The sequence below is a fragment of the Copadichromis virginalis genome, linkage group LG9 (assembly GCF_057382275.1).
Source record: "Copadichromis virginalis isolate Kocher_CV1m ecotype Utaka linkage group LG9, C_Virginalis_male_GT1.1, whole genome shotgun sequence".
Taxonomy (NCBI): domain Eukaryota; kingdom Metazoa; phylum Chordata; class Actinopteri; order Cichliformes; family Cichlidae; genus Copadichromis; species Copadichromis virginalis.
Window position 1 is genome coordinate 8,153,503 of NC_140626.1, and position 144,179 is coordinate 8,297,681.

General features: G+C 40.6%; 2 protein-coding genes across 4 annotated transcripts; both read right to left on the reverse strand.

The window, feature by feature from the left end:
• Positions 1-8,372: 8,372 nt before the first annotated feature.
• Positions 8,373-26,877, reverse strand: LOC146701219 (outer dynein arm-docking complex subunit 2-like). The gene is made up of 20 exons (XM_085468868.1): positions 26,764-26,877; positions 25,908-26,155; positions 25,488-25,645; positions 24,933-25,137; positions 24,690-24,796; positions 22,909-23,045; positions 22,430-22,543; positions 20,230-20,360; positions 19,716-19,761; positions 19,443-19,589; positions 18,893-19,102; positions 17,770-18,003; positions 15,664-15,774; positions 15,398-15,552; positions 12,326-12,506; positions 12,172-12,233; positions 11,419-11,533; positions 9,727-9,915; positions 9,296-9,517; positions 8,373-8,674 (listed from the first exon to the last, which is right to left on the reverse strand). The coding sequence occupies exons 2-20, from the start codon at positions 26,129-26,131 to the stop codon at positions 8,549-8,551; spliced, it is 2,874 nt and encodes a 957-aa protein (XP_085324994.1). The 5' UTR covers positions 26,132-26,155; positions 26,764-26,877; the 3' UTR covers positions 8,373-8,548.
• A 2,842-nt stretch (positions 26,878-29,719) lies between these two features.
• LOC146701220 (MAGUK p55 subfamily member 7-like) lies at positions 29,720-59,996 on the reverse strand. 3 transcript variants are annotated; one of them, XM_085467552.1, is made up of 19 exons: positions 54,287-54,403; positions 50,240-50,317; positions 49,023-49,103; positions 46,925-47,056; positions 46,687-46,768; positions 45,919-46,004; positions 45,348-45,422; positions 44,863-45,059; positions 44,269-44,333; positions 42,814-42,855; positions 42,244-42,264; positions 42,117-42,131; positions 41,336-41,368; positions 38,504-38,674; positions 37,973-38,053; positions 36,899-36,992; positions 36,104-36,212; positions 34,364-34,507; positions 29,720-31,620 (listed from the first exon to the last, which is right to left on the reverse strand). In XM_085467552.1, the coding sequence occupies exons 1-19, from the start codon at positions 54,320-54,322 to the stop codon at positions 31,465-31,467; spliced, it is 1,698 nt and encodes a 565-aa protein (XP_085323678.1). In that variant the 5' UTR covers positions 54,323-54,403; the 3' UTR covers positions 29,720-31,464. The 3 variants fall into 3 exon arrangements, with proteins under 3 accessions (XP_085323678.1, XP_085323677.1, XP_085323676.1); XM_085467551.1 differs by lacking the exons at positions 41,336-41,368; positions 42,117-42,131; positions 42,244-42,264; positions 42,814-42,855 and adding an exon at positions 59,761-59,996 and having other exon boundaries at positions 54,287-54,405; XM_085467550.1 differs by lacking the exons at positions 41,336-41,368; positions 42,117-42,131; positions 42,244-42,264; positions 42,814-42,855; positions 54,287-54,403 and having other exon boundaries at positions 50,240-51,229.
• Positions 59,997-144,179: the final 84,183 nt, after the last annotated feature.

Below are 144,179 nucleotides of genomic sequence, written 5' to 3' on the forward strand. Positions count from 1 at the left end.
CCTGTGCTCGCAGTCGACAGCTGCAAACCAGGGGTCTTCCCAGGCCACCCCTGCACTTGACGTCTCCTCTGCCACTGCTGGCAGAAAAATAGTCAAGCGAAGGAAGACTGCACGTGGCGGTGGGTTAAAGAAAAAACTCAAAAACCCGTGGATGCGCTGTAGGCGTCAGTCAAGTTCTGTCAGCTCCGCAGACGGAGTTGAAAGCGCCATAGAAAATCCAGTCAATGTAACATCTTGTGACGTTCCTATGGATTACACCGTACAGTCAGTCATTGACGGTGTGATTTTTCAGGCCGAAAAAGCAGCACATCTCTCTGCTGAAAATTACAAGAAAGAAATGTTTGACAAACTCTGGCCTGAGCTGGAGTCTAAAGATGTAGAAATCGCAGAAAATGTGGAAACGGTCATTTTCTCTGACATCTGTAAGGAGCTGGCTATTCCAGAGCATGCGGTTTTCTCCACCATGGTTTTAGACGAAAAACACCAAGAAACGATCATTTCTACATTCAAAAAACACCTGGTTCCATCTTCTGAATATACATCTAGTTCTGTAAAAGCTCCAACCCCACAGAAATCCCCTGTTAAACATGAAAGCGTGCCGGCTGAAAACAACTCTGAGGATCAAATATGGCTGAGCAAACTTATTCAAACTGTGTTTTCAGAGTTTGCTAAAATATCAGTGTCCCCCTCTTCCGATTCTCTGCATGAACGTTTGTTGGAGAAGGTCTGGGCTGAAATCCAGAACATTAAAGTGCCTTTAGGCCCAGAAGTGCTGGAAAAGGTTGCCAAGGACATTTTCAGTGATCTAAATGAAAAATTAACTGCTTTAGATGAATCACTGAGTGACACCACAGTTTTTTGTGTGTTCAAACAACACCTATTGGCATTAACAGACACGTGTGAAGTTGAATCACGTGAAAAAGAAGAAAAATACAGACTTTCTGTGGAACTCTGTAATGGGGACGTGATTAGGTGTGCTTTTGATAAGGCAGGCATTTTCATGCCCCCAGACATGATTGAAGCCATCCAAAACAGATTTACCACTGTAGTCTGGAAAGAACTCAAAGAAGAATGTGTTAAAGTTCCATTGGAGAACTTTAAAAACCTCAGCAAGCTGGTTTACAAATCTCTTTGCAAAAAGTATAAAACGCCTGAGAACGTTCTCCTGTTCATGCAGTTACAGTACCCAATAGTTGAGGAAACAATCGTGGACGTGTTCAAAAACCAAATAGCAAAATTATCTAAGAAACCGGGTTCCATCCGCCAATTTTTAGCATCTGCACGCAATTTTTTTTGCCGGAGCAAAAGACACAATAAGGTTTCTGTAATGTAGGGAAATCAACTGAAAACATTTCTTAAAAACTAATTGGAGCCATTTTTAAAATCATAATGGCTCTTTAATTAATTGGATCATTTATGAAACTCCGCGGACCGGTCGCGACAGATGGCCGTCCCCTCACTGAGCCTGGTTCTGTCGGAGGTTTCTTTCTCTTAAAAGAAAGTTTTTCCTCCCCACTGTCGCCGAGTGCTTGCTCAGAGGGGTGTGTCTGCTGGGGTTTTCTTTTTAACACTGGAAGGTACCAAACCTTACAGTAATACATTGTAAGGTTTCCTTACAGTGTATTACTGTAAGGAAACCTTACAGTGTGAAAAGACCATCATTTACTTTCCCTTACAGATTGAAGTGAACTGAATTGAACCGAAAACACAACTAATTCAGCGCTTCAAGTTAATGTCAATAAAAATGTTTACATTTCATGCCCTGATTTCTGTTTGATTTCATTGTCTGTGAGTTGAACAAATTCATTCTTACCAACTTCGTGTTTCATTTAAACGTGTAACCTATTTTTAAACCTTTCAAAAATCTGAACATGGCAGAATACCGTTTAATAAAGCAGAATGTGATATTTTGTATCTGACTTATTTCAAAACATACATTGATTTATGTGTGGAAGAAGACAATGTAGCATTTTTTAAAGGAGAGAAAAGAAAAGGCAAATTCCTTTTTTCTTTTGAGATTATTGAACCATTTGACAAATTTGTTATAAAATGTATTCTTAATTTTTATAGTATTTGCTACATCTGGAATTTTGCTTAAAATGTATTGTGCAATTTATTTAGATTTTTCAAGGGAAAAAGTCACACTGATTATATACACTAGATGTCGATACACCATATATATCTATATATCTATATATATATAGATATAGATATAGTATAATAACACTGTAAACTCCAAATATGTCCAGATAAGATGTTAAGTAAAGTTAAGTAAAGCATGCTACACTGCAGATGTCTTTTAAGAATGTGATGATAAAAAATAATCACTAGATGGCGCAATCAGCCCACTGAAAATATAACACACAAACCCTGTATTGGAGAATGGTAGGTACCTTAGGTTTACATTGCGGCTTCAGTATCTGTATTTTTGTGTTCAGACATCAGTAATCTCATCCACTGCCTTCCACGCAGGGCCCCTTATTCCTAATGATACGAAGGGGCCACAGAGGAGACTGTTTAGCTTTTGATCCTCATATAGTTAAGGTGGCACACAAACATAAAAAATTATATATAATTGGGGTGGGCGGGGTTAAACGCAGATCAAATGACATCACAACCAGGGATCAAAGGAGTAGTCACGTCACAGGCAACGTGTATCTATATATAGAAGGCAAGGCAATGTCTAGACACACACACCGCTTGGGTTCAAACGCAGTTACTTGCTTAATAACAAACCTAGAATAAATTTTCACGAAGCAAAGAGAAATTTAAACACAATGAAAAATATAAAAGCTAGGAGTAATCTGGATAATTGTACAACTGATGACACAGTAAGTGCTGTGAAATCACTTGTGCGCCAGTTGTTCGACAACATTACAGCGGGGCAGTGGGACGAGTTTCTGTTAGGTCGCGCAGACAAGGTCACCACACAACAGCTCTCTCAATTTGTGGCAAACATGGTGACCCTGTGCTCGCAGTCGACAGCTGCAAACCAGGGGTCTTCCCAGGCCACCCCTGCACTTGACGTCTCCTCTGCCACTGCTGGCAGAAAAATAGTCAAGCGAAGGAAGACTGCACGTGGCGGTGGGTTAAAGAAAAAACTCAAAAACCCGTGGATGCGCTGTAGGCGTCAGTCAAGTTCTGTCAGCTCCGCAGACGGAGTTGAAAGCGCCATAGAAAATCCAGTCAATGTAACATCTTGTGACGTTCCTATGGATTACACCGTACAGTCAGTCATTGACGGTGTGATTTTTCAGGCCGAAAAAGCAGCACATCTCTCTGCTGAAAATTACAAGAAAGAAATGTTTGACAAACTCTGGCCTGAGCTGGAGTCTAAAGATGTAGAAATCGCAGAAAATGTGGAAACTGTCATTTTCTCTGACATCTGTAAGGAGCTGGCTATTCCAGAGCATGCGGTTTTCTCCACCATGGTTTTAGACGAAAAACACCAAGAAACGATCATTTCTACATTCAAAAAACACCTGGTTCCATCTTCTGAATATACATCTAGTTCTGTAAAAGCTCCAACCCCACAGAAATCCCCTGTTAAACATGAAAGCGTGCCGGCTGAAAACAACTCTGAGGATCAAATATGGCTGAGCAAACTTATTCAAACTGTGTTTTCAGAGTTTGCTAAAATATCAGTGTCCCCCTCTTCCGATTCTCTGCATGAACGTTTGTTGGAGAAGGTCTGGGCTGAAATCCAGAACATTAAAGTGCCTTTAGGCCCAGAAGTGCTGGAAAAGGTTGCCAAGGACATTTTCAGTGATCTAAATGAAAAATTAACTGCTTTAGATGAATCACTGAGTGACACCACAGTTTTTTGTGTGTTCAAACAACACCTATTGGCATTAACAGACACGTGTGAAGTTGAATCACGTGAAAAAGAAGAAAAATACAGACTTTCTGTGGAACTCTGTAATGGGGACGTGATTAGGTGTGCTTTTGATAAGGCAGGCATTTTCATGCCCCCAGACATGATTGAAGCCATCCAAAACAGATTTACCACTGTAGTCTGGAAAGAACTCAAAGAAGAATGTGTTAAAGTTCCATTGGAGAACTTTAAAAACCTCAGCAAGCTGGTTTACAAATCTCTTTGCAAAAAGTATAAAACGCCTGAGAACGTTCTCCTGTTCATGCAGTTACAGTACCCAATAGTTGAGGAAACAATCGTGGACGTGTTCAAAAACCAAATAGCAAAATTATCTAAGAAACCGGGTTCCATCCGCCAATTTTTAGCATCTGCACGCAATTTTTTTTGCCGGAGCAAAAGACACAATAAGGTTTCTGTAATGTAGGGAAATCAACTGAAAACATTTCTTAAAAACTAATTGGAGCCATTTTTAAAATCATAATGGCTCTTTAATTAATTGGATCATTTATGAAACTCCGCGGACCGGTCGCGACAGATGGCCGTCCCCTCACTGAGCCTGGTTCTGTCGGAGGTTTCTTTCTCTTAAAAGAAAGTTTTTCCTCCCCACTGTCGCCGAGTGCTTGCTCAGAGGGGTGTGTCTGCTGGGGTTTTCTTTTTAACACTGGAAGGTACCAAACCTTACAGTAATACATTGTAAGGTTTCCTTACAGTGTATTACTGTAAGGAAACCTTACAGTGTGAAAAGACCATCATTTACTTTCCCTTACAGATTGAAGTGAACTGAATTGAACCGAAAACACAACTAATTCAGCGCTTCAAGTTAATGTCAATAAAAATGTTTACATTTCATGCCCTGATTTCTGTTTGATTTCATTGTCTGTGAATTGAACAAATTCATTCTTACCAACTTCGTGTTTCATTTAAACGTGTAACCTATTTTTAAACCTTTCAAAAATCTGAACATGGCAGAATACCGTTTAATAAAGCAGAATGTGATATTTTGTATCTGACTTATTTCAAAACATACATTGATTTATGTGTGGAAGAAGACAATGTAGCATTTTTTAAAGGAGAGAAAAGAAAAGGCAAATTCCTTTTTTCTTTTGAGATTATTGAACCATTTGACAAATTTGTTATAAAATGTATTCTTAATTTTTATAGTATTTGCTACATCTGGAATTTTGCTTAAAATGTATTGTGCAATTTATTTAGATTTTTCAAGGGAAAAAGTCACACTGATTATATACACTAGATGTCGATACACCATATATATCTATATATCTATATCTATATATATATAGATATAGATATAGATATATATATAGTATAATAACACTGTAAACTCCAAATATGTCCAGATAAGATGTTAAGTAAAGTTAAGTAAAGCATGCTACACTGCAGATGTCTTTTAAGAATGTGATGATAAAAAATAATCACTAGATGGCGCAATCAGCCCACTGAAAATATAACACACAAACCCTGTATTGGAGAATGGTAGGTACCTTAGGTTTACATTGCGGCTTCAGTATCTGTATTTTTGTGTTCAGACATCAGTAATCTCATCCACTGCCTTCCACGCAGGGCCCCTTATTCCTAATGATACGAAGGGGCCACAGAGGAGACTGTTTAGCTTTTGATCCTCATATAGTTAAGGTGGCACACAAACATAAAAAATTATATATAATTGGGGTGGGCGGGGTTAAACGCAGATCAAATGACATCACAACCAGGGATCAAAGGAGTAGTCACGTCACAGGCAACGTGTATCTATATATAGAAGGCAAGGCAATGTCTAGACACACACACCGCTTGGGTTCAAACGCAGTTACTTGCTTAATAACAAACCTAGAATAAATTTTCACGAAGCAAAGAGAAATTTAAACACAATGAAAAATATAAAAGCTAGGAGTAATCTGGATAATTGTACAACTGATGACACAGTAAGTGCTGTGAAATCACTTGTGCGCCAGTTGTTCGACAACATTACAGCGGGGCAGTGGGACGAGTTTCTGTTAGGTCGCGCAGACAAGGTCACCACACAACAGCTCTCTCAATTTGTGGCAAACATGGTGACCCTGTGCTCGCAGTCGACAGCTGCAAACCAGGGGTCTTCCCAGGCCACCCCTGCACTTGACGTCTCCTCTGCCACTGCTGGCAGAAAAATAGTCAAGCGAAGGAAGACTGCACGTGGCGGTGGGTTAAAGAAAAAACTCAAAAACCCGTGGATGCGCTGTAGGCGTCAGTCAAGTTCTGTCAGCTCCGCAGACGGAGTTGAAAGCGCCATAGAAAATCCAGTCAATGTAACATCTTGTGACGTTCCTATGGATTACACCGTACAGTCAGTCATTGACGGTGTGATTTTTCAGGCCGAAAAAGCAGCACATCTCTCTGCTGAAAATTACAAGAAAGAAATGTTTGACAAACTCTGGCCTGAGCTGGAGTCTAAAGATGTAGAAATCGCAGAAAATGTGGAAACTGTCATTTTCTCTGACATCTGTAAGGAGCTGGCTATTCCAGAGCATGCGGTTTTCTCCACCATGGTTTTAGACGAAAAACACCAAGAAACGATCATTTCTACATTCAAAAAACACCTGGTTCCATCTTCTGAATATACATCTAGTTCTGTAAAAGCTCCAACCCCACAGAAATCCCCTGTTAAACATGAAAGCGTGCCGGCTGAAAACAACTCTGAGGATCAAATATGGCTGAGCAAACTTATTCAAACTGTGTTTTCAGAGTTTGCTAAAATATCAGTGTCCCCCTCTTCCGATTCTCTGCATGAACGTTTGTTGGAGAAGGTCTGGGCTGAAATCCAGAACATTAAAGTGCCTTTAGGCCCAGAAGTGCTGGAAAAGGTTGCCAAGGACATTTTCAGTGATCTAAATGAAAAATTAACTGCTTTAGATGAATCACTGAGTGACACCACAGTTTTTTGTGTGTTCAAACAACACCTATTGGCATTAACAGACACGTGTGAAGTTGAATCACGTGAGAAAGAAGAAAAATACAGACTTTCTGTGGAACTCTGTAATGGGGACGTGATTAGGTGTGCTTTTGATAAGGCAGGCATTTTCATGCCCCCAGACATGATTGAAGCCATCCAAAACAGATTTACCACTGTAGTCTGGAAAGAACTCAAAGAAGAATGTGTTAAAGTTCCATTGGAGAACTTTAAAAACCTCAGCAAGCTGGTTTACAAATCTCTTTGCAAAAAGTATAAAACGCCTGAGAACGTTCTCCTGTTCATGCAGTTACAGTACCCAATAGTTGAGGAAACAATCGTGGACGTGTTCAAAAACCAAATAGCAAAATTATCTAAGAAACCGGGTTCCATCCGCCAATTTTTAGCATCTGCACGCAATTTTTTTTGCCGGAGCAAAAGACACAATAAGGTTTCTGTAATGTAGGGAAATCAACTGAAAACATTTCTTAAAAACTAATTGGAGCCATTTTTAAAATCATAATGGCTCTTTAATTAATTGGATCATTTATGAAACTCCGCGGACCGGTCGCGACAGATGGCCGTCCCCTCACTGAGCCTGGTTCTGTCGGAGGTTTCTTTCTCTTAAAAGAAAGTTTTTCCTCCCCACTGTCGCCGAGTGCTTGCTCAGAGGGGTGTGTCTGCTGGGGTTTTCTTTTTAACACTGGAAGGTACCAAACCTTACAGTAATACATTGTAAGGTTTCCTTACAGTGTATTACTGTAAGGAAACCTTACAGTGTGAAAAGACCATCATTTACTTTCCCTTACAGATTGAAGTGAACTGAATTGAACCGAAAACACAACTAATTCAGCGCTTCAAGTTAATGTCAATAAAAATGTTTACATTTCATGCCCTGATTTCTGTTTGATTTCATTGTCTGTGAGTTGAACAAATTCATTCTTACCAACTTCGTGTTTCATTTAAACGTGTAACCTATTTTTAAACCTTTCAAAAATCTGAACATGGCAGAATACCGTTTAATAAAGCAGAATGTGATATTTTGTATCTGACTTATTTCAAAACATACATTGATTTATGTGTGGAAGAAGACAATGTAGCATTTTTTAAAGGAGAGAAAAGAAAAGAGCCAGCTGAGTCTATTATTGTTACCAGACAAGAATATAACTGCACCAAATTTTGGAAGATTAAATACAAGAAATTTTAATCTTTTGACAAAGTGATTAAGTGAAACATTTTGGATTTACTCAGTTTCGAATGATGAGATTTTCTGAAATGTAGATATATTTAAAATAAATACATTTTTAAAATAGACATTGAACAGGATACACTTCCTTTTCAACATGACACCCACCTTCAGAAGGCATGTGACGCTCCTTATTGGCCCACAGTTTTCACTGATCGATGTCTCAGGCCAAAGGGTTGAGTAATGAACCATGACGGCTCTGTAGGCACGTTCACTTATTCAACCTGAACTAAACTGAGAGCAAATTTTGGCTTTTAGGGAGAGGTGAAAGAGATACCTGTAAAGGAAAGAGGAGATGTTGATTCAAAGCAAAAAAAATATGAACAAATGAGATCTTCAAAGGTAGGAATTTTTTTTCTAACAATTAAATGGTCCAAACGAAATTTGATAAGCCTGGAAAAACACAGTTCTTTAAAGTAACACATTACATAACTGCGCTGATCATTTTTGTATAGTCCCTCTTACATATCCAGGGGTGTTGCTGTGATCAGTTTCTAAAAGTGAATAACTCAGCATTCCTGTTAGCCATGTACAGTAGTCGGATGCTGCGCACACAGCCGGCAGCAGCTTCTTGAAGCTCCTCGTCATCGGATCCCATCATGTGGATCAGTGGCTGTGGAAGTATACAGGACAGAGCTGACAACCAGCAGAAGAATGTATTCCCAACAAATCTCATTTACTAAAGAGTGTTTCTCAAAACTGAATTAAAACACCAGAAACACATCACATTTCAAAGCATGAGATGCATTATAATACACCAGTCCACACATCGGTGTGGTTAGCAAAGAAGCAGAGGCAAGGCATTCCTAGGATTTTCCCAGAAAAACCAGAAGATGAAGTGAGCTAGCCTGTGGATGAAAAAGCTGTGAACTTACAGAATAAGTCCGGTTAAAATCTAAAAAACTGCTGTTCTTCTACTTATAACCACATTATTTTGTAGAAAAATACAAAAGCAGTCTGCTCAGTGTCGAGGAGTGTGTGTGAAACATTTGTGTTTCATGTGATTAAAATCCAAATATACATTATGGAGTAGTGTTGCAACTCTTAACTGGTACATTAATAAGGGCAAACATAGACACAGATTTAAAAAGTATTTCTTAAATTGGCACATTCTTACCACCCGTTAAAAAAAATCTAATAAAAATGTAAGTCTAAATGGAGGAAACAAAAAAGCAGTTTGAATGTGACTGAATTTTGGAGTCAGATATCTAGGTACCACAGCACTGTAACTGACCTGAACTACTTCTTTTTCATGCATGGTAATACAGTTGTTGGGATTCCTTGACAGCTGATACAGGGCCATGGCTGTGCTCCGCTGTACCGAGCCTTCTTTCGACTTAAGGTTACGCACAAGTGGTGCCACAGCTCCAGCCTCACCAAATGATGCCCTATTGCTGCCCCACATGCAGCACTGTGCGATGGCATCAGCAAGATGGTGACGGAGCCTGTCATGAGTCTGGAGAGAAATAAGACGCTACTGAATCCCAGACAGCATTTTTTACATTGCCCAGAACAAGTTGTGTCTACTAATGCACCCCTCATTAGCTGGATTCATACAGCAGTGAGTGATTAAAGAGCACCTAAACTCAGCATAAAGACGGTATATGAATACTGACAACAACACTACAACCCTGTTGTTTTTCTCCAGCTGTGAGGTGTTCTTACTGTGTTAGTCAGCTTGGCCAGCGATGGGACAACCCCGAAATCAGTGAGGATTGCCAGGTTCTCCTCATCTTTGGCTATTTTGCAGATGGCAGCACAAATACTTGCCAGCACCTCATTGTTTGTTGAGCTCAGCAATTTAACAATCAGTTGGAATCCACCGATGAGCGAGCGTGCAGTTTCTCCTGCATCCTAGAGTCAAAAAGTCTGTTATTAGCTGCAAATGAACACAGAAGATGATCAATAGGGGAGCAGTCCTAAGAATCCAGTCCAGTGGATCCAGTGAATAAGTACTAACAAAGCCCGACCCTGTTTCCAGAAAATATCAGGATGCCTTTTAAAATGTAAATAAAAACAGAATGCAAGCATTTACATTTTTTTTCTTCCATCCATCCATCCATCCATCCATCCATCCATCCATCCATCCATCCATCTTCATCCGCTTTATCCGAGGCCGGGTCGTGGGGGCAGCAGCCTAAGCAAAGAGACCCAGACCTCCCTCTCCCCAGCCACCTCCTCCAGCTTATCCGGGGGAACACCAAGGCGTTCCCAGGCCAGCCGAGAGATATAATCTCTCCAGCGTGTCCTGGGTCTGCCCCGGGGCCTCCTCCCGGTGGGACATGCCTGGAACACCTCACTCAGGAAGCGCCCAGGAGGCATCCTTGTCAGATGCCCGAACCACCTCAGCTGGCTCCTTTCGATGTGGAGCAGCGGCTCCACTCTGAGCCCCTCCCGGATGGCCGAACTTCTCACCCTATCTCTAAGGGAGAGGCCAGCCACCCTTCGGAGGAAGCTCATTTCTGCCACTTGTATCCGCGATCTCGTTCTTTCGGTCACTACCCACAGCTCGTGGCCATAGGTGAGGGTAGGGGCGTAGATCGACCGGTAAATTGAGAGCTTTGCCTTTACACTCAGCTCCCTCTTCACCACGACGGACCGGTGCAGCGTCTGCATTACTGCAGCTGCAGCCCCAATCCGTCTGTCGATCTCCGGCTCCCTTCTCCCATCACTCGCGAACAAGACCCCGAGATACTTGAACTCCTCCACATTTTTTTTCTTTTTAATTTTAATTTTTATCTATCATCTATCTATCTATAAATCGATCTATCGATCTATCAACTTTCAAATCACTGAAGTGGACTCTGACAAACAACACGAGTAACTGATGCTTAAATTATTTTCTGTGTTAAAGCTCAATTTAACTGGAATCTACACTGGTCCAAAATATGGATTGGCCTTGCTAACCACACAACTTAGCATAACCTTGTTCAAATATTGGCACACAATAACAACACAAAAATGTCCAAACTGCTGAGCTAGAGGTTTAAAGGTGGTAGTCCACTGGATTTGGACACAGTGGGTACATCAATATTTAATTTACAGCATTTCATAAGTTTATATGTTTTCTATGCTTTTAACATACCACGGTTACAAATGAATATAATGTTATTCTGTGCATGGTTGCTCTGTCCTCTGAGCTACAGCCACCCCAACTGTGTGCCTCTGGAGCTGGTAGCATGTTCAGAGAAGATTTTCAGCTGGGAAATCAGAAGCCATGCCACAGGATATTTACTCAGTCTGGCAAAAACACTGCAGAACTCTTTGGTTTACAGGATAAATATGTGCTTCACTTCACACAAACAGGAGACACAAAAGATCCAGTTTTAAGTCACAGACAACTAAAGAAATACATACCTCTGCATTTTCAATGCATGCACAAAGAGCCCAAGCAGCACTAGACTGAACATCTGCACTGGGGGTTTTTAGCAGCGACCACACCAGACGGATTCCATCAAGCTGGTCAATGATTCTGAAGAGAGAGAAAGACATGGAAGTGTTGTGAGAAAAGAGGGAATGAAAGACGGAATGAACAAACAAATAAACAATTGTAAACACATTTTGCCCACTGTGTGAAACTCCCCACAGTAACTGGCTATATTTTATCATACTAACAATTTTTTATTGGGCTTTTTATCCCAAACACATGTAATGGGTTTATTGTTAGTTAGCACTAATAGATAACTAACAACGTGAATTCTGACATTAAGTTGTATTTAGGTTTAGGTATGTTAGTCTGACCAGCTCACCTCCTAACAGTGACTGCAGGCCGATAGTAAAACACTGGGAATTAAACCACAACCACATTTAACACAGCAGGTACAATAAACAAAGCTTTTAAAACCTGTCATTAAGCCGGGGATAACAGGGTAACCTACCTGCATAATTACAAATGTAAAAAACAGGAGATTTCTTGAAGCATCAATGCATGACCAGTTAATGATACCGTGTTTAGATCCTTGACTTGATGTCATTCTTTTGTAAAACGGTATGACCGTATTGTCAAGAATATGTGAGTGTATGAATATATGAGTCAGACACATCACATTTTAACAGGCAGTTTGTCTTGTGTAAATTGTACTTGTGATGTACAGAAAGAGACAGACTTACACCATGTTATCCTTATTTGTTGCACAGGCACCCACTGCTTTGGTAACATTCACAAGCAGCGCCTGGTTAGATTACAGGAAGATGAATCGGTAAAGGAGCAAGTTGTAAACATGGCATCACCATTAATGCAAAAATAGAAAAAAAATCTAGATACCTGGTTTGGGCTTGTGAGCAACTTAACTAGTGGTTTGATGCCTCCAAACTCACGGATGGCAGCCTTGTTAGCAGGTATCTGGGCAAATTCTCCCAGGGCTCCCACTACATTGACCAAGACTTCTTCGGGTTGATCAGTTAGTAGATTCACCAAGATCTCCAAGGCTTTGTACTCTTGAAACCTTTAAGGAAAGAAGACAAAACTGGGGTTGTATGATATCACTTAGAATAATTTAGCAATTAATTATATTAACCAAAGAATGTAAAACAACACTAAGAGTTTAGTAGTGTTTACCAGGTTGTGCTAGACTGGGAACTGTAAACATTTGTGCTACCATTGGCAGCAAAAAAATACATAGGTGGAAAGTCAGGGGATGAATAAAGTACTTCTTATCTCACTTTTTAATCCATTCACTAGTCTGAACCATGTCTGGACCACGGTGTGAAGTGGTTTGAACAACAGACTGATGACTATCACTATGTCTAGAACCCCATGCAGGGCATACTACTCAAACTTAGCATTGACTTAGTTGCATCTGCAAGCCACACTGCAACCCACCTCTACTCCCCTTCTCCTTTCATGCCGTTTCTGACTAAATCCAGCATGAAATACTAGGAAAACACATGCATATCTACAATGGGAAGAAAACCAAGTCAAAAATAAATGTAAAATGTCAACAGCCAGCACACTGTGTGGCTCCAGTTTTGCCTTTTAACTGCACCATGGAATCAATGTCTGTATTATCATTAATCAAGAAAATGGCTAATATGTGCTGCTGTCCAGACCATGTAAATCATCAGTCACAGAAAAGAAAAAAACATCCTGTTGTTTGCAGTGGGCCACAGGGTCTCATTTGACCATGAACTTAATGACGGAAAAGAGAAGAAAGTCGACTTCCCTCTCAATACTCCTGTAACAAAACATATTCAAAAATGATTGTCATTTCAGTACGCCACTCAGCCTGTGACTGATTCTGAAATGAGCGCATGCCCCTAAAACCCTGTTACCATTAACAGCCTTTCCTTTTTGACAGTAATGGCTCTGTCGCTTCATTCCAAACTTTTGCCTGACCTAGACATTTCAACCTCCTAAGACCCGCACTCCTCTACGGCATGCATTTTTCATTTCTCTTTGATATTTGGTCACATTGGGGCCTTATTTTTGTTTTTAAGAAAAATAAGAGCCACATATGAGGATATTCGTTTAAAATTTTGATAGAACAGTAGCAGTATAATGTCCTTGTAAGTGGATATCAGGCCCTTGTCGAGCAAAATTGAGTATTTTGGTCTAAATAACCCAAAATGTGATGTCCAAATATGTGGACGCCAGGTCCTAGAAGGTTAAGTGATAAGCCTGAGAGAGTTCGAAAAAACAGATCCACTTACACATTCAAGTGGGAATTAAAAACATTTGCTGTACATCATGCTGGTTTCCTCCCGAAGAGGCGGCCAATTTCACCTTCATTCATATCCAGCTGTGCATGTCATCCAAAAAACACAACATAACACAACACACGGAAACCAAACCACAAAATGAGAGAACGCTGTCAACCTTTGTGATAAGTTAAAGTTAGAGTGAGGACAACCAAAGTGTTTTTTAGTCTTTGTAGTGTCACTAAATGTGCTTTACATAAGATTAATGGCATCATTTCTTCTCCCATGGAGGTTATGTACGTGAAAGTGTTTGTGCGTGTGTGCATGCATGCATGTCATTCTTTCTGTAAACACTAAAATTGTTTTTATAATCCTTATAAAAATGTCTAAGGCTGTAGAGTGGGGTCATGTTTACTATCCATTAAAGTTTGGCTAACATCCTCCGAGGTCTCAAAGGTTGAGTTGATAATTAATTGGTCAAAAATTGGTAAATAGCTTCAAGTGTAGAGTGTATTGTCAACATAGAGAAAGTACCGTACAAAGACCTATTTAAAACTATGTTTGTTACTGCCATTGTTTGTATGATAACAGCATATAAGAGATTCTAAATATCACATTACTTTGGACCTCTCACCTCTCTTTCATGGTCAAATGTTCATAAAATGTCTTTTATGTCGTAAACTGCTTAAAATTCTACTGCCATTGTTTGTAGTGGAAACATTTAGGAAGTGATACTGGCATATGGGAATTCTAAATATTACTTTATAGTTTTCATCCAAATATCATGTAACATTTGACCTCTGACCTCACTTTCAAAGAACAAAGAAAACGATAGGAACAAAATACAATACTGTTTCCTTGAAAGTAAATACAGCCCAGAGAGTGAGCTGCCTTGGCTGAGGTTTGCACTGTCTGAGCGCTTCTTCTGTTATTATTATTATCATTATCGGTAGCTGGATAACTGTTTTATAGTGTGACAATTCATTAAGTGAGGCAGAGACCCTGTACTGACAACAAGTGTTTTAAGCTGCTAAATTAGTCATGGCCAGTTAAGCTTTCATTGTGTCAGTTATGATATATGAAGTGCAGAAAGCCTTGTGAGTGCTACTGAACCCTTTTTCTAATTATTTTTAGAATTCCACTAAAATCTGAACTACACATAAGAAAAAATGCATTTTCTCACCTCAGGAAAAAGCTTTCAACTTCATATAGTACTTTTTTTTTTTTAAATCATAACAATTATTACAACAGACTAGCTTATGAGTTCATTTGCTAAACTGAAGGGAATAACCAACACATCCTGATGTCTATGCAATCAGCATCCACGCTGATCCTTTTGTTTAGCTGTGCAAAAAACTGAAATCTATAAAAATAACATGTGGTGATGGTATAATGTCCCTCATGCACAGAAGTCGGCAGGATGCGTTCTATATCCACCGCTGCTACTCATGTGTTCACAGACTGCATCATTCTGGCAAACATATGTTCGAAAGGCATGGGCATATGTGGACGATTCAGTGTTTTACTGCTATCAAACTATTTCATCAAGAGATTTGTCAAAGTCATACTAATCTGTTACATCTAATAACGAACACTAAAAAGTTATGAATACATTGTTCTTTGTGTCTCTTTTATATTCTCTTTTAAAATCTGTGTGTGTTAATGAGTGGTACCGCTGTGCTGTCTGAGGTATTCATACTTAGTTACATTCTCCTGGCTTATGGAACATTTCCATATTGCTCCGGTAGCAGCAGCCAGAAGTTGCTTGTTGTCTGCTTTATGCAGCAGTGAGACCAGTGGCTGCAGACCTTTATACTTGCGCACCAGGTCACGGGTTTGCTTATCCTCTGCACACTGCAGAGCAAAAAGAAAGAAGTGAGAGCTATGTTAACACTGTATAGAACTCTTTTAGTCCAAATCCTTTATTCTCCAATGGATCCAAGACACAGACAAGAAACACGGTACCTTAAAGATAGCACTGGCACAGTGCATTTGTAGCTCATCGTTGTCACTGCTTAGGTTTCTGACCAAATCTTTGATCATGCCTAAAGTCTGAATGTCATTCCTGTAGCTCTCCTGTAGTGACACAAGAATAAACAGATCACATAACCATGAATGAACCATGAGGTGCTGTAGGGTTAGGCTCAGTGTGTCTCAGGCAGCAGCCAAGAGTGAAGGCCATGGAGGACCAATTGGTGGCTATTGAGGCTGGCGACTGAGTCCCAGCCTCCCAGTCTCCTCTCTAGTGGGGAAGGAGCCTGAACTAGTGTGTGAGGTTGAGAGATACTGGCTAGATATAGCCTCACCTCAACACATGGCTTGAGCTATGGAACCAGTCTCCTAGAGAAGGACTGGACTCTGTTCTAGTCTAGAGTTGCCTTCAATGGGAGGTGGTGGGCTGCGGTGGGCATCCTTGAATTAGAGTTTTAATCAGTGGACAAGAGCGTTTGATCCCTGCACCTGCAAGCCAGGGAATAGGTCCTGGATGTTGTTTGCGCTTGGAGTACCCAGTGTACCCATAGTATCCACCCTTCTTGGAGTTGCTGGGTGGTGTGCTCGACAGTGCTCTGTCTGGAGCCTCTGTTTTCCTACTAGGAGACTTCCACACTCATATAGGCAACAATAGTAAAACCAAATGGTGTTCTGTTATTGGACCTGCACTATATTGCCAAATGTATTCACTCATCTATCCAAATCACTGAATGTAGGTGTTCCAATCACTTCTGTGGTCACAGGTATATAAAATCAAGCACTTAGGAATGCACACTGTTTCTATAAACATTAGAAAGAAAGAATGGGTTGCTCTCAGGAGCTCAGTGAATTCCAGCGTTGCACTGTGATAGGATGCCACCTGTGCAACAAGTCCAGCCATGAATACTTCCTAGCTACTAGACAGCCGACAGTCAACTATTAGTGGTATTAGCTCAAGAACAGTGCATAGAGAGCTTCATGGATTTGTTTTCCATGGCCGAGGAGCTCCAATTAAGCCTTACATCTATAAGTGCAATGCAAAGTGTTGGATGCCATGTTGTAAAGCATGCCTGGAGTGAAAAATCATGCTTCTCTGGCTGGAAGAGTCTGGTTTGGTGGTTGGAGTGATACTTGACTAACTGCACTGTGCCAAGTGTAAAGTTTGGTGGATGGGGGATTATGGTGTGTGGTTGTTTTTCAGGACTTGGGCTTTGCCCCTTAGTTCCAGTAGAAGGAATTAAAAAATTTTCAGCATACCAAAGCATTTCTGACAAGTTCATGCTTCCAACTTTGTGGGGAGAGTTAAGGAAAGAATGACAATAAGTCAGAATTGTTTTGTGCTCATCCAGTGCTCTCCTATGTCACACATTTTGTTCATAACCTTTAAGCACAGAATTTGTATGAACAACCAAGCATCGGAAAGTTACGGTTCGTGGCACCCAGTATCTCATGTGGTCTTGTTGGCTGCAGGCGGTGGTCTCCAGCTCACACTGGAGCAATTCACAGTCGAGCATGAACCAGTGAATATGAGAATTAACTCCTACACGTCTAAGGCCATGGCCATCAGCAGAAATAGGGTAAATATTTTGACCCCTCCAGATAAGGGGCTCGTTGCTGTCCCAAGTGGAGGGATTCTTGTTCCCTTGATTGAGGGAAGACAGGGGCAGAAGATTGACAAATAGATTGCGGCTGCTGTACTCGTCCGTCGTGGTCAAGAGAAAGCTAAATGTGAAAGCAAAGCTGTCGATTTACCGGTCTATTTACGTCCCTACCCTCACCTATGGTCACAAGCTTTGAAACTAGTAGAAAACCAGCAGAAACTAAAAACTAAACATTTTTAAACAACAACAAAGAAAATGTAAATAAGAAAGTTAACTCTGAAACTAAATTTTAATTTTTTTTAAAGTTAAAATGAAATAAAAATAAAAACTAATTAGAAAATGCAAAACTATTATCAGTTCTATAAATGTATTTACAATAAAAAAGAAAGGGAAATTACTGGCATTGTCATTTAATAAAAATGATTTGCAGTATTTGTTTTAACACTTTGAATAGATGTTTTAATTTGACGACTTGTTGTCAATCCTAGGCCCCTCTCACCTCTGAAGCACATTCCTGTAGGGTGCCAACCACTGGAATAAGCATTTTCTGAAGTGGAGACTTGAGCAGGCGTCCCAGCAGAGGGATACCCCCAGCCTTCCGAATGGCCTTCTTGTTCTTGGTGCTCCTGCTGCAGCTCCATAATGCTAAAGCCCCACAACAGGCCACCTCTATATCCTCCTCCTGGCTGGGAGTAAGGCTGGCGAAATTAGGAAGGCAGTCCAGCAGCTTTACCTGATTGAAGATATAGACACCCCAAAACTTACATGTATATAAACACACAGATGAAGCTGTGTGCAGACAAGCAAACACACTCTGTATTTAATCTGATATTCTCTACATATAAGATCTGTGAGCCTAACACAAATTCAAGAACTAAACTCAAAAAATTTATTTGCTAGATTTGGGTAATAATTGATGGTTCCAGATGGAAATAGCTCATTTTTGGTCATGATGGGTGGGATTAAAGTTCTGTTACTAGAACATTTCATTCAGGGAGAATTAAAACAACAGAGAAGTTAGGAGTGGAAAACTGTCAGGATAGATGTTGATGCTGAAAAGCCCAGTGTGACCATTTAAAGCCATCATTCTGTGTTCATTTGATTTGGAGCTGAACAAAATAAACAAGACATGGTGGCTAAATTAGGAAGGCAGTCCAGTCAAAGATCCCTCCATCAATAATCACAAATGCAGGTCAGAGGATGTAGGAGACATTCTATCTGGTACCCAGCACCCACTTTCTAATTTAAAAAAAAAACTGATGACCACTATCAGGCATCTATTGTGTGAAAAGGGAACATAATTCTTTACTTCAAGGAAGCCAAAACAACAAAAAAAAAACCTTTGAACTATGTTAATATATGGATTTCATCAGAATAAAACAGAATTTTTCTCAAAGTTTTCAGGTTTTCTGAGGTTATTACAAAGAAATACTACATCATAAATAAGCTGACCTGTGTTTTCAAGGAAAATCTGCCACTGTTGGACATTTTTCGTTATTACCAGTACAGAAAGATCAGGCTCAAATCTGCAGTGTTTTTTCCTGCTGCATTCCTCACCATGGGATTGTAGAGCTTGAGCCATGTCACACTCTGAACTTGCATTTTACTGTGCTTACACTCACCAGTTTATTGATACCACCATATAACCTGACATTTCTTCTTGCTCTGCGGAACTTGGCCACGTTAGCGATGGTCTCGGCAGCTAAGGCCTTCAGTTCCTTGACTGGTGAGTCCAGGATCTTCACTATGCTCTGCACGCCTTTCATGTCAACAATAACCCGACGGATTTGCGAGTTGTGGCTGATGGTTCTCAGTATTTTTAGAGATCCGATCTAATCACAAGAACACACATTAATATTAAATATAACCAGTTAAAAATTATGTTTGTTTTATGATAAAGAAACTTATGCCTACAAGAGGTCTCTAGTAGCCAAAAAAGTAGCAAAACTTTCCACTAAAAGTAGATAAAATGTTGCAGTACAACCCAGTTGAAAAGCACCAACCCACACATCTCATTAGGAATGCTATAGAATAATTGCTACCCCATTTTTTAAACAGCATGCTTTCTACCTTGCACTCATGTTTCTGAAACTAAAACACAGGCTGGCACACATGGCCAGCTCTGTTCATGCCAGCAGGCCATGCAGGTCCAACTTTGTCATGGCAACTCACTTTGCATTTGTGTTCATCTGTATCCAGCAAGTTAAGGAGGACTTTAAGGCCACCTGTGTCCTGGATAGCCATTTGGCATGACTCCTGCATCAAATTAAAGTCCATCATGGCACAAAGAGTGTCAACAGTGACTATCTGGTCACCATCCTGAAACAATAATTTCAAACACAAATGAATTAAAAAGTAGGAGAGGAGGAAATAACATTAAGAATTCTCCATTCTCTTATACTGCTCTTCCCTCTTACTCTGTTGTTTTTTTTCATAATGTTACACATCCTCCTCTTCAGAACTCTTATGGCCTTTATTTTCCTCTGTTTTACTGTAATGATGTGAAATAAGACTCATTATACCTACTTCTATTTTGAGATGGTCATTTTTCTGGCATAATCATTATTTAACAATTCAGGACAGGGTTCAGCATTTTTTAAGCAATTAAGATTAAAAAGACCAGTTTCTCCTCAGATGGGTACAAATATCCTGAGGTAAAGCTGCAACAGCTCAGCCCTTGCTAGATCTATTTATCAATCAAAGACCAAATTTGATAGATCTTTTGGGGATTCTTTTCTCATACTTATTCCTAAGTTTTGTGTTTAGCAGAGAGCAAAGAGGGTTTCCCTTGAATTTCTAAACCATATAACGATGTTTTTATAACATCTTAGCAGATACACTAAACACATGCATTAAAGACTTGGCATCATGGTCATCAAAGTTCATCTGCTCTTCAAGAAGAATACCTGCAATGCAATGAATATTCAGAAGAATTCTTAAGTGAGGAATCATCACATACCCACATGTAGACAAGATACCACTTGGTCTTGGTTCATATATGTTCCTACGTGTTGTGTGCAGCTCAAGCTGTAGTTGCTCATTCACAGTCTTTTCCTTTTTTGTTGATAGTTCTTGAACTGCAGAAGCCTGCTGGTAAGGGGGAAAGCGAGAAGTTGAAGAATGAGTGTAAATACCTCTTCCAATTTGCAACAAAACAAGCGAAATTTGACTGTAAAGTGCTTTGTAGTCTGACTGTACATTTCTCAAATTCTTGCTTATATAAAAAAAGCTATTCTGATTAAGCTGATTAGCATTTCTTTGACTTCTTGTCAATCAGCGTGCTGTATTTTCCATCCATTTTTGCAACTCTATGTCTGACAAAGTCTTGGTCATGCCACTCAAGGAAGACTCATATAAAAACCACGAAAGAGTAAAAAGTTATAATTAAAAACACAAAATTGACATAAGAGCCCGTACTCAACAATATATTGACTTATTTATTTGGGCTGTGTTTGTGCATTAGCTAGAGCCAAGCATGCCCAATTGCTTTTTTCATTGGCTTGTGTTTTATAAAACACAAAGTGCTATTGGAAACGTATGTCAATATACAAACCCACAGTTTGACTTTATAGGCTAACCAACTTTCTCCAGTTCTACTATATGAGAAATGGACAAATTCGTACTTGTCTGCCTGGAACTCAAAAGTACTACAGGAAATTAGCCCTGTTGTTCTCAGCCAACTTTGGTGGTTTCTCCCATTGATACTTGGGGACGTCTAGTCCATATGCGGCACAGATGTTTCCTATACACAATGTCTCTGTGCTGTCCTTTTTTTGCTTTTAGCCTTTATTTGGACAGATGCAGTGAAGAAAGACAGCAAAGCAGGGAGAGAGAGAGGGGGGTTGGTTTCACGGACTTCAGGTGGAGACCTCAATGCACTGTAAGGAGTTTTTTATGTCTTGGCATCAATGCCACCTATCACCTCCTGTGGCCAGCTTATTATTCCATCAATACATATGCCCTATCAGCATATGATCTTATTCCTGCTGTTCAGTTTGCTTTTCAGAACCTTTTTTACCTTCTAGAGGTACTTGGCTATGGCAGGCCTTCACTTCACCTCAGTTCCCACTGGCCTGTGGGATAAGAAGGTACTTGCAGCTGCACTTTTTATCTGATATTCTATCTTCTAGCAAGTTTGGATCACCTTCCCTCTCTTTGCAGCTATTCGCCTACACGTTCCCAGTCTGAATGACATCTTGATATCCTCGCTAATGATCCTGGTGATGTAATGTTCCCTCACTGATGGGATTTTGCCAGTGAGCCGGGGGACTCCTGCTCTTGGTTGAGTGGCTACTTGAGGTTGGGCACAATCTTTTTCCTCTGATAAAGATTAGATCCTTCTGTCCCTGTAGGCAGCTGGGTATCAACTAGTTCAATTCTGCTGGTCTCTTTTACTACAGTTGGTTCATTATGTCCATATTGCTCACTACTGTTTCCACTGTGCAATAGCCTCTTAAACTCCAGCTTCATCTTTTATTGATGTCATTGCAGTGAGCTGCCAGGTGCTTCTTGGGCAGTGTGGATGTTGGCTTTTGTGTTCATCCATAGTTCCCACATGTGTTAAAGATAACTGATCTCTTACTGCATTGGCTGGAATAGTAGCATCCATCAATTCTGTGTTGTCAGTCCTTGTCCATGTATAAGGCATACATGGACAAGTAGTAGTTCCAGTAGTCCACTTATCATCAGTATATCTGGGCATATATACAGATGTATAGTCTTGCACTATTGCAAAAAATTCACATTCATTCACTCAGCTTAAATGGCTGAGAGTAGTACAACATGCTAATATAAACTGGGAGTTGGTGCAGACTATTGACTGATTAGCAAAGTCTGATAAAAAGTAAAAAAAACAGGGACACTGCAGGTTCATATACTAACAACTGCTCAATCATTGAAGTCATGTCCAGAAGCATACCCTGCTTTGCTGTCTGTTTGGTCTCTAACGAAATTTTTTAGCCTGGATTACAGAATCCCAACTCTGTGTACAGATATGAATCACACAGCATCAGTCATAAAATCACAGGATTAGAGAGAAGGTTCATAAGACAAAGAGGCATTTGAGAACCCACACACTTTTGCTTAGAGAGTTACAATTCACAGCAAAAAAAAAGACACACCTTAATGTGTTTATGTTAATTGCTATAATTCTACTCTACCTGGTTTATTTTATCAGCAAAATGTGGAGATCTGCTCTTCAGAAGTGTTACCAGGTCTTCATAAGCATCACTTGTTCGCTCATATCCATTCTCCTCCCCCTCCTGTTTTATGCCCTGTGAAAACAAAGTTAAATTAACTTTTTTTTATTCCAAAAACCACAATTTATTGTGGCTCACATGTCAGCTGTTGTTAGTTAAAGTTACAGTTGAGCTGAGGTTAGAACATATCTGAAAGCTTGTGTGAAAATGAAATGATTATGTTTTAAGTCATATTTACATAGAAATATAAAAGATCACAATGTGGACCACACTGCCTTTCTACGGAAGAGGATTAGGGCCACTGGAAAAAAAATCTGAGAAAAAAGTTAGAATTCTGACTTTTTTCTCAGAATTCAGGAAAAGAAGAAAAAAAAAGACGTGCCCACTTTTTTTTTCCAGTGGCCCTAATCCTCTTCCGTACCTTTCACTTCTAGTCTTACCCCATTGAGAAAACTCCCAGCAGTGCTACAGGTAATGTAGAGGGTTTCAGTGTCACAGGGCTCAATCACAAGGTAGCAAATGTCACCCTGCACCTGTCTCCACAGGGGGGCACGATAGCCATTTGAAAATTGAAAGTCTGAAAACAAAAACAAGAAAGCCAACTTAATAACCTTGGAAATGGTTAAAGGTACAGTCCGTTGATTTTCGAGTTTATTTCACAGAAAAAAAGAATTCAGCTTCAAGCCTCATCTCCTGAACTCAAGTTAGGGTTCTAACCAGGGTTCATACGCATTTTTGAGCATCAAATTCAAGCACTTTCAAGGTCCATTTTCAAGCTTTTCCAGCACATTACCAAAAAAAAAGAATGCCTGTTTCACTTTGCATCACCTCAGTAAGACCATGTAAAAATTAAAACAAACCATCTTAGGTCGACTTAAATGTACTTTGTGCCTCTTGTTAAAACAGAGAAAAATGCACCACACAAAAATACTGAAAAAGGAAATGGTTGCCTTATATGCATATAGTATACAAACTCAAACACATTTCTCTTAAAAATTAAGATATGCAAATGTGAACAAATGAACTTGTTAGAGATATTCATCTCCACTTGAAAAAAACAACAACCCCACAAAACAAGAAAACTGCACCAAACACCACAATAATACACAGCAAGGCCAAATTAATAAGTCTCTTATCAGGTATTGATGCTTCTTTCCTATGTGACACAAAAATAGGAGACAGATGTTTGTTTTTTTTAAGCACCCATGCCCAGAAAAATGGGGGCAAAAGGGAGGAGATCGCGTTTAATCGGTTATAACAAGAGGTCAGAAATATAAGTGCCGACGTGAGTAGTGTCCATAGAAACCTCCGAATCTCAGCCAGAAAATCATGTAAACCATTTCAACAACAACCAAACAAAGCGAAGATACCAAACAGTTAAAAGAGCAGCTATGTCACCATGAATCTGTGGACAGGTAATATCCATATTTTGATTTATGATTTTCTGGAGTTAAAGGTGTTATATGCTATAAAATACTTTTAAATAAATTAGGTGAAGGGACTTTAAGAATGCACAAGCATCTACCTAAAATCTATTTATTTAGTCTATCATCTGTGATATAATTATGCAAAATTATAATGTGTTGTTCATCTCCCTTAAACAAACAGGCAGCCTTAAAGTATGAAATATTAATATATTAAAACACTTAAATTTCTCTGCTGTCTTGCTCATAGAGGGGCTGTCTGATTGTTGAGGTTTTCTCTGTATTATTTTAGGTGCTTAGCTTACAAAATAAAGGTGATGGTTGTGATTTGGCACTATATAAATTGTTTTGAATTAAAGTAAAAATATAGTGTGTAACAATTTTCTTTTTACGCAAACAGTAGTTGAACCACACCAGCTGGTGCAGCCATCATGGGGCACAGTCTAAATTTCATGTTTTTGATGTTTTCTACAGTAGCTAATCTACTGACATCTAACAGTGCAGCATGATATCATTGGTTATGATGTCTATAGTTATACTTGCAATATAAATCGGATTTGAATGGGGTTTTTTTGTTTGTTTGCTTTTTCTGTAGAATAGAATAAAATGTGTCATTATGTGTGCATGCTGCTAAATGCAATGCAATGAAGCAAAATACCTGAGCTGAAAAATGACTTTGTAAACTGGAATCTGTCTCTCATGTCTTTGAGAGCAGCAGAACACAGCTTTTATGCAGCATTAGAGTTAACAGTGACTGCTTTCCTCGTATTCCAGTAAAATGTGGAACTGATTCAAACCTGATGTGTATCGCAGCGACTTCAACAGCCCTTTATCCCCTCCACCGCAGAACATTTGAAGGATTTCCACTTCATTCTTCACTGCTTTGGGGTTCAGCCTTACTTGTCTTTTGTGAATATTAAGGAAAACAAAACAATAATTCATTAGTAGTTACTTTTTTCAATATGCTTCCTAGTCCAATCAGATAGGCTGTTTCAAATGTGCTTGAACATGTCTAAATGGAAATATTGTGGAGCACTCACTCTGATATGTCTTTAAGAAGCTTGTCAAGGATCTGTTTGTCCATGTCTTGGAACAACTGAAACAGTTTGACCTTGACCTCCAAGTCCTTAGATAAGCCTTCCTCCTTCGTCCTGTCTACCACACTTACTGCATCGTCATGGGCTTCTATCGCCAGGTCAGAGGAAAAGCTCCTACCAAGAATCTTAACCAGGGGCTCTTTGTTTTCTGAACAACAAAAGAGGGGAGGTTTAGCGATTCAAATTCAAATGCTATGAGTTGGATTCATTCTGAACTATAAAAACAGCTGGCTTTGACTGTACTTTGTTTCTTTTCAAAACTAAGCTAATATTATCTCTCCATAACAAATCCACTGGCAGTATGAAATAAGTATTACTATATTCATCATGTGTCCATCTGTTAAAGAAATATATATTAGTTCAGAGAAAGAATTACCAATGGTGGCATAATTGGATGGCTGTACAGAGTAACAAGGAGGACAAACACATTAAGTCTGTGGGTTATGGAGGAATGCTGGTGGTTGGACTGCTTAGGATGCAAATTGGACTCAAATTTACCTTCTAGACATGCCCGAACCTCCACCAACTTCTTATCATCTGCCAGATGAAGCAGTTTAGAGAGCTGGCTGAAGCTGCGTACATAAACAGTCGGTGGAGAGAGCTGCAGGAGTGGATGGCCCTCACTATCTCTTTCGTGGGACTGAACATCTGAGTCACTGAGTAGGAAATAAAACAAAAAAGAAACTTTAATTGCCTGAAATGCTTAATGGAGATCTGAGTCTTTGTTTTTGTACTTCTGATGAAATACAGTGGAACGTTCTCAATCTTACTGAAGCTGAAAAACAAATTAATTACAGTCCACATGCAGCTTTGAGTATGTCTAAGGTAAAAACATTTGGAGACCATGGTGACAGCAAATCCTGCACAGACACATAATACTGAGAGCCAGCCAGCTGCCCACTTCATGATTAGACCAACCTGATGTCGTAGTCTGTTTTGAAATCAGACGCCACTAAAGTGGTACTCCACTGGAGTGGCTCCTCAAACACATGTTCAGCTTCCTGTGGGTGTTGGGAACTAAAGTGCTCCACAAAGTGCAGGATTTCTTTCAACAAGGACTCATTCATTGGTGTGGATGCCAGCTTTGCAGTACTGGAGCTGACCATGGTCCATTGGGCAGCCCTGGTCAATGATATCCCCATCGCTGTGTCTGGGATACTCTAAAACTTAACATTAACAAAGGAACCATTTAAAACAGCCTTTTAAGTCTTGGTTTGCTTGTTGGATATGACAGGAAATAAATAAATATTTCTGGATGGATTCATGGATAATTTTTAAAAAAAGAAGACAGATGCTTGCACTGGTATCATGATGGCCATAGTGGGTCATTCAAATAAATGGCATGTACTATATACACTATATAATCCCCTCCCTCCTCCCATCATTATTATAGCTAAATAAAATCTAGAGAGCCAGACCCTTACGTCTGTGTTAGCTGCAGAACTTTAACAAAAGAAAGACATATCCAACAATCAAAACTCGCTAGAGGACAGCAATGCAAAAATAAACAAGTAATGTATTATAATAACGGCGTTAACGAGACTGTGAAGAGCACCAGCACACTTTCTTGGGACAGGAGTGACTACAGTTAAGCGTATTTTTATGCTACAGAGTCCCGTTATTAGAAAAGCCGATGGTCTTCAGCTAATATTAGATACAACAACTGAAACCACACCGAGGTATTCCTCATTAATTCACCATGAAGCAAGTCTCTTCCGCTGTCTGTCATGACGTTATGACTATCTGTTTTTTACCTGTATTAGTACAAACTTACCGTGTATTTTAACTTGCTTTACAACACCTTTACTGGTAGCTAGTCAACCACAGTGTCCATAGAAACAAGACCACTATCGGCTCTAGTAAGTGCCCCTCCCACTTTTGTTGCCATGACACTGGTAAACGAAACGGCAAGCGAGTTAAGTCAAAATTCACAAAACCAATTGTTTCAGTTGACACATGACGATAGAAAACGACTTTTTATATAGAGAAGAAGAAGAAGAAGAAAGGTGGTGTCAAGTGTTGTTGTTGTCACTTACTGAAGTTGGCAATCTTTTCAGCTGCTGGTGAACATGTTAGGAGCCTACAAGTCATGTCCTACGACCCAATCACTTACTGTATTCAAATTCAAATTTTATTTGTCACATACACAGTCATACACAGCACGATATGCAGTGAAATGCTTAGACAACTGCTCGTGACCTAAAATAAAAGACTATGAATAGGATAGGAAATAAATATGAAAATAAAAAAAAAAGAAAGTTAAAAATAAAATAACTGTACAACAAAATACACAATATAGAAAATATATAAGAATATATGAAGAAATATAGAACAATAAGAGCAGCTGTACAAGTAATAAATGGTAATGAAAGAAATGTAATGTCCAGGGTTGTGCAATCCACATATTTAAGTGTCTTGTGCAGTGCAAAAATGCTTAAAAGTGATTTATTTAAGTGACGTGTGACTAAGTGAGTGATTTGATTAGATGACCACGCAGTGTAGTTGTGAAGTGCCCACTAGTGTAAACAAATGTCCGGAATGTCCAGTGTGTGTGTAAGAACCATATGTGTGGGTCAGTATTATGTGGTGATGTGATTGAGAGACCGTATCGCCTGCGGGAAGAAGCTCCTCCTCAGTCTCTCTGTGTTGGTCTTCAGGGAGCGGAATCGCTTTCCTGACCTCAACAGAGAGAACAGTCTGTTGTTGGGATGGCTGAGGTCCTTCACAATCTTCCTGGCCTTGGTCCAGCACCGCCTGCTGTAGATTGAGTGCAGGTCAGGGAGCTCGAAGCGGATGGTGCGCTCAGCTGACCGCACAACCCTCTGTAGAGCTCGTCGTCTGTCCTGCATGGTGATGTTCCTGAACCAGGTTGAGATGTTTCCCGTCAGGATGCTCTCTATGGTGCACGAGTAAAAGTTCCTGAGCACCTTGGAGGGCAGTTGGAAGTCTCTCAAGCGTCTGAGGTGGTAGAGACGCTGACGGGCCTTTTTCACCACGGTGTTGATGTGACAGGACCATGACAGGTCCTGCGTGATGTGAACTCCGAGGTATTTGAAGCTGTCCACTCTCTCCACTGGGCACTCGTTGATGACGGGGGTCTGGTAGTTCCTCTCCTGCTTAGTGCTGAAGTCCACTATCAGCTCCTTTGTCTTACTGACGTTTAGAAGGAGGTTGTTCCTCTGGCACCAGTTCTCCTGTACTGTACTACTTTGTTATTTTAATGATCACAGAAGTGTAGTAAACTTTTCACGGATAATATTTGTGTTTAGTAAGTCACATAAACCAGTAAAATAAAAAGCTATGAAATGTTCAGGATTTAGCCTGTGGAAGGTTAGTGTGTAACAAATGAGATAATTATAAAAATCACTCTGTGTGATAGTTTGCATGTGAGAGGTGTATGAAAACACAGCTGCTGGGTGATCTTATGTGTGTTGGGAAATAATTTATAATTGTGATTTTTTCATGAAGTTATGGCTATTGCCATAACTTGGCAATAGCCATAACTATGGCTATGCCACGTGTGTCTCTTAGATACAGTGAGTACCAAAATGCCACTGAAAATTTGTCACACTTTCTCAAGGATGATACAGTTTGATAACCTCGAGTCAATATGTGTGATGACAAACTAGCTGCCTTAAACTAGCCCACTGAATGAACAATGGGCTTTGAGGTCGGTTCCATAATCATTAATAATCAAGGAACTGACCTCACAGCCCATTGTTCTTTCAGTGGTGCTAGTTTCAGTCATTGTTCAAAGGTACTGTTTATAAGGTTGTGAAAATCCTGCAGTCAGCTGAGACTCAAAGTCGTCACTAAGAGGAGTGACAAAATGTTCCTCCCACTGAAGATGCTACGTCCAGATGAACAGAACTTTTGGGGATTTACTTACTTGGATGACTGAACATGCATCAAGACATAGCTCCCATAACAGAGGTGTGGGACAAGTGGGTAAAGGTTCTTCAGATTTTAGATTTTTAGTGAGTTTGGGTCATTTTTGACCCTAGGCGTGTACAGGACATGAGGACAACAGGAGGGCTAGAGTGTCTTCCTTAAAAGATGCAAAGCAACTTGTGGTATTAACAATTTAAGAGAAAATTTGGTCAAATACACTTACTTAGCACCTCCTAAACCCATCACTGTGCAAGCTTTAGACAGCCTGGAGGTGCTGTTGCCAGTACCCAGTACATCTCCGCATATTAAAAATGAGCCACTGACCTTGATTGCTTTTGGGGGGGAAAAACGTATTTGCCCATTCATTCACTTGTGCGTACAGCCTTGGGAGTGTGGAGGGTTAGTGCCACATTACTGTATGTGAAAGCAGCCATTTTGTGTCCCCCTTTACTCTAGTATCCTAATTATGAAGCAGGAATGAGTGAAAGACATCAGCAGCAATGTGTGGACAAACTGAGTAAGTGGCTTCTCCTCCTCTTCCCCCACCTAGCACTTCTCTGCCCAACACCATTAACTCTCCTTTGCTCTGCTCTACTCTCAAAGTGAGCACCATGGAAGGTGTTTGGGTTAAGTCAACCTGATTTTGATCAGTACAGGATTTCTTCTGAACATCAAGCGGAGGGCGGCTAAATCCTCTTCTTAGGAGCCCCCCCCCCCTTTCACCACCTCCACCTGTTCATTACCTTTATTCACAAAATATGCAACATTTTATTAAAGAGAAGTCGGGATTGTGCTGGTAAACATAAAGTTGTGTTCACTCTTTGCTTGGCTAACAACATATATGAATTAATTTGGGGACATTGCAATTACAAGTTTAGTCGTATTTTCTTTAATAAAAAATGCAGCAGTTATCAAGAATAATGTAAATTCATACAATGTGCCACTTAAAGAGTATATCATTACAGGGAGACATTAAAAAGGTATTTTCTGGAGACTGTACAAATGTGACTTTGATCTGTAAGATGGGCAGCAGGGGGGTGGGGAGGTAGAAAAACTGAATAAACAAAAAGACAAAAAAATGTTGGGACAAAGTATGGCAGACAAGAGTGTTAAAGACTTTTAAATCATATTACATCAGAGCAGTATAACCAATCATGCTTACACTTAAAAAAAAGACACAAATCAAGTTTGTATATGTCACAGTTGGTGGAAAGGGAGAAATAAATGATGCACAATTTGGAAACATACAACCTGAGCTGGACATTCAGCAGAGTAAGAGAGTATTCTTAGAGTAAAGAAAAAAAAGAATAAATATAGAGTTTAAGGAATCATTTAGACAGTTTGGATAATATGCTTAATGCTTTTTTTTACTGAGACTTTGGAAGACTGATAGCACTCTTAGAGTTTTAAATGCAGCTAGAGATTGGAGGCAATCAGCCGAGCAAGCACAGAAATTAAGAGATGAATTCAATATGAACTAACTGTTATTAATAGGGATGAACAATGTACTAAAATCACAAGTTCAGAAAGACTAGCAGACATAGGCTAGCTCCTCCTAATTGTTTCCAGTCTCCAACTATCCTTGCGCTCTACCTCCATGTATAAAGGACAACTTATCCATTGGCTTGTATTTTGTCATATACTAAGCAGATATTAAACACTGCTAAATATGCAAAATATGCAAAAGGTCATCTCTGGGAGGCAGTGCATACGAGCACTAGTTTCTGTTTGCACAGGCTAGGTGAGGGGCAACCAATCAAAGAAAGTATACTTTTAAGGAGCAGGAAGTTAAAAAACAAAACAAAACAAAACAACAGCCCAAAGCATAAATAAATAAAATATGGATTGTTTTTGTGTGAATTCTGGTGAATAAAAATGTAGCTGGAATTATAGTCTCCCCTTAATTTAAAGGAGGTCAGCTTGTCCCAGAATCAACAAGAGAGCAAAATCTGGAGCTAGGAGAATTGTAGCAGTGCTGATAATAGAGCCAAATAAAGCCAAGTAGAGCTGACAGAGCCAAAAAACTAAACTAGGGTGACGAACAAAAAAATGCTAGATTGAGAGAAAAAAATGCTTCTAGTAAAAAGAGGCTGTCATAGAGATGGCTACAGCTAAGATCATATTAAAGTCATAAATGTATATAAAATGCATAAAAAGGACTACAAGCAGATATTAGAAAATATATTAATTTCTTTTAAATAAAATTACACTTATTGCCCTTTCTCAAGAGTGTACCTGACAGTGTTTTGCTTGGAATAACAGTCATGGAAGATTTTAGATGTACAAAAGTCTAGTAAGACAGAAGGCAAGTATGTTTTCCTTTCTCCTCTTTCCCTGGTGCTGTGCTCTTTTACAGACAAACACATGTAAGTTGTCCACGAAGAAGAAATACATCAATCCCTTTGGTTTCTAATGGTCTAATGTTATAAAACCACTAAAGGAGTCCTGTTTGGCCGGTTTACTGATGTGCTGGCAGGACTGCTGGTGCTACGATGCTCCAAGCTCGCTCCACGTTCCGGTTTGGACCAAGGCGCTCCAAGTTGTGGCCATGGATGTGTGACCCAGACTGAGACCCTGATCAATGTCAAAGTCTTAGATTCTGGAAAGAAGCCTGCAGCCACAACTGCAGCTCGCTGAAGGCAACATCGAGGTTGTCGTTGACTATAACCATCTCAAACAGATGGCTGTACTGAGTCTCCATTGTCTGGGCCGTGTTCACCATCTCCTGAAAGTCTTCCTCCTGGGAAAAGAGGGAAGAGACAAAATAGATGGAAGTTAAAAACACAAAACGAATAAAATCTCTTTCGTCAGTCGTCCAAGTGACTGATGAAACGTTTCTCCCACTGAGAACGCTACGTCCAGATGAACAGAATCAACTTTTGGAGAACTTATTTTATCATTTATCATTCAAGTAAATACTGCCTTTCTAAATGAGCCCAGGTATCTCTTGGTAGGTTAGGGTGCTGTGTTTTTACTGGGAACACTTAACTTTAAATTGGACTTTAGCTCATTTTCGCTGCTTGTATCTGTGATCTCGTTCTTTCAATCACTACCCAAAGTTCATGACCATAGATGAGGGGAGGGACATAGATCCACGGATGAATTGACAGCTTTGCTTTTACACGCTGTCATGATGAAGCTGTCTCTTACAGGGACTTTTGCCAGCAGTTCCTTCAGAATGTTTCTGGTGGTTTCTGCTTCATAATGGATTAGCTGTGTTTTTGTCTGCCCAACAAGAACATTAATCTGAGCAGGAAGCCGTTTAAGGAACAGCAAGCTGGGTTTGGAAGATGAATAGAAAATCAGAGAACTTAAAAAGAAAAGATTGGTTTAGGATGATGCCTCTTCTGGGGGACCAAACTTGAGAAAAAGCACACCCGGGACTTGTTTATTCCCACTAGGTGGCCTAATTTCCACAAGAAGTTATGTAGCATCTTGTGCCTGTTTAAGTACTTTGTAACAGCATAGATAAATTTCATTGCACAGCAACTAAATACTGAGTCACAGTTTAGGTGAACGTTCCCCCTGTTTTTATTGTAATTCTTTTATTTGTAGCCTTTATACATTTGTTGCTTTTACCTTACAGGACTATAAATCTTTACGCATTTCAGTGGCATGAAGCAGCACGTGTCAGCCTCAGTATCCTCTTTTACAAGCAACCACGTTCTCTGCTGGACACCTGCTTTGTTGTGCCAATAAAACCCACCTGTCTTTGCGTTTTAAAAAAGTGTCAGAAACCAAAGAGATTTCCTCAAATCACTTTGAAATGCCTGTGGTTCTTTCAGATTGGGTGCCAGTTTCTATGCTAACCACATTACAGCTGGGATTTTGCATTACATCAGATTGTTTTGCTTGTATTCACATCACGCTTCCAGCCAGCTCGACTGAAACAATGAGACGACTGTTCCTCGGCCTTTATCATTAAAGCAGACCTGTCTCTTGCAAAGAAAAATACAGCTAGCGTTGGATTGAAAATGTCTGGGACGACTTGCCCAACAACAGCTTCCCTTCATTTAATAGTAAATATAAGATGGGTTTGGTTCTGTCAGTGTACATGAACATTTACACAGAGACTTTGTTTGTTAGCTGGTTGAAATACAGCCCGCTGTCACACAGCTTTATAGAAGTATATTTGTATTACATGAGAGAATAACAGAAGCTAATAAAGGGACGTTAAAACTGCAACAGACTGTTCACAACCAGATTGCTTCTGACAACTAAAGCTTATTGTTCTCAAGACCCAGCTGGGAAATAAGGAGCGGACTGAGACAGAATTATGTTTACCTGTGTGAATAATATAAGCTGATGCTGTGTCTGTATCAAGGTTTAACAAGCTGACCTTCAACCATAAATTCACTGCATGTTCTAGGTGAAAGTGTATTGTACTCTAGCATTTTCCTCAACACTTATTACCCATAAATGCACTAAATTATGCCTCAATAAGTCGGATCCTATTATATTTTGTGTGAATATGACTTGACTAACTATCAGCTCTGGGCATATGTGTTGTAACTTTTTTAAACAGAGTAATGTTTGACCTTTTGATTTGACATGTGAGTTAAAGGTAAATCAACACATGTGGAAATGAAACCACTGGCTATCGACTGATGACAAATTAGCTTTTTATTAGCTTTCAAAAGTTTTCTACATTCCTAAACAATGACCCCTTTGGCTCAGATGTCTGCTGCCTATACCAGAAGCCCTGAAATATTGCCAGTTGTTCTACAGAGGTCAACTAAAGTCCTGTGACTGTATCACTGCAGATTGCATGTGTGTGACTTGTAGTTCATCGTAATATAATTGCCAGAGACTGCTTATTTTCAGGTCATTTCAGATCGGGTCTGACTACCAGGCTTTTAATTTTTATGGGGTTGTGTTTGGGAAATTAATTTGTACCAGTTTGTAATTTCTCTATGGTCCATTCTGGTGTCAGTATAGAGTTGATAGAGCTATGACTAGAAATGTATCAGTGGAGTCATCAACTGACGTGGAATTAAGATCTGCTGGAATTGCAGCTTAATTTGACTGCATGTCCTGCCTGAAGTAATGCTATGCTTGATTTGACAACTTTAGGAAGGTTTAACTGCTATATTAGCTCAAATAGAGCTGTTGAAACTGAAGAGAAATATTTTTATTTCACAGTATCACGTGAACCGTGCTTGAATGAAATGTACAGGATTGTATTCGTTCCTTGTTGGTCTTCAGAACGGCCATTTGCCCCAAGGCTGCACTTTGAAAACATCTGTTTGAATCAACCAAGCACCACGATGTACCTCAAGCAAAAAATACATCAGAACAAATCACATAAAACAGGTCGTGTGGACAGAGAGAAAGATACATTTAAACCCGACCAAGTCACAGTTACACAGTAACAATTTCCTCTTGCTTTTCTATCTCAACTTAAGCAGGGAGGTAATATCTGATTAACATACGATATAAACTATCAGCCATGTACAACCCACACACTAGAAATAAGTTTTTACCGTGAAGGGTTTGGTGGAGTCCTTGTCGTCTTTGCCTGATATAATTTGGGGTTTCTTTCTGGTCTCTCTCAGTCTGTCGACGGTCGGGGGCTTCACGAACACAACGAAAGGTTTAAACTCTGCTGTTCGAAGATGCTTTATTAGCTGAAAAGAATAAAAGTGGATGCAGAGAAAAAGGAGTTAGGCATTTGGCAGCACATTAAGACGTAATCACAAAGTGTGTCACGTATGGTATAAACAGACTGTGAAAAAATTAATAGACAAAACGTTTAAAAATATAATCCTGAAAAAAAAAAGGTTGCCAATTCATGGTCCACTTGTAATAGTGATATGAACTGGATTATGGGGTTGTCACAAAGTCCAGTTTAACAGATTCAGTCTGCTGATTTCAAATCGAGAAGATATTAAAAATTAAAATCTTCCTTCTATTTTTAAGCAAAGACATTTTCTGCCTTAAGTTCCTCAGACATGAAAAGTTGAGGCTTTTCTTCCATTCTCTCATTGTAAACCGAATATATTTCTGTTTTGCTGAAGCATTAAATCTTAAATTACCTTTTAACTTATTGACCTCTCTAGAATGAAGAAGTCTTTGCATAAATGACTTATTAGTTGGACAGAACAATTAATAATGACCACAGAGCAGATGACTTCCCATCATTCTGAGTGAATCTAGAACTTTGAAATCATGTTTATAGTTTTTGTCATTTAAAAATGACTCACAAACACCAATCTGAGGGATAAAGACTACTCACACTAACTCATCACAGCTTTTAAATTCTTTTGGAAGATAGTGGAGGATATATATGTTTTTATTTATGCCTGATCTTTGTGTCTGTCTCTTCTTTGTGGTGACAGTTTTCTGAAATAACATGCCAATCTGGTACCTCAAGGGCCTTTCACATAGGATATGGCAAGTGCAGAGCTCTGAAACCCATTTGTTTCTATTGCTTGCGCCACTCAATAACAGTTTTAAAGAGCAAGTGCGCCGGTAAGAGTACTCTTGCATGCAAGGGTCAACGTTTAACTGGGTTAAACTTGGTTAAACTTTGACTGCTGCGACGTACCGTCGCACGACCAACAGAAACGAAGCAAACAGCCCTACTAAGTTCAACCACACAATGAATGAAAACAAGGAGGAAAAGTTGATTGTGTGTGTTTCCGAGTTCAACAAACTTCATGACACAAGTTGACATGCATACTGAGACTTTGGGAGGAAACAACACAAGTGTTCACTTGTGGGGACAGTGCCAAAGCTTTCTTTTTTATGGATGAGAAATAGCTGGTCCATCGAGTTTTCGACGTACAAGAGCGCAACAACCACTGCAAGACAAATTTTAGGCCACTCGCTCCAGCTCGTGGTAGGTGCGCCCAATGTGAAAGGCTTTCAGAGGTATGAGAGAGATGAGATTTGATTAGAGGTGGTGTCTGGTGTCTGGTTCTGGCATGATCATCTGACCTTCTTGCTATGCTAATAGCAGTGGGTCAAGACCCACAACTCACAACAAGATGGATAAAAAACTTAATGGAGAGGCAGCAGCGGAACCACTGGGAAACAGCTTCCATCATTCACTCAGTTGGTCAATAACTGAGAAATGGCATTACTGTGGAGGTTTATGGTGACATAAGCCAAAGAGGAAATCTTCAAATAAAGTAACAGGGCGATCTGCTTCTGAGACAGGTAGTTTCCAAAACAGGCTAAGAATACAGTACAGGGATGGTGAGAAAGAAGGTGTCACTCACATGAGGCTGGACATCCAGCAGGCACACTTTCTTCTTTGAGAGGATTGAACGTATCGAGTCCAGACTTGTGCCGTAGAAATTCCCTTTGTACTCGCCATGCTCAATGAACCTGAGACATGAAAAGAAGAGTGATGAGAAAAAGCACGAACGCACATCTTTGGATGGACACATGGACAAAGTTTCAAATAATTATGTCAGTTTTTAGAAGAGTAATTACTGTAATCTGAGTTAAAGCTCAGGCCTTGTACCTGAGCTAAAAGAGGTTCTTTTAGACTGTGACGAGACAAGGATTATTTTTAACTGCATATATTGTCCAAGAAAGAAAATATAGATCTTGAAATGAGCATCAGGAGGACATTTTTAAACTAGTTTACATAAAACAAACAAACCTTTTTCCACTGTATTAGATATGTTAATTTGTGCTTTTAAGATTTTTTTATATATCCTCATAAGAGCAGGATTTTTTTTTTAAAACAGCAACTTTCAACTTTCATTTTTATAATTAATTTTCTACAATCACTGTGATTTCTGAGATTAGAGTTTTGAGAAATGGTGATAAACCAAAACAATTCATAATTGTTCTCTCCATGGTAGTAAACATTAAAGAAAGGCCGTTTGAAATAGAGACGTACAAACATATAATCTACACACAGCAGGATATCCAAAAAAGTTGTTCTCTTTTTTTTCCCAGGGAAAAAGTACTTTTGTTTTGGCCAGAGTATGAATATCAATTGTTCATCTCTGCTGCATAAAGTCTGAATGTGTGTTGTGATTGAATTCATCAGTTTTGCTTACTTGTTGTTTTGGATGTCCGTCTCAAAGAGCTGCTTGGAGATGAAGTGGTAATCCACACCATCGGTCTCCTGGTTCTTCTTGGGTCGACTGGTGTCTGAGTGAAAGAAGATGAAGATGGAAAGAGAGGGAGTGATGCCTGTGAGTCATTGCAATGAATAGTGCAATGCTCCTTGTGTGCAACAAGCAGAGAGACAGAGAGAGAGCCGGTGGTCTCCAAAGCTCCGGTTTTCAAATTAACAAAAAGAAGCAACACTTTTGGGCTTAACCCGAAACAACAGCAAGTGTTAAACATATCCATGTGTCCACTGGCAGCGATCAAACATTCAAAAAGAGCGAGACGAGACACTTTCCGATTCTCCTTCCTCTCAATGAGAGCCAGGACCTGTGCCATACGTTTCCTATACGGGTCTGAATCAGACTGTCTGGGCTCTATTAAACAACAGCAGCACAGGTCACATTTGAGAACAATTAACAGGCTGTGTGGAGAGAAAAAGGCCACGCCAATGGGATTTTAATACCGGGGACATTTCAAGTGTCAGACTTTGGCTGGGGGAAGACAATAAAGTCATAAAACTTGGTTATAAAAGTTTTTTTTTTTCAATAATTAAAAAAATCTCTCTATGTAAAGAAATATTTCAAATAGTGAGAACAGTGAGAATAATACAGCCACGTTTTTATTACATTTTATTTTATTTCATTTATGTTGCATCCTCAATTCAAGATAAAGCACAGAACGGAAGAAAGACAGAAACTTTAGTTTCGGCACACAAATGTTTAAAGGTTTCTTTGGGATGAAACAAAGAGAAAAGAGATTGTTGGGAACACCACATTTAATGGTCAGCGAATTAACTTCTATTCTATTAACTAGTATAAAGCACACATTCACATATAAGACGCAGAGATAAGAACAAAGAAATATGCAGAGCGAAAGACAAATGAACTGTACTGTTCAGCCAAAGTTTGGTGGGCTTAAATCAGAAGAGTGAAGTTATCTTTTTTCCTTTTTTTTAATTTAACCTTTATTTACACAGGTAGTCACACTGACACCCAATGTCTCTTTTACAGGACACTTACGTGGAATGGTCACACTGAAGTGCTGGGGGTCAGAGATCAACAGTTTCTTCTTCAGTTCACTCAAGCCGACACCTGTGGGTCCTACACACAAACATCTAATTATAAACTCTGCCAAACTCCTCATCACGTTATTATCACATCCATAACATGATATGAGACATTCAAACTTTCTTTCGTCTGTACTTGGTGGTTAGAGTTGCCGAGGTTAACTCAAGACCTCAAACACTAATGATGAGAATATAAATTCAAATGTCTAATAGGATCAAATGATGAACTAATGAAAATTTGTATCCAAAAGATCTAAAGTTACTTTCTGGTTATTCATATTCACTTCTTAGGAACAGATGATAGAGAAACATAATATTCAGCTTCTCTCTTGCAGAGCTGGGCCACCTTTATTATTTCTGTCGTCTCTATGTGACAATGAGATTGAAGGTGAGGATTTTCATTAAATTCGGTATCCTAACAGCAACAGTGTGTGAGGTAAGCAGCGACATCAGAGTTTGAGAACTTAAATTTCTCTTTACTCACCTACTAGCACCACCAGCCTGTGTTTGTCTCCCCTTTGCCTGCGGTACGGGACGACTTCCTCGTATGTGGGCACGTCAGCCATGTCGTACATTTCACTCTTCTTCGCCTCGTACATGGACTTGGTGGTCTTTCTGTCTCTCCTGCTGAGGCGAAAGCTTCTCCTGAACCCAGCTGGAGGTCAGCATGAGCCAAAAGAGGAGACAGAAGAAACAGATCAATCAATACAAAAAAAGAAAATTCTTTGTCAGTAGTGTAAAATCCAGCACAACCGTATGTACACATACAAATACTGTGGACTTCAATTTATAGTTGTTTCAGGATCTTGGCAAACACCTCCACACAAACATTACTTTCCCCAGGTGACATCAAACAGGTGAAAACTCATCATAGGTCTATCATCATCCAAAATACAGTCCCTCTCTCCTCTTGCACCCGCTGACACACTCACTAAAATAACACAGGTAACTAATTACACAACAACAACAACAACAACAACAACCATCCTGTCTTCCATACCAGTGGAAACTGTATTACACAGAGAGGATGACAATGAATGTGCTCCAAATTTTAGAACAAGTCAGGTATGGGTAAACGAAGCTTGCTCATTTGTTCTGGAAAGCCTCATAAGATGATCCAAACACGAACAAGTTAGTAAAAAGAAAGGAACTGGCACAAAGTTCCGATCTCTACTTTGATTCAAAGCCCCTTCAGTAAAGTAGAAGTGCAAAAATGTGAAGGAAAAAGATGAGCATATTTAACACAAGCTGGGACGACGCACACTTACACACAGATACATACAGGAAGCGACTTTACTTCCACAAACAAACAGTTAAATGAAAACAGAAAGTTGGTGTAAAGATTGAAATCAGTGAATGAATCTAAGCGTCATCAGCTTAAATGTAAATTAATCTCTACACTTGATGTAACCTAACACTGACCCCCACAGCTGCTCTGTATCAGCCCAACACAGAGCTTTACTGTGATTTCACCACATTAATGCAAGCTAACCTGTTTATTCTGCAAATATGATATTATAGAAAGACAAAGTTAGTATACTCACACAATGAAAATAGACCATTTGTCAAAACACATATGTGATATGTGATTAAAAATTTTGACATGTAACCTTTAAATCTGCAGGTCATTAAATGTCCCAGAGCAGAGATCAGCTTTAAAAATAATCTCTACTCTTTCTCTCCTGACCTGACTTTCTTATCTTTCTCCGTCTCTTAGTGAAGTTAGCTCTCTTTCTTTTCTCTCCTTGTGAAATACAGCAGCTGGACCTTTAACTAGCAACACACTGAGACGAACAGCACACAAACAGCTTGAGTCTGCTGATGTTTGTTGAGCTGATAGAAATGTTGTAGAAACATTATGTTGTGAAGCAAGGTTACTCCCTTTATATTCATTCCTCTTTTGTAACACTAGCTACAAGCTGACTAAAACATACAGACAAACGCATTTTTTCCGACTCAATTTCAGCTGATACTGTTGAGTCTAGAGTAACGAGCCTGTTTTAAAAATGATATTTGTGCAAAAATGTAGAGAATAAGAGTAAATACTCAGGTAAAGTACAGATACCTGAAGGTTCTACTTAAGTACAGTAACGAAGTAGCCTCTAAACAGTGCTTACTAAGGAGATATCATTCTCAAGTTTGCAGGCTGTAAAATCAGGAATCTGTTCATCCCAAAGTTGTGCTCAAGAATGACTCTGGCAATGGAAGTTACAGACGTTGCATCATTGAGAGGCATGGGGAGAAAACAAACCAAAAACTAAGGACAACAACTGCCGCCCCCTCCCACTCCTTTATTTCCCCATGCAACCTCAGCAGCATTGCAAAAGCATCTGTAAGTTCTAAGATTTCAAACTTTTAGGGACAGGCCAACTTTAAATCATACAACCACATCCAACAGGCTGAAAAGCCATGCAGCAAGTACTCTCATAGAGAAGATGTTATTATAACTCACTATTTTTTACTTCTTCTCCCGAGGTTCTCTCATTTCATTTAAACCTCGTTCTTGGCTGCTGGACTCAAGGTGCTGGACTTTTTTGGGCAAAAAAATGGAATAATGTTTGGCAGAGTTCGGCTTTGGGAGTGACCCTGATTGAGCTTGGCAGACATGACTCAAATGTAGTATTTATAAACTTGCGTGTGCTCTGGATATCCTGTGAAATCTGGAGTCTAAATGTGCAAATGACAGTGGTAATAAAAACACGATGGGAAACATTTTCTGTACAAGACAGGGATTTGGAAGCAGCTCTCTGGAATTAAAGTGGTTGCAGAACCAAAGTGGGCCATGGTAATTGTCATTAAGTCTGACTGGAACCACATCAGCAAGACCGCCCTTCATCCGGACCTCCACAATGCAGCGAAGCACACAAACCTTTCTTTTAAGCCAACTCCAACCAGAACCTCTCAAAGAAGTCCTCAGACCCACAGCAGAGGCAGAACAGGATAACTACATACTGCAAATCCATGACATGATCTGCCAGTGCACTCATGCTGTCAGCATGGGAGCACAAATAGCACAGCACAGTGAGAAAGTACAAAACTATTAAAGTCCAAAAAGTGAATTATGTAAGAAGGTTTAAGAAGTGAATTATTTGCCCCACAAGTGCTCTGTGAGTTAGAAGAACAGGTCAAAGGTATGAACAACTGTTCCGTCCTGTGAAACATGTATGACTTAATAGTTCTTAGAAGATGATATATGAAGGATTCATGTGGAAAAAACAAAACTTGTACTTGGCCACTGTCCTCATATTTATTGTAACAGTGAAATGACCACATCTGGCAGGAAAAGGCAAGAAGACAAAAGAAGACAATCTCTCACCTAGGTGAAATCCACCACTATAATCAGCATCCTCTGGTGATGAAAAGAAAGGAGCCAAAGAGAACCACAACATCAAGTTAAAGAGAATAGTCAGAAATGAGCTGCGGCCCTCTAAATATGATAAAGGGGAAAACACACAGGTGCTGTTAAGAAGAGAGTGATCAGAGAGGTTTGGGGTAAATTTTGCTTGAGTTACATTTTATAGTGTGTTCGTTATTTTTAAATATTGGCCTTTGCCCAGAATGACAGCCACGCATGTAGAGGTAAATTCAAGGACAGGTTACATATAACCTCCATCTAGTGAGCAGCTAAAGTTGACCAAAATAAACAAAATACTCTCTTTTTCTTTACAGAACTAACAATGCTGACAAATGTTGATGGTCCCAGCTAACTGACTAAGCCCCATTTAGCCTTACAGGCCACTACATTCTTGGCTGTGGTGTTGGACGATTCTTGGAGACAGTGAATCAGTTTGTGCTGTGACTGAGTCCAACAAATATTACTTGTGACGGGATGATTCTCAAAAATGATGTCCACATTTGTGAAAATGAGTCGAGGAAAGATGAGGCTTTGTAAAATGTTAAAGTCAATAAAATCTATGAGGAACCATTGACTGTGACAACTAATGTTACTCTTAAATGGTGAATAGCTTTAATGGGTCAATTGGGGAGATGAGGTAAGAAGTGGACCTCATTACACACAAATAGCATGAAGGGGAACCAATCACAGATGGTTGGGTTAGTAAAGTCCTACTCGGTGGAGGATGTCAGAAAAGTAGTACCTTCAATCTCTTCAGCTTTGAGTGCAAGAGAAGCAAGGAATGGAAATTAGGTAATACTAAACAAAATATTAGATTAGGAAAGTAAACATAACTCAGGGATGAGGAAGAAATATAAGAAGAAACCTACCAAACTCTACTGTCACATCATCTTAGAAAAGCAGAGCAAAAGACAACAGAGAGAACATTATAAAACATTTTAAAGCTGAGTGCCACATCCACAAACATCCTATGCAGGTTCAATTCAGTCATTTCTCACAAAACACTGAAAAAGCAAACAATTCTCTTCAGTTTTGTAATGTTTGTGAAAAATACCGAGCTTGACCACTACACTGTAACTCCCAGTATCACTCTAATGGTATCACTAGTTTAACTATCTACGTTTCAAATAATAAAATAACTCAAGTTCCACTTGGTTCTGAAACACTCGTCAGGTCTTCCTGAGAGGAAGTTGCAGTACACTCAGCTGTCATGACATAAATTGATGGAACTCATTGAGGAAATCTTATCCTTAACTTCTTTCTTTTTTTAAGGTTGGGTTTAAAAAGAACACGTACAGAAACCCTTCATAAGCCATGCTGCTACTAAAAGGTTACAAAAACACCAGTAAGTGGAGCTTGAGTTCAGGTTTTATGAGAATATAACAAACATTTACTTTCTATTTGCTCCTATTTTGATAGAAATGTATATCCATTGTTACCTAGTGATACACAATCTGCGGTACATGTCTGTGGTGCAGTCACTATTTACAGGGGGGAAAAAAGCCATTTAGATTCATAAGCCTCCAAATGATTGATATTGTAATACTGATACAGTCCTCTGTAAGTATTTAACAGTATGAAGCTCACCTTACATCACTGCATTCATTTTCCAGAGTGTTGTTCAGCATGTCCAGAATTAATGTCTAACCAAAACAACAGTCAAGACCTATCTGTGCAAGGTTGTTTGTAGGCTAGACGCATCAGGCACGAGAGCGGCAGCTGTTCTGAAGTGTGTGTACCTTTATCTGACATCTTGTTTCAAATGTCAGTGGCCAGGTCAGTTTTCCCACTGATGTTGCCCTCTTCCTGCTCTAATGTGGCATCTTAAGTTGGGACAGCGACCTCAAAATGTGGTTTTAAGAAGGATGAGAATTACTGTACTGTGAATAAGAGTTTAGCCAGATTTAATTATCTAATTTATTTGAAACTAAACCTTAAAGAAAGAATGTGATGAAAACTGCCATAAAGATGTATGATTAGTCCACCTTTATCAAGTCCATGGGTGAGCTGCCAGGAATGTTTACATTGGAAAAATCTGGGTAATAATGTAATAATACTGTAATACTGTTTGTCTTCATTCTCTCTTCCGGCAGTGATGATAAGGAGTTGAACTCTGCAGTTGGAGTCAATCACGGACAATTGCTGAATAACAGGCTGCCATCAAAACCATCCTTGTTATTACCCTCATCATCATCACCCCAAGAGTATAAGTGATTATCCAAATTAGAAGCCAGGCAGCCAAGTGACAATACCAGTTCACATGAACTTGTCTTTTATCTTTGCTATCTGCATTATGCACAGCTTTTAGAAAATCAATCATCTCTTTAGCTAGAGTAACAGCCAGAGGGCAAACCTAATTCATATTAAAGCTCCTGCGTGACTACAACAACAATCATATGACCCCCTATGAGCAAGCACTTTGGTAACATTGGGAAGGAAAAACTCCCTTTTAACAGGAAGAAACCTCTGGCAGAACCAGGTTTAGGGACGGGCGGCCATCTGCCGTGACCGGTTGGGGGGAGCAAAGGAAGGCAGGATAAAAGACATGCTGTGGACTTAGTGAACAACACACAAAGAGGCTGTAGAAGACACATGGAACAGACTCTGGATAGAAATTTAGAGGGAGAAACATTGAGCAGACAGGAAGGAAAATGAAAACAAAGATAAATCTAAATTGCTTCTCCAGACGACCAGCATGAACTACACAACTACACGAAAGACTCCAGTGGTGGAATCAGCAGAAGGATGAGTCTGTTTCAGAAATGAACTCCACAAACTGTCCTGACCAGCATTCCTCACTTTTGCCATTCTTCTCTTCCTCCCATCCACCTGTTAAAGACAACTGTCTTGTTGTGGTTTATTAGTCGCTAACACAGCAAATAATATATGCTTACATGATCGTCTAGTAGACCTCCTTAGGGACGAAAGAGTCGTAACAGGTTGCTGAAATGCAAGTCTCCTGAAAGCAAAAAGATGGATAAAGAAAGAGAAGAAAAAGGAAAGAACAGAAAAAAGAAAACCATCAGTTTTCATGGTCACTCTGGGAATAATAAACACTCTGCTATGCTACAGAAACCCTGCTCTACAATATCCTTCATTTCTATTCTGTCAGCTGAGACTGGTGAAACCAAAGATTGAGGAGGTGAAGAACAGAACATCTTTCTATTGAAAAAAGTAGAATAATAAACCTGAATATAAAATGTTCTACTCGATCCCTTTACTCTTCAGCCTTCCTCTTTCTGCCCAAGCCTCCTGAGCTCTGTGTAGGTCTGGTGTGTGTTTTCCATCCACTTGCAGTTCAATGTGGATTGGTACCAGCGCTATCATTTTCTGTCATTACTCACTTTGGACCAGAAAATGTGTGGAAACCCAGACTACTTTGGCAGAGTGAAGCAAGAATACATGGATTAAAGAGGGAGAGAAAGGAGATGGAACATCTATGACAGTGACAGCACTGGAGCCAATAAGGTCAGCCTTGTGTTTCTCACCTCTCCTGGAACTGTTTGGATGGTATTAAGCCAGCACGAGGATTTGTGTCGCCCTCGTGTTTGGCCTGCCACCAGGTTGCATCATCTTGGCTCATGATCTGTAGGATGCAACCCTTCTTGAAGGCCAAACCAGCTTCCTTACATGGGATGGTGTTGTCATCTTTTGGGTCGTAGTCAAAGAGCGCCTTCACAAACATCTGTACATCATCATGAGGGAAAGGCAAGAAAACAAAGAGGAGGATTGAAGACACAACAGGAACAAGTTCACTATGTTGTATATAAAATGTTTTCTTTCTAAAACATTGTCATCATGGTTAAAGGTGATTCACCAAAGCTCAGAGTGATTATTCTCAAAAGATTACAGCAATCGATGGTAAACGCTGCAAGTGATGGCCAAGATGGTCTTTCAATGACTTTCCACTATCAAAGGGTCTAAATCACTTAACAAGTGGATAAACCAAATAACAGAGAAAGACAGGACCTACCTGTGGCTCCTTGATAGATGCCTCGTCCTTTGCACCAGGGACAACTTTAAAGGTAATGGCTCCTTGTGACTGTGCCTAAATAATGTAGGAACAGAAGTTGGAGTAATTGTAAAGGATAGTTTTCCTATCCTTTTAAGTATTTTATAAGAGACCTAATCTAGTTACAGTGACATAGCGTCAAGCATTGATTTTTCAACAAAGGAAGGTTTAGTGGGATAGTATAACCATTCTTGACAGAATTAGGGAGTACAGTGCAGGGGTGTAAAGGAGGAGTGTTGAGAGCTCAAAGACTTTTGTGTCTGAGAAGGCCTTAAGAGTTTAAGATCCCAGGCACATGACAGAGCTCATTTAGGCCTGTGACCAAAGCTGCGTGGAGGAACTACACATCATCAGCCTCATCCACAGAGACTCTGCATGTGATCTATCGGCCATCAACACGGCAATGGGAGGCCTGGGTCGTGGATGAGTTGATAAGGGGAGGTTTCTGTCATTATAAACAAAGGCTGGTACCAAGGGAGTGGAGCTGAAAAACCCTCAGTCTCACAAACGTCCATAGAAAGACAAGACTTACCAGAATACGAATGATTTCCTCTGGTTTCTTGTCGTCCACAGGGATTCCATTGACCTCCTTCAGTTCATCCCCTACATGAATTAAACCTGCCACACATAAACAGACGTTACTAATTTGCAGTCATTCTGGCATTCTATTATTTTAACGCCCTGATGTAAGCGAGGTACTAAATTCTGTGCAATCCCAATATATTCCACACTACAGACTTGTATGGCCATTTTCCACTAGTATCTACTTTGCTCATCTTGACTTGACTCTGTTTTTTAGGGTTTTCTATTAGATGGCAGCACCTGATACCTACTAGAGCAGTCGTTTTGAGCAACCTGAGTTGATCTGAAACTGTGACGTCAACAGACTCCATGCCACCATGTGATGCCAGTCAATTATGTCACTTGATGAGTCATGAAAGTGATTCCTTCACAAACATCAAAACTGCCCTTTTTGAAACACGGCATCCAGGGAAATGGGTGCAGAAAAACCAACAGTGTGATCGGACAGGTATACCAACGCCTCCATGTCCACTGTTGTGTGCTGGGTTTGTGTTGCATACAAATGACATCATGGGACTTTTAAATGAGTTGCTATAACGACCCTATGTAAACTGAGGTGCTACACAGTGACAGAAAATGACAGAAAACTGAGTAGAATCGAGTACACACACACACACACACACACACACACACACACACACACACACACACACACACACACACACACGCACACACACACAGGCAAACTTATAAAAGAGAGAAAAAGGCTGGAACCAACCACTTCTGTCAGCTGGCCCTCCCTTCATGATCCGGGCCACAATGATGGCACCTGTGCTCTCATCACGTCTTATTGTTGCTCCCTATAAAAGAAGAATAGTCATTATAACAGCATTTCTACCTTTATGACATTATGATGTGCAAGTCAAACAGCAATGACCTAAAATCACTGTAAAGATGAAAATTAAGGCGTAGAGACAGATAGATACTGCACACAGGATGATTGTTAAGTTACTTACCAGTGGCTCCTTGTTCTTGAACAATCTTATAATTTTCACAGAATCTTCATCGTCATCGATGTCTTCAGGCAGCGGAGGTAGTTCGGGGTCATACTTCTTTTGGGCAACTGCGTCGTGGACGGACAGGAGGCTCTAGAAAAAGGAGAAAATAGGATTTATGGGAGGAAACACAAAACAGGCAAGGGTTATCTGTCAAGCCACGAAGGCCTCAACTTTACCCCAGTCCACTTAGCTAAATAAAGTATGGCCATGCATGCTATTAAGAGTCCGATCTATCACTTCCTTTTTTAAGCAGGACAGAGACACTGCAGACTGCAGGGAGGATGGTTATGAATTGGGTTGTCTCCCTCATGTGCTGGGTGATGGATTTGAAAGCATTCAAGGCCAGAGCTTGTAGATGAACAAGCGTTAATTGCCATTAGGCCCGTGCTCTCCCTCCATACATCTCTCTGATTAAAGGCAACCCAGGCTCGCCCTGCACCATTGCTCAGCAAGAGCTGCAAATGTGACCACCACAAAATCCACACTTTGCAGGGTAAGGTGGTGAAGACTCAAAAGCAAAGTTCTCAGCTCAGATATTTCACACTTTCACGAGCAGGCATAAAAAGAGACGGGACGCAGACGGGAATGATGCCATTCAGGAGACATTCATTTTTCAAAGTATTTAACAACCGCGTGTCCGGACCAAGATGCAGCTAGATGCGTGCTGCTTTTTCTGTGGTTTAGAGGGGGGGAAAAAATTGAGAAAAACATCTTCCAACCAAAGTGCCAGACAAAAGTAGAGGGGTGGAGAGCAAGAGAAACAGGGAAGAAAGAGAAGGATATGGTGAGAAGAGAAGCAGTGTGTTTTATGACATGGGAGCATGCTGCAGTACAGCATTCAAGATGTTGCTAACTGGGAGCAGATGAGAGGAGGAGACACAACTGGAGCTATGTGAGTAGTCTTTGGAAGGCAAAGAGTCTGTATTACCTTATTATAACTAAAAATAATAACTTCTTTCGATCAAGAGAATCCCAAATGAATAACACATGTAAAGAAAATCTCACAGCCAGGAAATCTTTAAAAATGGTTGGTTTTGATCCTACTTCAGAGATAAAATGCCACTCCTCTCCAGCTTGTCTTCTTTGGCTTGTGCTGCTACACCGTCTGCCAAAATTCACCAGCCAGCAATGGAGGAAGCAGTAGCAGAAAGAACATTTTCCATTGTTTGGTGGGGAATTGCTTGGCTGACCCCATTCTGCACTGGAGCTGAGAGACCACTGCACAACTACAGCAGCAATTATATGTGTTAGGTGCAGGGGAAAAACATAGTAATGAGCCAAATGAGTACCAGTTTGCTGGAGGTGTGTGTGGAGTTGCTGATTCTATGTCTAAAATATGTGCTGCCTGGTGAAATATGTGTGTCTGTACCTATAGCACCTGTAAAAAACACATGCTCCACACTTGTCTTTGAACAGATTAATGTAGTTGTTCTTAATGTGTTTGGAGAATTTAGGAAATGAATCATAATTACCAGCTCAGACATTGAAAAATCCATGTTTGGGAACCACCATCTCTTGAATTCCTGCTGTTTGACACTGATAGGTATTAAATATTTGCATGTACTGTAAGTGTGTGTGTGTGTGTGCTATGTTGGGGGAGAACTAGAGAGCTGTTGTTTCTGGCAGAGCCCAAACAAGCATGACGACAGCGCATTAAAAACGGAGCCTGTCCAACTCTGCTTCTATCCTGCCGTCGTGAAGGCAGCTCTGTCTGGCTGAGACACCTGGAGGCCCTGATGGATGGCCCCAGTTATGCATTAGAAAATAAAAATGTGTAAATTTATTTTGTAGCTGTCTGCATCTGGCTAACGAGGTCAGCAACGGCAGCCAAGAAAACGAGACAAGGCCTGGATCTAACAGGCGTGTTATTTTGTGTACAGCACGATGATTGTAACGCTTTAATGTGGCTGCTGTGCAAACAGCAAAGATCCAGAGCCAGAATTGCCAAATGCTTTGCTGTTTTTTGGATGGAATAATACAATCCTCCACAAAGAGAATATGTGGTTTTAGTTTGTTAAAACCTGCTCAGTACAAAATAAGCAAATCCTTTACTCACCTTTACATGTGGGTTTGCCAGCAGTTTAAGAAGCTCTTTGACATCCTGACTGGCTGATTTGCCTTCCAGCTCATCAGACACCTGAAAATAGTCAAGGACACAATGTTCACACAACTGTGCTCAGACCATTAAGCATGCTTCTCTTTTTCAGGTGTGCATGTGAACATTCAATGCTTCGACAAGAAGACAACAGCAGTCTGTATAATGAAAAACCAATGGTAGAGGTTTGTAATTAACAGTTCAACTCTGCAAGGTGTGCTTTGTGTCAGTAATGAATAGAGGACTTGCATTTAGAGAGATAAACATACTAGTTATGCTTTATCTAAAGAAGTTATGTTGGTGTATCTTCTATTTGTATCATATTGTATTAAGACATAAAAATGCAGCTCTTTCAGTTACAGGATTTATCTGCAGCTTCATCTTGTCTTAAATAAGGTAAATCGCAGCTGGAGGCAAGGCCACACTTTGTCATGTGGCCTAGAACTCCCACCTACTGGCACCTGCCCTTTGATAAATCTTCTATTGTACCAGATCATTTTCCAATGAGAATCTCAAGAACTAAAGAAAACAGTCAGTTAAACCTGGAAACAATGGGAGCTCTGAGAGCATCACTGATTTATGGAAGATCCTCCTGGACTTGGTTGGAGTGTGGAAAGGAGCAGCAAGCCATCCCACACAGTAAAAACTGACATGAAAGCCACTTGACACTGATGAACCCTTTCTCTGTGTTTGTATTTTTCGTATCTGACCCTGCAGGAATAAAATGCAGACCAATGCTCTCTGATGGCACCAAGTGATCTGTCCAAGTAACAGCAGAGTTTGTATTAAGATGTTTGGAAGTCAGCCAGAAGAGGAAAACGGTTTTCCAACAGGGAGAAGGATACAAGTCAACCATAACAACCATACAGTTCTAGATCAGTGGCCATCATTTGAACTATTTATTGATGATGTGGTGTGTCTCACTTGCTTACACCAACGGCACTGGCCATGCTGGTTTCACTTGAGCGGTGGCAGTCACTTGCTGGGAGTTCTAGACAGTGCGGCCGGGGCCAGACGAGGGTTGAAGTGTCATTTTATGTTAGTCAATAAATTAAACCTCCATTAACCGAAACCCATCTAGACAGACACTGTTCACCAAAGGTTCCTTTAATCGATTCATTTGCCTCCCAGCCAATAAAAAGATCAATCAGTTTAAACATGTTTTTTAAAACACTTACGTCACGTGCCAGAGGTGCAGCTCCTTCCAGGACAGGGGTGGGCTTGCTCTCTTCATAGTGCTGCAGCCGTTCGTGGATCTGAAAGGACAGATTGTATTCATTATTAAGGTAGTTATTGAGATAGTAGTGAGCACATGTGGAAGAAAAAGTGTGCACGCTGGAAGCCATGTGCACATCTCCAAACAGACATGTAAGAAAACATGTACAACCTTCATCAGCACCATCTTGTACATACACAGAGTTCATTAAATCATGTCCTTAAATACCAAAAGCACACACAAAGATCTTTCACTCCCTCGATCCACTAAGTATTTCAGTTAGCTTAGCCACTGTACAAACAATCCAGTTTTCCACCATGCATTCGATATGTCCCAGTGGCCCCGTGATGATTCCAAATCATTTCAACAGTCTGGTGAAATTGGCTAAACATTTCCTTATCAGCCTCAGCGCTGTGACTGCACAGTGTTGAGAGACAGAGCTGCGTCTCTGGAGAGTTGCTAAAATGGAAAGTAAGCCTGACTCGTGCGCTCACTTTCACTCATTTATACACGCAAAACCACTTCATCATATGTGGAGCAGAGATGGAATAATTTATATACACACAAAGCACACGTTCACGCCCACGCACACAACGTCAAAGGCACAGTTGCACACTTGTGCCTACGCACACACAGACTCACAAAAAACACTACAGATATCCCATTTGTGATTTAAAAGCAGCTGCGCAGGAATGCATTGACAGCCTACAGGCTGCTGTCAGGTCCCATCAAGGAACAGACAGGGACAGCTTTCCTCCCAGCAGCCACTCCTGCGTCTCTCCTTCCTCAGGCCCAGCATGGTGAAGGGGATCTGGGCCACGGGTCTGACTGATAGCTGGGCCCCGAGCCTGGAGCTTCCAGCTGGATGTCCTAGAAAGCATTCCAGGAGGATGGTGGAACAGAGGAGCCTCTGGCTGAGGAGAGAGTGACAGAGACGCTCTGGGCCACTTCTATATCTAAAGGGCCAAATCCACACATGCGGGAGTGCGCACACACACACACACACACACACACACACACACACACACACACACACACACACACACACACACACACACACACACACACACACAGATGGAGCAGTGACAATGTGTGACAGAAAATCACTCAGCAGGACAGAAAAAGACAAGAAAAGCAGTTTGTTTGCTGTCACACTGAACGGCTACAGATGCTTTGTGCAATTAAAACATCTGTTTTAGGAATGTTAGACATAGTTTTTACTCCTCGCAACACAGGTGATTATGTTTTAAAGCTAGATGGTAGCAGTACTGTAAATACGGAGGAAAGCAAGTCAGAATCACTGACAGTTGAATGTTCTGACACACTCACAGGACGGTATTTGACCTCAATGTTTTTGGCCCTGGCAGAAGTTCTGATTAGCAATAACGTGAGCAGCATGTGTAGATGAGTTGATTTGAGTCTCTTCAAGCTGTCATCTGGCTTCGATAATCACCAGGGACCAACACCAAAATCCAAAACATGATGTCATTCAAAAACATTACCCAAACACCAAATGTCACCCATCAAAATCACTTTTATAACTTTCCAGTGAAGTAAACGCGACGCAATGACGTGTGAAATGTCTTTACATCGTCTCTCCCCATCAAGATTCCAGTTTAAATCTTGGCCTTAAACAGCTACAGCCATTTCAGCTGGACTTATCCACACAGTCTGCCGAGATAAATCACAGCCTGTTAGGACTCTGTCTTGGCCAGCACAACAGTCATGTTTCAAGGTCAGCTTAGAAGTTCAAATCCTGCATAAAGCCGTTATTACTCAGCAATAAAACACGGTGCATTAGGCGTGTCGTGGAGGTAAACATGTTTTTCCCCTGTGGACATGCTGATGGATGTTAGGACTGCTGTTGATGCTTCGGCAACCTGTCATGCTGTAAACTTTTTTAGACCCCCAATTATCTCAGAATTAATCCTGAGATAAATGGGGGTCAAATCACTCTATAACACTATATAAAACAGTGCTAACTGCATCTTGTGAACATCATCTATAAGCCCTAACATTATGGCTAACTAGTTTTATTTTTCTTTCCACTGAGTTATTGGTTTGAAATAATCTGTCACTAGTTTGCTAACATGAACTAATGTAATGTTTAGGGTCAGGGTTGCACACTTTGGAGACTTTTCAAAATACCCGAAGACATAAAACATAGTATTTAAGCAGGCTTAAGACCTCTGCCCAGAAAACTTCACATCACATCCTTTACAAGCTGAACATCTTTTTCAAAGTGACCCGGAGCAAAACCCTGTGACAGACTGGCGACCTGTCCACGGTGTACCCTGCTTCTCGCCCTAAGACAGCTGGGATAGGCTCCACAGTCCCCCCGCAACTCTGAAAAGCAGCAGAGAATGGATGGAGGGATGGATGAAACTGGAGTAATGGCTGTGGGATTTTCCTTGATTACCAATACAGACAATACAAAATGATAGAATAGGGACTGGTTGACCTGTAGCTTTCTTCTTGTTTTAATTGTCCCTCCAGTGTGCTTGACATGGTTCAAAAAGTTTTTCAGTAGTCAACAGCATACTGTGACCTGTCTGCTGCAATATGGAGTTTCCTTCTTCCTTCCCCTGTCCCTATCATAACCTTGCATTTGGCTTCATCTATCATCATCTAGCCACTTTTGGCTCATTTCAGAGGTACTTGTTTGTGAACAACGTGCTTGATCCGGTAAATCTGGGCTGCAGTCGACCATTGAACTTTAATGAAAATATTTGGAAGGCAGCCTAAATCCAAAGTAAGACAGTGCAAGGAAGGGGATATATTTTGGATTCAAGTGAGGCTTTTAAAATATAAATAAGCACCTGGCTCGTGTCATGAGAATATTTTCTAGCAACAAACAGATGTAAATAAAAGCTGAAAGATGATATCGGACAATAATTCTTTCATCTCTGTAACATAATCGGATTAGGATGGATGTGAGACGTCCTGACCATCTGGTGAGTACAGGTGAGAGAGACAGAAAGAGCATATGTCTGGTTTAAGTCTTCATGTTACTCTGAATTCTCTACTTCTTTCTTGTTTCTCTCTCCATCTGTGACACCTCCTCCTCTGGACCGTCTCTCTCCTTCCAGACAGAGTGACCAACAACTGGTTGTAATTACCCAGGTGAGGCAATTACAACCAGTGAGCGACCTGGGTTGGGAAGCCTGTCAGATTAACTTGATGTGTGTGTTTTCTCTCTGCTGTTTAGCCATTCTTTCGTATCCCCTCTACAACCTTACACAAATCCCAAATAAAGGTGGACTGTGGAGATTTGGTGGCCGAGCTTTAGGAAGAGGATAATTAAGGTTTTATTAATGGTGTGTCCATGATGTTAGCCTGAATGCTGCATCTGGTTTCTGAGTAAGACGAGATGGTTGTTTAGTACTTGTGTGCGTTTTAAAGTCTGCCCGTCTGTCCATTTGGCTCACTAGGATGGCTCAGTTAATCAGTCAGACACAGCAGTCGAGCAGCTATTACATTTATTTACTGAATAATAAAGAATGGAAAGCCGATTTGCAGGAAACTACCCCATGTTTAGGGGGGAAAATTGTTCTCTATTTAACAACAAAAATCAGAGAAAGATTTCAGACAAACCTTCTCCCCAATCTCTGCAGCTATCTAGTTTAACAGGCAGTAACCAAACCACAGGCCCCTTCCTGCTGGTAGAGGAAGGAATTAGAAGATCTGGGTAGGTAGATGGTGCAATAGGACTGTAATTCATGAATAATAATTGCTTTGGAGGCCGGGGGCTCCTCTTTTCAAGACTTTTTATGTGACTAATTTAGTTGTCTGCCTTCTTGACAATAAACTTTGTACACAATCTACATGTGCAATTAAAGCTAGGCTTGGTTAAACTGAGGTATTCATATGTATAGCACTTAAATGAAATTACTTAAGTGTTTTAAGTGTATTTAAGAGTTATCAGTGCGTGCATATATGAGTTAAACAACACGTGATTTTCTGAAAAATATGTAGGCGAAATTCCTATAACTCTATTTGTTTGTTGTACCTTAACAAGTGAGTGAAGACTTCTCTCTCCAAACATATCCTGAAGGAAGGTGTTGTCCTCAGAGCAGTTGACATGAGGCTGCAGCTGGGATGGCAGGGCCGCCAGCAGCTCATACAGACCTGCAGAAGGAAAGAGGAAGCAGGAGGGGTCAGTGTGGTAGTGGGAGGTGTGAGTTGTTGCATGCACAGCAAAAGACACAAGTGCTGTATGTGTGCATGAATACATATACACCCAACACACCCAGAGTCAGGCAGAAAGCAGATGCACACGTAAAAACAAAACACACAAAGTCCTGTACTAGTGCCTTTAGGAAGGAGTACATACTTACACAGACTACAGCTCTAATTATAATCTGTGGATGCTCTTCCTTTTCCTTCCATGCTGATTCTATTACGCATTAAAAAAAACAGAAACAAAAATGTATGGTTCAAACTTCTACGAGCGACAAAACAGACGATGACATCCCTCCCTTTCTTGCCACTGGAAAGAAGAGGAAACGTAAAGGCAATAAACTATTTCCCTTCCCCCGCCTTTACTTCTTGCTTTTGTTCCAGCCCTTCCTGTTGTTTGAGGGACGCTTCTGTCCATGATTAGAAACAACTGAAAAAAAACAGGGAATAAATCTGAATCCTCTCAGAACAGCGGATGCTGAAATCCACAAGGCCTTTCAGGGTTTTACTCACCCAGCTTATAAAAAGAATGAAGATTTCAAATTCAATTTAAAGAGAACCAGACTGGGGAGCTGATGGTTTCAAGATTAAGCAGAGGGGAGGTGAAGCACTCAAGACGGAGAGAGCACAAAACCAGTGAGTGAGTGGGGTTACATCCAAACACAACACAGTCTTGGAGCACAGCTGATGAGACTGGTAGCAGATACTTGTTTGCTGCTCACTTCTGGTCCTCAGCCTGGCTGTGATCCACCAAACTAGGTGATGCATTAAAGGTCAGGCTCATACTGAATGCAGTCAAGCTGCATCAAAGACCCCTTCACTAATTCTCCAGAAAAGGCCCCCCAGTTTCAAACTCCACAAACACAACCACACGGTGCTTTAAAGCCTTTGAACTAACACTGATCACGTGAAGAAGTTCTAAACATATCCACAGCAGAGCCACTGAAACGTCAAAACAAAGACAAGTGGCTTGGCTACCTCTCTGAGTGTCTTTCATCAGAGCACAGGGCAACAGAGAGAAAGGAGAGAGCAAAAAATCACCACAGACAGAAGCAGAGTAAGTCAGAGCTGAAAAGGACTGATTGATGGTTGACGTTGACTGCTGGACGAGCGACTGACTGAACTGGGTTCTGACCAGGTTAGAGTCAGTGTGTACTGGCAGCTCTGGACGTTTTGTGGGAGAGCTTATGTCATGCTCTCCATCTGCTGCTGTTGGGCACCAGGATACATCAGTATGATATCCTGTCCTTTTCTCTAAACCCTGACATGATTCCTGTGCAGTGTTAGCGCCTCATACCTCACCGTTTCTCTGGAGAAAAAAAAAGGGGGGAAGAGAGACCAAGAGAACTTTTACACATAATGATGCAGGCCAGATGCAGGTTCTGGTGTCCTCATCACCAGAAAGTTTGCTTTGTAGCTAACAAAAGCCGACTGAGGGCAGCTGGCCCTCTCAATCATTTACAACTTGGAACTCTCTACAGAACATCTCACATAATATATTCAACTAAAGGATTTAAAGAGACATGGGATGAGGTGATGGGTGTAGAAAGGGCTGCTAAGGGAGCCCACTTCCCACACTATACTGATCTTCTTACAAAATACGAACTGATGAAAACAAACTCGTTTGAATAGAGGAAATGAACGCTGGGTTTTGTCTTTCTCCCAGGTGCTCGGTGAATTATGGACCCCCCTCAATATATGGGGGGATTTACGAGGTTTGCCAGACTGCTGGGGGAATAGTGTTGTGACAACATATTTCAAACACTGCCTTGTGAACATGTCTGAGAGTCATGTTCACTAATCCACTTGAGGCTTGATTTACCTTCCTGTTCTCCAGTTGAGAGAGGAGGAAAGACAGCCTCAAGCAACAGCTTTACTGACAAAGCAGTAGACTTGATAGTAAAAGATACTTATTTGAAATTTTTTTTGCCAAACTTGCTGAAAAAAACGGTTTTCAGTGAACTTTGATAAAAGAAATTACAGAAGAGGATGTACTGATGGATAACTGCAATCACACTGAGGAGCGTGAATTTTTGTCAGGCATGTGTTTGGTGTTTTGCTGACAGATTTGACATGTTTTGAGTATAAATGTGGGAACAGGGTGACAGCAGAAGTTGCAGACTGATGGATTTGGATGGAAAATCTCAAAACCCCATTATTTGTCACTATGACCTGCCAGTTTAATAAGCTAGAACTGTCAGATGACATACAAGGGCCCAAATAGCAGACAGGTCTGGCCCGGATCTGGTGTCAAGCCGGCACTGCTGGCTGACTTCCGGCATGGTAAGTGATATGTCATCCAGATATGGGCCAGGCCTGGCATAGATGGCACTGTTTATGTGATGGCATGCCACATTTGGCCCGATGTGATTTGGTGTATGTGGCCCAGGCTCATAGAAAATAGGTCTGGCCCGGATCTGGGATCAAGCTGGCACTTCTGACTGACTGGTGTCATGGCAGGGTGTATGTCAACCAGATGTGGGCCAGGTCTGGCAATGATGGCACTATTTATGTTCCTATTTTCCTATTTTAGTTAGAAGACCCAAATGCCATGTTGCAATACTATACTGCTATGGTAGCCAACGTTTCAAATGCAGGTTTGACAGGTTTATGAGTGTACACTTTATCCAAAACCTAGTGACAGTTTACTCATGTTTACCACTGGGTGGCTGTAGTTCAGGAGGTAGAGCAGGTCATCTACTGATCGGAAGCTTAGTGATTCGATCCCTGGCTCCTCCAGTCTGCATGTCAAGAGTGTGAATGTGTACGAATGTAGTTAGGAAGCACTGAGTTAAGAATCAGTCCATTCACTGTCTGAACACAGTTTCGTCATGTTACTTTTGTTCTATTATGTTCCAGCACATGTTGTTATTACATGGCTTGATTAAGGTACACATTAGGCTGATATCTGGGGCCAGAGGTGAAACTGTTCTGGGCCAGCACAGGGCCAGCAGTGTGTCTGCAACTGGCCCTGTGCTGGCCCATGTGTGGGCCACCTCTGGTAACCTGATCTGGGCCACCAAAGGGCCGTCATTCTTTGTGGTATGTGTGCCACGTGTAAGCACAATGTGTGGGCCAGATCCGGGCCTTACAAATTTTGCTATGTGGGGATGTGTGCTGCATACAAATTCAGGAAAATACACATCAAAACACAAACATTTTGATGAAATGTATCTACAAATTGAAGTTTACAGACATACTTACAGTTTTTAGAGGTTAACATTTTTCAAGTTATTAAATTTATATGAATTATTATATAAACAATGGCGTGGCTTTTTGGCAACAAATCATAGGTATGGAAAATGTCATTTTTTCCCACTCATCAAGTCAGGAACTCCCTTTAAAAAACACACATTAGTAATTTAATGTGTGTGACACCATCCCTACCATATTGTCTGTTTTCTTCTCATGATTCTTTTAAAGTCAGGTGTCACAGTGTAAGTACCATATTCTTTATTTCCTCCTGAAGTTTAGCTTAGATTCATTTCTCTTACCTCTGAATAAATCTATGGAAGTGCTTGTTTGTATAAGCCTTTGTGTTGTTGAATGTAACTTCCTTTACTCTATGTCCTCTTTGTCTATGTGTTATTGTCTGAGTTTATTCTCTCCTTTTTTTTCAGTTCCTACCTCTTTCATTTTAAATGTTGGTTCCTCTTTGGGCTTTCACTTTTAAAGATAGATTTGGCAGAAAAATGAGTTTCATTCTAATTAAGGATGGGAATCAATAACAAGTTCTTGTAGAGAAACAGTTCCCAGTAGTCCAAGTCCTTGGAACCGTTAATGTGTTTGCCTCTGTCATCATTTTAAGTGGGGGAACTTGCACAATCGGTGGCTGACTAAATACTTTTTTGCCCCACTGTATTTTGGGCATGTCCTACCATGGGGTAACCCCAGAGCAGACCAATGACTTGCTGGAGAGATTATATCTGTTGATTGGCTCTGTTGAAGTCTTGGTGTCCCCTAGAAGAGCCTCCTTTCTCTGACTAAAGATAAGGCAGCCAGGGTGAGGGAAGTCTGGGCTTCTCTGCTCAGGCTGCTGCTGCTTAACTACGATACAGGGCAGGGACGTGCAGAGAGGTTTAAAGGGGCGGGTGCTCAAAGTTAAAAAGGGGCACATTGAACCATGCTGAATAACAACAACACACATTCATCAAGAATCTAATATGGGAAGGGCAGGGCTGTGTTGATCTGAGACTGTAGACATTAAAAAGTCCACAGGAGAGATGGTAGCTGATTAAACAAGTGTCATGAGATAATAACAAAATGCAAAGATTGGTGACAGCGCTTGGAACCATAAGGCAACGAAAAACTGTGACATAAACTCGGCTCTGCCTGTGAATCACTCTTTGCTTCTCTTCTTCCTTCCTTCCCATCATTTCATATATCACTCTCCACTTGCTGTCTATCTGAGAACAAGGCACAACTTGCTATTGCAATAAACTATAATCTAATTATCCACACCTAACAACTCTTGCACTTAATCTATAATAAAATGATGACAGAAAAATGTTATAGCACTGCCTTTAGTAGCCTCATACAGCTCCTACTGTTTCCTCCTCATGTCCTTACCAGCCATGTCTGCACAATGTTATATCATGAGTAATATTTTTTTAAATCCAGCTAAATAAAACACACACATGCACACACAGTGACATTTTAGACCTTCTTCAGAATACTGTATATACTATGGGCATCCTTACATTATTATTTATTACTAGAGCTACAATAATAAAGCAATGAGGAGGGGGAAGTAATAAATATGAAATAATGTATTTATGATGATTCCATTTGTTTCACTATCCACTCTGTGCAGGGCAAAGCTTATTGCATTTTTAAACTGTATTTTTACTGCTGTAAAATCCAACTTTTGTCTTATTTAAAATATAAATCTAATATAATCTGCTTCTTAATGTATGTTCTTTAAAATACAGCGTGTGTTTTTTAATATATTATAATTATAATAATTATTATGTGGACATGCATATTAGATCGTTTTTTAGTGAAATATAATCCCTCCAGAAAGGCAGGAAATGCCCAGAAACTTACTTTAAAACTAAATATGTTCCCTAAAACGGTGACAGAGCTACAGACCCATGACAGCCTTACACAGGTAGCCAGCAGCTATGACCAGCACTACTTGTGCAGTTAATAAAAGGACAGGTAATGTTTGTCGCGCTGTTGCACACACAGCACGCTCGTTTGTTTCAGTTCGTCAGTTGCAACAAGACAGCTTACCAACGTGTACGTAATAAGCTAATACTCCTGTGTGCTACACACTACAGTGTACGCTGTGCACCTACTTACTGGTTTTGTCGCATCAGTCTGTGTCTCTGAGTTAACTTGTGTTTCTCCTACAGCTCCGGACCGCTAAAAATGCGCGTGCTCTTTGTGAGCTCGTTCCCGGCTCGTAACCAGCGCGTTCTGCCGTCGAGGGCGATCATTGGTTAAATGTGATCATGTGACTGATGCAAGCCAGATCCTTTTATTTAGCAAAACTATGATTAATAGTTAAATATTATTGTTGAGGGGCACAGACAGGACTCCGCACACACACACACATAAAATAAATAAATAAATAAATAAATAAATAAATAAAATTTAAAAGTTGCCTCAACAAAAGGGCACTTTGGGCACTCATCAGGAAAGGGGCGGGTGCTCAAGCCCCTCTAGCCCCCCCCCTCTGCACGTCCCTGATACAGGGTGATTGATGGATGGATGTTGTTCATTCTTCGTGTGGTAGGAAGGTGTGATCGCGTAATACCTTGCTAAGGGTGCAACAAACCTCAGCATAGCACAAACCTTTCTCCCCATGCCATAACTGCCGTTCACTTTAGTTTATCTCAGTTTCTCATTTCTTCTCTCTCGTGCTTGGCCTCTCACTCGTCACACGATTCTGCAGAGTTTCATCATCATCATTTTTGTGGCTTATTTGTGGTAGCAGAGCAACCTTTAAAACCAGGGCATGGCAAATATAAAACTACATTGCAGAAAGGAAATTCAATAAAATATTATCTATCATATGTCTTCCAGCTGGAAGTACAGATTGTATTGAAACAGATTAAACAACAGTGGTGCACCAGGAGTCATCATATTTTTTAAGATGTTATTTCCTTATTACATTTTGAAGCTGTAGTTTTAAGTCACAGCTGATCTAAAAATGTATTTATCAATTAAATGGTTGCTTTTTTTCTTGAAAACTATGAATTCTTTTTTCCATCATTCTCACAGAACTTTGGCTCCTAAATCAACAGCTTTCTTAGGATACCAGGAGTAATACTACCAGTAATCTGTGCGAACGTCGGTCACTCCCTATGCCAGGCTAACCACAAGCATTTATGACTTCTCCCAACCTGTAACACAACATTCATCCATAATGCTCATTAGGTTTCACCTGCACACACAACTTCACGGCTTTCTACTTTGCCTCTACAAATTTCCAGAACAACAGGACCTTTGGTTACTAGTAAATGGACTGATTCTTATATAGCGCTTTTCTACTCTCCCAGAGCACTCAAAGCACAACATGCCACATTCCCCCCCATTCATTCTTCTATACTTCAGGGATGCTTAGCAAACATTCACACACATTCACGCTGCGACGGATGTATTGGAGAGCAACCGGGGGTTAGAATCTTGCTCAAGGATTTTTGGCATGCAGACTAGGGGGAGCCAGGGATCGAACCACCAACCTTCCAATGAGTAGCTGACCTGATCTATCACCTGAGCTACAGCCACCCTGGTGCTCTTTACTCTGTTAAAAGTCTGGACACAGAAAAACACACGCTCTTTATCCATCAGCGTAAGACTTAATGTCTCTCCTCCTTTTGTCCTCATGCTGTTCGGAGCTTGTCAAGACCTCTGTGTGTGCGTGCACAGTGATGTAGCTGCCCATTAAGCCGGTCTGAGAGGAGGAAAGCGTTCCTGAGGGGAGAGGTGGTGATTTCTGCCAGCTGTCTCTGTGATGACAAGTCTGACATGTTCCTCGTTCTGACATCACACACACGCACTCCTCACAACTGGAAGGCGAGAGCACGGTGTATGTATTTTAACATCGTTTTGCTCTATGTTGTTAAACTGTAAATTCACAGCAGTATGCTTTTCATTGAGCTGGGCACAAAATGGAGCGAAAATAGACTTTGGTTTATTTTCCAACCGCAGTTTTACATGGTCCACTCGAGTCAAGAAAAAGTACCCTGAGGCACACGAATAGTAATTCTTTTCTACACTGAAATTAAATTTGGGCTCCCCTTGAAGTGGTGGGCGCACCAACAGGCTATACTGACATTTAAATAAAGATGTATTCATTTTTCAGCTGAGGTCAGACTTGCATTCATACTCTTTTATTTGTATGCTGTGGAGCCACATAATAGCATGAATCAAATAAGTCCTTTAGCAATTTCTTCTAAATGACACATATTAGTAGTGTTGCTCAGGTGTGATTTTTTTGACAGCTCAGACAGAATCAGCACTCAGCCATGTGTTCCTCATGATTCTCTAGTTTTTCCACATAAAATACTTCTGCTTATATATGTACACACATGAACAAATACATGCTATACAGATATAAATCTGTGTTTAGGTCAACCTGTCCTTACAGAGTGCTTAGATATGTGAAATCATTCTCTCCTTACTTAGTGCACGCCAAGAAAATCAACATGAGTCTACTGTATTTTTTATTTCCTATAGAAAACTCCAGTAAATAACTGGTAGGTTTTGAACTTTGCACCAGATCCTCACACTTCCCGTGTTAATATAAGCTCTTAGTTACAAGGTTATCGTATCAATCAGTATGAACTGTACGAATAATGATAAAAAGTGACAAAAGTCACTTTGTCTACACAAAAATCATTTGACCACAGAAATAGATTTGAGTAAGCCAACCAGCCAAAAATCTACAGGAATACAGGATGATACCCACCCGCCAGGTGTGTCAGCTCACCTGAACAGACCTGGAAATCAAGTTTCTGCCTAAGGTTTGACTGTGCTTCTCCCTCTTTTACTTTAGACGAGATCGGAGGTGCTCAGGGTGGTATGGCTGTAAGTTAAATAGGGGTGGCTGTAGCTCAGGAGGTAGAGCAGGTCATCTACTGCTCAGAAGGTTAGTGGTTTGATCCCTGGCTCCTCCAGTCTATATGCCGAGTATCCTTGGGCAAGTTGCTTTCTGATGCATCAATGAGAGCATGAATATTAGTAAAGAACAAAATCTGAATTGGGTGAATGTGGCACGTTGTATAGAGCGCTTTGACTACTCTGGGGAAGTAGAAAAAGGCTATATAAGAGTCAGACCATTTACTTAACACTACAAATCAATAGTGAACAGACAGGGAAGGTTTTATCCAGTTTGACCCCCCAAAAAACAAAAAGAAAATTATAAAAGACTTTTTGAGAAACTGGAATTTTTCATTCCATTTGTGTTGACATACAGTTTAGTTAAACATGTTTTTTAACCCTTTAAAGCCTGAAACATGAAATCATTTCAGGCAAATTCCTTTTTTCTTTTGAGATTATTGAACCATTTGACAAATTTGTTATAAAATGTATTCTTAATTTTTATAGTATTTGCTACATCTGGAATTTTGCTTAAAATGTATTGTGCAATTTATTTAGATTTTTCAAGGGAAAAAGTCACACTGATTATATACACTAGATGTCGATACACCATATATATCTATATATCTATATATCTATATATCTATATATCTATATATATATATATATATATATATATATATATATATATATATATATATATATATATATATAGATATAGTATAATAACACTGTAAACTCCAAATATGTCCAGATAAGATGTTAAGTAAAGTTAAGTAAAGCATGCTACACTGCAGATGTCTTTTAAGAATGTGATGATAAAAAAATAATCACTAGATGGCGCAATCAGCCCACTGAAAATATAACACACAAACCCTGTATTGGAGAATGGTAGGTACCTTAGGTTTACATTGCGGCTTCAGTATCTGTATTTTTGTGTTCAGACATCAGTAATCTCATCCACTGCCTTCCACGCAGGGCCCCTTATTCCTAATGATACGAAGGGGCCACAGAGGAGACTGTTTAGCTTTTGATCCTCATATAGTTAAGGTGGCACACAAACATAAAAAATTATATATATATATATATATATATATATATATGCTAAAAAACAACAACAAAACTTTAATTTTACAGTGTTTATTTATCGGATAAAGTAAGTTAAATTTCATCGTTATTATTGTCCGGCTGGAAGCAGCAGGGGTGTCAAAATTCAGAGGCCATATCCACCCGAGGCCTTCGCGGTCTAAGTGCGCCGGGTCCTCCGAAAGCCAGGTAGGCTGAAGTGAGCGACTGTGAAATTGGACGGTCAGAATTACGTCACGAGCTCTCTCGGTGGAGATCAACTCTGCCGTCTGCTGCTTGCTATCTAAAATATAACCGGACTTTGGCGCAAATTCTCGACCATCTCACACTTCTGTTTAATCGGTTTTCTGTTTGACGTTTATTCAGTTGTGTGAAATACTCAGGAATCCTCCAGAGGGCTTAATAAAGTTTTATTGACTCTAATCATCTCAGCCAAACCGATTTACTCACGAATAAATAAAACACTGAAAAAAGCCAGACAATAACATTTTTAAGTTATCCAAGTGACTTATCATGTTTAACCTGAGTAGCGAAAACCGCGGGGGTTTGCTGCTCTCGCCGGCTCAGATATTTAAGGTTTACACACCTACATTCTCGCCTGAAAATATGTTAAAAGTTTATTTTGCGACCCAGAAAGAATAATAAGAGTAATATTAACACTAAGTAGCTGCCGCCATTGTTGGAAACTGGAATTGGCTGGACCGTGCTTTGAATTCTGGGATATGGTTTTTCAACTTTGTTGTCCGGGTGGAAAATCGGGAGAAATTCGGGAGAATGGTGGCTCCGGGAGATTTTCGGAAGGGGCACTCCCGGAGAAATCGGGACGGTTGGCATGCATGCCTTAGACCCATGCAATTCATTTTTCCCTACTTTTACAAAAAAAAAAAAACCAAACGGTTCTGCGGCTCAGACAGCGTGTAGCGGTTGCTAGGCAACAGTTTCTCGTTTTTTCTTTGAGGGTGGGCGGGGTTAAACGCAGATCAAATGACATCACAACCAGGGATCAAAGGAGTAGTCACGTCACAGGCAACGTGTATCTATATATAGAAGGCAAGGCAATGTCTAGACACACACACCGCTTGGGTTCAAACGCAGTTACTTGCTTAATAACAAACCTAGAATAAATTTTCACGAAGCAAAGAGAAATTTAAACACAATGAAAAATATAAACGCTAGGAGTAATCTGGATAATTGTACAACTGATGACACAGTAAGTGCTGTGAAATCACTTGTGCGCCAGTTGTTCGACAACATTACAGCGGGGCAGTGGGACGAGTTTCTGTTAGGTCGCGCAGACAAGGTCACCACACAACAGCTCTCTCAATTTGTGGCAAACATGGTGACCCTGTGCTCGCAGTCGACAGCTGCAAACCAGGGGTCTTCCCAGGCCACCCCTGCACTTGACGTCTCCTCTGCCACTGCTGGCAGAAAAATAGTCAAGCGAAGGAAGACTGCACGTGGCGGTGGGTTAAAGAAAAAACTCAAAAACCCGTGGATGCGCTGTAGGCGTCAGTCAAGTTCTGTCAGCTCCGCAGACGGAGTTGAAAGCGCCATAGAAAATCCAGTCAATGTAACATCTTGTGACGTTCCTATGGATTACACCGTACAGTCAGTCATTGACGGTGTGATTTTTCAGGCCGAAAAAGCAGCACATCTCTCTGCTGAAAATTACAAGAAAGAAATGTTTGACAAACTCTGGCCTGAGCTGGAGTCTAAAGATGTAGAAATCGCAGAAAATGTGGAAACGGTCATTTTCTCTGACATCTGTAAGGAGCTGGCTATTCCAGAGCATGCGGTTTTCTCCACCATGGTTTTAGACGAAAAACACCAAGAAACGATCATTTCTACATTCAAAAAACACCTGGTTCCATCTTCTGAATATACATCTAGTTCTGTAAAAGCTCCAACCCCACAGAAATCCCCTGTTAAACATGAAAGCGTGCCGGCTGAAAACAACTCTGAGGATCAAATATGGCTGAGCAAACTTATTCAAACTGTGTTTTCAGAGTTTGCTAAAATATCAGTGTCCCCCTCTTCCGATTCTCTGCATGAACGTTTGTTGGAGGAGGTCTGGGCTGAAATCCAGAACATTAAAGTGCCTTTAGGCCCAGAAGTGCTGGAAAAGGTTGCCAAGGACATTTTCAGTGATCTAAATGAAAAATTAACTGCTTTAGATGAATCACTGAGTGACACCACAGTTTTTTGTGTGTTCAAACAACACCTATTGGCATTAACAGACACGTGTGAAGTTGAATCACGTGAAAAAGAAGAAAAATACAGACTTTCTGTGGAACTCTGTAATGGGGATGTGATTAGGTGTGCTTTTGATAAGGCAGGCATTTTCATGCCCCCAGACATGATTGAAGCCATCCAAAACAGATTTACCACTGTAGTCTGGAAAGAACTCAAAGAAGAATGTGTTAAAGTTCCATTGGAGAACTTTAAAAACCTCAGCAAGCTGGTTTACAAATCTCTTTGCAAAAAGTATAAAACGCCTGAGAACGTTCTCCTGTTCATGCAGTTACAGTACCCAATAGTTGAGGAAACAATCGTGGACGTGTTCAAAAACCAAATAGCAAAATTATCTAAGAAACCGGGTTCCATCCGCCAATTTTTAGCATCTGCACGCAATTTTTTTTGCCGGAGCAAAAGACACAATAAGGTTTCTGTAATGTAGGGAAATCAACTGAAAACATTTCTTAAAAACTAATTGGAGCCATTTTTAAAATCATAATGGCTCTTTAATTAATTGGATCATTTATGAAACTCCGCGGACCGGTCGCGACAGATGGCCGTCCCCTCACTGAGCCTGGTTCTGTCGGAGGTTTCTTTCTCTTAAAAGAAAGTTTTTCCTCCCCACTGTCGCCGAGTGCTTGCTCAGAGGGGTGTGTCTGCTGGGGTTTTCTTTTTAACACTGGAAGGTACCAAACCTTACAGTAATACATTGTAAGGTTTCCTTACAGTGTATTACTGTAAGGAAACCTTACAGTGTGAAAAGACCATCATTTACTTTCCCTTACAGATTGAAGTGAACTGAATTGAACCGAAAACACAACTAATTCAGCGCTTCAAGTTAATGTCAATAAAAATGTTTACATTTCATGCCCTGATTTCTGTTTGATTTCATTGTCTGTGAGTTGAACAAATTCATTCTTACCAACTTCGTGTTTCATTTAAACGTGTAACCTATTTTTAAACCTTTCAAAAATCTGAACATGGCAGAATACCGTTTAATAAAGCAGAATGTGATATTTTGTATCTGACTTATTTCAAAACATACATTGATTTATGTGTGGAAGAAGACAATGTAGCATTTTTTAAAGGAGAGAAAAGAAAAGGCAAATTCCTTTTTTCTTTTGAGATTATTGAACCATTTGACAAATTTGTTATAAAATGTATTCTTAATTTTTATAGTATTTGCTACATCTGGAATTTTGCTTAAAATGTATTGTGCAATTTATTTAGATTTTTCAAGGGAAAAAGTCACACTGATTATATACACTAGATGTCGATACACCATATCTATCTATCTATCTATCTATCTATCTATCTATCTATCTATCTATCTATCTATCTATCTATCTATCTATCTATCTATCTATCTATCTATCTATCTATATATATATATATATATATATATATATAGATATATATATATAGATATAGATATAGATATATATATATATAGATATAGATATATATATAGTATAATAACACTGTAAACTCCAAATATGTCCAGATAAGATGTTAAGTAAAGTTAAGTAAAGCATGCTACACTGCAGATGTCTTTTAAGAATGTGATGATAAAAAATAATCACTAGATGGCGCAATCAGCCCACTGAAAATATAACACACAAACCCTGTATTGGAGAATGGTAGGTACCTTAGGTTTACATTGCGGCTTCAGTATCTGTATTTTTGTGTTCAGACATCAGTAATCTCATCCACTGCCTTCCACGCAGGGCCCCTTATTCCTAATGATACGAAGGGGCCACAGAGGAGACTGTTTAGCTTTTGATCCTCATATAGTTAAGGTGGCACACAAACATAAAAAATTATATATATATATATATATATATATATATATATATATATATATATATATATATATATATATATATATATATATATATATATATATATATATATATATATATATATAGATAGATAGATAGATAGATAGATAGATAGATAGATAGATATGCTAAAAAACAACAACAAAACTTTAATTTTACAGTGTTTATTTATCGGATAAAGTAAGTTAAATTTCATCGTTATTATTGTCCGGCTGGAAGCAGCAGGGGTGTCAAAATTCAGAGGCCATATCCACCCGAGGCCTTCGCGGTCTAAGTGCGCCGGGTCCTCCGAAAGCCAGGTAGGCTGAAGTGAGCGACTGTGAAATTGGACGGTCAGAATTACGTCACGAGCTCTCTCGGTGGAGATCAACTCTGCCGTCTGCTGCTTGCTATCTAAAATATAACCGGACTTTGGCGCAAATTCTCGACCATCTCACACTTCTGTTTAATCGGTTTTCTGTTTGACGTTTATTCAGTTGTGTGAAATACTCAGGAATCCTCCAGAGGGCTTAATAAAGTTTTATTGACTCTAATCATCTCAGCCAAACCGATTTACTCACGAATAAATAAAACACTGAAAAAAGCCAGACAATAACATTTTTAAGTTATCCAAGTGACTTATCATGTTTAACCTGAGTAGCGAAAACCGCGGGGGTTTGCTGCTCTCGCCGGCTCAGATATTTAAGGTTTACACACCTACATTCTCGCCTGAAAATATGTTAAAAGTTTATTTTGCGACCCAGAAAGAATAATAAGAGTAATATTAACACTAAGTAGCTGCCGCCATTGTTGGAAACTGGAATTGGCTGGACCGTGCTTTGAATTCTGGGATATGGTTTTTCAACTTTGTTGTCCGGGTGGAAAATCGGGAGAAATTCGGGAGAATGGTGGCTCCGGGAGATTTTCGGAAGGGGCACTCCCGGAGAAATCGGGACGGTTGGCATGCATGCCTTAGACCCATGCAATTCATTTTTCCCTACTTTTACAAAAAAAAAAAAAACCAAACGGTTCTGCGGCTCAGACAGCGTGTAGCGGTTGCTAGGCAACAGTTTCTCGTTTTTTCTTTGAGGGTGGGCGGGGTTAAACGCAGATCAAATGACATCACAACCAGGGATCAAAGGAGTAGTCACGTCACAGGCAACGTGTATCTATATATAGAAGGCAAGGCAATGTCTAGACACACACACCGCTTGGGTTCAAACGCAGTTACTTGCTTAATAACAAACCTAGAATAAATTTTCACGAAGCAAAGAGAAATTTAAACACAATGAAAAATATAAACGCTAGGAGTAATCTGGATAATTGTACAACTGATGACACAGTAAGTGCTGTGAAATCACTTGTGCGCCAGTTGTTCGACAACATTACAGCGGGGCAGTGGGACGAGTTTCTGTTAGGTCGCGCAGACAAGGTCACCACACAACAGCTCTCTCAATTTGTGGCAAACATGGTGACCCTGTGCTCGCAGTCGACAGCTGCAAACCAGGGGTCTTCCCAGGCCACCCCTGCACTTGACGTCTCCTCTGCCACTGCTGGCAGAAAAATAGTCAAGCGAAGGAAGACTGCACGTGGCGGTGGGTTAAAGAAAAAACTCAAAAACCCGTGGATGCGCTGTAGGCGTCAGTCAAGTTCTGTCAGCTCCGCAGACGGAGTTGAAAGCGCCATAGAAAATCCAGTCAATGTAACATCTTGTGACGTTCCTATGGATTACACCGTACAGTCAGTCATTGACGGTGTGATTTTTCAGGCCGAAAAAGCAGCACATCTCTCTGCTGAAAATTACAAGAAAGAAATGTTTGACAAACTCTGGCCTGAGCTGGAGTCTAAAGATGTAGAAATCGCAGAAAATGTGGAAACGGTCATTTTCTCTGACATCTGTAAGGAGCTGGCTATTCCAGAGCATGCGGTTTTCTCCACCATGGTTTTAGACGAAAAACACCAAGAAACGATCATTTCTACATTCAAAAAACACCTGGTTCCATCTTCTGAATATACATCTAGTTCTGTAAAAGCTCCAACCCCACAGAAATCCCCTGTTAAACATGAAAGCATGCCGGCTGAAAACAACTCTGAGGATCAAATATGGCTGAGCAAACTTATTCAAACTGTGTTTTCAGAGTTTGCTAAAATATCAGTGTCCCCCTCTTCCGATTCTCTGCATGAACGTTTGTTGGAGGAGGTCTGGGCTGAAATCCAGAACATTAAAGTGCCTTTAGGCCCAGAAGTGCTGGAAAAGGTTGCCAAGGACATTTTCAGTGATCTAAATGAAAAATTAACTGCTTTAGATGAATCACTGAGTGACACCACAGTTTTTTGTGTGTTCAAACAACACCTATTGGCATTAACAGACACGTGTGAAGTTGAATCACGTGAAAAAGAAGAAAAATACAGACTTTCTGTGGAACTCTGTAATGGGGACGTGATTAGGTGTGCTTTTGATAAGGCAGGCATTTTCATGCCCCCAGACATGATTGAAGCCATCCAAAACAGATTTACCACTGTAGTCTGGAAAGAACTCAAAGAAGAATGTGTTAAAGTTCCATTGGAGAACTTTAAAAACCTCAGCAAGCTGGTTTACAAATCTCTTTGCAAAAAGTATAAAACGCCTGAGAACGTTCTCCTGTTCATGCAGTTACAGTACCCAATAGTTGAGGAAACAATCGTGGACGTGTTCAAAAACCAAATAGCAAAATTATCTAAGAAACCGGGTTCCATCCGCCAATTTTTAGCATCTGCACGCAATTTTTTTTGCCGGAGCAAAAGACACAATAAGGTTTCTGTAATGTAGGGAAATCAACTGAAAACATTTCTTAAAAACTAATTGGAGCCATTTTTAAAATCATAATGGCTCTTTAATTAATTGGATCATTTATGAAACTCCACGGACCGGTCGCGACAGATGGCCGTCCCCTCACTGAGCCTGGTTCTGTCGGAGGTTTCTTTCTCTTAAAAGAAAGTTTTTCCTCCCCACTGTCGCCGAGTGCTTGCTCAGAGGGGTGTGTCTGCTGGGGTTTTCTTTTTAACACTGGAAGGTACCAAACCTTACAGTAATACATTGTAAGGTTTCCTTACAGTGTATTACTGTAAGGAAACCTTACAGTGTGAAAAGACCATCATTTACTTTCCCTTACAGATTGAAGTGAACTGAATTGAACCGAAAACACAACTAATTCAGCGCTTCAAGTTAATGTCAATAAAAATGTTTACATTTCATGCCCTGATTTCTGTTTGATTTCATTGTCTGTGAGTTGAACAAATTCATTCTTACCAACTTCGTGTTTCATTTAAACGTGTAACCTATTTTTAAACCTTTCAAAAATCTGAACATGGCAGAATACCGTTTAATAAAGCAGAATGTGATATTTTGTATCTGACTTATTTCAAAACATACATTGATTTATGTGTGGAAGAAGACAATGTAGCATTTTTTAAAGGAGAGAAAAGAAAAGGCAAATTCCTTTTTTCTTTTGAGATTATTGAACCATTTGACAAATTTGTTATAAAATGTATTCTTAATTTTTATAGTATTTGCTACATCTGGAATTTTGCTTAAAATGTATTGTGCAATTTATTTAGATTTTTCAAGGGAAAAAGTCACACTGATTATATACACTAGATGTCGATATGTCGATATGTATCTATCTATCTATCTATCTATCTATCTATCTATCTATCTATCTATCTATCTATCTATCTATCTATCTATCTATCTATCTATCTATCTATATATATATATATAGATATATAGATATATAGATATATATAGATATAGATATATATATAGTATAATAACACTGTAAACTCCAAATATGTCCAGATAAGATGTTAAGTAAAGTTAAGTAAAGCATGCTACACTGCAGATGTCTTTTAAGAATGTGATGATAAAAAATAATCACTAGATGGCGCAATCAGCCCACTGAAAATATAACACACAAACCCTGTATTGAATGGTAGGTACCTTAGGTTTACATTGCGGCTTCAGTATCTGTATTTTTGTGTTCAGACATCAGTAATCTCATCCACTGCCTTCCACGCAGGGCCCCTTATTCCTAATGATACGAAGGGGCCACAGAGGAGACTGTTTAGCTTTTGATCCTCATATAGTTAAGGTGGCACACAAACATAAAAAATTATATAATTACATATATATATATATATATATATATATATATATATATATATATATATATATATATATATATATATATGCTAAAAAACAACAACAAAACTTTAATTTTACAGTGTTTATTTATCGGATAAAGTAAGTTAAATTTCATCGTTATTATTGTCCGGCTGGAAGCAGCAGGGGTGTCAAAATTCAGAGGCCATATCCACCCGAGGCCTTCGCGGTCTAAGTGCGCCGGGTCCTCCGAAAGCCAGGTAGGCTGAAGTGAGCGACTGTGAAATTGGACGGTCAGAATTACGTCACGAGCTCTCTCGGTGGAGATCAACTCTGCCGTCTGCTGCTTGCTATCTAAAATATAACCGGACTTTGGCGCAAATTCTCGACCATCTCACACTTCTGTTTAATCGGTTTTCTGTTTGACGTTTATTCAGTTGTGTGAAATACTCAGGAATCCTCCAGAGGGCTTAATAAAGTTTTATTGACTCTAATCATCTCAGCCAAACCGATTTACTCACGAATAAATAAAACACTGAAAAAAGCCAGACAATAACATTTTTAAGTTATCCAAGTGACTTATCATGTTTAACCTGAGTAGCGAAAACCGCGGGGGTTTGCTGCTCTCGCCGGCTCAGATATTTAAGGTTTACACACCTACATTCTCGCCTGAAAATATGTTAAAAGTTTATTTTGCGACCCAGAAAGAATAATAAGAGTAATATTAACACTAAGTAGCTGCCGCCATTGTTGGAAACTGGAATTGGCTGGACCGTGCTTTGAATTCTGGGATATGGTTTTTCAACTTTGTTGTCCGGGTGGAAAATCGGGAGAAATTCGGGAGAATGGTGGCTCCGGGAGATTTTCGGAAGGGGCACTCCCGGAGAAATCGGGACGGTTGGCATGCATGCCTTAGACCCATGCAATTCATTTTTCCCTACTTTTACAAAAAAAAAAAAAACCAAACGGTTCTGCGGCTCAGACAGCGTGTAGCGGTTGCTAGGCAACAGTTTCTCGTTTTTTCTTTGAGGGTGGGCGGGGTTAAACGCAGATCAAATGACATCACAACCAGGGATCAAAGGAGTAGTCACGTCACAGGCAACGTGTATCTATATATAGAAGGCAAGGCAATGTCTAGACACACACACCGCTTGGGTTCAAACGCAGTTACTTGCTTAATAACAAACCTAGAATAAATTTTCACGAAGCAAAGAGAAATTTAAACACAATGAAAAATATAAACGCTAGGAGTAATCTGGATAATTGTACAACTGATGACACAGTAAGTGCTGTGAAATCACTTGTGCGCCAGTTGTTCGACAACATTACAGCGGGGCAGTGGGACGAGTTTCTGTTAGGTCGCGCAGACAAGGTCACCACACAACAGCTCTCTCAATTTGTGGCAAACATGGTGACCCTGTGCTCGCAGTCGACAGCTGCAAACCAGGGGTCTTCCCAGGCCACCCCTGCACTTGACGTCTCCTCTGCCACTGCTGGCAGAAAAATAGTCAAGCGAAGGAAGACTGCACGTGGCGGTGGGTTAAAGAAAAAACTCAAAAACCCGTGGATGCGCTGTAGGCGTCAGTCAAGTTCTGTCAGCTCCGCAGACGGAGTTGAAAGCGCCATAGAAAATCCAGTCAATGTAACATCTTGTGACGTTCCTATGGATTACACCGTACAGTCAGTCATTGACGGTGTGATTTTTCAGGCCGAAAAAGCAGCACATCTCTCTGCTGAAAATTACAAGAAAGAAATGTTTGACAAACTCTGGCCTGAGCTGGAGTCTAAAGATGTAGAAATCGCAGAAAATGTGGAAACGGTCATTTTCTCTGACATCTGTAAGGAGCTGGCTATTCCAGAGCATGCGGTTTTCTCCACCATGGTTTTAGACGAAAAACACCAAGAAACGATCATTTCTACATTCAAAAAACACCTGGTTCCATCTTCTGAATATACATCTAGTTCTGTAAAAGCTCCAACCCCACAGAAATCCCCTGTTAAACATGAAAGCATGCCGGCTGAAAACAACTCTGAGGATCAAATATGGCTGAGCAAACTTATTCAAACTGTGTTTTCAGAGTTTGCTAAAATATCAGTGTCCCCCTCTTCCGATTCTCTGCATGAACGTTTGTTGGAGGAGGTCTGGGCTGAAATCCAGAACATTAAAGTGCCTTTAGGCCCAGAAGTGCTGGAAAAGGTTGCCAAGGACATTTTCAGTGATCTAAATGAAAAATTAACTGCTTTAGATGAATCACTGAGTGACACCACAGTTTTTTGTGTGTTCAAACAACACCTATTGGCATTAACAGACACGTGTGAAGTTGAATCACGTGAAAAAGAAGAAAAATACAGACTTTCTGTGGAACTCTGTAATGGGGACGTGATTAGGTGTGCTTTTGATAAGGCAGGCATTTTCATGCCCCCAGACATGATTGAAGCCATCCAAAACAGATTTACCACTGTAGTCTGGAAAGAACTCAAAGAAGAATGTGTTAAAGTTCCATTGGAGAACTTTAAAAACCTCAGCAAGCTGGTTTACAAATCTCTTTGCAAAAAGTATAAAACGCCTGAGAACGTTCTCCTGTTCATGCAGTTACAGTACCCAATAGTTGAGGAAACAATCGTGGACGTGTTCAAAAACCAAATAGCAAAATTATCTAAGAAACCGGGTTCCATCCGCCAATTTTTAGCATCTGCACGCAATTTTTTTTGCCGGAGCAAAAGACACAATAAGGTTTCTGTAATGTAGGGAAATCAACTGAAAACATTTCTTAAAAACTAATTGGAGCCATTTTTAAAATCATAATGGCTCTTTAATTAATTGGATCATTTATGAAACTCCACGGACCGGTCGCGACAGATGGCCGTCCCCTCACTGAGCCTGGTTCTGTCGGAGGTTTCTTTCTCTTAAAAGAAAGTTTTTCCTCCCCACTGTCGCCGAGTGCTTGCTCAGAGGGGTGTGTCTGCTGGGGTTTTCTTTTTAACACTGGAAGGTACCAAACCTTACAGTAATACATTGTAAGGTTTCCTTACAGTGTATTACTGTAAGGAAACCTTACAGTGTGAAAAGACCATCATTTACTTTCCCTTACAGATTGAAGTGAACTGAATTGAACCGAAAACACAACTAATTCAGCGCTTCAAGTTAATGTCAATAAAAATGTTTACATTTCATGCCCTGATTTCTGTTTGATTTCATTGTCTGTGAGTTGAACAAATTCATTCTTACCAACTTCGTGTTTCATTTAAACGTGTAACCTATTTTTAAACCTTTCAAAAATCTGAACATGGCAGAATACCGTTTAATAAAGCAGAATGTGATATTTTGTATCTGACTTATTTCAAAACATACATTGATTTATGTGTGGAAGAAGACAATGTAGCATTTTTTAAAGGAGAGAAAAGAAAAGGCAAATTCCTTTTTTCTTTTGAGATTATTGAACCATTTGACAAATTTGTTATAAAATGTATTCTTAATTTTTATAGTATTTGCTACATCTGGAATTTTGCTTAAAATGTATTGTGCAATTTATTTAGATTTTTCAAGGGAAAAAGTCACACTGATTATATACACTAGATGTCGATATGTCGATATGTATCTATCTATCTATCTATCTATCTATCTATCTATCTATCTATCTATCTATCTATCTATCTATCTATCTATCTATCTATCTATATATATATATATAGATATATAGATATATAGATATATATAGATATAGATATATATATAGTATAATAACACTGTAAACTCCAAATATGTCCAGATAAGATGTTAAGTAAAGTTAAGTAAAGCATGCTACACTGCAGATGTCTTTTAAGAATGTGATGATAAAAAATAATCACTAGATGGCGCAATCAGCCCACTGAAAATATAACACACAAACCCTGTATTGAATGGTAGGTACCTTAGGTTTACATTGCGGCTTCAGTATCTGTATTTTTGTGTTCAGACATCAGTAATCTCATCCACTGCCTTCCACGCAGGGCCCCTTATTCCTAATGATACGAAGGGGCCACAGAGGAGACTGTTTAGCTTTTGATCCTCATATAGTTAAGGTGGCACACAAACATAAAAAATTATATAATTACATATATATATATATATATATATATATATATATATATATATATATATATATATATATATATATATATATATAGCTAAAAAACAACAACAAAACTTTAATTTTACAGTGTTTATTTATCGGATAAAGTAAGTTAAATTTCATCGTTATTATTGTCCGGCTGGAAGCAGCAGGGGTGTCAAAATTCAGAGGCCATATCCACCCGAGGCCTTCGCGGTCTAAGTGCGCCGGGTCCTCCGAAAGCCAGGTAGGCTGAAGTGAGCGACTGTGAAATTGGACGGTCAGAATTACGTCACGAGCTCTCTCGGTGGAGATCAACTCTGCCGTCTGCTGCTTGCTATCTAAAATATAACCGGACTTTGGCGCAAATTCTCGACCATCTCACACTTCTGTTTAATCGGTTTTCTGTTTGACGTTTATTCAGTTGTGTGAAATACTCAGGAATCCTCCAGAGGGCTTAATAAAGTTTTATTGACTCTAATCATCTCAGCCAAACCGATTTACTCACGAATAAATAAAACACTGAAAAAAGCCAGACAATAACATTTTTAAGTTATCCAAGTGACTTATCATGTTTAACCTGAGTAGCGAAAACCGCGGGGGTTTGCTGCTCTCGCCGGCTCAGATATTTAAGGTTTACACACCTACATTCTCGCCTGAAAATATGTTAAAAGTTTATTTTGCGACCCAGAAAGAATAATAAGAGTAATATTAACACTAAGTAGCTGCCGCCATTGTTGGAAACTGGAATTGGCTGGACCGTGCTTTGAATTCTGGGATATGGTTTTTCAACTTTGTTGTCCGGGTGGAAAATCGGGAGAAATTCGGGAGAATGGTGGCTCCGGGAGATTTTCGGAAGGGGCACTCCCGGAGAAATCGGGACGGTTGGCATGCATGCCTTAGACCCATGCAATTCATTTTTCCCTACTTTTACAAAAAAAAACAAACCAAACGGTTCTGCGGCTCAGACAGCGTGTAGCGGTTGCTAGGCAACAGTTTCTCGTTTTTTCTTTGAGGGTGGGCGGGGTTAAACGCAGATCAAATGACATCACAACCAGGGATCAAAGGAGTAGTCACGTCACAGGCAACGTGTATCTATATATAGAAGGCAAGGCAATGTCTAGACACACACACCGCTTGGGTTCAAACGCAGTTACTTGCTTATTAACAAACCTAGAATAAATTTTCACGAAGCAAAGAGAAATTTAAACACAATGAAAAATATAAAAGCTAGGAGTAATCTGGATAATTGTACAACTGATGACACAGTAAGTGCTGTGAAATCACTTGTGCGCCAGTTGTTCGACAACATTACAGCGGGGCAGTGGGACGAGTTTCTGTTAGGTCGCGCAGACAAGGTCACCACACAACAGCTCTCTCAATTTGTGGCAAACATGGTGACCCTGTGCTCACAGTCGACAGCTGCAAACCAGGGGTCTTCCCAGGCCACCCCTGCACTTGACGTCTCCTCTGCCACTGCTGGCAGAAAAATAGTCAAGCGAAGGAAGACTGCACGTGGCGGTGGGTTAAAGAAAAAACTCAAAAACCCGTGGATGCGCTGTAGGCGTCAGTCAAGTTCTGTCAGCTCCGCAGACGGAGTTGAAAGCGCCATAGAAAATCCAGTCAATGTAACATCTTGTGACGTTCCTATGGATTACACCGTACAGTCAGTCATTGACGGTGTGATTTTTCAGGCCGAAAAAGCAGCACATCTCTCTGCTGAAAATTACAAGAAAGAAATGTTTGACAAACTCTGGCCTGAGCTGGAGTCTAAAGATGTAGAAATCGCAGAAAATGTGGAAACTGTCATTTTCTCTGACATCTGTAAGGAGCTGGCTATTCCAGAGCATGCTGTTTTCTCCACCATGGTTTTAGACGAAAAACACCAAGAAACGATCATTTCTACATTCAAAAAACACCTGGTTCCATCTTCTGAATATACATCTAGTTCTGTAAAAGCTCCAACCCCACAGAAATCCCCTGTTAAACATGAAAGCGTGCCGGCTGAAAACAACTCTGAGGATCAAATATGGCTGAGCAAACTTATTCAAACTGTGTTTTCAGAGTTTGCTAAAATATCAGTGTCCCCCTCTTCCGATTCTCTGCATGAACGTTTGTTGGAGAAGGTCTGGGCTGAAATCCAGAACATTAAAGTGCCTTTAGGCCCAGAAGTGCTGGAAAAGGTTGCCAAGGACATTTTCAGTGATCTAAATGAAAAATTAACTGCTTTAGATGAATCACTGAGTGACACCACAGTTTTTTGTGTGTTCAAACAACACCTATTGGCATTAACAGACACGTGTGAAGTTGAATCACGTGAAAAAGAAGAAAAATACAGACTTTCTGTGGAACTCTGTAATGGGGATGTGATTAGGTGTGCTTTTGATAAGGCAGGCATTTTCATGCCCCCAGACATGATTGAAGCCATCCAAAACAGATTTACCACTGTAGTCTGGAAAGAACTCAAAGAAGAATGTGTTAAAGTTCCATTGGAGAACTTTAAAAACCTCAGCAAGCTGGTTTACAAATCTCTTTGCAAAAAGTATAAAACGCCTGAGAACGTTCTCCTGTTCATGCAGTTACAGTACCCAATAGTTGAGGAAACAATCGTGGACGTGTTCAAAAACCAAATAGCAAAATTATCTAAGAAACCGGGTTCCATCCGCCAATTTTTAGCATCTGCACGCAATTTTTTTTGCCGGAGCAAAAGACACAATAAGGTTTCTGTAATGTAGGGAAATCAACTGAAAACATTTCTTAAAAACTAATTGGAGCCATTTTTAAAATCATAATGGCTCTTTAATTAATTGGATCATTTATGAAACTCCGCGGACCGGTCGCGACAGATGGCCGTCCCCTCACTGAGCCTGGTTCTGTCGGAGGTTTCTTTCTCTTAAAAGAAAGTTTTTCCTCCCCACTGTCGCCGAGTGCTTGCTCAGAGGGGTGTGTCTGCTGGGGTTTTCTTTTTAACACTGGAAGGTACCAAACCTTACAGTAATACATTGTAAGGTTTCCTTACAGTGTATTACTGTAAGGAAACCTTACAGTGTGAAAAGACCATCATTTACTTTCCCTTACAGATTGAAGTGAACTGAATTGAACCGAAAACACAACTAATTCAGCGCTTCAAGTTAATGTCAATAAAAATGTTTACATTTCATGCCCTGATTTCTGTTTGATTTCATTGTCTGTGAGTTGAACAAATTCATTCTTACCAACTTCGTGTTTCATTTAAACGTGTAACCTATTTTTAAACCTTTCAAAAATCTGAACATGGCAGAATACCGTTTAATAAAGCAGAATGTGATATTTTGTATCTGACTTATTTCAAAACATACATTGATTTATGTGTGGAAGAAGACAATGTAGCATTTTTTAAAGGAGAGAAAAGAAAAGAGCCAGCTGAGTCTATTATTGTTACCAGACAAGAATATAACTGCACCAAATTTTGGAAGATTAAATACAAGAAATTTTAATCTTTTGACAAAGTGATTAAGTGAAACATTTTGGATTTACTCAGTTTCGAATGATGAGATTTTCTGAAATGTAGATATATTTAAAATAAATACATTTTTAAAATAGACATTGAACAGGATACACTTCCTTTTCAACATGACACCCACCTTCAGAAGGCATGTGACGCTCCTTATTGGCCCACAGTTTTCACTGATCGATGTCTCAGGCCAAAGGGTTGAGTAATGAACCATGACGGCTCTGTAGGCACGTTCACTTATTCAACCTGAACTAAACTGAGAGCAAATTTTGGCTTTTAGGGAGAGGTGAAAGAGATACCTGTAAAGGAAAGAGGAGATGTTGATTCAAAGCAAAAAAAATATGAACAAATGAGATCTTCAAAGTTAACGGAACGCAAGCTGATGAATGATTCAAATGAGTTTTTATCCCAATGAGCTTGTTTAATTGGTTTTTAAAAGCCAGAATTGTGATTTAAATCATAATTCAATTCATCTCCCAGCTCTGTGATTAATTACTGGATTATTAAAAGTATACTCATCACTTCTCGTAGCACAACAATAAACTGTGAAAAATGAATGAATGAAAATCTGTGGTCTCAAAGAATCACCTGTTAGGACATTAAACATTGTTGAGCTCGATATGGCCAATTTGTTTGTGTTGAGCTTATTCCTTGGTCATTTGGTGAAGAGGCTTCTGTGTGAACCTGTGATGACAAAAGTGCTGAAATTAAATTGTGCGTTTTTATTTTACTGTGAATGACAAACAGGAAGTTGGTACATGCAAGAATGAAATGTCCCCAGTAAATAGAACAGAACTGCCCTTTTGTCACGGTACTGGCTTAACCATCATACAGCCTCTCTGTGCTGTTTGAGTTTTTGGTTTTGTTGTCTGTATTAGAGTTTTCCAGCAACAAAGCTGCCGTTTTGACTTTACTCCCCATGTACAAGTCCTGGTGAGACCTTTACTGTCATTGTACATGTACAACGAAATTGAGGATGCTTCACACCAACTGCAGGAATAAAATATTCATTGTAAGACAGCAGCAATTTAAAAAACAAAAACAGAAATGTATACAAAAGGAGAGAGGAGCACACATTTCACTGTAAGGTCTAGTCCAACGTAAGATCACTAAGTTAGGACAACTTAGTCATTGCAAGTACACAGTAATAAGAATAACCCGATTAATCTCAGTGTGAAATACCAATTGTATACCCACTAAACACCAAGTGCTAATAAATTAAAAGAAAACATTTTTTTCTTACACAAATTAAATGCAACTAGATCACATGATGTTTTTTTCTCATATTTCTAGATTAACACTGCAAATATAATTCAAAAATAATTAACAACACTTCTTGTAATGGAGTTAAAATCCAAATTTTATTTTCAAAACAAAAAATATATCAGCCAACATACTGGACACTGTTCTGCTGCACAACAAACAATATATTGCCACTATTAGAGCTTGTGTTATTTCACTATATTTTAAATGTTATCAATTTTATATACTATATTTTTAGTTAGACAACCTGAAACTTTAAGCTTACAATGAAACTTAGTCTCAGATTTAATTAATCTGAAACTAAGTTTAAGCTTCCCATAACTTTGTATTGCAAGTTACATTACCGATATAGTCTATATAAAATGTATTGTTTACCTACAAATGCAGTCTGTAGTTCAAATGCTTTTTTTGCATTCAAAAAACAGAAGCTAATATTCCAGTCATGGCATTACTGCCAAAATGACTGTCATGGATTTAGGTCGTCCAAATATAAGTTGATTCTGTTCATCTGGACGTACGCTACGATACGTCCAGATGATACAGTAGTGAGGAGTAGATTTCTTCACAGTAGATGTCATTCTAAAAGTGCGGTAACTACGTTTTTAGGATATAATCCACCCACTGTTATCATCGTCAATGCCCTGTACCAACACAGAGCAGAGCAGCTACTTGAACGCTACTCTAACAGAGGTCGATTATCTTGTTAATAATTTTACCTCCTCACTATTTATGACTGGTGAGTAGAGCTACAACATCAACTCATAAAAGATCACTAAAGTGAAATTACACAAGATGAAAAATGACAATATATGAATTTCCTATGAATTCATTATCATGTGAGCCCTTAAATGAAAGTCTTTCTCGAAGTCTGCTTTTCCTGAGCTGTAAAGGACTCAGTCTCACCTGTGAATGGTAAATGCACTGATTCTTATATAGTGCTTTTCTACTCTCCCGGAGTACTCGAAGCACTCTGTACAACATGGCTCATTCACAAGCACAAGCATATATATATAATTTTTTATGTTTGTGTGCCACCTTAACTATATGAGGATCAAAAGCTAAACAGTCTCCTCTGTGGCCCCTTCGTATCATTAGGAATAAGGGGCCCTGCGTGGAAGGCAGTGGATGAGATTACTGATGTCTGAACACAAAAATACAGATACTGAAGCCGCAATGTAAACCTAAGGTACCTACCATTCTCCAATACAGGGTTTGTGTGTTATATTTTCAGTGGGCTGATTGCGCCATCTAGTGATTATTTTTTATCATCACATTCTTAAAAGACATCTGCAGTGTAGCATGCTTTACTTAACTTTACTTAACATCTTATCTGGACATATTTGGAGTTTACAGTGTTATTATACTATATATATATATATACATATATATATATATATATATATATATATATATATATATATATATATATATATATATATATATATATATATATACATATATATATAGATAGATAGATAGATAGATAGATACATATATATATAGATATATATGGTGTATCGACATCTAGTGTATATAATCAGTGTGACTTTTTCCCTTGAAAAATCTAAATAAATTGCACAATACATTTTAAGCAAAATTCCAGATGTAGCAAATACTATAAAAATTAAGAATACATTTTATAACAAATTTGTCAAATGGTTCAATAATCTCAAAAGAAAAAAGGAATTTGCCTGAAATGATTTCATGTTTCAGGCTTTAAAGGGTTAAAAAACATGTTTAACTAAACTGTATGTCAACACAAATGGAATGAAAAATTCCAGTTTCTCAAAAAGTCTTTTATAATTTTCTTTTTGTTTTTTGGGGGGTCAAACTGGATAAAACCTTCCCTGTCTGTTCACTATTGATTTGTAGTGTTAAGTAAATGGTCTGACTCTTATATAGCCTTTTTCTACTTCCCCAGAGTAGTCAAAGCGCTCTATACAACATGCCACATTCACCCAATTCAGATTTTGTTCTTTACTAATATTCATGCTCTCATTGATGCATCAGAAAGCAACTTGCCCAAGGATACTCGGCATATAGACTGGAGGAGCCAGGGATCAAACCACTAACCTTCTGAGCAGTAGATGACCTGCTCTACCTCCTGAGCTACAGCCACCCCTATTTAACTTACAGCCATACCACCCTGAGCACCTCCGATCTCGTCTAAAGTAAAAGAGGGAGAAGCACAGTCAAACCTTAGGCAGAAACTTGATTTCCAGGTCTGTTCAGGTGAGCTGACACACCTGGCGGGTGGGTATCATCCTGTATTCCTGTAGATTTTTGGCTGGTTGGCTTACTCAAATCTATTTCTGTGGTCAAATGATTTTTGTGTAGACAAAGTGACTTTTGTCACTTTTTATCATTATTCGTACAGTTCATACTGATTGATACGATAACCTTGTAACTAAGAGCTTATATTAACACGGGAAGTGTGAGGATCTGGTGCAAAGTTCAAAACCTACCAGTTATTTACTGGAGTTTTCTATAGGAAATAAAAAATACAGTAGACTCATGTTGATTTTCTTGGCGTGCACTAAGTAAGGAGAGAATGATTTCACATATCTAAGCACTCTGTAAGGACAGGTTGACCTAAACACAGATTTATATCTGTATAGCATGTATTTGTTCATGTGTGTACATATATAAACAGAAGTATTTTATGTGGAAAAACTAGAGAATCATGAGGAACACATGGCTGAGTGCTGATTCTGTCTGAGCTGTCAAAAAAATCACACCTGAGCCCGAGAGATGAGCGCTCACAAGGATGCTGCCCTTGTTGATATGAACTCTTCTACATCTTGGTTTACATCGATATTCCACATTTGCTTATCTGTTTCCATACGCTGTTTATATGCATGCATGGACTTCTTCCTATTGCTCATTGCATTGTTATTACTGCTCCTCTCCTCCTTCATAGCAGTCAGTCATTGCAGGAACACAAACCGTGCCAGGTACCGCCAAGTCTTATTTTAAGCAGCCCCGATCCCTCATAAAGCTAACGGCTATTAAGCAGAAGACGCATGGCACGCTCCAGAAAACTCAACCCTGTCCCGCCAACGCCACGCGCCTCATGCTTAATAGGAATGGACGTGGTGACACTTTGGCAGGGCCACAGCGAGGCAGGAGAAAGACATTATTCAACAATGTGTTTTTCCACAGAAGAACCAGAAAACGGCAGAGGGCTGCCATCAGAAGGATTTCTCAATTTCTTTCTTTCCATTTCAGAATGTCATGTGGATAAAAATTCCCAAAGACCACGCTTTAATACACTGCAATTATGCACAGCTCATTGAAATGGAGTTCCACTGTGTGTAAATGAATGTTCGCCTTTACCACAGCTGGTTAAGCTGCAATTATGCTCTTACAAGTGTGTCATGTATGCTTGTGTGCATCGCCTGTAACTCTATCTACTTCTGTCTGTCTGACTTTGCACATTGTGGTTCCTTCAAGTCAGTATGATGTAGAGTAGCTGAAATACAAATTGATTTCTTTCTTCACAGTCGCCCCGATACCAACACCCCAAACCGAAGCTTACCAATGGGGCTTCAAGTTAAAAAAACACAGTTTTCCATAAAAAGCACAGCTTTATTCCTCGTTTTAAACCCACGAGCTTGTAAATCTCTCATCTTCAGTGTCTGTAGCAGAACCTCCCTCTTTTTAAACATCATCACAGGACTAATGTTTGGAAACCTCTTTTTGTGGACTTGAAGATTGTGTGCTGTCTGCTATCATAACTGACCTTTATGGGAACACACAAGAGCAAGCAAAAACAACATAGTGTACCCTTCAGCATGCAGCTGTTGATTACTGTCTGCAAATTTAATACCTCAGCAAGTCTGTGGCCTTGGATGCTGCAAGAGTGCGGAACTATGCTGTGGTGGGGAATGGATTAAGATGCAAAGACAGGACTCGTAGAGTGGATTTAGATGATAGTTGGAGTTAGAGGGAATGCGTTGCTGTTTTGTTTATATATATATATATATATATATATATATATATATATATATATATATATATATATATATATATATATATATATATATATATATATATATAGATATATATATATATATATATCTATATATATATATATATATATATATATAGATATATATATATATATATATATATATATATATATAGATATATATAGATATATATAGATATATATAGATATATATATCTATATATATATTCACGCAGTTCCCTTTTGCACACCTCTATAATTGGATAAACCAGAAAGATTAAGAAAAGAGGGAAAAGACATTAAAAGGGCTGGTTTGGTTCACAGTTAATCTTTAGCTGCCAACGATGTGGAGGTAGTAGAGGCAGGAGGGTTTAACCCCATTTGGAATTAGTCCTAAAATCTGTTTTAAATTACTGACTAAATTATGATTCTCCTTTCTGGTGCTGGATGTGCTTTGGGCTGAAAAATCTATCTTAATTTTTTTCCGTTGCACTACAAATGTGACACAATCAAAATGAGTTTTTCACTAGGAACTAGGCAATTTCAGTACTATTTGTCTATTATCAGGCCTTTTGGGAGGAACATTCTGGAAAATATTTTTCTTCCTATCAATGCATGGTCCACTATTTTGCAAGAAACAGAAGATTTATTATGATGTTGGAGGAGGAAAACAAAAAGACAGACCCAAGTCTTACCGTAAACCCTGTGAGATGCATCACAGGTGCTAACCCTAACCTTGTGTTTTGGAGAAAGGCAAATCATCCATCCGTTCATCCATCCGTCCATCCATCCACCTTCCACTTATATAATTAGGTGCCACAGGAGGCCTGGAGCCAATCCCAGCCTCAATAGGGTGACATGTGAAGTTTAAAGTGACAGCAAAAAATACAAATTCTGATTGTCAATGGTTGGATTGAAGAAATTATGGGATTATGAGTTAGAGCTGGGATCACTGATGTAGGAATGGAAGTTGCAGCAGTGCTTGTGAAATTGTAATTTGAGTTTAAAATTTTTTTCATTGAGAGTAATTTGAAAACTGTGAGAGTAAAGTTCTTTTTAATTGTTTTTCTTAAGATCAGAGGGATTCATGAAGTCAAAAGCACCAGCACAGTGGAAAATAAAAGGTGATCTTCGTAATTTGACCAAAGATCATTTAGGCCTAAGACAAAACAATGCTGAAACTGACAGAACGGTGTTGGTAAAAGGAGCATGTGTTGCACAGGCTGCTGAATAGATTTTCTGTCATATAAGGACCAGTGTAGATAAACCCTGAAGCTGATCAGCAGACACTGGAGCTGCTGGATAACTTTGGAGCTAACTGCTCCTTTGAGCTGTAACCAGAGCAGGTGTGACAGGGCTGGTTTTGGATGGTCATCAGTTACGCAGTGGAGACGAGTGTCATTCATGGTGGCCCAGTAAAATCCAGTGCCAGGAGCTGGCCTTGCTGTTACTGGATGTGGGAAGAACAGGACAGACAGAAAATCCAACATCCCAGTGGGTGCCTGGGGAGGATTCAGTGGCGCTGACCTTCGTTGGCAAAGTTGACCTCTCTTGTGTCCTGTCGTTGCTCTTCCTGTCAGGCCCAGATGGAGACAGCATTTCTCCCAGTTGAACCCTGAGAAAGCATTCAGAGGATGACACGTTTTTCTCCTGTTTCTTTACCTGATGAAGTTCTTGATGTCTTTTGGTCATTTGCTTTGAGCAGTGATCTTCCAATGTCCCGTCTGCTCAAGAAAGAGGAGAGGAAGCTAAAGATTAAATAACAAAACTGTCTTCAAGTTTTAAACTTGAAACAGACTTTACATTTCTTGATAGGCAGTGAGAAGTTTCAGGCACTCGAGTGTTTTTCTCTGTAAGTCATTCACCTCCTGACTGTTTCTTTCTCTAACTTCATCAGCATCCAGCTGAGATTCAGATTGTTCCACCGATTCTCCCCGCAGGCCCAGCAGAAAGGATTGTTTTTGAAAAGAGAAGAAGAAAAACAGTCTGTGCACCTTTCCATCTTTCCACTCATCCATCCATCATCCAGAGATGTTTTCTCTTTAAATATCTGTTGAACCTCAGGTTTCACACACTGAACACGACAAAAAACGTGCAGACAAGATCTTCTGACTTACATACATACAGGTGTTTTGTTGAGGAAAGGTCCTTCAGGTTGGGTTTTCAGGCCCAACAGTCCCTGCAGTTGCAATAGTTCCCACTAGATGGTGGCAGAACCATGTGAAGATATCAAGTTTTACAGGGACATACGATGGAACAACTGATTGCAATTAAGCAGAGCTTGACCGTTGTCCAAACGGTAAGGTGTCACTTCTGAGCAGACTCTAACAGTTGAGAATGTTTTTTTTTCTAATCTTAAAGTTTGTCTATTATGATCCTTTTGGGGCTTGTAAACATTCCCAGGTGTTCCAGGCCTGCGACATGATCCTTGGCCTTCAGAAAACTCCATGAATGGAAAGATGAATCCTTCCTCCGATCAGGGACAATGTGGTCATTCCCCTTTTACAACATAGCATACAGTAAATCTGCCCCCCCCCCCCCCCCCCTTAATCCCACCAAAGCCATTTCTCCATCCCTTGTTTTTCATAAAGTCTGTCATTCCAATCACAAAGGTTATGACAAAACCGTGCCATAGTGCTGTCTTTTGAAACACTGAACTGATTTAGCATGGGTCAGTGCTCTTGGCATGTTAGGATTAGTCCCCCTGTTCAAAATTGGCCTGCTGGAGAGATTTTGTGGTCATGGCTTGAGGTGCCTTTGCTCGTCTCTGCTGATCCTCTTAACCTGTTTTATTGAAATAAACAAAAGGTTTAACAGAAGTTAAATCTGATTTCCTCAGGTTTTTTCGATTGTCCCTAACCATTTTGAAAGCTCATGCAAACGACTGTCAAATCTGCGGTGACATAGTAGCAGGATTTTGAATTCATCTCCCAGATCTCCTCACATTGGAAAATCGATTGTTTCTTAAGTGGTCTTTGATGGATGCACCATATTTTGTACGTCTTAATCCAGAAGAAAAATATCCCTTTTTCTGATACTGGACTGTATTGTCTGGATGCTTTTTCCACAAGGGTCCACCTGGGGTCTGCTAGGCCCTGAGGTGAGTTCACGTCGCAGTATGTCAGACAGGCGTGGTAATATTTTCTATGTGGGCTTGATGTCTTGGCAGGTTTGAGGCTCAACCTCTCCATGTGTTTGTACACAGCTGTCAGCAGGGGCAGAGGAAATTAATTTACAGAAATGTTTGTATAATAAAGTTCTGGTTAACAGTTTGAAGAATTCTTTTCAGACTTCGTGTGTGTGGCTTACACCACCTAGCCATTGAGTGAACCAGTGAGCTGGAGTGCCGCAGGTGTCTTGGTTTTCCCCATCGTTGGTCAAGTGGTTCTGAGTCAAATACTACACACTGTGACTCAGTGTTCCCAAGGAGCCAACACTTATCAACATGAGAGACACACAAAATGTAGCTTATGTCACCACTTGAGTTTAATTATAGCATTTTCTTCCAGTAAAGTGAAATGTTAAAAGTACCCAAAGGAACTACAGTTTGACTGGGCCACAGCACACGGGAGCTGACATATAGCTGATTAGGCTGCGTGCTGTAAAGAGCCGAATTATTTTCCATTCTCTATTTTTTCAGTTAAACCGTTTGTGCTGGATACAAAAAACTAGCTGGACTTGGGGACCTTGCACAGATTTCTAGGGGTCTTTTGGGTCTGCTGAAGGGAAAACTTTGAAATATAATATTAATCTGAAACTATGTGCCTGCAACATATACATGGTGCAAAGTGCTGCACATTTCAGCATCACTTAATCATGATTTGATTAATGAGGAACGTGATTAATGGTTTCATGCAGCTCTTAAAATGAAAATGAAATGTTTAGAAATGTTTAGTTGGCGAATGTTTAACTTTTCTATTTAGTGTGCCCGTTTTACCTAATATCTCAGTATTTTCTGTCTTTTAGACTTGCTGATTAGGATCTTTTTTAACAGAGTAGCAAACTAGTCACAGGATGTTTGTTTAAAAATATGAGGGGTCAGTCAGAAAAAAACTGGCTTAAAACTTTGGGGAAGAACCCATACAGATGATGAAGAGAAGGATAAAAAAGTAGTTTGAACCATGAATCATAGAAATGGGCTTCACTAGAATTCAGGAATTAAGGTATGGAGCCGGAAATGAACAGAATATGCTTTGCATTGTCCAAGTTGATTCACATTAACTATGTGTTTTCCTTGTGTTGTGATTCAGGAGGTTCATCTGCTGCAGTGGAAGATTTCAGTGAGCCACATTCATTTTTATTTATCCTCTACATACCCTTCTTCCTGCTCTATCTGGCTGTTTGGTCTATTGCCATTATTTATGAAGCGTTGTTTTTCCACGCCTGTTAGATATTTCACAGGTTTCTTGTATTTGCTTGCTTATTTTCCCCTCAGCAGATAAAGTTTCCATCATTTCTGCTGGATGCTGAACAAACTCTGGCATAGCTGTGTGTGTGTGTGTGTGTGTGTGTGTGTGTGTGTGTTCAGATGTGTACATACACAGCATGGATGCTGGGCAAGGTGTTGTTTGATCATGTATGAAGCAGGATGTACAGCAGCTTATGAAAAAAGTGTTGGGTTGTAAACACCTCAAGAAAACTGTGAACGCGCTGTCAATGCACACAGAGTGAGTCATGCACTGGCTCACCTACAGAGACAAATATATGTTTTATAATATATATATTTATATCCATGGTTACAGATGCCAGTGTAATCCCTAAACACATACTCAGACATATACATCTATTCTGCCACAAGTAGGCTCAAAATTCTTGTTCTCTTGCAGGGCTCTATGGCATAAAGCCCATCCTCAGATTCAGCTGCTCCGTGGAGATTCCTTCTGAGGAGCTCCTTAACTCTGACACCCCGCTGCCATTTTCCACAGTCTGAGGAGAACCAGGAAGCAGCCGGCAGGAGACATGCCTGCCCTGGCCACCGGAGCCGGCCATGAGCCAGGTAACGGACCCTCAGGCGAGGAACACAATCAGCAACACTACTAATATGTGTCTTATAGAAGAATTTGCTAAAGGACTTATTTGATTCATGCTATTATGTGGCTCCACAGAATACAAATAGAAGAGTATGAATGCAAGTCTGACCTCAGCTAAAAAATGAATACATCTTTATTTAAATGTCAGTATAGCCTGTTGGTGCGCCCACCACTTTAAGGGGAGCCCAAATTTAATTTCAAGGTAGAAAAGAATTACTATTCGTGTGCCTCAGGGTACTTTTTCTTCACTCGAGTGGACCATGTAAAACTGCGGTTGGAAAATAAACCAAAGTCTATTTTCGCTCCATTTTGTGCCCAGCTCAATGAAAAGCATACTGCTGTGAATTTACAGTTTAACAACATAGAGCAAAACGATGTTAAAATACATACACCGTGCTCTCGCCTTCCAGTTGTGAGGAGTGCGTGTGTGTGATGTCAGAACGAGGAACATGTCAGACTTGTCATCACAGAGACAGCTGGCAGAAATCACCACCTCTCCCCTCAGGAACGCTTTCCTCCTCTCAGACCGGCTTAATGGGCAGCTACATCACTGTGCACGCACACACAGAGGTCTTGACCCGACAAGCTCCGAACAGCATGAGGACAAAAGGAGGAGAGACATTAAGTCTTACGCTGATGGATAAAGAGCGTGTGTGTTTCTGTGTCCAGACTTTTAACAGAGTAACTGAAGGTCCCGTTGTTCTGGAAATTTGTAGAGGCAAAGTAGAAAGCCAGACCGTCAATTACGATTATAGTCATTTTGGGCAATTACCGGCAAGGGTTCAGGTTTCCAAATAAAACACGTAAAGATTCCTCCGGCCCATCTCCTCTGCTTCTCCCCCTTCATGGTCCCGTGAAGTTGTGTGTGCAGGTGAAACCAAATGAGCATTATGGATGAATGTTGTGTTACAGGTTGGGAGAAGTCATAAATGCTTGTGGTTAGCCTGGCATAGGGAGTGACCGGTGTTCTACCAACGTTTTCACAGAATACTGGTAGTATTACTCCTGGTATCATAATAAAGCTGTTGATTTAGGAGCTGAAGTTCTGTGAGGATGATGGAAAAATCTGTAGAATTCATAGTGTGCAAGAAAAAGCAAACATTTCACTGAAACCCATTTGTAGATCAGTTATGACTTGAGACAGCTTTGAAATGTAATAAGGAAGCAAAATGTTAAAAAATATAAAGTAATGACTGCTGCTGTAAAAGTAAGTTTCTCCACTGATTAAAATCTCCTCCTCCTGCGAATGCTTTCGTAGAAGATTCCACTAATTCCCTCTTATTACTATGTTCCAGTGTGACTGAATCTATTTCAATATATTATGTACTTCCAGCTTGGAGATCAGTGACAGGCAATGTAGTATTGAATTTTTTTTCTCTAATGTGATTTAACATTTGTCATTTTCTGGTTTTAAAGGCTTTTCCAGTGACATAATAAAACTGTTTTGAACATTCAAGGATATCTCAAATCTGTATGTGAAAGTGATCAGTTTTCTATTTTTTTTAAAAAGATCTTCGTTTTGCCTTAAATTATTGGTTTTGATGAATATATTTGATTATATAAGTTTCATATTATTATAGTTTTTTACACAATGATTGTGTAAAGAAGGTTAAAATCCACATACAGTTTCCATGTTCTCCCTGTGTTTGTGTGGGTTCTCTCTCAGATCCTCGCACAGTCCAAAGACAGTAGTTTGTGCGGTTAGGTCAGAATTTTTGTTTGTCCTTTCTACATTCGAATGTGAAAACTCAAAACCATTTTATTTGTTCTTATCTTGGAATCTTACTATTTACAATACCTAAATTTGGCCTGGAAATATGAAATATGGCCAATCTATATCTATTAACGCTACCCCGAGGAAGTATTATTAGAAAGCATCTGCTATGCAGATGATATCACGCTTTGTCCCCCCATTAAGACAGATGACACTATAGCCATGTCTTAAAGACATAAGTTTCAAGTTTTATTGTCCAGATAAAGTGTAGCCACATTTATCCGTAATGAAATTTCTTTGGCTCGCGCTCCTCAGCTTTACATGAGCATATAGAGAGTGTGCAGTTATATTGAGAAGAGAATAACAGAAATGCCTGGATGACTTCTAACCTTCTTCTTTTAAATTCAGATATATCTGAGGTTATTGTTCTTGACCCCCAAAATTGTAGAAACATGATATTTAGCCTTATATTTACTCTGTATGGCATTATCATGCCCCCCAGTAACACTGTGGGAAATCTTTAAGTCGTTTTTTTTAACCCTTGTGTGGCGTTCGTATTTTTGTTACTTAGCCAGTGTTCATGGGTCTGGTGGACTCGCCCGCTAGAGTTTTGGCTTTCCAATTAACACTATCAAACAATTTTATGTAAAATTACTCAACAGATGTTTACTTCATCCCAATTACGAGCCATGTGAACAGCAAACATGGTAAATTTTTTCCCTTTACCTTTGTTCGATCACATTTATGAATTAATGTGCTTCTCGTTTTTTTAAATTAAATGTTATAAAAAAATAAAATCAGTTATAATCAAGTGTAAATATCTTTATATCATATTTTGCAGGTTTTGATGGTATATACTGCCTAAAGGGGCAGCGGCCTCTAAATGGCATGGGTATTGCAGACCCGAACACCATACAAGGTTAAAAAAGGATATGCCATTCAGTGTGCATGTTAACGAAAATGTGGGACTGATGTGGGACTTTGTGTAATATTTCTAAAATTAGAAATATCCTGCCTCAGAGTGATGCTGAAAAATAATTGTGTGTTCAAACAATTTGGGCAATTTGTCCAGTGTTTTTGACTAGTGTTATTGCACTATACCTAGGTGTAGTTAAATGTTGTGAGCCTGGTTACAGTTTAGTTCGACTTAGACACTAATTTAGTGTGCATGGAACTGTGTTTTCCTAACTAAAACTTCCTCTGTTAAAAACTGCTGTGTAAATGTTGGAGTAATTAACTCATCTGTAAAGCATGTGAGCAAACAGTGTAACACCACTTCCAAAATCACCCCAATTAAAGCACAAAAATTATGAAACTGCAAAGTTTATTGTGGTGAGTGTGAGTTCAAGCATGCAAGAGTTGAGATACTGAGATAAACTATTGTGAACGAACACGGGGCATGTGGAGGAAGGTGTGTGTCATGCTGAGGTGTGGCATTAGATAACTGTGTGTGATGTGTTGCACACTTAGCAAAGTATTACACCATCAGAGTTTCCTAGCATTGGAAGGATACATTTTCCAGCAGACATTCCCATACTGGGTGATTTTACTATGATGGTGGAGAGCACTGTTGAAAACGTCCATTGAGTATCTACCAAAGCTGCTGACTTTTTGTAAAAAACAACAAAAAGACCTGAAAGATGAGGCAGCCTACCAAAAAACTGCTGAAGAATCCAAGTAAACAAGGAGCCAATATGAGAAAACAGGTAGGAGACAGAAATATGAGGGAGAAAAACCATGGTAAATTCACAAGAAGGATAACAAGGCACAGGAGAACTCATACAAGACAATAATGACAAGGTTGGGGTAATGGGGACAAAGATGGGAAGTAAAGTAAACACCACAAGAGGAACTAAATTTTAAAATGAAAGAGGAAGCAAATGAAAGCGAGCAGATAAAACCCTGATGCAGTCACTCATAGGCTCTTCAGTCTGTGGCAGGGTAGGAGAACTGTGGCAGAGGAAGGTGGTTGGGAAGAAAAGGCACTCCGAAGCACCTTTCTATATGGTTTAAGAGACTACCTGAGAAGTGAATTAGCAGATAGAGAGAATGCAAAACCACATTTGTGAGCAACAGCAAATGAAAGACTTCAACTCCCATGGGACCTGCGCAAAACAGTTTCCACTTCCAGTTAAGTTGCCCTGGAAGAACTTAGCAGAGGAGGACGTGAGTCCGTGAATTCTGAAACAATCGATGGAACTCGGCAGAGCTCATCTCTCAACATCAGAGACGTAAAGAAGCAGCCCAGCGGGTGAGTGTCTTTTGGTTGCTGGAGGCATGAATCAATGAACTGTCCTCTCTGACCACAATATAAACAGAGCCCTTCAGTAAAACTGAGGATACTTGCGGATAAAATGAACAGTAACTTCTCCCTACCAAGAATAATAATTTTCCAGTGCTGTTAACTTGATCTCTCATTCTCTCCAAGCATGCATGGAGCAGAACAGAGTTTTTTGGATTTAACACTGGCTAAAGAATTAGGAATACCTGTGAAACACACACCAGAGTCCCTTCAGGTTTTAGCTTTAAATTGTGTTTGTTAACTGCTTTCACTCAAACAAAGTTACCAGTCTCTCTCATTCTCTGGGGTAATCACATACAGCAAAACGGTCTGTACTTATTCAACACTCCCAACACACCCCTGGTTTTTGGTCAGCACTGGTTCAGAATTCACTACCTTAACACTGATCATTATTGAAACAATATTTGGAGATAAAGCGTCTTCTGTCATTAGAGCCACCTTAAGCTTCCCTCTCCTCCAGTGAACCCTGACTCTCCCACTTCGAAACCCTCAGATTTGTCCACAGTGCCTGTTGAGTATCATGATCTTGAATAGGTGTTCTGTAACATTTGACTCTTTCTCTTCCTCTATGTCTCCACTATGACTGTGCAATAGATTTACTATCAAGTGCACCTTTTCCAACCAGCCACCTATACAGCTTGATGAAGCCTGAATGCGAGGCAAAGGAAAAATATATAATTGATCTCTTAGCTGGAGATAACATCTTCTGCCTCATGTCTTGCCATCAGCTTCACTGTGAAGAAGAAGGATGAGACACTCTTTGCATGCATCAGTTTCAGCAGTTTGAAGAACATACCTGTCAAGACTAAATATCCTCTGGCTCTCTTGTTCTCTGTAATTTAACTGTTGCAGGGAGTCACCATCTTCTTCAAAATTAACCTACAGAATGTGTGCCACGCACATAAAAGAAGGGGACAAATGGAAAAACACCTTCAATCATTACTTTGGCTACTTGAAAATCTGGTAGCTCCTTTTGGCCTCCCAGAAGAAGCTTCACCACTTCTACTGGTGCTTCATCAGAAACTTCAGAAACAAAATCCCTTTGTCTCTCACTAATCTCTTTCAATTCACTTCATTTTTATTGATATACTGCCAACAACAGCTTGAACTGGGCATGGTTACTCATTGAGAGCAGGCTACATATGGGAGCAATTCAAAGAGAAAACCACTGCTAACCAAAAAGAAAGCCTCGTCTCACATTTGCCAAAAAAACATCTTGATGATCCCCAAGACATTTGGGAAAATACTCTGTGGACTGATAAGACAAAAATGTAACTTTTTGGAAGGTGTGTGTGCCATTTCAAAAAAGGAACATTACACCTTACACCAACAGTAAAATATGGTGGTGGTAGTGTGATGTGGCCAAATTACCTCAATTTTGCAAAGATGAGTGGGCCAAAATTCCTCCACAGTGCTGTTAAAGACTCATTGACAGTTATCAGAAATGCTTAACTGCTGCTGCTCAGAGTAGTCCAACCAGTTATTAGGTTTAGGGGGCAATCGCTTTTTCACACAGGCCATGTAGGTTTGGATTTTTACCTCTTAATAAAAACCCTTCATTTAGAAACTACGTTTTGTGTTTACTCATGTAACCTTTGTATAATATTTCCATTTGTTTGATGATCTGAAACATTTAAGTGTGACAAACACACAAAGAAATAGGAAATCAGGAAGGGGGGCAACATTTTTTTACACCATTGTAAATCCCAGGTCAGAAAGTCGGGTTATCCATGAAAAATATTCAGTCACGGATCGAATAAGAAAAGCTCTCTTTTTGTCCTCTCTATTACTGTAGGCTCTTTACATTACAATATAAACTGCCTTAAGGTGACTGTTGTTTAAAATTATATTAATTTAAAAAGCTGACAGACACAAGGGTTAATTCAGGCATCGACGAATGTAATTATTTAAGATTCCATGTCTTCTATGCGTCCAAGCTGAAAACCGTTTAATCCAGCCTGTTGTGCCCTCTTTCCAACCCCATTCCTGCCACCTGGGCCGTTGACGGACAGCCAGCCTACAAGGTCAGGAGGGTTCTGAATATTAGGCAGCGTCGAAGTTGTTTCCAATATCTGGTTGGCCGGGAGGGATATGGACTTAATGAATGCTCATGGGTTCGGTGATTTGCCATCCTGGACAGATATAGTCAGAGATTTCCACTGCAGACTGGCAGAGTCTTTTTTTTTTTTTTTTATCAGAGAGATCTTGTTATTTCTTTGTGGGTGTGTGTATATGTGTTTGTATATGATTAAATAACCTCAGTTCTTCTGTTTCAGGGACAAGACTTTTCCTCGTTTCTCCACTTCTGGCTCAGAAGTGGTTGAGTTCACCTGTCTGCAATCACTCACCTGCTGCTATTTCTATATCCAGTTCACCCCTGGTCGTTGAGCTAACCACATTAGTTAGTAGATTAGTGGTTAAGCTCCTCATGCTCGGTGTGTTTACTCTGTGGTTGCCTCCTGTGTTTGGTATTTACCTCTTCTGTGCAGATGTCTGGGTGTGGACAAGCTGGAGAGATTGTTGAGAATTCTGTGGAGAAAAACTTGAGAACTCTGTTGTTGTAAATAAACCTGTAAACGTTTTTTTTTTAGAGTCCAACATTTGGATCTAACTTTAAGACTGTTTTCCAAAAAGCCAAGTAGTTGTTCATATAAAAGTTAATGACTTACAATAAAGTAACTTCTAAAAATCTAATTTAATCTTTGTAAACTGTAACTTTCAGCTACATTACATTAGAAAGGTTTGCATTCTGATTGTTTGTTTTTTTTTGTTACAGCACACAACCATGCATATCTAGTGTTATATGATAGACATCTGCCAGCTCTGGCTTACTAGACTGACAGGTAATGGTGACAAATAACAGAGAGTCCTAATAGTGTTGTTTGAGATTTTCCATCCAATGCCATCAGTCTGTACCTTCAGCTATCACTCTGTTTCAATGCTGAATCTCAAAACATGTCAAATTGATCAGCAAAACACCAATCACATAGCTGACAAATGTTCACGCTCTTCATTAAACACGTTGTAGCAGAGTGAGCAGTCTTGCAGTCCAGCAGTTTGAGGATCTGACAAAAAATCCTGATGGCTCTGATTTGAATAGCAAACGCATTCGGCTCAATCCTTCCCCACCCATATAGCTGATACAGTCGATACCTGCCCAAGCATTATGGTATCAGGACTTCAACAGACAAGCATACAGCTCATACAGACAAGCAATACCTCCTTCACATGTGGCAGCTGCCAGTAATTACAGTTGTTACAGCTTATGCCAGCACATTAGCTTCCCTTCTGTAGCCTCACCACACACACTCCCAGAAGATGAAGTACTGTGCTCAGGCTTTAACACAGTGAGAAAAATATTATCACTAGAGAAACTATTCTTTAGTGGAAGATCTCCTATTTCATCACCACATTTGGGTGGGAGAATGTTTAAGAATCTCTGCGTGTGTAGATTTTATTAAAAATGCTCATTATTGGACTATTTGGAGAGCAAACACATGGGCAGACAAATGGAGGGCACATGTAAGATCATACCATCCCTCTCTCTCTTTTCTTTTTCCCCGTCTCAGCCCAAATAAACAGCAGACCTCTGTATGAAATAAAAGTCCAATGAATGAAACCAAATAGTGAGAAAATAAACTTGAAAAACAATAAAATGTTAGAAAGCTGCCCTTAAATTGGGACTGAGGGGAGTGCGGCAGAGGTTGTCCTGGTGATTAGGTAACAGTCGACTTTTTGGATTTTGTGGAAGGTAATTTATGATGGAGCATTTGCTGCTGCCCCAGTGCTTTCAGGTGCTGTAATGCAATGTTTACGTGCTGCTAATGGGTGCCATGTACACCCATTAGCACACATCCTACCTCTGCAGCCAAGACTCTCCATATTTTTATTCTTGGACTCAGTGAGACTGCCTCGCATGAGTCACAACACAAAATAACCCTTATTTATATAATAGCGGTCATTTATGCTGCCCCACCTTTTAAAACCAACATCCAGCTTACTTCTGATTGGTTGCCCCTCACAAACAGAAGATTTGAACAGCAGGTGGATTTGGCCTATGTGCTCAAAGATGTATCAAAGACCATATAAAAGATAAAGATAAACTAGGGAAGAACATAAAAGGTCCCATTCAAAATGAGCGTTTAATTGTGCAAAGTCTTCTTCACGTGGACGTTCAGCCACCAAGTCAAAGCTCTGATTTTTAACCTGAACACTGTAACCACCCCCCTTCAACAAAGCTATGCAGCTGCTCTCCAGGTCCTTTCTGTGTGCCAGACAGCTGCTGTTTTCTCCTCCTGTTCAGCTGTGATGGAGTTTGGACGTACGCTCAGTCGGGGAGAGATAACTGTTACGCCTCCGCTCTGTTTGGCTCGGCTCTCCTCGGTTTATTTCAGCTCCCACTCAGGGATTTTTCAGACACACAGAGCCAGCTAATCCTCTGTCTGCTGTGCTGCAGACTATTTATCTCTCTATTGAACTTCATTAGCTGAGAAGTTAAAATTCACACCTTTACACTATGTGGGTGTTTTGTTCTGTCTATCATAGCATCGCAGGATGTCCGTCCAACCTCAATAACAGACTCACCTCTCCAGAAATATTTTAACTGAACCTAAATTTTGACAAAGCAAATTTGGTAGTTTTTCAGCCAACATTAGCAAAGTTGTGTCATTTTAAAAATGGGGGGAATTTAATGTCACCAGGCTCATAAACAATCACTCCAGTATGAAGACTTTTTTGGTGTGCAGTACAGTAATAACAGTGCTGGATCTTTCTGTCTGCTCTCTGGTCAAAGATCCTGAGAGACACAGTGTCTGGTTATTGCCATTCAGAGGTCAGCGAGCCTCCTGGAGTGAGAGTGGGTGTTTGCTCCATGTAGCCCCATTTCCTCTCTGCTTCTGGAGCAGTGTGATTGCAGTTTTCTGGTGGAGTGATACTCTTGACTTAAGGCTGGAGACAACTAGACTTAAATCTTCAAATCTCCCTGAGACAGAAGTGGGCGATGCATTGCTGTCTCTAATTTTACATGTTTCAGATGTCTGTAATGCAAGGTCTCTTGTTATTGTGGTATAAATGATAAATTTTAATAATTTATTTATTATTGTGTTATAAAACTAACTTTTAAAAAAAAGTTACATATTTACTGTGTTCTGTTCAGGAATGTGAGGAAATTACTAGTATTACTTAGTAACTGGAAAAAAGAAATGAAAAATAGGGTAGAGGATAAAATGGACAACAGGTAGCGTGTTCTCCTATCTCATTTTGGCAGATCTGAAAAGGGGAGGCAATGCCATCTTACTTGGAAGGAAGTGTCCACTGGTGGGAACTTAGGATTGCACTACACTTTGTAACCTTCATAAAAACAACAAAATTATGGCCTTTGTTTCAGAAAAAATACACATAAAACCCCCCAAAAACATAAATAATATTTAATGAATGTTTTTGGTAATTACCAATAGTGTTTTAGGACAGCTGTAACATAAACCTTCCTTAGGGTGGTGATCTAATAAACACTGTATAGATATAGTCAACTTAACTTGCATAGTGTTATTCACTTTCAACTTTATGTTCTGTCTGAAAAATGTAATTCCAGATTTGAGTTATTTGTAATCAGTAATCTGTAATTTTTTAAATCAAAGTTACATTGAAAAACATTTTCCCAGTCAGTGAGAGTGCCATTTCCTTTTATGTTTGGCAATTTTTTTTATAATACAGTTAATTTTAATTCACTTATCTTTCAACAAAAATAAAATAAATGTTGTTTTTTGATTGAATTACATACAAAAAACTGTGTCCAGCTTTGCCCTTATTGATTCGTTTTAACTGATTGAATGAGACAGTCATAAGTTTGAGTAAATCTCTCGGGTTTGTTTGAAATCCCAATAGTGCTGCTTAGCCACAAGCTTGCTGACAAGTAAACCTCCATGTGCCATTACCATCACTGCATGATGCTCCTTTAAACACACATCTGAGGCCAGCCCAAAGACTTGCACACACACTTTGGAGGAGGCACTTCTTAAGAGCCTGTTGCCCTTTTATTAACCTTATTAAAGTTAACAATGTTATTCCAAGCTGTACCTGCGTGTTCTATCAAGGTTTACGGCCCCCGCAGAGCATTTAAAGGTAAGGGTGGGTCAGCCATCCACAGCTGTGGAGGAGGTGGGCAACACACATTAAGAGTCTGCACATGGAAATCTTTCGATGGGACAATGCTTTTACCAGATACACTAATAACTCTTTGGCTGCATGTTTGTGTGGTTGCAACAATGAGTGATTCCAATCATCTTATTCTCTCTGTTCTTCAACACCCCCATGTTGGAGAAGGTGATGCCTGGGTAATGACGCTGAGTAATGAAATGCAGATACTGTTGCAGTGAAGCCCTCTGTGAGCTCACTGCGTTATTGTTTCCATACACTCTTTGTGTAGAACGAATCCATATGTAAAATTCAAATCTCTAAATATTATGAGTGATATGATAAGAATCACAGAAAAGAAAAGTCAAACTTAAAAGTAAATTTTTCCATCCTTATGTCAGGAATCCTGAGCATCTGGTCCTTAGTCGGTTTAACTTGTGGGAGACATTAGGGAGGCTTGGGGGAGAACTTTGCCTGTGCTGAGCAGGGTGAGGGATCCTCTGAGAGGTTCCAGCCATTTGTCGTGGTTGATGGCCAGTAGCCGGCTTGGTGCCGCAGTGATACAGTACCGAAACACAAGGATTTGTTGCCACTGGAAGAGCTCCCTTTTTCCAGTTACATCAGAACTAAAATTTCCACATCATTTTACCAAGAAAAAATAAAAACACTGTCAGAGGAAGCAGATGTAAAAGGAAGAAAATGAGCAAGCGCAACTCAGAGAGAAGAATGATGACTTTTATTTGTTTGAATACGAAGCATTCTTTCTCTTTTTGTTGAGGTAGGACGAGATCCTTGGCTGTTCCCTTCCAAAGCACACAGGGTACTAAATTGGTTACTGGCGGGCAGGACATGCTCACTTCCATTACAAAGAACCTGAAAACAGCTTTACAGACCATGTGCTCTGTTTGACAACCAGGCCATGTGATGCTGAGTAATAGCCTGCACTCTGAGACAGAGAAAAAGATTTTGAAAGTAAATTTAAAGGATGAATTTTTACGTGCTGCTATTAATGAAAGAACGAAATGAAGCATTTCAGGTGCTCCTGGCCTGTCTGACTCGTGTCTCTGGAAGCATGAAATCAGGAGCTGGTCACGGCTTTGGACAGAACATGCAGGCGTGTGCCAGAAAATGTGCTGCTGTTCCATTGCCACGGTAAGCGGAGGTGACAGGTCATTTGGATCTGGCTTGCTTGTTGTGGATTCTGTGTTTTCTCTACCATGTTACAGAGCATCTAAGCTTAGCCGGCTCAGGCTGGGCCAAACAGCAGCCTTTCATCTCCATCTGGGGAAAGAGGAGCTCTGGATGACCACTGCCAAATTGAGCCTTTCCACAGACTTTAGGACCTTCTATCACCGTATCCAACAAACACTGTACTGCCACTATACTCTGCAGCCTCCACATTTTATCTATCCCTCTTTAGCTACGAGTCTGTCGCCACGTTTTCTGTCTGCCTAAGTATTCTTCTCCATGCCTCTATGTCTTTCCTTACCCTATACATCATTCGTGATTTTTGGAAAGTGTGATAGGAAGGCAGTTTAACCACTCAGACTTGGACAAGATGCCAGGTTCCCTCTAAGATATTTCATTCTAGCCATTTTGCTAGATCATTCTACTCAATCCTCATCTTAACTTTAGTGTGACTGTTAAAACTGTTGTAGCTGAAAATACTACTAACTCTTCACGTGGTTAATGGATCCTGCAGACTGTATGCAATCAGTTACGTTGATTGGAGTTGTCCTTTTGTCCCGAGCTCTGTCTTCCACATGCTTGACAGCCCGTTTAAGCTTAAAGGTGTGACGAAGCATGGATTGGTTAGGTGTTCACTGCATGAGATGAAAGAAAATAAATGTTTTTGGAACAGACTGGCCTGTCCTGTCTTGGAAATATAACTTTGATAAGTTCCTGCAACCTCGATTTTTTCCTCCCGCAGAGTGAAGTGTGATCTCAGCGAGAGCCACGAATTGTTTGTAAACCATAAAAAGACCTAAATCTAGAGTTCAGCCCACAGTAGTGAAATGGTCAATATGTGATTTGAGGATGCTTGATTGCACCAAGTGATTTTTCCATGCTGAGGAACACTAATATCTTGCAAAAACCACTATATTTTTTTCTCTTTGAAATTATGGACTTGTTCAGAAACCATAAATATCTCTGAAGATGATATTGCGGGGCTCTTTCCGTCACCTTTTTAATGTGGAGAATGATGTGCTGATTAGTTCTGGTAATGGGAGGCTTGTAGGCCTGCGAGTAGTGCAGGCTCCTGCTGTTAAATCAGGGCTGCTTAACTATTGTATTTTGTACTACTACTTTTGTCTCATAGGTGATGCCACATGGCCACTTGATCATTGCAGGAATTGCTGCTCCTCCTATTCTTTCCTTCTCCCACAGAGCAAAAGCTGCCTGGGGACAGAGGGCTGATGACATATTCTGTCTGTTGGCTGTGAACAAGGACAGCTAAACACTTCTGCTTTTGTTTGACACTGGATTCAGTTTATATGTATCCTCCCACCTACTGTCTGTCTAGAGTTTCTCCCTTTGGATGAAAATTAAGTACAGGAATCCTCATCATCACTGTAATTCTTATCTCTTCCTGTTGCAGAAACCCATCTTTGTTTTGAATGTGATTAATCTTTGTCTGCCTGCATGGACACTTTAATCAGGTTATTTATATCAATTTGTATCTCAGATGTTGTGCTCCTTCAATGATTCTTGTTTCAGATGATTTTCAGGCTTTGGCTAATACAACAGCCATGGCTGGAGGCGTGATGCTTTCAGTCTGTCTGTCTGTTTATCCCACACTGATTATGAAATGAATAAAGTTAGGGAATTTCTTCAGTGTTCCCTTGGAGTCAGCTTGAGATTTTGCTGGTCAGGTAGTTATTTTCATGAATAAACATTGTTACACTGTCTGGTCAGTAGAAGTTCTAATCTCTGGGTTCTCACGGTGTGGTCTGCAGACCAGTGGCAGCTCTCAGCAAGTTTTTGCGTATTAGTGAAAACTAAATAAATGTTCTCATTTTGTTGTATTCCCAAATAAAAACAAACAAATAAATAACAGCCACTTTATTTCTAGTTTAGGATCTGTAAATTAGAACTAAAATAATAACATACAGCACTACCACTTGTACCAACTACTACCAGTATTCAAAAGGAAAGTCAAACCCCTGACATTTAAAACTAATGTTTGAACATGTGTGTGCCAGGTTAGAAATGTAACCTTTTGCAGGTTCTCTTATGCTGCCAGAAAAGCTATCTGGCCTTAATGTGTTAAAGAATAAATGATTGATTTTGGAATAACTTTATTTCATGGGTGAATTTTTCCTGTTCAGGCCTCAGCTTTATGCTGGTAGTCACCCTGTTGACTGACGCTTAACTGGGCGTGGTGACACTTTCTCTCAGCTGAACACAGGATACACACACACACATGCACACGCACGAAACACATACACTGATACGCCCTCACTATCACCCTCCCTACCCTGGATCCATGCCTCCTCCCATGCTTACCTACCATCCGATGTGGACACCGGATCAGCTGGAGGCGCAATCGAAGATTGCAGCGGTCCCAGATCAGCTGTACACACTGAAATACTCTCCCATGTTGCTTGTCTGTGTTTTATTGTGCTATGGTGTGTTGATATCTGTGCATTCCTGTATTATCCTTTTGTGTTACACATTTCGATGTTTTTTTTCCCCTTGCTACCTAGCCTGACCTGTCTCCCCAATGTGATGTCTGTGTATTGTATGTACGGGTGGCAAGGTCTGTCATCTCGGTTGTGGGCAACTGGAACTGACAAATAAAGGCTATCTCATCTCATCTCATCTCATCTCATCTCATCAAAACTACAAGAACGCCCAGGTTTGAGCAGCAGAATGTCTATTTGAAGCATCATTTACCCTCAGTTCTGCTGCTTTGTCGGTAAAGTTTTCAAAATCAGCTACTATGAGTTTAATAAAACCTTTATTAAATTCAAAATAGAGACCGTAAACTGCACCTTGTACATTTGAAAGCACACCACAGGGAGGAGGTAATTCCACTTTTCTTTACTCTCTGCTGGTCTTTTTTTTGCTATGCTTGAGTCCGTCTTTCCTCTTTCCCCTTTCACCTGGAGAATAGGAAGGTAAATCAAGCCTTGAGTAGATTAGTCGACACAGTCTGCAGCTGCTTCTTTTGCTGCCGCTCGTGTGTGTCTGCCACCATTTTTTTTTCCTGTAACGATGGCCCTCAGACATGTTCACAAGGCAATATTTGAAATACTGATCTGCTGAAAAAGCTCCCACATGTTGTCACAACGCTATTCCCCCAGAAGTCTGGCGAACCTCACGAACGTTGTGCTCTCTATTTTCCTTGAAAGATATATGAGGGGGGTCAATAACTCATTCGGCACCTGGGAGAAAGTGCAGTTGCAGGAAACCGAGTCAAAACCCAGCGTTCATTTCCTGTATTCGAACAAGTTCATTTTCAGCAGACATGCAGACAGTTTGTCTTTCTTTATGTACATCAGTTCAAGGAGGGAAATGGGCTCAGCATCCATGCTGTGCAGTCCACACATGAAGTTCCACACAGACTGATAAATTTGTCTCCCAGCAATCCACATGCCCCTACTGTGGTGTGTGTAAGCAAAGAGTGCTGAAGTTACAATGTTATTGCAAGAGTCATATTTTACTAACTTTGTAGTGGTAGTTTAGTCCCTGTAATTTCCTCATCATGCACTGCTCTTGCAAAACCCCTGAGGTTGTTGACCTATGTGACTGGCAATTTGATGTGTATCATTTTTAATGCATTTCATTGTCTGTTTTTTTTTGTGTGTGTTTAACATAAAGGAGATCTGTGAAAAACACTGTTATTTTCTGTGACCGCTGTGGAGGTGTGGGCGTGAGAGGGGAAGTGCTGTTTGGCAGTCAGAGTGGTTACTTCCTCCATACGGAGCACTTTGGAGACACTGGCTTCTCCGATTTCTCCGAAGATCATTTCGGTCATCCTGCTGGACTTGGGGACCTCGGGGATGGGCAGGTCCAGCACTGGCCACAACAGAACCTCGTGGTCCACTACTAGACACTGCCAGGCCCACTACACGCCGCTGCTGCACGAGAGGGTCCAGAGAAGTCGGGCCAAAACAAATGAAATGAGGCCAGAAGAGCTGTACAAGAAGCCAGTCAGTCCTCCCTTTAGTGGTGAAAAGTTGGCTCAGTCTTCTTCTTTCATCGTCTCTTATTTTGATTCTCACCGTCTGTGCGAGACACTGTTTGCATATACATGATCCGTACATATGCTCATGCATCTGGCCCAAGATTTATCTCTCTCTTGACTTTTTATAGTGTCCACACACAGTGATTTGACCAAGTCTGTGGTTGTTTCCTTGGCTCGTTCCCCTGCCCCTCTCTCTTTCTTCCTCCTTGCTTGTCCACCCATACATACTTATATTTAATTTCAGTTTTGCAGAGTCCTTGTTTAGCTCATGGCTCCTCTACTGCTCTTTCTGTTGTTGTTATTTGAAATTGGTGTTTTTTTAGGGTCACAGGGTTCAGGCTGACACAATGATCACATAAGACCAGTACAGTGGCAGCTTTTCCTCTTATCTCTTTGTCCATTTTTTTTCTGACCTGCTAATGGAGTTGATGTGTTTACCATCATGTCCCATTGGCACTAGCATCAGACAAGCTGTTGAGGTTTTCTCAGCAGGGACAAGAAGGAAACTGTTGTCAATAGGAATAAAGCGTTCAGTCACCGAGAGCGAGGACAGGAGGGGAGACTTCACACCTGGGAGAAAAAAAATTCTTTGGGACTCTTGTTCTTTCCCTCCCCCCGACCGAGTATCTCAGAACTGCCAGTACTAATGACATTACCATATCTCTTTCCCCCTTCCTCTGCCCTTCCTACACCCATCACCTCATCCCATGTCTCTTTAAATCCTTTTTTGAATATATTATGTGAGATGTTCTGTAGGGAGTTCCAAGTTGTAAATGATTGAGAGGACCAGCTGCCCTCAGACAGCTTTTGTTAGCTACAAAGCAAACTTTCTGATGATGAGGATGCCAGAACTAGGCACTGCATGGTCCCATACCAGGGATAATATCACACACCACGATACAGTAAAACCACAGGGTTTAGTCTAATGACATGTGTGCACATGTGTTGTGTGTAAAAGTTCTCTTGGCCCCCCTTTTGTTGTACCATTTTCTTCACCAGAGAAACGGTGGGGTATGAGGCGCTAACACTGCACAGGAATCGTGTTGGGGATTAGAGAAAAGGGCAGGATATCATATTGATGTATCCTGTGCTGTATGTCCACTTAAAGATCTCAGACACTCAAAGCTCTAATCAGCTCCAAATGGAAAGCAGGTAGTTCAGAGTGGCAGATGACCGTCTGTCTGTCCGGGTGCCCAACAACTGCAGCAGCAGCAGCAGCAGACGGAGAGCATGACATAAGCTCTCCCACAAAACGTCCAGAGCTGCCAGCACACACTGACTCTAACCCGGTCAGAACCCAGTTCAGTCAGTCGCTCGTCCAGCAGTCAACGTCAACCATCAATCAGTCCTTTTCAGCTCTGACTTACTCTGCTTCTGTCTGTGGTGATTTTTTGCTCTCTCCTTTCTCTCTGTTGCCCTGTGCTCTGATGAAAGACACTCAGAGAGGTAGCCAAGCTACTTGTCTTTGTTTTGACGTTTCAGTGGCTCTGCTGTGGATATGTTTAGAACTTCTTCACGTGATCAGTGTTAGTTCAAAGGCTTTAAAGCACCGTGTGGTTGTGTTTGTGGAGTTTGAAACTGGGGGGCCTTTTCTGGAGAATTAGTGAAGGGGTCTTTGATGCAGCTTGACTGCATTCAGTATGAGCCTGACCTTTAATGCATCACCTAGTTTGGTGGATCACAGCCAGGCTGAGGACCAGAAGTGAGCAGCAAACAAGTATCTGCTACCACTCTCCATCAGCTGTGCTCCAAGACTGTGTTGTGTTTGGATGTAACCCCACTCACTCACTGGTTTTGTGCTCTCTCCGTCTTGAGTGCTTCACCTCCCCCCTGCTTAATCTTGAAACCATCAGCTCCCCAGTCTGGTTCTCTTTAAATTGAATTTGAAATCTTCATTCTTTTTATAAGCTGGGTGAGTAAAACCCTGAAAGGCCTTGTGGATTTCAGCATCCGCTGTTCTGAGAGGATTCAGATTTAGCCACGGGCCTCTTGTTCCACGAGGCCTGCGTCTCACACTGTAACCAACAAACTTACACATGCAATAGTGTTGACCTGTGCATGGCTCACATAGACCTGGATTAATGCAAAAAGAGTGCTATCCTTGTGCACTCATGGCATCATTTGGTCTAAAGCCAAGCCTGTTCATTTCACTTTACATTCAGTTGTTGAAAGAGTTCAGAGCAGTCGAATTGCACTTTTATAAAAAGACTGACAACCCACTCATTAGAAAAGCGATATAGACCATTTATATTGAGTACGCTTTCTGTTTGTTCAGCAAACACACATCTGCTTTAATACAGAAAATTGAGTGTTTACAGACAGCAAAGACGTGTGCATGGAAACCCTCGTGAGGCATAGGTGCCATCTGTTTTAATTAAAAAAAGAACAAGATTCATATTGAACTTTTCAACTGATCAAAAAGAAGTGGGACTCTTAGTTGCCTGACATGATGTTCAGTGTTTTTTCTAATCAGGGAGAACAACAGGAAAAGCTGGGAATATATCAAGGACTTTATTGCCTTTATGTTTCTTTTTGTTTCCAGTAACAAGCAGAACAATGACATCATTGTCTGTTAGCTATCTGTCATGGTCCTGGGTCGGTGACCCAGCGCTTTTAGTTTGTTATCATTTTCTAGATGATGATTGTTTAAGTTCTGTGTTATTTTCGATCTGCCTCTGAGTCTGCGTCTGTATCTGTCTGTCTATGGTGTCTCCCCATCTGTTTGTGAATCTGTCTGTTTAGTTCAATGTCTTGTCTGGTTCCATGTATCTGAGTTTCCTGTTTTATTGTGAAGGTCCGTGTCATATGTGAGTGTGATCAGTTTACGTTTCCCCTGTCCCGTCAGCCCAGATTCCTCCCAGCTGTGTTGCCCTCCTGTCTCTCATCCCCGATTACTGGTGTGTGTATTTAAGCCCTGTGTGTTCTCCTGCCTGTTGCTGGTTCGTCTGTGTTCCTCCGTGTCAGTCTGTGTAACTCTGTGTCAGTCTGTTACCCTGTGTTCCACGGTGTCCTGTTCCTCGTCTGCGTCTCTCTGCTATTCATCATCCGTTGTCATATGCTCCCAGGTCTGTTATTTTAGTTCTCCCAGTTTAGGTGTCTTTAGTTGTTTGTTATGCCCCACTGTTTGTTTGCCACTACACCTCTGTAAATAAAACCACCGGTATCTCATCCACTGCCTGCATCTTGGGTCCTCCTTCTATATCCACACGGCTCGCCTCGGCAGCCGTGACACTATCTTGTAATAATTTAAAGTGTGGGTTTCTTTTTATACTTGTTTTTTCTAGGACACGTCCTTCTTACAGGGACTAGTATAGGGCTTATTGTGTTTTTGTTGCTCGTGCATCTGTGTATGTATTCATGCATATACAGATTGTGCCTTTTTTTTGTTACAATACAGGTGTTTGGCAGTCAGAGTGGTTTTTCGGATGGATGGAGGGACAGTTTCCATTCATCCACTTTCTTCCCCACCCATTAGTCTACCTCTCAAGATCACATAAACCAGTTACAATTCCACCTCTGTTTAAGCCAGATTTATTCACCCTCCTTCCTTCTTTGCAGTCTCATTCCTACATTATGGAGCCTGTTGCCCCGTTTACCCGCCTAGATCTTCTGATTCCTTCCTCTACCAGCAGGAAGGGGCTTGTGGTTTGGTTACTGCCTATTAAAGTAGATAGCTGCAGAGATTGGGAAGAAGATGAGCACACTTGACATCTTTATATGGAACAGACAGACTGAAGTCATGAATGTAACACATTCTGTCTGCTATAATCTCTTCATCACTTGGGTTTCTCTAAAATCTGCAGCTGATTTCTTTCTCTGGTTTTTGCTACAACTTGTTTTTACGCTGCAGATGGATTTTGTTGTGCTTTAAATCAGCTTTCCAGCCTGTGTTATTAAGTAAATATAGATTAGATTAGATTAGATGAAACTTTATTAATCCCTCGGGTGGGTTCCTCCGGGAAATTCGGACCCACTTCACCTTTGTCTCTGATGGATATATTTAACTGAAAATGCTTTATTGCTCAGTTACCTCTCTAATTGTTACTGCTACATTTGGCTGTATCCTTTGTATATTATGGTCTCCATTTGAAAGAATACATGTTTTCATGTGCTGGCATCTTTTTTCTAGCCAGAATCATTGTGTCACAGAGACAATTGAGAAAGAAAAATCAACATAATTTTCAATCCTTTCTTTAAATACAACTTTACTAAATAAGCATGTTTGTTCAGAATCCAGGGTTGTAACCCACCAGTGTGAGCATGTAAACATTTCTGAATTATGGCATACCTCAGGCGCTCAAGTAAAGCCCTGATGTCGGGACTTGAGGAAACCAGAAGGGTTTCATTTGATTCCTGAATTGTTATGGATGGCCAAAGAATAAGGCGTCTTGAACGCAGATGATGATGGGCAGGGCCTGTGCATGTTCAGGCTCTTTCTCCCTGGCCCCAAAGAAAACAGCACATAGTGTGGGGCAGATAGACTGATGCTAATGAAGGTGGCATTATGTTTCTGTGATATTTAGCCAGGCATAAGGGTGGAGCTCATACTTCACCTAGCCCACTAACCACTCCTCATTATCCCTAGCTAATCTGTCAAGAGGAACCCAAAGGGAAGGATGTGTCAGTCCCATTCACACAAGAGTTCCATGCCCTCACAGGCTGTTACCCACCTTTTACTGAAAAGCTTAAATTACTAGAAGAGTTTTCATCTGGATTTGCTGTTTCTCCAACAATTTTGATTGTGCAAAAAGAGAAATGCAGAAATATTGAGGTGGAAGATCAACTCAGTGTTTGCACGAAACAACCTTGTGGTGAAGAAGGAGCTGAGCATTTACGTAGCAAGGGTGGAAATAATTTGACTGTAGATACAACCAAAATTAAGTTTCTATTCCCCTGGTTTTAGGTTTACCTTTAGGGAGAAAGCTTTAAGTAAGTAGTAGTGATTCTTTTACTGCAAAGGGCTGTTTAAAATTATTTAAGTATCTTGTATTTTCCGTAGGAGTACAACGTGGGATCCTCCAGGTGGAGCTGGAGAAACTTACTTTACTTAGTTGTTCTTAAATGAGTAGTGATGGATAGGTGTATATACAGGAGCAAGATGTCTGCATTACCAACTCTTTCAAAAGTAAGAAGGCAAATACTGGGAGTACCGTGACCTTCTTGAAAGAAGGGTTCAATGGTAAAACGAAATCACTAAATGACATTATGAAATTTGAATACCACTGTGTTCAGGTGCCAGCAACATACTGAGTGACTCGCACTTTGGGGCCTATGTCAATTCAATTCACTAAGTACCAATCAAAGTCTAAGCTAATGTGGTTCAATTTACTACTACTACTGTAGCAGAATAAATATACCAACTACAATACATTGTGGTCAAATCTTGGCATCACAACCATAAAAAGATCAAATACATCAGTATTGCATCAAGAAACCACAAGGAGTTCTTTCCAGATTCTGCCCCTTCCCAGCTTTCTTATTCTTCCCTTTTGTTCAGTAGAAACTGAGCAACTCTAGTGTCTCTTATTGTTAGCACAAAGCCAAAAGTGAAAACTGTCCTGCTTCAGACAAGCAAAACTATACGTTTCCTCTACTTTCTTCTTGATACTAAGATGTAAGCCAGCCTGTCATCTAGTGAGCCAAATGGACAGACAGGCAGACTTTAAAACGCACAGAAATACCAAACAACCATCTCGTCTTACTCAGAAACCTGTAGTCAGATGCAGCGTTCAGGTGTACGTGGCTAACATCACGGACACACCATTAATAAAACCTTAATTGTCCTCTTCCTAAAGCTCTGCCACCAAATCTCCACAGATTCCACCTTTATTTTGAGCTTGTGTAAGGTTGTAGAGGGGATACCAAGCAAAGGCTAAACAGCAGAGAGAAAACACACACACATCACGTTAATCTGACAGGTTTCCTAACCCAGGTCACTCATATGGAAACGCTCATGCCTCACCTGGGTAATTACAGCCAGTTGTTGGTCACTCTGTCTGGAAGGAGAGAGACGGTCCAGAGGAGGAGGTGTCACAGATGGAGAGAGAGAGACAAGAAAGAAGTAGAGAATTCAGAACAACATGAAGACTTAAACCAGACATATGCTCTTTCTGTCTCTCTCACCTGTACTCACCAGATGGTCAGGACGTCTCACATCCATCCTAATCCGATTATGTTACAGAGATGAAAGAAATATTGTCCAATATCATCTTTCAGTGGTGCTTGGATCTGGCAAGTTAGCCTCATTTTGCACTTTTCATCGGTGCAGCATCAGAATTGACATGAAACGTGAGCGCTTGGGTGTGTAGCTAGCAGAACTAAAACGCTGCAGACAGTCAGACTCTTTAATTAAAGGGGGTTACTCAAGGAGCGCTTTCTATAAATTTCACTACACTCACTGTTCCACTGCCAAGTTCCAGCTCCATGAAATGCCACAGGAAATATTATACAATATTTAATTTCCACCTGCATCTCCCTGAAGACCAAGATTCTGTCAGCAGACCTTAAGGCAGACTTTGGGATTCCTCATTTTGTGGCTGGTCATGTCCCATAAATGTTGCTGTTGTTAGTTGCTATTAGGCTTCGCCCTTGCACCATAACATTGTGAGCCTTTAATGACATGCAAAGTGGAAAGTTTCATCTACTTTTGATGAATGAGCTAATTTTCAACTGAATGCAGTGAATACCAGGAAGAAGCAATAACTGGATTAAGCTCTGGAGCCTTCCAAGTTTTGTGGCTCACTCTGCAATGTCCATACAACTACTTGGCATGATCTTTGTTTCTGACAAAACCAGTAAGACAATAAACGATCTGTTGAAGAGCAGCTTACAGCGTCTAGGTAAGCAATTAAGTGGAATGGTGTGCTGTTTAATGAGCAGGATGGTTCTGTCAGAGAAAAACTAGCATGGGCTCACAGTTCTTGATAATACAGAAAGTTGTGCAACATAGGAATGAAGGTTGACACACCACTTCATTTTAGTACTCTACTCTCCATTCAAGAGTAATGGTACACATGGTAAGAAGCACCACCTTGTGATTTTGTTACTATTTTCTGAGTTGAGCAGGCTATGTGATGAAAAATAAATAAATAAATAAATAATGAATTAGAGGAAGTTAATTGTATAAATTGTATGAATAAAATCTGGCTTATCATGACTAACTGAGGAAGGTAAACCAGAAACCTATATCATGTTGCAGTTTTGAAATGCTCTCATTTAAAAGTTTGGTTTTGGCGTGGTTGTGATTGTTCATTTAAAAAAAAAAAATTCAACTTGCCATTTGTTGCTAGAAAATATTCTCATGACACGAGCCAGGTGCTTATTTATATTTTAAAAGCCTCACTTGAATCCAAAATATATCCCCTTCCTTGCACTGTCTTACTTTGTATTTAGGCTACCTTCCAAATATTTTCATTAAAGTTCAATGGTCGACTGCAGCCCAGATTTACCGGATCAAGCACGTTGTTCACAAACAAGTACCTCTGAAATGAGCCAAAAGGGGCTAGATGATGATAGATGAAGCCAAATGCAAGGTTATGATAGGGACAGGGGAAGGAAGAAGGAAACTCCATATTGCAGCAGACAGGTCACAGTATGCTGTTGACTACTGAAAAACTTTTTGAACCATGGAGGGACAATTAAAACAAGAAGAAATCTACAGGTCCACCAGTCCCTATTCTATCATTCAAATGTCTGTATTGGTAATCAAGGAAAATCTCTGGAGTGATCCCGCAGCCATTATTCCAGGTCACTTTGGTTGACCTCAAATTTGTATTACTTTGGAAAAAAATGTCTCAAAGTGAAACCAGAAGGTCTACATGATACAAAGCCAATCTTAATAGGACATGGAGCGAAGGCGCAAGACACAAAATATGGAAAATGAGGTTCATGGTGCCATATAGTGTATTTATGGTTCCCTCATGGCCCAAGAACTGCCTGAAGATATCATGGGCTCACCTGGAGCTTTTAAAGATATTCTGTGCAAATTTAGATGCTGAATTGACTGCCTCTCTTGTACTCAAATCAGTCTGATTTAGTAAGTCAGATGCATTTGTCCTGGCTTAATGCCCTCAATCATTCATGCTTCCTTATCCAATAGTGGCTAGTATGTCACAGGACTTGCTTGATTAATATATACCACTTTCCTTCGTTTTTTTGCGGGTAATGTTTTTGTAGGCTGCAAATTCAGACGTTGAAAAACTGACAGAAAATGTGCAGGATTATAGGTGTTTCTCAAGATGTTCTCTGTATGTACATGAGTGTGCCTTTGTCCACCTCTGATCTCTCATCCATCCACCGGATCTCTGGCCACTTCTTAATTAGCTGTCACATTCTCCAGGCCTCACTGCCTGGAGAATGGCCCACAGCGAAAGAGAAACAAACTTGGGCCCAGACCCCTTTCCAGTGAGTTCATCAAGATTAATTGTACATGGATATACAAATTATAGAATTATATAAATAGTATAAACAGTTAAACATTATCCTTAAAAATGAAACCCAATAAAAAAAAAAATGAGCACAGGAAAATGCAAAGAAGAGGGAAAGGGGACGGAAGAGGGAAGTCCTTTTCCACTGGGTGGAGAGCAGATAAAAAATAAAAGGGGGTGGTAGCCAAGGAGTAAAAAGCAAATCATTTATTTACAATTAAAAAAAGCCCAGGGCATTTCAAAAACAACAAAAACTAAAATCAGGCTAGAAGTCCCTGTGCTGCTCAATGTCACACAGTGGAAGAAAGAGCTAATTAATACACCAGAATAATAATAAAGTTCTTACTATTTGAACATATTTCCTTACAAAATGGCTGACAATAGATATGTTTTTAGCTCCTGCCGTTAGCTTAATGTAAAAAGTAAGTAAGTAAAATTTATTTATATAGCACATTTCACAGATAAAAAATCACAAAGTGCTTCACAATAGGATCAGACATACAAGTTAAAATTAATTAAAAGCCCGTTTGTATAAAAATGTCTTCAGCTGCTTTTTAAAGGAGTCAGTAGAGTCTAGACAGCGTAAAGACAACGGCAGAGAGTTCCACAGCCTCGGTGCCAGTGCCTGAAAAGCCCGATCCCCACGTGTTTTAAACCTAGTACGTGGGACCACCAGTAGCCTCTGACCTGAAGACCTAAGTGTTCGGGATGAAGCATGAGGTTTCAACAGGTCAGAGATATACTGGGGAGCTTCACCGTGCAGAGCTCTAAAAGTTACAACTAAAATTTTAAAATGAACCCTAAAATTTACAGGCAACCAATGAAGAGAAGCCAAAACTGGAGTAATGTGTGACCTCTTCTTTGTACCAGTTAAAAGTCTTGCCGCTGCATTCTGTAAAGACTGAAGGCGATCCAGAGCTGATTTGTTAAGACACGTAAAAAGACCGTTACAAAAATCCAAACGAGAAGAGATAAAAGCATGAATAATCATCTCAAGTTCTGCCTTTGACACCAGTAGTCTGAGTTTAGAAATGTTTCTTAGATGATAAAAACAGTTCCGGACAAGTTGTTTAGAGTGTTTCTCAAGAGACATCGAACTGTCAAATATAACACCTAAGTTTCTGAGACTCGACTGAAATGAAGGGTCTAAAAAACTGATATGCTGCCTAATTTCTGAGAGCATGTGATCAGGTGCAATAATCAAAGTTTCTGTTTTATCTGCATTTAACTGAAGGAAATTGTTATTTAACCATTGTTTGATTTCTGACAGACAATTATTTAAACAAGACAATTTATACAACTCAGAAGCTTTGAAAGAACAGTATAACTGAATGTCATCAGCATAGAGATGATAAGAAATGTTATTGTAACGTCTGATAATGTGGCCTAGAGGGAGTATATACAGCAAAAAGAGAATAGGACCTAAAACAGATCCTTGAGGTACCCCAGAAGGCAGAACTGATGTTTCCGACAGCACATGATTTATACTGACAGTAAAGGATCTCTCAGAGATCCTTTAATAATGGGCATTATATAGTACACAACTCAGGCTCAAAACCAATGACCGCTATGGAGCCACTACCAATCGATCCCAGAAATGGCTTACTAGACGATTAGTAATGTACCGAACATAGTTCTCTTGAGTAAAATGACACAAACATTAATGCAACATGAAAAACAATAACTTTTTAACAATTTTCGCACCTATTTATGTTGTTTTTATGCATATGTCAACTAATATGAAGTATTAACTGTATACCCTTTTGCTTTCATTTGTGAACCCTTTTTTGCTGTCAGCTCTTGTAGTATGAAATCAGCTTATGAATAACAGCTGTATGTAGTCTTTTGGTACAACAGTAGTCTTCCAACCTCTCACACTAGCACCAACTATCACCTAAATCATTCAATTCATCAGGTCCTGTATACTCTGGAAACTCTCTCTCTCTTTTTTTTGAACAGGGAAGCCCTCAGCTGACCACCAGTCCTTCCTCAACTCCAGTGGCTTGCTCCCAGCACCGCTTCCAGGCTGCTTCATCAGCAATTCTCAGAAAAGGACAAAATGTGGGCAGTACTCTGTTTTACAGAATCCAGATGGTACAGCCACTACTAATCCTGCACGTCCTTTGGACCTCTTGCTGCCTAAGGCTAGTTGTTACATCAGAAGAGGAAACAAACAGGTTACTCACAGGGCTGGGCAAGGGCCCGTCACCCAGTAACCATCATAATGCATTGTCAACCACTTTTGTCGGTGGTGGTGGCGCAGGTTTTGCTGTTATGTGCCGTGTTCTCACGAGCCCTGACTCGAGCACAGAGTTGAGCCTTCTCTTCTTTCAAGCTGCCTCCTCCTGTCCTCTTCCTTTAGTCCCTCTCTGTCCTGTACAGGCTTCATTAATAAACACACCTGGTCTCCACACCAGACCAGCATGGTGAATTGTCTCCTTAATTTAAGGATGGAACAGAAGCACACACACAAAAAAGATTTAGTAGATCAGCCACCACAGAAAAGTGTCCTGAGAAGGAGGCATTTTTGAATGGCTTTAAGTCACAGTGCTGTCTCATGCTGTAACATTTTATATCTTCTCACTGATACCAGGTTGAAAGTGCTTTTCATCTGCTTAAACATAATTTAGCAAGACTAGTCGGTCTACTGCAATACTGTTTTACTCTCAAAAGACAGAGAATGGTAATGTCATCTGCAAGACTGTTCACAAACCCCAGCACAGCATTTCGGACCTGATGCCATTATGCTGGGGCAAAAGCCAAAATTCTGTAATCTGACCCACTGTGACAGGAGAAAAAGCAAATTTCAATTTTCCCCCTTTTCTTCTTAAGCAAACATATCGCATCACAGCTGTTCCAGTCTGTCTATGATCCTCCACTCGCTGCCCCCACCTCCTGCCTCCCTAACTTGGTCCAGTAGACCAGGCCAGGGTGCCTTGACAAGGTGTTCTGGATCTGACCGAGAGTTTAGACCTGGGTGGATTAATGGAGGTTTGATACTGGATCCACTCTGGTGGGTAGATGTATAGAAACAGGAGTGGGAGAAAGACTGTCAGCTTTAACAGGTCTGATATGAAGTATTCTGGGCAGTGGACATTAACCAGAGGCCTTGAGCCTCCTTGCAGGGAAACACTATCCAGCCCTGTGATCTCCAGACCTCTCTTTCTCCTTCCATCAGCGCACCTCTCCATCTATCAAGTGTTTGGTCTCTTGCAGGCCCCCTTTTTTTTGCCAGAATTTACTTGCTGTAAAGTCTCTGGATTAGTGTTCATAATGCATGCCTTTTTCCTCCACTATATCTCCACATTGACAATTGGGGCCAGAATTAGTCATCGTTCTTCCAGCTGTTGCATGCACTGTGATCAGGAAAGAATTTAGAGTTTGAAATACTAGATTTCGTGACTTCAGGTACTTGAAAGGTCTCCAAAGCATGCCACCCAGACCGTTAGCACTGAGCTACAGCAGTGGCTCTTGTCTGAAAGAGGTAAAGACAGATGTTGTCTTTGTTCCATCCTTGTTGTCATTTTTTGATATCAGTTACCTCTGTTAGTCTGTTTCCTCATTTTTTCATATTATGTGTATTTAAAGCATGAGGTGCATTTGTGGAAGCAAACACAACTTAGCCGAGGCCTCACCGGGACAGGACACACTAATCCTTCTGTAGCATTTTTTAAAAAAAATTTCTGAATGAAGGCGTTTGTTGGTCAATCTTTTGCCGGTCTCTGCTTATTTCTTAAGGCATTCTGGGCATTTTCCTTTTGACTCATTTGCCCTATTTAATATAGAAATTGTATTTAATTTATAAAAACAGAAGATTTAGAGCTCAAGGCTTAGATAGGACTGTATGTCCTGGATTGTGCTCTGGTTTCAGTTAAGCCCTCCTTTGCTCTGGCATACTGTCCCTCACTATTTTTTATTTTTTTCCATATTTTTTTATTTTTTTGAAATTCCAACAGGCCACTTTTCCTATTTGCCAGCATCACTGCTGCCTCACCACGGGTACAGAGAATGCGCTATGCAAAAATCCGAGTAATGACTTTAAAAGACATTACTGCGTCATGGACAGGCTCTTGGAAAGTGTCCTGAACTGTAAATAAAAGCATTTGAATCTTGCATTTACTCACCGAGTAGAGGAGAAATTCCACACTAAGTAAGTAAGTTGAGGTGGCGGAGCAACAACTACCTAAGCAGATGTCACAAGGATTGTGGTATGTTGGAAGCGCCGAAGACACTGGCAACCTCACTCATTCATTTCATCTGTTTTCTTACAAAGATGATGAGGACAGATGAAGTAACCCGAGCTGCCTGCCTTTCCTTTTACGGCCTTCTACTGCAGAAGAACAGACAGGGGATCCTGAACGAGGGTGGAGTTATTGGGACTTCAGGTTAAACAGATGAGGATAAACATTTTTAGGAATGGCCCTTGAGTGGCAGTCTTACACTTGATGGCACAAAACATGGAACATTATGACAGCAGTTTAACTCAGCACCACTCAAACACTGAGGTCTAGTTTAGTTATGTTAACAACACTCCAAGCTTGTTCTAATGTTTTATCTTTCTTATTATCACCACACTATTTCAAGTCCCTCTGGTATATTGCTTGCCCTTTCTTCAACCATTTGTCTAACTTCATGTCTCAGCTGTTTTGTTTTTATGTCTTCAAGTCAAGGCTTTTTCTTACAAAAGCAAGTTCGAAAGCAACCGTCTCCCTCCCTGCAACATTCAACAGATTACCTCCACGACACGCATAATGCACCGTGTTTTATTGCTGAGTAATAACGGCTTTATGCAGGATTTGAACTTCTAAGCTGACCTTGAAACATGACTGTTGTGCTGGCCAAGACAGAGTCCTAACAGGCTGTGATTTATCTCGGCAGACTGTGTGGATAAGTCCAGCTGAAATGGCTGTAGCTGTTTAAGGCCAAGATTTAAACTGGAATCTTGATGGGGAGAGACGATGTAAAGACATTTCACACGTCGTTGCGTCGCGTTTACTTCACTGGAAAGTTATAAAAGTGATTTTGATGGGTGACATTTGGTGTTTGGGTAATGTTTTTGAATGGCATCATGTTTTGGATTTTGGTGTTGGTCCCTGGTGATTATCGAAGCCAGATGACAGCTTGAAGAGACTCAAATCAACTCATCTACGCACGCTGCTCATGTTATTGCTAATCAGAACTTCTACCAGGGCCAAAAACATTGAGGACAAATACCGTCCTGTGACTGTGTCAGAACATTCAACTGTCAGTGATTCTGACATACTTTCCTCCGTATTTACAGTACTGCTACCATCTAGCTTTAAAACATAATCACTTGTGTTGCGAGGAGTAAAAACTATGTCTAACATTCCTAAAACAGATGTTTTAATTGCACAAAGCATCTGTAGCCGTTCAGTGTGACAGCAAACAAACTGCTTTTCTTGTCTTTTTCTGTCCTGCTGAGTGATTTTCTGTCACACATTGTCACGGCTCCATCTGTGTGTGTGTGTGTGTGTGTGTGTGTGTGTGTGTGTGTGTGTGTGTGTGTGTGTGTGTGTGTGTGTGCGCACTCCCGCATGTGTGGATTTGGCCCTTTAGATATAGAAGTGGCCCAGAGCGTCTCTGTCACTCTCTCCTCAGCCAGAGGCTCCTCTGTTCCACCATCCTCCTGGAATGCTTTCTAGGACATCCAGCTGGAAGCTCCAGGCTCGGGGCCCAGCTATCAGTCAGACCCGTGGCCCAGATCCCCTTCACCATGCTGGGCCTGAGGAAGGAGAGACGCAGGAGTGGCTGCTGGGAGGAAAGCTGTCCCTGTCTGTTCCTTGATGGGACCTGACAGCAGCCTGTAGGCTGTCAATGCATTCCTGCGCAGCTGCTTTTAAATCACAAATGGGATATCTGTAGTGTTTTTTGTGAGTCTGTGTGTGCGTAGGCACAGTTGTGCAACTGTGCCTTTGACGTTGTGTGCGTGGGTGTGAACGTGTGCTTTGTGTGTATATAAATTATTCCATCTCTGCTCCACATATGATGAAGTGGTTTTGCATGTATAAATGAGTGAAAGTGAGCGCACGAGTCAGGCTTACTTTCCATTTTAGCAACTCTCCAGAGACGCAGATCTGTCTCTCAACACTGTGCAGTCACAGCGCTGAGGCTGATAAGGAAATGTTTAGCCAATTTCACCAGACTGTTGAAATGATTTGGAATCATCACGGGGCCACTGGGACATATCGAATGCATGGTGGAAAACTGGATTGTTTGTACAGTGGCTAAGCTAACTGAAATACTTAGTGGATCGAGGGAGTGAAAGATCTTTGTGTGTGCTTTTGGTATTTAAGGACATGATTTAATGAACTCTGTGTATGTACAAGATGGTGCTGATGAAGGTTGTACATGTTTTCTCACATGTCTGTTTGGAGACGTGCACATGGCTTCCAGCGTGCACACTTTTTCTTCCACATGTGCTCACTACTATCTCAATAACTACCTTAATAATGAATACAATCTGTCCTTTCAGATCCACGAACGGCTGCAGCACTATGAAGAGAGCAAGCCCGCCCCTGTCCTGGAAGGAGCTGCACCTCTGGCACGTGACGTAAGTGTTTTAAAAATCTTGTTTAAACTGATTGATCTTTTTATTGGCTGGGAGGCAAATGAATCGATTAAAGCAGCAGAAAGTATCTTCGTAAATTGCTTCACCAGACTGACCAAAAGTATGAGCATCTGCGATGCACAAATTGCACATTTTTGGGCCACAATCTTTCTTGCATTCATTTTCAATACAAAGCTTTCTTTTGTGTTGGGTTGTCAGTCATAACATAACAAACTGAGATCCCTCTGGAAAACAGTGTCTGTAGTTAAACCTTCCCTCAGACAATTGTACCAAGTAGCCAATCTTTATTCAAGATAAGTCCAGCAGAATATTCCATTAAACACACACACAGAGTCATAAATACACATTGTACATTATAATGTAAAGTAGCTTCAAACTGTTTATCCTCTTTTACCTCTTGGTTTTCTAGACTTGGTCACTGTTATACAAACACTAGCCTCTGCCTACCCTGGACTCACCGCCTACCCTCACGACCGCCTTTGCTGCCCAAATGTCTAGTCATACACCACCAAATCGGAAATCCAGCTCTTCGAAGACAGACTGATCATTTTCTTTGGGCACAGACCGGATAGAAGGACTCAGTCACAGGCAATCTGAGGATTGATGGGTGTGCTATGACAGATTATTTCAGCAGGCAAACTAAGATGGAGCGAGTAAGCGCAAGTCAGAAAGAACATGAACTCCAGCTAGAGGAAGTGTCACCTATTGGATACGGCCTCTCTTCATTAGTTAGCCTGTTAGGAGTCACTTCTGTCAGTAAATGAATAATAACAGTACCAGCAGCAGCACTGATGAGGCTTTTCTTCCACTGGACTTGCAGCCCTTGTGAAGCTGCAAAAGATATTTAGCTTGATTTATTAACCAAATGTCTTGACATTTGTTACTGTATTGTTCATCTGCAATATTTATTCAACACCATATGTGAACATAAGATTCCTCCTCTTTCTCTCTCTCTCTCTCTCTCTCGCCCCCCCCCCCCCCCCCCCCCCCCCCCCCCCCACACACACACACACACACACACACCTGTGTAAACCCCAGAGTCAGGCTGGTGAGCCGAGAGGAGGAAAAGCACTTTTACTAGTGTGTGGTTTTGTTTGATATCTCGAACTCTGTTTATTGTAATCAAAGTGCCTCCATCTATTCCACCCCTTCTAAAGAACCCGCAGCCATACATCATCTTAATTAGTACTGAGTCAAAGGAAAGACGAGAGAAAGGGGGCTGAAACTCTTGCAGTTGGTTGGGGAAAAGATCGAGGAGGGAAGAGCCCAAAGTGTCCTTAGTCTGTCACGAGAGGAAGGCCATCATGTGGTCCAGAGCGGTTTTCCTGACCTTTACAGGCTACAAGTATCATGGGAGGAGTCAGAACGTTCCATCCTTAGAGTTCACACACACGAGTCGAGACAGAAGACAGAAGTCCCAAACCGCCCCAGACCCTTAACTGAACCAGGATGGTTGAGTCTGAATGTGTAATATTTTCAAAAATACATTTTATAGCTCCTTTTCCTTCTGCGTGTTTGTTCTACCCTGCTGTTAGTACTGGCAAAGGACATGGCTAACCAGATAACACCAGAACAAGAATTCCAGCTCATTCAAGAACCTAAAAACAGAAGAGAAGGATCACTTATGTTTCTCTTTCCTAAGTCTTGCCTCTGCCTCCCCAGGCTGTGGCAAGAGTCCACAGATGGTTGAAGAGACCCCCAGCTCTCATCATCTCAACATCTTCCTTACAGATTTTCTTTCTCATTCTTTTTGTCAAATTACAGACTTTCAAATTTATGCTTCCTGGTAAATGCCCCGCAAAGCGTCTCCCAGGGATTATCAGATATCAGGGTAAAGCTCAGAGAAGGTGTATCAAAGCATCTCAGAGCACACCGCAGTCCTGAGTCTCCCTTCCTCGGCTCAACCCAGAGCATTGTGGTATATTTTGAAAGCAGATTGTTTTTCACTCGTGTCACCGCTCCAAATGAACGCTATTGAAGTGGTGGCTATGGACTCAAGTGCAAGTGGAGAGATCTACAGTTAGATGAAATTCATCTCAGGCTTGGGTTTCGGTTAATGGAGGCTTAATTTATTGACTAACATAAAATGACACTTCAACCCTCGTCTGGCCCCGGCCGCACTGTCTAGAACTCCCAGCAGGTGACTGCCACTGCTCCAGTGAAACCAGCATGGCCAATCTCGCCTGAAACATGATCAATACTTGGCTCTGGGAAGAGTACTGTATTACATACATATAAAGACATGTCAGCTGGTGACTGCACACACTCTTCCATGAGTATGCACAGACACAATCACAGCTCCACACACGGTCTTTCTCAAGCCCTCATCAAAACTGACATAGAGGCACTCTTGCCTTATAATGGAATAAAACAAATCACACTACTTTAATCAACAAGGGCAAATTAGCCTCGCACATGCATGTTCCAATCTGTCAATTCAATCAGACTATCAAATATGAAAGCTAGACACACATCAGCAGTACGTTGAATAGCAACCCATAGTTCAAGTGATGGCCATTGATTTAGAACTGTATGGTTGTTATGGCTGACTTGTATCCTTCGCCCTTTTGGAGAATCCTTTTCCTCTTCTGGCTGACTTCCAAACATCTTCATACAAACTCTGCTGTTACTTGGACAGACCACTTGGTGCCATCAGAGAGCATTGGTCTGCATTTTATTCCTGCAGCGTCAGATAGGAAAAATACAAACACAGAGAAAGGGTTCATCAGTGTCAAGTGGCTTTCATGTCAGTTTTTACTGTGAAGCGTTAGGTAGGTATAGTATGCAAATGTGAAAACACACTTTGAGAACAACCGCAATTAATGTTGTATGATCGCCAGACCCTAGACCCATTATTCTAGGGTCTTTTTTTTACAGGTTGACAAGGTAATATTTACACTGTCAACACATAAATAATGAAGGAATGAAAAGCTCTTTGTAGTGTTAATCTGACCTGATTGTACTGTTCATTCAGACAGATAAAAAGCAGTCAACACTTTGATATCATTATTGAATTGATTATTGAGATAATTAAGGATAATAACAATAATAATTATGCATAGCTGAAAAGATTATCAAACAGTCAAACAGTTTATACTGTTGTCTGGGGAAAAGCTTAACTTGAATATCAGGAAGCTGTGTGAAGTGATCATATATTTTCTCACCTTTTAGAAAAATAATTATTAAAATAATCAATAATATCTAAAGTTAAATATATTGTGAGACCAACTATCTAATCGCTTTTTCACCTTTTCTTCCTTTACTAAAACTGCATGTTCAGTATTGTAGATTCCCCTCATGTTGAAAACCAGCTCTGACTCTGGGGGTGTACACATGGGATCTCTGGAATTGTCCTACGGTGTCTCTCACAGGGATGTTGGAAGCAGATCCATGTGGGTCCATCGAGTGAACTTGTTGCGGTGCATTCTGCAGATGCTTGATTGGATTATAAACTGGGTTTGAAGGTAATTTTACAAACAGCAGTGTCAGGTGCCGGTTTAGCTCATTGGAATGAGCAGGCAACCATATGCTGTGTGCTTGGGTTCTAATCCAATCTGTGGCCCTTTGCCTGCATGTCTTACGCTCTCTCCCCCTCTGTTTTTCTGTCACTCTTTACTGTACCCTATCAAAAAAAAAAAAAAAAAGCCAGAAAAAGCTCTCCCCCCAAAAATATTAAAAACAGCAGTGTCTGCCACAAGGTTTATGATATGCGCCAAAACTAAAATCCACATTCAACTCAATCCACTCAATTCAAATTCAAACCACTTCAGTTTTATTTAGATAGCAGCAAATAATAACAATAGTCACCTGATGGTAGTTTATACTGTAAGGCAGAGACCCTAGAGTGAAAACTCCAATCAGCACTTGGCAATAGCAGGAAGGAAAAACTCCCTTTTAATGAGAAGAAAACACCATCACAACCAGGCTCAGAGAGGAGCACCTATCTGTTGTGATCAAAGACCAATGACCAGTGGTCACTGATCAGGTTGGGGAAACTTGCAGTCAGCTGAGACTGAAGAAGCCACTTGGATGAGTGACGAAATGTTTCTCCCACTGAAAAAGTGTCATGAGTAAATAAAACTGGGTATCATCTGCATAGCAGTGAAAATGTATGCTTTCTAATACTGCCTAAGGGTAGCATGTGTAATGTAAATAGAACTGGTCCCAGCACAGAGCCCTGTAGAACTCCTTAATTAAACTTTGTGTGTGAAGAGGACTCTTGATTTTCATGAAACAAATGGCATCTAATAGACTCAAACCACTGCAGCAAAATATATTTACCTATGGCGTCTTTTAATTTATGTAGGAAGATATTGTGGTCTACGAATGCTGAACGTTCCAACGAGGTCTAGCTGGAGATGAGTTTCTATGAGCTTAGTGGAATGGGTTTCCATGGCTAAACAGCTGCATCCAAGCCAAGTGCAATGCAAAGCATTAGATGCGGTGGTATAAAACATGCAACCACTTTACTCCGGAGCAGTGGAGATGTGTTCTCTGAAGTGATGAACCAGGCTTTTGGGTCTGGTTTCTGAGGTTGCCAGGAGAACGGTACTTGTCTGACTCCACTGTGCCAAGTGTAACGTTTGTTGAAGGGAGGGTTATGCATGACGCTGTTTTCAGAAGTTGTGTTTGGTACATTAGTTCCAGTAAAAGGAATTATTAATACTTAATACATTTTGGACAATTTCATGCTACCAAATTTGTTGGAACATGACTGTACACCAGTGCACAAAAAAAGGTCCATTAAGACATGGATGAGAGAGTTTGGTGTGGAAGAACTGGACTGGCCTGTACGGAGTCCAGACCTCACCCCGAATACAACACATTTGGGATGAATTAGAGCAGAGACTGTGAGTAAGACCTTCCTGTTCAACATCAGTTTCTGACCTCACAAATCTGCTTCTGGAATAATGGTCAAAAAATTATGATAAACACACCCCTAAACCTCGTGGAAAGCCTTCAAAGAAGAGTTGATATATTGTTGCAAAGGGTGGGCAACATTGTATTAAACACTATGGCTTTAGAACAAGATGTCACTCAAGCTCATATGGTAGATGAGCAAATACTTTTGGCAGTATAGTGTAGATTGACATGAATGCCAGGACCTACGGTTCCCCATGCACAAGATTGGATTAATATTCTATGATCACTATTGTTGATTAAAATACAAAACCTTACCGAGTTCTATTTAGCTCCGGTGACATACTAAGCATATTTTTAGAATGCCCTCACTAATAGTAAATTTGTATCAAACACATCATTACAAACCTTTTTATTCCTATTTAGAGTCTCTTTAAATTTGATTATTTGCATGAGAAAGAATTACATATTAATATTTTCCTTTTTAATTTTATTTTTCTAGGAGTGTGAAAGCCAGTATTTAGAGCATGAGACTTTAAAATGTTTATTGAAACCCATAAAATATAATAATAGGAAAACATCTCAGTGCATGACTGTAAAATCTAATGAAAATGGTGCATTGGAAGGACTTCATGTTAAACGCTGATTGCAGTCAACCAGTATATTATTGATCAGTTACTGAATAAAGACAGCCAATGTGCATTTTATTCATCATAGAAAATGAATGACGCAGCCTGGCATTCAATATTAAAAGGTTAGCAGTTTTAATAAATTTTAATACAAGATACCTGGAAGTAGGTTACATAAATGTGTTGGCAGATATATATTAAAGTAATAAACCTTTAGCCATTGTAGGTAATGGGAGAGTTGTTGGGATCAAACATATCTAAACACCGCAGTATCTGCTTTGATATTTAACAAATGAAGTGCACACAGTCTCAGAGGAGACCAGTATTATTGTTTGCCCCCTGCCTTGCTCTCTGTGAAGGTCTGAGGGTTGGAAAATGTGATTCCATCAGGGCAGTGTAAAGGTAGACCGAGGAATGTGTTGTCAAACATGCCCGATCTGCTCTTCATACTGAGTTATGGGACATCTTATTTGGGAAAACTGGAAATGTACAGGTTTCCGACTTTTTATGCCTCCTTCACTTGAAACAATGTGGAGTATATGGTATGTATCACCCCATCTATCTAGGTTTTCTTCTCTCCTTCAGTCCCATATCTTACTTCTCCTTTATTCTATTGAGATCTTTCTTTCTTTCTTTCTTTCTTTCTTTCTTTCTTTCTTTCTTTCTTTCTTTCTTTCTTTCTTTCTTTCTTTCTTTCTTTCTTTCTTTCTTTCTTTCTTTCCTTTTTTTTTTTATATTTTGAACATTTGATAAAGTGAAAAGATGCAGGGTTGAGTGAATTATCGCAAGAGTAACCTTGACCACTGTGGCTATTAATTCTTGACATCTTTTGGACCCTTGAGGGCGGATCAGAACTAATGGAAATAATGAAAAGACCCCAATGCCTCCTTAGCGAAAAGCACATTTTGCTATAGTCAGAGGGACATAACATCCACCCAAACCCCAGCCTAACCTTCAGACCCCTGCATTTACCTCTGCCTCACCTCTGTTTCCTTATACCCACACTGCAGGGATCTTTAATCAAACAAACTCCAGTTTTTCCAAACTCTATCATCATCTCACAGAACGCCACACATGAAGGAGTTACTGATTTCTTCGGGAGATGTCCATGTTCAGTTTATCTGTATGTGATGACAGCATAGACACCAAAATGAGCAATGTGAGCAACACTTTGTTACTGCTCCATGGCAAAACTCTCAATAAACTTGGAGCAGCCAGCCATTATGTCTGTTGATTTCATTTACTCTTGGGTAACAGTTTTCCTTATATGTCCTTATATGTCTGGTAGTTAGTTACAGTTATTTAACCTAACATTGTCATGGTCAACAAACATCACAAATTCACAATTATTTTTTAAATTACACCAAAAATTTCCAAGTTTCTAAGCTTTTAGTGGAAAACTGGTGAGGACAACCGGAGAGAAACCTCACACAGGGAAAGAGAGAAGGGACCCTGTATCCAAAATAAACAGATATTTAGGACATAGATGAGGCAGAAGTAGAAGCAGTGCTTAACAGGACATATATAAAATGAATTGTAATATTACGTAGAGTCCGTTACATCCATGAGCTTTTATTGAAGTCAAAAAACTTTATATGGCACCAACTCAAGAGGTAAACTACCCAAGGTATTTTCAGGGACTAAAAGGTTGATTAACTTCCAGCTTTCCTGTAGTAATGGAAGTAAATTAAGCCATGAAAGCTAATGAAAATAATCCTTACAGGTGACCCAGCTTTTGTTAATTAATTCTAAGCCCTTCATTTGTACAAGGATTACAGCCTATCACAAGTAAGAAAGGATGAAGAATTAGTTGGTCAGCAGTTCATCCCACAGCAAAAGAGTCGGTTTCAAATGAAGGAAGATTATAAAAATTGAATTAATTTTTATAATTCAAAATTCCAGTATGCTGCTGTTTCATTGTTTTCGATAAACATGTTTCCAATAATTCGTTGGCCTTCAGAGGACCTGGCCCACATAGACCGCGAAGGCAGGTCCTCAGGAGGATGCAGTCTCTGAATTTGGACACCTCTAATGATTTGCTACGTGATCGCTAGTGACACAGCTATGTTAGCATAACATAAACACAGTGAAGCTGGAGGATGAACGCTAACTTTTTCACACACGATAAAAGTTAACGTGAAGGTTCCCGATGGAGGGTCCCTACAAATGCAATCGCAACGCAAGATGCTGTAAACGGACCAAACTTCAATCAGGAGAACAACTGAGATAATCCATCCACAATACCAGGTTAGTCATTAATAAACTGCAACAACATGGGAATAGAGCAGCTGCGAGAGAATTCATCATTAATGAATCGATGGTACGGAAGTGGAGGAAGCAAGAAGAATGAGTTGAGTAAAGTTTGACTTATCTGACTGTTTTGTTTCGTTTAATGCGCCTTATAATAATATCCGGTGCGCCTTATGCATGAAAACAGACCTGTTCATTGACAGTGCACCTTATAATCAGGTACGCCTTATGGTACAAAAAATACGGTACTTCATTAAAGTAGCTGATGACTAATTTGATGACTAATCACTTCAGCCCTGTATTTCCATTCTTCAAATATTGCTTCTTGAATTAGCTAAAGTTAAAGCAAAGCACACAAAGCAGTGCTATTTAATGTTATCTCACCACACTCAAGAGAAGAAATATGTTTGTGCATATGTGTCATTAGGGCATAACTTCTAACTTTCCCTTCAGCCTACACTCATATGCATAAACCTCTGCGACTGCTACCAGCTCTCTTTGTTTAGTCGCTCCTGATCCCAGTTCAGCACAGACAGATCTTTGTGTGGGATGGCTTGCTGCTCCTTTCCACACTCCAACCACGTCCAGGAGGATCTTTCATAAATCAGAGCACAGATGGAGGAGCGTGGCCTGGGCTTAAGAAGCAGAGTCACTTGTCTCAGAGCTACCAATCAGTCATCATAATGTAGTTCAGCTCAGGCCCAGTGATCAGTGAAGCTCTCAGAGCTCCCATTGTTTCCAGGTTTAACTGACTGTTTTCTTTAGTTCCTGAGATTCTCATTGAAAAATGATCTGGCACAATGGAACATTTATCAAAGGGCAGGTGTCAATAAGTGGGAGTTCTAGGCCACGTGACAAAGTGTGGCCTAGAACTCCCACTGTGATGTACCTAATTTAAGACAACATAACCTTTCCTGTCTGTTACACCTAAAACTACTAGCACAGGCAGTACTCTTGAGCATCAAGCTGTACTTTTTAGAAAACTTTTACTTTCAGAGGGTATAATCTGATGTTTGATCAAACCTTCCTCTCCTGATTCATAAAAGGTGATTTAGAATCATTTGAACTCTAAATGATTTTGAGAGAATCAGGTTGGGATATATTCCAAAGTTAAGCAAAGATTGTCTTCTCACATGTTCTCACCCCTTCACATACACTCCTGAAAAAGAGAAGCATGCTTAATGGTCTGAGCACAGTTGTGTGAACATTGTGTCCTTGACTTTTTTCAGGTGTCTGATGAGCTGGAAGGCAAATCAGCCAGTCGGGATGTCAAAGAGCTTCTTAAACTGCTGGCAAACCCACATGTAAAGGTGAGTTTTGCTTCTGTTCTTCATGGCTGGATTTGCTTATTTTGTACTGAGCAGATTTTAACAAACTAAAACCACATATTCTCTTTGTGGAGGATTGTATTATTCCATCCAAAAAACAGCAAAGCATTTGGCAATTCTGGCTCTGGATCTTTTCTGTTTGCACAGCAGCCACATTAAAGCGTTACAATCATCGTGCTGTACACAAAATAACACGCCTGTTAGATCCAGGCCTTGTCTCGTTTTCTTGGCTGCCGTTGCTGACCTCGTTAGCCAGATGCAGACAGCTACAAAATAAATTTACACATTTTTATTTTCTAATGCATAACTGGGGCCATCCATCAGGGCCTCCAGGTGTCTCAGCCAGACAGAGCTGCCTTCACGACGGCAGGATAGAAGCAGAGTTGGACAGGCTCCGTTTTTAATGCGCTGTCGTCATGCTTGTTTGGGCTCTGCCAGAAACAACAGCTCTCTAGTTCTCCCCCAACATAGCACACACACACACACTTACAGTACATGCAAATATTTAATACCTATCAGTGTCAAACAGCAGGAATTCAAGAGATGGTGGTTCCCAAACATGGATTTTTCAATGTCTGAGCTGGTAATTATGATTCATTTCCTAAATTCTCCAAACACATTAAGTAATGACATTAAGAACAACTACATTAATCTGTTCAAAGACACAAGTTTGGAGCATATGAACTGACAGGTGCTAGAGGTACAGACACACATGTTGTTCATCACCAATCAACACACACACATATTGTGGACACACAGCCCCGATCTCAGAGGCAAATAGTTAGAATTTATCATTACTTTTCTCTCCTACTTTCCTACACGTGGCCATCTCCTTTGTCTTTGTCAACCCCAAAATCAAGTGCATCGGCCAAGCATTACTGGCCATGAAGCATGCTTGTGTCAGAAATTCTGTGTTTTTTTTATTTTAATTATGCTTACAGTGAAGGTATTTGTCATGGGAAAGGGTCAATCCATCAAAACAAGGTGCTTGTGAAAGTCATTGCTCAAGGAGCTTGGCGACCTCATCTGACAAGATGAGGAAAGGAGAAGACTGGAGAAGGGACCAGGTGTACTCACACAAGGTTTTCATAGTTTTTTAACCATCAGATACCATCGTGTCCTTTCAGTTTATGTGACCAATGGAATTTGATATTTTTTATATATCTATCTGACTGAAAATCATTATGATTTTCACATTGCACATCAATCAATCAATCAATCAATCAATCAATCAATCAATCAATCAATCAATCAATCAATCAAAGCTTTATTCGTCACATGCAGGTTGCCCTGCAGTGAAATGGGACCCCTCCCGACCTTACACATATAGCACAAACATTACATGGGGATACACATACAATGGGTGCTGCAATTGTCCAGCCATCTGCAACCTTTTGAATGGCTAGTGGGTCATTTTTGAGATGGCCACTAATAACATTTGCTCATTAGTTAAGACTAAAACGTCATCATCAATCACAGTCCAAACCCTGTTCTTATTCCAACCTTCGTTTTTGGAGAAAACCAAAATGGACTTATTTCGGAAAGAAAAATAAAGCTTTTTATTTTAGAGTAAGTACAGTGGTCCTTCTCTATAACGCGGTTCACCTTTCGTGGCCTCAACATTTTGCGGATATTTTTCCATGTAATTTTGCATGCTTTTTTTTTAACAGCGCATTGTGTTTTGCGTCCTGATTGGCTGTAGACCAATCAATCTCATGCCGTGTCTCCCGTACAGTACAGAATGCGTTCAGATTGTCAAATTTACATAAGGGGCTGTACTGTAAGTTTGTAAGTTTTCTCCCCAACAAACACAACGATGTCACTAAAACGTTTTGCATTGTCAAAGGCATCCACGGGTGCCTTTGGTTTCATTCTATAATACTGGACTTATTTTTCTACAAAGGTTTGAACTTTGAGAGTGTTTAAACAAGAGAGAAAAGTGTGAAAATGTTCATGCCTGTCTGAGAAAAGTGTGTAGTGAGGTGTTTTACAGCCTTAAAACATCTATAATAATTGTAAAAAATAAAGTTGGCTACTTCGCAGATTTCACCTATCACGTACTTTAGAACGTAACTCTGAACAATTACTGAAATTAAATGGCAACTCCAGGGGCTATGTTGTCCGGGGGCTTTTGCCCCCTGGTAGGGTCTCCCATGGCAAACTGGTCCTGGGTGAGGGACCAGACAAAGAGTGATTCAGAAGACCCTTATGAGGAAAACATCGAGGGAACAGTTTACCCTGCCCGGGATAGGGAATGGAATGTCACCTCTCTGGTGGGGAAGGAGCCTGAGTTAGTGCGTGAGGTTGAGAGGTACTGGCTAGATATAGTCGGGCTCACCTCTACGCATGGCTCTGGAACCAGTCTCCTGGAGAGGGGCTGGACTCTGTCTCAGTCTGGAGTTTCCCCTGGTGAGAGGCGGCAGCTGGGGTGGGTATTGTAATATCCCTTCGACTTGCTGCCTGTACGTTGGGGTTATTCCCGGTGGATGAGAGGGTTTGTTCCCTGCGCCTTAGGATCGGGGAACGGGTCCTGACTGTCACCTGAGCTTATGCGCTGAGTGGCAGTTCAGAGTACCCAGCCTTCTTAGAGTCCTTGGGGGAGGTGCTGGAAGGTGCTCCACGTGGAAACTCTGTTGTTCTACTGGGAAACTTCAATGCTCACGTGGGTAACGACAGCAAGACCTGGAGGGGCATGATTGGGAGGAACGGCCTCCCTGCTCTGAACCTGAGTGGTGTTTTGTTATTGGACTTCCATGCAAATCACAGTTTGGCCATAACGAACACCTTGTTCGAACATAAGAGTGTCCACAAGTGCACGTGGCACCAAGACGCTCTAGGCCGCAGGTCGATGATTGATTTTGTAATCGCATCACCAGACCAGTGACCATATGTTCTGGACACTCGGGTGAAGAGAGGGGCTGAGCTGTCAACTGATCACTACCTGGTGGTGAGTTGGATCAGGAGGAGCGGGAGGATGCTGGACAGACCCGGTGCACCTAAACGTGTAGTGAGGGTGTGCTGGGAATGCCTAGCAGAGGCCCCAGTCCGTGAGATCTTCAGCGCACACCTCCGGCAGAGCTTCAACAGCATTCCAAGGGAGACTGGGGACATTGAATCCGAATGGACCATGTTCAGCATCTCCATTGCCGAAGCTGCTGCATTGAGGTGCGGCCGCAAGGTGGTTGGTGCCTGTCGTGGTGGTAATCCCCGAACCAAATGGTGGACACCAGAGGTGAAGGGAGCTACCAGGCTGAAGAAGGAGTCCTATTGGGCTTGGTTAGACTGTGGAACTTCGGAGGCAGCTCACAGGTACCGACAGGCCAAGCGGAATGCGGCAGTGGCTGAAACAAAAACTTGGGTGTGGGAGGAGTTCGGAGAGGCCATGGAAAAAGACTTTCAGACTGCCTCGAAGAGATTCTGGCAAACCGTCAGGCGTCTCAGGAGGGGAAAGCGGTGCTCTGCCTGCACTGTGTATAGTGCTGGCGGAGCGCTGCTGACTTTGACTGAGAAAATTGTAGGGCCGTGGCAGGAATACTTCGAGGACCTCCTTAATCCCACTGACACGTCTTCCGAGGAGGAAGCAGAGTCTGGGGATGAGGGGGATGACCTGCCAATTTCTGGGGGCGAGGTCACTGAGGCAGTTAAACAACTCCTTGGTGGCAGAGCCCCTGGTGTGGATGAGGTCCGCCCCGAGTTCCTGAAGGCTCTGGACGCTGTCGGGCTGTCCTGGTTAACACACCTCTACAATGTTGCGTGGAGGTCAGGGGCAGTACCTGTGGACTGGCAGACCGGGGGGACCGGAGGGTGTGTTCCAACTACAAGGGGATCACACTCCTCAGCCTCTCTGGGAAAGTCTATGCCAGGGTGCTGGAAAGGAGACTTTTCCAATACAGGAGGAACAATGCGGTTTTCGTCCTGGTCGCGGAACACTGGACCAACTCTTTATCCTCTCAAGGATACTTGAGGGCGCATTGGAGTTTGCCCAACCAGTCTACATGTGTTTTTGTGGACTTGGAGAAGGCATTCGACCGTGTCCCTCGGGGTGTCCTGTGGGAGGTGCTGCGGGTGTATGGGGTGTCTGGCCCATTGCTACGGGCCATTCGATCCCTATACAACCATTGCAAAAGCTTGGTTCGCATAGCCGGCAATAAGTTGGACTTGTTCCTGGTGGGTGATGGGCTCCGCCAGGGCTGCCCTTTGTCACCGATTCTGTTCATAATTTTTATGGACAGGATTTTTAGGCGCAGCCAAGTGGCGGAGGGCTTTCACTTCGGTGGCCTCAGAATCTCATCTCTGCTTTTCGCGGATGATGTGGTTCTGTTGGCTTCATCGGGTGATGGCCTCCAGCTCACACTCGGTTCGCAGCCGAGTGTGAAGCAGCGGAAATGAGGATCAGCACCTCCAAATCTGAGGCCATGGTTCTCAGCCGGAAAAGGGTGGAGTGCCCACTCTGGGTTGGAGATGAGTTCCTGCCCCAAGTGGAGGAGTTCAAGTATCTTGGGGTCTTGTTCGCGAGTGATGGGGGAAGGGAGCCGGAGATCGACAGACGGATTGGTGCTGCGGCCGCAGTGATGAGGACGATGCACCGGTCCGTCGTGGTGAAGAGAGAGCTGAGTATAAAAGCGAAGCTCTCAATTTACCGGTCGATCTACATCCCTACCCTCACCTATGGCCACGAGCTGTGGGTAGTGACCGAAAGAACGAGATCGCGGATACAAGTGGCGGAAATGAGCTTCCTCCGAAGGGTGGCTGGCCTCTCCCTTAGAGATAGGGTGAGAAGTTCAGCCATGGGAGGGGCTCAGAGTAGACCCGCTGCTCCTCCACATCGAACTGAGCCAGCTGAGGTGGTTCGGGCATCTGACACGGATGCCTCCTGGGCACCTCCTGGGTGAGGTGTTCCGGGCATGTCCCATTGGGAGGAGGCCCCGGGGTAGACCCAGGACACACTGGAGAGATTACATATCTTGGCTGGCCTGCGAATGCCTTGGTGTTCCCCCGGATAAGCTAGAGGAGGTGGCTGGGGAGAGGGAGGTCTGGGCTTCTCTGCTTAGGCTGCTGCCCCCAAGACCCGGCCCTGGATAATGCGGAAGAAGATGGATGGAAGATGGATTTTTTTCTTACTGTCGCTTAATACTCCTTTGTAGAACCATTGCAGTCACCAAGATTTGATGGCATGAATCTGACTGCACTGTATATGAGACAGACAAGTTTGGCATCAGCTGAGCCATTATTTGTATGGATTGGCAGCATAGACCGTATATAAACAGTAGACTCTGTATCCAGGTAGTTTACGAGGGGGAGTTTCCAAAGAGAAATAAAACCCAACGGATGTGTAGATGTGTACACAATTATAGCCTCGGGGTATTAATGACTGATCTAATAGTATATGGTGACATCGCTGGATGTGGTGGACCGAACTTGAAACATTTAGCCAGAGGGGAGAGCATGGTGCTTTTCAGCCTAGTTGAGTTCTTTTTAAACAAAACCCAATAAGATAAGATTTCCTGCTCACATCAGAAGAGATGGGCACGTCCATCCATTAACAAAAACATGATAGCTTCAAACATCTATTGTGATGTTCGGACTACCTGCTGTGGCTTTTTGTTTCAAGAGAGAAACAGTGGCACCTCTGCAGTGGCAAATCTCCAGCTCTAGCTTTATCTATTCAGGAAGAGCCCTATAAGTATTTACTTGTTTCCACTCTGTCTATTTATTTTCTCTGCTCACTTGCTGTCATTCTTTTCTCCCACCACCTCCAAACACAGTCGAGCTGCCTTCAGCTCCAGTGCAGAACGGGGTCAGCCAAACAATTCCCCACCAAACAATGGAAAATATTCTGCTACTGCTTCCTCCATTGCTGGCCAGTGCATTTTGGCAGACAGTTTAGCAGCACAAGCCAAAGGAGACAACCTGGAGAGGAGTGGCATTTTATCTCTGAACTAGGATGACAACCAACCATTTTTAAAGATTTCCTGGCTGTGAGACGCCACTGAAACACTTCTTAGAAGACATCCAACACATAAAAGAACCTGTTTATGAAGGTATTGCTCTATGATGCTACAAGTGGAAACATGTTACCTTTTAAAGTGAGATTCAAGAAGTTCAAGCAGTTTATACAAAGAAACCACCAGCAGACTATTATTTTTATGTCGGCGCACCTTTTGGCACTGCAAATACCAGAGGAAAAAGGTGTCAGAAGCCCTCAGGGACTCCCTGTAACTACTGTCCTATACATGTTGAGCTATCAGCATTTGCATGTGTTCACAAGCCTTTACTCTTGTGCTTTGGTACAAGTTTACCACAATCCTGGGCTCCTGTATGTCAAAGTACCAAGCTACACACTCCTGCCATTTTGATGGCACTGGGTCAACAATAAATTACCTTAGGCATCTTTGTTTAGAGGGAGGGACTGTTACAAACTGAGGCATGAAGGCAGTTTTTGTGAGTATTAACTAAAAGGTCATTTAAGCTTTACTCTCTTTCTTATCCATCTGTCTTCCTGGGCACTTGATACTGTATCAGCCAGCCTCAGTGTAAATCACAGGGATGTGGGTGTAAAACATAAGCAGATGGCTGCTGCCTTTGAATGGCGTCTCTGTGCGATAGTAACTGTATCACTCTTAATTATAGCTGAAATGATGCATTTCTAGGGTGGTGATATAAATCAGGCTCTTTAACACTCCCCACTCTCTTTTTTTCGTTCTCTTTGCCTCTCTGCCTCAAATGTTGTCTTTTTATGATTTGCACATGCGAAAACAACTTTCACCTATATTAGCCCCCCTCAGCAAGACTAATATTGACAGTGATGAAAGTGCCAATTATCACGACTTGCTGTTTCCGCCATCGTGTGTGGACTTGGGGTTGTGTATGCATTTTAGTAGAATGGGTTTGACTCAAATGGGCACATGCTAAAGTTCAAGGCTCAGTGAAGATGTGTGTATCCCAGTTGGCCTACAGCAGTGCCTCCGAGGCAGAGCCTAACGGCAGGGTGCCTCCCTGCTTAGAGAAAAATAGTTACCTTGCACCAATCCATATCCTGTAGCTTAAAAACGAGGCGGGCTGCGGACAGAGCTGGGGCTTTAATGAGAGGCCGGTGCCAGGAATGTATGGGCAGGTTTATTTAGTCAAGATCAGTGATCTGTTTTTCTAGGATCCCTATTATGCCTAATGAATACAAACATGAACTGAGAAAGACAGGGATGCCTGGAAAACAAGGATGGCTTTGCTTCCCTTCATCTTTCTTTCCTTCTCCCCACCCTTCTCCTTTCCTCTTCAGCTCCAGGAACTTTCCAAGGGCATAACTCTAGATTTGATTAGATGGCTAATCCACCAACACTGAGGCATAACAAGACCCACTGACTCATATCAACCAAGTGAGGAAGCCTCCATGCAGAGACGTGTGTGCATGTGTGTAAGTGAGAGAAACATTTGTACCTGTGTAGCTGTACTCCATGTCAATGGTCACCATACAGGGCATGTACCATATGCTATCTATTAGCATACAGCTGTTTTTGCTACTTCCCAGAAAGTTTTTACAAGGAATTAGCTGTGGCTCTGTTACGGGTTGTTAGGCACAGCCTTAGGGGAGGATGTGGCAATGTGGAGCAATACCAGATTTAAGGAAGTGGCAATCGACGAGAAGACAGTTAAAGGTCAGTACATTAGGCCTAGTGGATAGAGTTCTAAGAAAACAACAATCGGCAGGTTAGTGGAGGAACCACATTGTTGTTCTGTGGCACTCGATAATGTTTACGAAAGTAGTGATACCGCAATTTATGAACTGGATTTGTTTTTTTTTTCCTTAAAGTTCAAATTGTGTACGAGTTTGATTTATCTGTGCAGGTTGAAATTGGATAATGACATTCAAATACCAATGGAAATGGAATGTAAACAGCATCCAAAAAAGTGCTCAATCAACTGTCAAAACAGATATTTATTGATTCTGGGGACTACTGCTGCACATGGCTGTCGTACCCTGCTGAGAGAGTGATAGACGCCTGGCTGACCCTTATGTTTTTTCGACCTGGATCAGGTGCTGTGACTGACAGTCCAACACCATAAAGAGAGCCGCAACCCTACACGTGTCCAGCCTCAAACTAAAACCTTTCCCCAGATTTGCTGTCACCCTGCAGGCTGACTTTTACCACAGGATGTTTTGGGAAAGCTCAGAGAAGTTGATACAGCTCCAAATTAAACTGGTTTTCTGGTAAAAAAAAAAAAAAAAAAAAAAAAGGGAAAGGAAAATAAAGAAAAACAAAAGATGGTGGCCTCAAAGTTAGAAGCTTTCATCTATAAATATAATATTTTATTCAGCTGTGAACATTGCACTGCTTCACTTCATTAGCTACAGCTGTGTTATTAAGTCTCATTTATTTATATCTACTTATGTATATGTAATATTACTGATCTCATCAAATATTTGAATAAACTGTAAAGGCAAACTCTCATTCCATGTCTAGATACGCTGATACTAACCTCATGTTTATTATCAAGCACAGGTTTGGGATCCCATTTCCATCGTTCTCATCTGCAAACAGTTTTGTGTTTTAGCGTTCCAAGAGAATATTTCAATACCATAAAGACAGCAAACCCAGACATACAATATAATGCAATATGTATATTTATGTACAGAGCGGACGAAAGCCAGGAACACATTGTTAGCCCTGTTCTGAGAAATGAACAGAATGAATATTTTGTGGGGGAGGGGAATGCATGAAAGATAAACTGAAGATGAGCAAACAAGCATATAGAAAGGATTAATGGCATTTGAAAGGAGTCTAGACAAGAGGATTTAGAGAGAAAGCATTTCAGGGAGGAAAGACGAGAATGAAAGGAGAAATCATAGAATTAAATATGTTCTCCTCTTGGAATATGAGTCAGTGTTTAATCATCTGGTCTCCACTGGGTTAGTTTAGAGTTGGAAAATTGTTTCTGGGAATTATCAGTATAGGGTTATGGGAGAATTCACACGTACAGGTTTCAAACTTCTATGTTCTGACCTCTCAGTCCCTCCAAATAGGGTGTCATGAGGAAATGCAAAAAAATTGTTTCACATTGCTGAGAAAAGCTCACGTTTTTATCAGACTGAAGAATTTGACCACTGCAGGGAGGTATAATGCTGTTGTATATGAACAAAGTTAGTAACCAGCAGCAAGTTGAGCCATGCTAATAGCTAAATGAAGCTTTGTTAGTTTGACTGAGTAGTAACATTTGAGTTGTTGTTGTGACAGTAGTAACAAGTTGCCCCCCACCCTACCTTGAACTTTCCAACTTTTGGATTGCTTCTATTGACTATACAGGATTTCCCTGCATAGATGTTTCAGCCAGAGCAAAACAGCCTGTAAAACAGATTTTCTTTACATATTTTGTTAATGATGGTTTTAATCAAAAGCAATACTTATGTTGATGGATAATAAGGTAACACATACGTTTCATTTACTTTACAAAAGGCCAATTATGCTTATTATTGCTTTGCATTCCAAAGACCTATTCTAAGCCAAGAGAATCACAGCTAAGCCAAAGAAACATGATTAAGCAGGTGGTTGGCACACCAAGAGTTTATCTAAAAGGCTTTATCTACAACATATTGGAATTATGTTATTATTCTATTTTTTATGTCCTATAAATAAGTTTGAACATCTTGAAAGCTAGTTTATAAACTGTATCAAGTTTTTTTTCTGTATTTCCGAGCATATATTTGTGATATATGAATGCTAATTTTTTAGAAGACTTTAAGCTCTGAGTAAAGAAATCATCAGACTTCAGTGGTTAGTGGTCAGGACCTTCAAATCCAGTTCTCCTGGTGTTGATAATATCCAACTACAAACAACGAACAAAAATGATTCTTCAAGGATTCAGTGAAGTTTACAGGATACAGACGGCATTCTGGGGAGCTTGTCTGTCCACGGATCCTGGACACATAGCTCCAATTGTGTCTCCTCCTCTCATCTGCTCCCAGTTAGCAACATCTTGAATGCTGTACTGCAGCATGCTCCCATGTCATAAAACACACTGCTTCTCTTCTCACCATATCCTTCTCTTTCTTCCCTGTTTCTCTTGCTCTCCACCCCTCTACTTTTGTCTGGCACTTTGGTTGGAAGATGTTTTTCTCACTTTTTTCTCCCCTCCTAAACCACGGAAAAAGCAGCACGCGTCCAGCTGCATCTTGGTCCGGACACGCGGTTGTTAAATACTTTGAAAAATGAATGTCTCAATGGCATCATTCTCGTCTGCGTCCCGTCTCTTTTTATGTCTGCTTGTGAAAGTGTGAAATATCTAAGGCAGCTGAGAACTTCATTACTTTGAGCCTGCCGCTGAACAGTGGAGAACATCGCTTTTGAGTCTTCACCACCTTACCCTGCAAAGCGTGGATTTTGTGGTGGTCACATTGCCCCCCCCTCCCTTCCATTTGCAGCTCTTGCTGAGCAATGGTGCAGGGCGAGCCTGGGTTGCCTTTAATCAGAGAGATGTATGGAGGGAGAGCACGGGCCTAATGGCAATTAATGCTTGTTCATCTACAAGCTCTGGCCTTGAATGCTTTCAAATCCATCACCCAGCACATGAGGGAGACAACCCAATTCATAACCATCCTCCCTGCAGTCTGCAGTGTCTCTGTCCTGCTTAAAAAAGGAAGTGATAGATCGGACTCTTAATAGCATGCATGGCCATACTTTATTTAGCTAAGTGGACTGGGGTAAAGTTGAGGCCTTCGTGGCTTGACAGATAACCCTTGCCTGTTTTGTGTTTCCTCCCATAAATCCTATTTTCTCCTGTCTGTCCGCGACGCAGATGCCCAAAAGAAGTACGGTCCAGAACTACCTCCGCTGCCTGAAGACATCGATGATGATGAAGATTCTGTGAAAATTATAAGATTGGTCAAGAATAAGGAGTTACTGATAAGTCACTTTGCCAGTCATCTTCAGACACTATGTATTTGATTTGCATTTAAGATAAGATAAGAGATAAGATAAGACTTTATTGATCCCACAACAGGGAAATTTTTGCCTCACCTCATTTAAGAGTTTTTAGCAGTTTTTAAATGTTCCGTATGCTTTTACTGAAGTTAGCAGCTTATAATAAAATATTGTAGCCTAGAGGTAAAAGCACCCACAATGGGCTGCAACGTCCCTGCTCTGATCTGCTTGTTGCGCTCTGCCTTTCTTCTACTGTCAGCTTTCATTAAAGGTATTAAATAAACAGTGGGTGCATATATTTCTCCTCAAATTATGTGATCTAGGCTTTGTTTGCTTATTCGTGTATTTCCAGCTACCTCTCTTAATTAAATCCACACAACAAGTCAAGCCAATACCATACATGCTTTTTGTGGGAATCCAGCCCACAACCTTGAAGTTGTAAGCACACCAAAACGGGCCACAATTACCCTGCTCTTGGGCAAGAGTATTTTGAGTCAGTCTAGGCTTGGTGTCTGCGATCGGCTTCCTCTTCTACCCTGGTCAGTGTTGCTCTCTGACTGTGACAAGTCTCACATGTCCAAGCTCTTTAGACATTGTCTCAAACATAAACAACCACCCATCTCTCTCCGCCTCAGGCCCCAAATGCACTCGGACATGTTGGCTGACTTTCTCATTTTCACTCCACCCCTCGACATCCTCGGTGTCTGTATCGCCTGATGGCTGCCATTCCTTGCATTCCTCATGCCTTGTCAGCCAGACTGGCACATTTGGGAATGGGCTTCTGTAACGCCACCAAAGCTAGTTGGTTTTCGTTGGATTATCTGAACTCATTTTTTTCCATGATTATGTTGATTGTTCCTTTGTTTTGAAGTTATTTTCTTTATGTCCTTCAGCACATAAACACTCCACTACAAAAGTCCTTGATGGCTTTTGAAAAACCTCCTTCTGTCCTCTCAGCACTTTATTATGTTCTGAGGCCCTGCCCATCTTTGATCTGTGTCGGACATGTCCTGGCCCCGGCAGCCTCTATTTTCACTTTGTGGTTTTCACCCTGACCGCCATCTTGGCTCCATTCCGGCGCACTCCTCTCACCACACCCTGGGGGAAGGAGAACACACCTAAGCCATTTTTGGGTTCCTGCCTGTTGCATGTTCTCTGGAGCTGCTGAATGTAATAATGTGGCTTGGAGGAATTCTCGCTTTTTCCCTCTCACAACACACATTGTCGTGGATGCTTCCTGCTCTGGCCTCTCCCGAGCCCGTTGTTGGATCCCATTCCCCGAAACCATGAAGTGATTTACACCCGCCCTGGTCAGCTCAATCATCTGGGGGGTGTTATTCCATTACACGTCTTGATGTTTTTACTTTAACTGATTTGGTACCTTAAAATATCTGAAACACACATTTAATAATGTGTGATATTGTGTATTATTGCACAAAACTGAAGGTGTTAATTATGCAGAGTATATTTTGCAGTCACATAGTGGTTAGTTTATAGGTTACGGGTAGACACTGGTTCCTGTGTCTGAAGTAAAAAGGTGCTGTGCCCCTAGTGTTTTTCTAAGAGGTCAGTACAAGGTTACGTTTATAAATTCATTGTGGCCCTTTATATTTGATCATTCGACAGTATTGCCACAATATTGTTGCAGCGGTGGCTCAATTTCCTACCAGTATATTTAATTTAGTTTATTCCCTACAGACTCAAAAACAAAACAGCCTACATTTGTTGGGTTTATAGCAGGAAATCAATTCATTATACGGTGTTTTTATCTGATACAAACTCCCAACCACATTGCATGAAAATGCATTTATTTTTTTCAGGTAATAGTGTCAGCCACTGATATTGCGGTTGCAACTAATTCCACAGCAGTGAGAAAATAAAACTAAAGGAATACAGTAACACGGTACACACTGCAGTAACGGGAAACAAGTTTCAGTCTGAAGTTGCAACACAGTGGTGCCCAAAGGACCCACAGGGAACAGCTGCTGCCCATAATCTCCCATGCTTATAATTTAGGCCTGACCATGGTGTGGACAACAGTAGGATTATAGTGCAGGGCACAGTTTATTCTGTGGATGCATGAAAGAAAACAATGAATACTGAAGGATGGCTTTTGTGGCTGTGAGACGTCCCAGAAATGGCACATGTTACGGCTTGTGTTTGGAACCTACTATGGGTGCAAAGTCAAAGGAAACCTGAACACACTCTATTTTGGCTTCAATATTGAGCAAGAACAGGGATCCACACACTTTTGGTCATGACTTTCATCTAAATGTGAAAGTAAAACGTGTATTACTCAAACAGTTCACAAAGCAAGTAAAATACTGTAATAAACTTAAGGGACAGAAGTACATTATCGTCTACTATAGACATTTTGGCACCCAAAAGCTAGTCTGCTTGTGAGTGCATTTACCCAACTACCTCTGGACTCTCATTTGCTATGTCTTTGAAGTGGATCTGGCCCGAATGACCAGTTAGTTCTTGAATTAAGGAAGCAGCCAGTCACATAGATATTCATGGAGAAGTCAAAGCCATTCCGGCATCCAATAAAAGAGAGGAAAAAACAAAAAAACTCTAATTGTTCTGGGTCTGCATTCACCGCTACACCAAATTGATTTAGATGTTGCCCTTTAACTTGCAATTTCATATAATCAGTCTAAAAGTTGACATCATAACAACAGGGTTGTACAATATCTAATTTCCCTTACATCCCTCCTTATTTTGCTCTCTTTTATTTTCTCTGTCACATTTTGCCTCTTTCTTCCCGTTTCTCATTGTATAGCTCTGGATGACGCAGGGACTACAGTGTAGTTAGCACGAAGGCCTCTTGTACTCATGAGTCATTCATTAAGTTAATTGTGATTAGTGGAGTGGATTGTATTCAGTAGCTCTGATTAATTGCTATCCTTTCTTGGAACGTGACTTCATGACACATTTTAGAGAAACTGTAAAAAGTCTTCCCTCTCTTTGTGTTATACTCCCTGCTCTCCTGCTGCTGTCCCAAGTGGGCTGATTTATCAGCTCATATGTCGGGCCAGTGAAATAATTGGGTTTGGAGTACAGCATAAACATGTGCGCACATACAGATACATCAGCTCAACTGTGTCTTTTTATTGAAAGAATGTGTTATTTTGGATAAAGTTTCAGGGCTGTTTAGGTGGAGGTATAAATTGGAGCGTTGGAAGGGTTGCATCAGAGTCGAGTATGCGGCAGTGTAGCTGATATACTTGGGAAGTTTGCCTGCAGCGATAAAGGGCTCGAGTGCAGACTGAGTAATAGGAAAGCTGTAGACAAACGTTGGAGGAAATGTAGAATGCACTGGTGTTACACAATTTTTGTCTCTTAGCCACCCCCTCCCAAAAATCAGACAGGTCCATCAGTTTTGAGTTTGAGAGGCCTAAAACATTATCTTAACTGTTAGAAAGCAAATATTTCAGTCAAGACCATTATTGTCAAAAGAAGATATTTCCATCCATCTATTTTCTACTGCTTATCTAGAGACAGCACTATAAGCAGAGTTGTCAAGGTCTCCAGCTCTTCCAAAGGGAAACCGGTCATTCCAAGCCTGCCATTAGGCACTACCCCTCCCCTGGTTTAGGCAAAAACACTTCCGCTAGGACGTTTCTTTCTAGGAGTGCAGCACCATCTTGACTCTTAGTCCCTCCTGAAAGACTGAGGGCTTCACTTTTAGCTCAGACACCTTCAGACCGTCCACTTTTGCTACTCTTGTCCTATTTTTTCCCGCTAACCATAGTTTGTGGCCATAAATGAGGGTAGGAACACAGGCCATTAAAACATTGCACATGCCGTGTCAGTCAGTCAATCTACCATTCCCTATTAATTCCCCACCCAGAATAGATGGACGCTGTTATTTCCAGCTGAGACCCATGGCCTTAGACTTAGAGTGCTAATTGTTATTTGCACAAATGCTCAGATACTCAGTGTGTTACTGTTCAAGACATTTGATTTTATTTTTGTTTTTCCAGTATTTTGTTGTTCTGGTATCTCTTCTGGTATTTTAATCTTCTTCATATTCCTCATTGTTTAAATTGTTGGTTAAAAAAACCGAGTGACATTTCCTTGTTGTGGAGGAGTCACAGTGTCACCCCAAAGCATCCTGGAAAATCCAAAACGCCCACAGAAGGGCACACCACTGCTGCTTAGGGTGACCATCACTATGATGTGAGAACATTAGAGGTTGACAAGCCTGC

Excerpts from the sequence above, each read along its gene's own strand:
- LOC146701219 (XM_085468868.1), bottom strand. The coding sequence starts at position 26,131 with ATGGGGATATCATTGACCAGGGCTGCCCAATGGACCATGGTCAGCTCC. Across the intron at positions 25,138-25,487 it reads GGTTCGGGCATGTCTAGAAG|AAAACAAAGAGCCCCTGGTT; the intron begins GTAAATTTGAGT and ends TTTGTTGTTCAG. Across the intron at positions 18,004-18,892 it reads ATGGTGGTATCAATAAACTG|GTAAAGCTGCTGGACTGCCT; the intron begins GTGAGTGTAAGC and ends ATCTTCAATCAG.
- LOC146701220 (XM_085467550.1), bottom strand. The coding sequence starts at position 50,485 with ATGAACTCTGTGTATGTACAAGATGGTGCTGATGAAGGTTGTACATGT. Across the intron at positions 45,423-45,918 it reads AGGAAATCATTCGTATTCTG|GCACAGTCACAAGGAGCCAT; the intron begins GTAAGTCTTGTC and ends TACATTATTTAG. Across the intron at positions 44,334-44,862 it reads TCCAAACAGTTCCAGGAGAG|GAGACTTGCATTTCAGCAAC; the intron begins GTGAGAAACACA and ends TTTTGCTTTCAG.